This window comes from Protomyctophum parallelum (assembly GCF_964188405.1).
Source record: "Protomyctophum parallelum genome assembly, chromosome: 16".
Taxonomy (NCBI): domain Eukaryota; kingdom Metazoa; phylum Chordata; class Actinopteri; order Myctophiformes; family Myctophidae; genus Protomyctophum; species Protomyctophum parallelum.
In genome coordinates this window covers 15,511,098-15,624,709 of record NC_139711.1, presented here as the reverse complement: position 1 = coordinate 15,624,709, position 113,612 = coordinate 15,511,098, and the positions used below count along the sequence as shown (strand labels likewise).

General features: G+C 44.8%; 4 protein-coding genes across 6 annotated transcripts; 2 read left to right on the top strand and 2 right to left on the bottom strand.

The window, feature by feature from the left end:
* Positions 1-40,145: 40,145 nt before the first annotated feature.
* rbmx (RNA binding motif protein X-linked) lies at positions 40,146-46,317 on the top strand. Of its 2 annotated transcripts, none has more exons than XM_083785727.1 (9): positions 40,146-40,265; positions 40,588-40,696; positions 40,789-40,895; positions 40,994-41,162; positions 41,332-41,481; positions 42,909-43,020; positions 43,644-43,772; positions 44,214-44,302; positions 45,676-46,317. In XM_083785727.1, the coding sequence occupies exons 2-9, from the start codon at positions 40,588-40,590 to the stop codon at positions 45,990-45,992; spliced, it is 1,182 nt and encodes a 393-aa protein (XP_083641853.1). In that variant the 5' UTR covers positions 40,146-40,265; the 3' UTR covers positions 45,993-46,317. The 2 variants fall into 2 exon arrangements, with proteins under 2 accessions (XP_083641853.1, XP_083641852.1); XM_083785726.1 differs by having other exon boundaries at positions 41,305-41,481.
* Positions 46,318-50,351: 4,034 nt separating this feature from the next.
* arhgef6 (Rac/Cdc42 guanine nucleotide exchange factor (GEF) 6) lies at positions 50,352-89,439 on the top strand. Of its 2 annotated transcripts, XM_083785251.1 has the most exons (22): positions 50,352-50,608; positions 52,465-52,548; positions 55,324-55,408; positions 61,281-61,402; positions 61,598-61,829; positions 62,777-62,829; positions 64,051-64,145; positions 64,712-64,807; positions 65,571-65,693; positions 72,582-72,720; positions 72,969-73,028; positions 73,637-73,783; positions 74,710-74,796; positions 75,784-75,865; positions 76,391-76,506; positions 76,963-77,142; positions 80,466-80,486; positions 83,088-83,184; positions 83,790-83,876; positions 84,587-84,683; positions 85,432-85,486; positions 86,486-89,439. In XM_083785251.1, the coding sequence occupies exons 1-22, from the start codon at positions 50,444-50,446 to the stop codon at positions 86,606-86,608; spliced, it is 2,346 nt and encodes a 781-aa protein (XP_083641377.1). In that variant the 5' UTR covers positions 50,352-50,443; the 3' UTR covers positions 86,609-89,439. The 2 variants fall into 2 exon arrangements, with proteins under 2 accessions (XP_083641377.1, XP_083641378.1); XM_083785252.1 differs by lacking the exon at positions 80,466-80,486.
* A 987-nt stretch (positions 89,440-90,426) lies between these two features.
* cd40lg (CD40 ligand) lies at positions 90,427-91,771 on the bottom strand (the record flags this gene model as incomplete). Its single annotated transcript, XM_083786429.1, has 4 exons — positions 90,427-90,914; positions 91,050-91,139; positions 91,266-91,296; positions 91,583-91,771. The coding sequence occupies 4 exons, from the start codon at positions 91,769-91,771 to the stop codon at positions 90,544-90,546; spliced, it is 681 nt and encodes a 226-aa protein (XP_083642555.1). The 3' UTR covers positions 90,427-90,543.
* An 831-nt stretch (positions 91,772-92,602) lies between these two features.
* Positions 92,603-107,435, bottom strand: tmtops3a (teleost multiple tissue opsin 3a; the record flags this gene model as incomplete). The annotated part of the gene is made up of 5 exons (XM_083786209.1): positions 92,603-92,647; positions 95,901-95,987; positions 98,044-98,277; positions 103,035-103,363; positions 107,048-107,435. The coding sequence occupies 5 exons, from the start codon at positions 107,433-107,435 to the stop codon at positions 92,603-92,605; spliced, it is 1,083 nt and encodes a 360-aa protein (XP_083642335.1).
* Positions 107,436-113,612: the final 6,177 nt, after the last annotated feature.

The following is a 113,612-nucleotide window of genomic DNA, read 5'->3' as shown; positions in this document are numbered from 1 at the left end:
GTAAATACTTCCTTAATGTTAACGAAGTCCTCACCCACAATACCAGAGGGAGTGTAACAAACCATGTGCAACCCAGATTTGGCACAAACGAGCGACTAAATTATTTTCGCTCCTATGCCACCAAAATGTGGAACGCCCTACCTACAGACAGTTATTAAGACATGTATGCAAACCCCTTTTCCCCCCTCACTGTATTATGTTTCTTTTCCCTTTTTAGTGTGGTTGCCCGAATGGGCAACCAGACTCTTGTAACTGTGACACTTTATTATTTCACTGGAGTAGTCTTTATTTTGACGCTTTATACCTCCCACACTGTACGCTGTACGCACTTGAGCCATATGTCAAATTGACCGAAAAAATCGGGAATCGTGTGCTTGTATTTTGTTAAGAGAAATGTTGTATAGTTTAATTGATATGAATTTATTAGTGAATTAAATTTCCCCATTGACATGAATGGGAAAAGGCAAAAATTCACATTCAAGTATTCGTTCCTCGGAGACTGTAATCACTATAGTTACAAAACTTTTAGGGATAATTCAACATTATCCCTAAAATTATTTAACCCTAAAATGTTATCGGTCGGCCTCATGGTGGAGCTAAAACAGCCCACTTTACCTTTTGGCTTATAACTCTTGAACCGTAGGTCGTAAAATCAAAATTATTCTTTCCCTGGATTCCTTGGGTCATGACGCATCTCCCCATATAGGCCACGCCCATTTCCGCCATGATAGATTTTCCGCCATTTTGAATTTTGTCCAAAACACACTTTTTGCTTTTCCTCCTACAGATTTTGTCCAAATCTCACAGAAATCGGCACACGTGATCTCTGGACCCATCCAATTAAAACTGAACTGCAGAATTTTTAAAGTGCGTATCGTTCGGCCGTAATCGTCTTCCGAAGTTAGTAGGAGGGGCCTATATCACAAAAAATGCCATAAATCACGAACGGAATGTCCAATCCATCCCACATTTCAATCACATGTCCGGGGTGGTTCAATCAACCAAGTTCTAAAAGCAATTCCATTTTCATCCATAGGGGGCGCCGCAAATGCGAGAAATGTAACCGTTTGTCGCAAAAACATGAATTTCGGGGGTTAAATCCCCTCCGAATTACTTACGCATGATCTAAGGCGTGACTTGAAATTGTAATTGGCTGGCAATACTAGTGGGAGGGGCATATGTAAGCCACTGCGGCAACCACACTCTGCAATTTTTTTAAATTGCGAATTTTCTAGTTTGTGATGCCTTTGACAGATGTTTGTAGAAGTCGTTCAGTTATTGTTACATCATTTTGTAATTAACCTCTTAAGTCCTACATAATATATACACTTAGTCGCACAACAATGTTCAATTGTAAAAATGGCTGATCTACAAACTCACAACACAGCATTGTGAGGCTGTTTTTGAACATTTGTAAAGGATAATTTCACATGTTTCAAGTGATTAAAGGATGGATGGCTTTGCCGGCATTTAATGTGAATCACCACCAGCCCAGGTGAAATGTAGGCTATGCATAGTTCTTGTGAGGCTGGAATCTATTTTACAGTATGGCTCTAGATGCGGAACATAGAAATGTTATGTCAGATTTTCACATTCAGAACCGTGTTAATCAGACCAGTGTGTGTCCATGTGGAAACCTCGTATGAATCTGATCTCAGGTCAGAATGGGTTAACCAGACCAGTGTGTGTCCATGTGGAAACCTCGTATGAATCTGATCTCAGGTCAGAATGGGTTAAATACTACTGAAGTTTCACTTGTAAGTTTGGGTAAGAAACTGTTTTTTTTTTGTTTTTTTTTATCAGCTTGCAGATACTTTTTGTCTAATCACGTGGTCTGGTTCTTTATTTTCTTTACTTTATACGATAAAGCGTCCAGTACAGGAGTTATGTACAATTTGTCAATTTGCAGGTATTTAGAACAAAATTAGACTCAAAATCTATACATGCTGCAAGTGCTCCGTCTTCCAATAAATAAGGTTTATCAAGTAGAAATACATGTTTGGTTATGGTGACATACATTTTGTGCGTTGTAGGCTACATTTACATGACATTGGCAGTTATAAATAAAATTGATATAAATTAACATGTTTTGAGTACTGAGTTATTTCACCGAGCTGGTTCAGTTCAGGTGAAGAAGTTTAAATGGTTTAATGTTTGAAATTATGTTAATTAATTTATTATTAGCCAAATTTGTTTGATACATATCAAGTAGTGTCTAATGGAGGTCTAATGGGGGCTCAACAAATGTGGATTTGGGAACAACTGCAGACTGCAGTACAGTATTAAGTTATTAACAGATCCCTGATTGATCTAAAAACGAATCCACAAATCACCAACAACACAGCAATAAGGCATTGAAACGTTTCCTTTGGAAAGTCAGAAAGTGACGTGCAAAATAAAAAATAAAATCTGCCAATTTATACACACTATGTTACACGTATACCGACGGTAGGATACCGTGTCTTTTAGGGGCGTTTCTGTGGTCAAGATAGGGCTTTTTTTTGGTAGGCTACTGTAGCCTACCTGTCAGTTCTGCTGCTGGAGTCGGGTCTTCATGTAGGCTATAGCCTATGTGGTCTTCAAGTTCAATGTATAGCCTATGTGGCGTGAACACTAAATCCAGGCTAAAATCGCGAGATAGTCAGCAAGTCATTAATTACAGAAGTATTTCACACACCTTTGATTCGCTGTAATAAAGGAACTAAAAGGTGATGAAGCAGAGGGAAACACAAAAGTCAGTTGGCAGCGCCACAGCCCAGCGACACCCACGTTGTGGCCAGAAATGTCACTCCGTTTGTAAGCTAAAGGATCCCACATAATGTAGGTTTGTAATAATGTAGTTTTTTGATGAATTGAACAATGTGGACTTTTGATGAATTGAACAATGTGGACCCTCTTAAACAAGTGTAATGCTTAATTGGGTCGTCCACTCACAGTTAACAGTCTTTGTATTGAGTTTGTGCTTGAAATGTACTGTAATTCTACAAACTATTAATAAAATATTTAAATCAATCAATCAAACCAGAGCTAGACTACACCATGATATATAATATTATTAGGAGTACAATAACTTGGCATTGTGAATAAAAAGGTATTAGCCACAGTGGGGTTGCAGTGTAATGTAATGCTGAAGGTTTAATCACAGGGCTGTCTGCTTTATGTATTATGATTAAACGTGCATTCTGGTATATTGTGAATCAATGATTGAGAAAAACATCAAAGGGGTTTGAACCCGTGAAGTTCTATAAAGTTGTATTAAGAAGTCGGGCGTCTAGACCGCTAGACCACTGAGGACGCTGCTAGGAAAGGGACTCATGTCTGTATTGACTATTTAAGCCGTGACGTAACCCGCTTCCGGGTCTTACTCAAGAAAGCTTCACGTCATACATTTTCTTTGTCGTGGACACTTTACAGTTTACATTAATAATAATTATACTCGAGTTGGAAGCATTAAGACACATTTTAACCCTCAATGGCTTCCTTTCTGAAAAATAACGTTATTGTAAAAAATAAAAAGATTAACGCGTTCAGAATCATAAAAATATGTAGCTATAGAAGCGGACGGGACCCGGATGTAACGTAGGAGGACTACAATAATATATGACTACAAGAAAGACGCGGCAAAAGACTCACGGGCGTGGCCCCACGTCACACCCGGAAGGAAGTGACGCCAACCCCTCAAATACGGAAGAGACGCGTGGAGGGGGGTTTTGCTCAGTGTTGTTTTGATTTTGCCACGTCACCATGTCCGCCGTGGCGTCGTCGTGTCCGCAGCAAGCAGGTACGTTAAATGTTATTTAATACTTAACGTTGTTGTTGTTCAAACATCTGTGATCACTTTATATGATAACTTTGTTGTGATGTTTATATATTATGTTCGTGCCACTCTGTAAAACCGTGTTCGAGTAGTCGAATGGTTACCGTCGGCGCCTAGTAGACTACGGCCAGGGCCCGGGTTCGAGTCCCCATCGAGGACTGAGAGTTTAGCTTCATTTCTTACCAAACTAACACAATTGTTTTAGCTTTTCTCGTCGAGGTCCATTATTCATTCAGTATTTGAGCCTAAAAATGGTGGTCCCGTGGCTCAGATACCGAATGAATAAAGGACCTCGACTTGATGCAAACAAACAGTTGTGTTTGTTAAGAAGAAAATAAACTCGGTCATCGACTGGGAAGTGAACCCGGGCCCGGTTGTTCACATTATTACCATCGACGGTATCCATTGGGCTACTGGATCATGGTTTTATAATGTAGTTAGTAACATATATGAACACAACACAGTAGGAACAGAGCATTCTGGTTCACGACGGCAGCACGCTAGCTAGCTAACGAACTAGCGTGTTCGTTAGCTAGCTAGCGTGCTGCCGTCGTGAACGTGCACAATGATAGTCAACGGACCAGCGCGTTCATGTGTTTGGGGCCAGGCTGCAATACCTTCATTCGGCCACTATGTCCATTTGGCCTCAGGGTTTCCTCTGGGTGCCTTTTCTCTATTCATAATATACTCTATGCTCACAATGGTGGTCAGTGGCTCAAATGGGTCTGAGAGGCTAAATGGCCTCAAATGGTGGTCCGTGGCTGAATAAATAATCGACTAGAGGTGAACAGAGTAGTGTTTAGATGGTTCTGTTATGACTGCATGCTGTAGTGTTTAGATGGTTCTGTTATGACTGCATGTTGTAGTATTTAGATGGTTCTGTTATGACTTCTCCTCTGCATGTTGTAGTGTTTAGATGGTTCTGTTATGACTTCCCCTCTGCATGCTGTAGTGTTTAGATGGTTCTGTTATGACTTCTCCTCTGCATGCTGTAGTGTTTAGATGGTTCTGTTATGACTTCTCCTCTGCATGCTGTAGTGTTTAGATAGTTCTGTTATGACTTCCCCTCTTCATGCTGTAGTGATTAGATGGTTCTGTTATGACTTCTCCTCTGCATGCTGTAGTGTTTAGATGGTTCTGTTATGACTTCTCCTCTGCATGCTGTAGTGTTTAGATGGTTCTGTTATGACTTCTCCTCTGCATGCTGTAGTGTTTAGATGGTTCTGTTATGACTTCTCCTCTGCATGTTGTAGTGTTTAGATGGTTCTGTTATGACTTCTCTTCTGCATGCTGTAGTGTTTAGATGGTTCTGTTATGACTTCTCCTCTGCATGTTGTAGTGTTTAGATGGTTCTGTTATGACTTCTCCTCTGCATGCTGTAGTGTTTAGATGGTTCTGTTATGACTTCTCCTCTGCATGCTGTAGTGTTTAGATGGTTCTGTTATGACTTCTCCTCTGCATGCTGTAGTGTTTAGATGGTTCTGTTATGACTGCATGTTGTAGTATTTAGATGGTTCTGTTATGACTTCCCCTCTGCATGTTGTATTGTTTAGATGGTTCTGTTATGACTTCTCCTCTGCATGCTGTAGTGTTTAGATGGTTCTGTTATGACTGCATGTCGTAGTATTTAGATGGTTCTGTTATGACTTCCCCTCTGCATGTTGTAGTGTTTAGATGGTTCTGTTATGACTTCTCCTCTGCATGCTGTAGTACTTAGATGGTTCTGTTATGACTTCCCCTCTGCATGCTGTAGTGTTTAGATGGTTCTGTTATGACTTCTCCTCTGCATGCTGTAGTATTTTGATGGTTCTGTTATGACTTCTCCTCTGCATGTTGTAGTATTTAGATGGTTCTGTTATGACTTCTCCTCTGCATGTTGTAGTGTTTAGATGGTTCTGTTATGACTTCTCCTCTGCATGCTGTAGTGTTTAGATGATTCTGTTATGACTTCTCCTCTGCATGTTGTAGTGTTTAGATGGTTCTGTTATGACTTCTCTTCTGCATGCTGTAGTGTTTAGATGGTTCTGTTATGACTTCTCCTCTGCATGTTGTAGTGTTTAGATGGTTCTGTTATGACTTCTCCTCTGCATGTTGTAGTGTTTAGATGGTTCTGTTATGACTTCTCCTCTGCATGTTGTAGTGTTTAGAATGGGGGTGGGCAACTTTGACGATGGAGACTATATTTCCACTATATTTCCACTCTCACTCCAGAGGGCCACGTTGCATATTGCTGTTGTAGCAAAAATAGCCGATGTACAAGCTCAAAACGGGTCACAGTGCAACGCGTTTGGGGCTTATTGATCAGCTATTTTTTCCCCCCCAAGACGGTGGATTGTGGCCCATGCCTTCCTGCTGTTATTTGTCATGTTGGTGTTCTCTATATCTTTTCGTCCTGGGCATGACGTTAAACTGTTCCGTTCGAGAGGACCGGCGACCCTCGAATGTAAACAGCCACGAAAGGAAACTATGTGTGTGTGAGGTGTTCTATCATTTCATTCCAGTACTACTACTTTGGGTAGTGGCTGGACGTTTGTGTAGATATTGAAAAGGAGGGGACGAGCAGGCTACCTTGTGGTAGGCCGTTCTTTTGGGCTTTCCATTTACTCCTCTGGTCATTTAACTGGACATAGAAGCGCCTGTTGTTGAGGAGGCTTTTCCCGACCATTGTGCGGTGTTGGACAGTGTCATAGGCAGCAGAGAGATCTCTGAATGCTGCTCCAGTTATTTGTTTTCCCTCAAACCCATCCTCCATGTGTTGGGTGAGGTTGAGCTCTGTCCAGCACAGGAGCGGCCAGGACGGAAACCAGCTTGGTCTTTAGTCAGCTTGGTGTCTGTGAGTGGTATGAGGCGTTGGAGTAGCAGCCTCTCTTGTAGGTGATGCAGAGGAGGGAAATGGGTCGGTAGCTCTTTGGGGGTGATGGGTCTTTGCCAGGTTTGGGGATTGCAACCACTTTGGCCTTTCTCCAGACAGAAGGGATGGTTTTCTGTGCCATGCATTTATTCAGTATCCCCACGAGCCAGGTCTTTGCGTTAGGTCCCAGGTGCTGTATCATTTCTGCCAGTATGTCATCAATCCCTGCTGCTTTTCCGGGTTTCAACTTTCCCATTGCAGTTTCGAGTTCTTCTAGGTCGAAGGGTTTGGTTTGAGGGCTGGCTGATTGAGGTTGGTCTGATACCACTGTGTGATGGTATTCTCCTGTGGGTCGGTGGCGGTGTTGGTCACAACTGGTGGCCAACAGTCGTAACCAACACCGCCACCGACCCACATAGAATACCATCGCACAGTGGTATCAGACCAACCACAATCAGCCAGTCCTCAAACCAAACCCTTCGACCTAGAAGAACTTGAAACTGCAATGGGAAAGTTGAAACCCGGAAAAGCAGCCGGGATTGATGACATGCTGGAAGAAATGATACAGCACCTGGGACCTAGCGCAAAGACCTGGCTTGTGGGGATGCTGAACACGTGCATGGCACAGAAAACCATCCCTTCTGTCTGGAGAAAGGCCAAAGTGGTTGCAATCCCTAAACCTGGCAAAGACCCATTATCCCCGAAGAGCTACCGACCCATTTCCTTCCTCTGCATCACCTACAAGCTCTATGAGAGGCACTAACATTTCTGAACAGACTATATTTACATCAATATGTCTGGGTCCCCACATACTCACTCAGGGTTGACGTGTCACACCTGCAGTGATGGGAGGGGCACCAAAATGTGGTGTTTTGATTGGTTGATGGGGGCACTCCCTTAGTATAAAAGTGTATGTTTTGTGTACACATGACCTGATGAAGATCAAATAGATCGAAACGTTGTCAGTATTTCAATACAGAACGTTTTTTTTACACCTGTGATGTGCGGGCTCCATCCAATACCTACACCAGTTGTGATGCAACAGAGTTTGCTGTGACCGTTGTGAATTATGGGTGGTGTGGTCTTTGCCAAGACGGTGGATTGTGGCTCATGCCTTCCTGCTGTTATTTGTCATGTTGGTGTTCTCTATATCTTTTCGTCCTGGGCATGACGTTAAACTGTTCCGTTCGAGAGGACCGGCAACCCTCGAATGTAAACAGGAGTAGCAGCCTCTCTTGTAGGTGATGCAGAGGAGGGAAATGGGTCGGTAGCTCTTTGGGGATAATGGGTCTTTGCCAGGTTTGGGGATTGCAACCACTTTGGCCTTTCTCCAGACAGAAGGGATGGTTTTCTGTGCCATGCATGTATTCAGTATCCCCACGAGCCAGGTCTTTGCGTTAGGTCCCAGGTGCTGTATCATTTCTGCCAGTATGTCATCAATCCCTGCTGCTTTTCCGGGTTTCAACTTTCCCATTGCAGTTTCGAGTTCTTCTAGGTCGAAGGGTTTGGTTTGAGGGCTGGCTGATTGAGGTTGGTCTGATACCACTGTGTGATGGTATTCTCCTGTGGGTCGGTGGCGGTGTTGGTCACAACTGGTGGCCAACAGTCGTAACCAACACCGCCACCGACCCACATAGAATACCATCGCACAGTGGTATCAGACCAACCACAATCAGCCAGTCCTCAAACCAAACCCTTCGACCTAGAAGAACTTGAAACTGCAATGGGAAAGTTGAAACCCGGAAAAGCAGCAGGGATTGATGACATGCTGGAAGAAATGATACAGCACCTGGGACCTAGCGCAAAGACCTGGCTTGTGGGGATGCTGAACACGTGCATGGCACAGAAAACCATCCCTTCTGTCTGGAGAAAGGCCAAAGTGGTTGCAATCCCTAAACCTGGCAAAGACCCATTATCCCCGAAGAGCTACCGACCCATTTCCTTCCTCTGCATCACCTACAAGCTCTATGAGAGGCACTAACATTTCTGAACAGACTATATTTACATCAATATGTCTGGGTCCCCACATACTCACTCAGGGTTGACGTGTCACACCTGCAGTGATGGGAGGGGCACCAAAATGTGGTGTTTTGATTGGTTGATGGGGGCACTCCCTTAGTATAAAAGTGTATGTTTTGTGTACACATGACCTGATGAAGATCAAATAGATCGAAACGTTGTCAGTATTTCAATACAGAACGTTTTTTTTACACCTGTGATGTGCGGGCTCCATCCAATACCTACACCAGTTGTGATGCAACAGAGTTTGCTGTGACCGTTGTGAATTATGGGTGGTGTGGTCTTTGCCAAGACGGTGGATTGTGGCTCATGCCTTCCTGCTGTTATTTGTCATGTTGGTGTTCTCTATATCTTTTCGTCCTGGGCATGACGTTAAACTGTTCCGTTCGAGAGGACCGGCAACCCTCGAATGTAAACAGGAGTAGCAGCCTCTCTTGTAGGTGATGCAGAGGAGGGAAATGGGTCGGTAGCTCTTTGGGGATGATGGGTCTTTGCCAGGTTTGGGGATTGCAACCACTTTGGCCTTTCTCCAGACAGAAGGGATGGTTTTCTGTGCCATGCATGTATTCAGTATCCCCACGAGCCAGGTCTTTGCGTTAGGTCCCAGGTGCTGTATCATTTCTGCCAGTATGTCATCAATCCCTGCTGCTTTTCCGGGTTTCAACTTTCCCATTGCAGTTTCGAGTTCTTCTAGGTCGAAGGGTTTGGTTTGAGGGCTGGCTGATTGAGGTTGGTCTGATACCACTGTGCGATGGTATTCTCCTGTGGGTCGGTGGCGGTTTTTCGCGTCTCGGTTCCTCAGGTGCAAGCTGCATAGTTGGGTTTGTGTGTGTCTTTCTTTTTCTGTCTTTCTTTCTTAGGACGGAGATCAAGGTAGACGCCGTTGGAAGGCTCAACACAAGCCGATGCCCCTAGAGATCCATCCCAAAGCTTCCCTCAGGGAGTTCAGCAAGCCAGCTAGCCAGCAAGCCTGCCCAGTCAGCGAACGCAGCCAGTCGGCTCCGCCAGTCAGCCAGTGTAGAAAGTCAGGCTGCCAAGCCAGAGCATATCAGCCGTTGCAGTCAGCCACTGCAGCCATACCAGCCTTGCTCAGTCAGCTCAGCCAGGCCTCTCTCGAGGCCTGGCTCTCTGTCTGCCTGGCCCGGTCTGCCCTGCCCTGCCTTGCAGCAACAGAACCAGCCTTTCTGGCAAGCCAGCCAGCTCAGAATGCGAGCTGAGCAAGCCAGTGCAGCAGCAAGCCCAGACTAGGTTACCGCAGCCTTACTGTGCAGCCACAGCCACTCAGCCAAGACCAGCAGGAGCTGGCCAGGCTCCAACCCTTGCAGCGCAGCCTTAGGCCGGATAGTCCCCCTGCCTGCACTTTGTTGCCTTCCTGGCCTGTCTGCCTGCCTAGGCGCCTCGGTCTTCCTGTCTGTCTGCCTTGGCCTGCCTGTCTGAAACTGGTTTAGACTAACTGCGTGCTTGCCAGCTGCGTTGGCTTGCTGAGCTCGTATTCTGAGCTGGCTGGCTTGCTAGCAAGGCTGGTTCTGTTGCTGCAAGGCAGGGCAGGGCAGACCGGGCCAGGCAGACAGAGAGCCAGGCCTCGAGAGAGGCCTGGCTGAGCTGACTGAGCAAGGCTGGTATGGCTGCAATGGCGGACTGCAAGGGCTGATATGCTCTGGCTTGTCAGCCTGACTTTCTACACTGGCTGACTGGCGGAGCTGGCTGGCTGCGTTGGCTGACTGGGCGGGCTTGCTGGCTAGCTGGCTTGCTGGGCTCCCTGAGGGAAGCTTTGGGATGGATCTCTAGGGGCATCGGCTTGTGTTGAGCCTTCCAACGGCGTCTACCTTGATCTTCATCCTAAGAAAGACAGACAGAAAAAGAAAGACACACACAAAGTCAACTATGCAGTTTCCACATGAGGAAGGCAGGCAGGAAGGCAGGCAGGCACGCAGGCAGGCACAAGCTGCCTGCGTGCTTGCTTCGCCCTCCAGTTGCTGCTCCAGTTATTTGTTTTCCCTCAAACCCATCCTCAATGTGTTGGGTGAGGTTGAGCTCTGTCCAGCACAGGACGGGACGGAAACCAGCTTGGTCTTTAGTCAGCTTGGTGTCTGAGTGGTATGAGGCGTTGGAGTAGCAGCCTCTCTTGTAGGTGATGCAGAGGAGGGAAATGGGTCGGTAGCTCTTTGAGGATGATGGGTCTTTGCCAGGTTTGGGGATTGCAACCACTTTGGCCTTTCTCCAGACAGAAGGGATGGTTTTCTGTGCCATGCATGTGTTCAGCATCCCCACGAGCCAGGTCTTTGCGTTAGGTTCCAGGTGCTGTATAATTTCTGCCAGTATGTCATCAATCCCTGCTGCTTTTCCGGGTTTCGAGTTCTTCTAGGTCGAATGGTTTGGTTTGAGGGCTGGCTGATTGTGGTTGGTCTGATACCACTGTGCGATGGTATTCTCCTGTGGGTCGGCGGCGGTGTTGGTTACGACTGTTGGCCACCAGTTGTGATGCAACAGAGTTTGCTGTGACCGTTGTGAATTATGGGTGGCTCCCTGAGGTCCTTGATCGCCATTGGGTCCAACAGTGGTCATTGAAGCGTGCACACACACATGCACACATGCACCTACACACGCACAGGCGCACATGCGTATGCACACCTGGACCTTTAAATGAACAACAACACAAAAACTAAGGCACTGGTGTCGGACTTCTGGTTTACCGGAACGGGGTTCAACTCCCTGCAGTGCCCTGCTCAATGTGTTGTATTTCATTCATTGGTCCATGGTCTCAGGTCATTGAGCGGCGCGCTATAGTGCGCGATTCTTCATCATTGTTGAGGATTTTTTAAAGGTGAAAATCAAGGAAAAGCAAAAGGCTATAGTCCATGGTCACGGACCGCATACTGGTCAAGGTCATTTATACTGGTGAAGATCATTTACTAGTCTTATAAAGGTCATTTATACTGGTCAAGGTCATTTACTAGTCTCATGAAGGTCATGTATACTGGTCACAGTCATATACTGGTCACGGTCATTTCTACTGGTGAAGGTCATTTATACTGGTCAAGGTCATTTGTACTTGTCAAGGTCATTTATACTGGTCAAGGTCATTTACTAGTCTTATTGAAGGTAATTTATACTGCTCAAGGTCATTGATATTGGTCAAGGTCATTAAGTGGCACGCTATAGTGCACGATTCTTCATCATTGTTGAGGATTTGAAAAAAGGTTAAATCGCAGAAAAGCGAAAGGCTAAAGTCCATTGTCACGGAGGGCATACTATAGTATGTTGTTTTTCTATTTTTGGTGGTGTGCGGGCTCCATCCAATAACTACACCAGTTGTGATGCAATAGAGTTTGCTGTGACCGTTGTGAATTATGGGTGGTGTGGTCTTTGCCAAGACGGTGGATTGTGGCCCATGCCTTCCTGCTGTTATTTGTCATGTTGGTGTTCTCTATATCTTTTCGTCCTGGGCATGACGTTAAACTGTTCCGTTCGAGAGGACCGGCGACCCTCGAATGTAAACAGCCACGAAAGGAAACTATGTGTGTGTGAGGTGTTCTATCATTTCATTCCAGTACTACTACTTTGGGTAGTGACTGGACGTTTGTGTAGATATTGAAAAGGAGGGGGCGAGCAGGCTACCTTGTGGTAGGCCGTTCTTTTGGGCTTTCCATTTACTCCTCTGGTCATTTAACTGGACATAGAAGCGCCTGTTGTTGAGGAGGCTTTTCCTGACCATTGTGCGGTGTTGGACAGTGTCGTAGGCAGCAGAGAGATCTCTGAATGCTGCTCCAGTTATTTGTTTTCCCTCAAACCCATCCTCAATGTGTTGGGTGAGGTTGAGCTCTGTCCAGCACAGGACGGGACGGAAACCAGCTTGGTCTTTAGTCAGCTTGGTGTCTATGAGTGGTATGAGGCGTTGGAGTAGCAGCCTCTCTTGTAGGTGATGCAGAGGAGGGAAATGGGTCGGTAGCTCTTTGGGGGTGATGGGTCTTTGCCAGGTTTGGGGATTGCAACCACTTTGGCCTTTCTCCAGACAGAAGGGATGGTTTTCTGTGCCATGCAGTTATTCAGTATCCCCACGAGCCAGGTCTTTGCGTTAGGTCCCAGGTGCTGTATCATTTCAGCCAGTATGTCATCAATCCCTGCTGCTTTTCCGGGTTTCAACTTTCCCATTGCAGTTTCGAGTTCTTCTAGGTCGAAGGGTTTGGTTTGAGGGCTGGCTGATTGAGGTTGGTCTGATACCACTGTGTGATGGTATTCTCCTGTGGGTCGGTGGCGGTGTTGGTCACAACTGGTGGCCAACAGTCGTAACCAACACCGCCACCGACCCACATAGAATACCATCGCACAGTGGTATCAGACCAACCACAATCAGCCAGTCCTCAAACCAAACCCTTCGACCTAGAAGAACTTGAAACTGCAATGGGAAAGTTGAAACCCGGAAAAGCAGCAGGGATTGATGACATGCTGGAAGAAATGATACAGCACCTGGGACCTAGCGCAAAGACCTGGCTTGTGGGGATGCTGAACACGTGCATGGCACAGAAAACCATCCCTTCTGTCTGGAGAAAGGCCAAAGTGGTTGCAATCCCTAAACCTGGCAAAGACCCATTATCCCCGAAGAGCTACCGACCCATTTCCTTCCTCTGCATCACCTACAAGCTCTATGAGAGGCACTAACATTTCTGAACAGACTATATTTACATCAATATGTCTGGGTCCCCACATACTCACTCAGGGTTGACGTGTCACACCTGCAGTGATGGGAGGGGCACCAAAATGTGGTGTTTTGATTGGTTGATGGGGGCACTCCCTTAGTATAAAAGTGTATGTTTTGTGTACACATGACCTGATGAAGATCAAATAGATCGAAACGTTGTCAGTATTTCAATACAGAACGTTTTTTTTACACCTGTGATGTGCGGGCTCCATCCAATACCTACACCAGTTGTGATGCAACAGAGTTTGCTGTGACCGTTGTGAATTATGGGTGGTGTGGTCTTTGCCAAGACGGTGGATTGTGGCTCATGCCTTCCTGCTGTTATTTGTCATGTTGGTGTTCTCTATATCTTTTCGTCCTGGGCATGACGTTAAACTGTTCCGTTCGAGAGGACCGGCAACCCTCGAATGTAAACAGGAGTAGCAGCCTCTCTTGTAGGTGATGCAGAGGAGGGAAATGGGTCGGTAGCTCTTTGGGGATGATGGGTCTTTGCCAGGTTTGGGGATTGCAACCACTTTGGCCTTTCTCCAGACAGAAGGGATGGTTTTCTGTGCCATGCATGTATTCAGTATCCCCACGAGCCAGGTCTTTGCGTTAGGTCCCAGGTGCTGTATCATTTCTGCCAGTATGTCATCAATCCCTGCTGCTTTTCCGGGTTTCAACTTTCCCATTGCAGTTTCGAGTTCTTCTAGGTCGAAGGGTTTGGTTTGAGGGCTGGCTGATTGAGGTTGGTCTGATACCACTGTGCGATGGTATTCTCCTGTGGGTCGGTGGCGGTTTTTCGCGTCTCGGTTCCTCAGGTGCAAGCTGCATAGTTGGGTTTGTGTGTGTCTTTCTTTTTCTGTCTTTCTTTCTTAGGACGGAGATCAAGGTAGACGCCGTTGGAAGGCTCAACACAAGCCGATGCCCCTAGAGATCCATCCCAAAGCTTCCCTCAGGGAGTTCAGCAAGCCAGCTAGCCAGCAAGCCTGCCCAGTCAGCGAACGCAGCCAGTCGGCTCCGCCAGTCAGCCAGTGTAGAAAGTCAGGCTGCCAAGCCAGAGCATATCAGCCGTTGCAGTCAGCCACTGCAGCCATACCAGCCTTGCTCAGTCAGCTCAGCCAGGCCTCTCTCGAGGCCTGGCTCTCTGTCTGCCTGGCCCGGTCTGCCCTGCCCTGCCTTGCAGCAACAGAACCAGCCTTTCTGGCAAGCCAGCCAGCTCAGAATGCGAGCTGAGCAAGCCAGTGCAGCAGCAAGCCCAGACTAGGTTACCGCAGCCTTACTGTGCAGCCACAGCCACTCAGCCAAGACCAGCAGGAGCTGGCCAGGCTCCAACCCTTGCAGCGCAGCCTTAGGCCGGATAGTCCCCCTGCCTGCACTTTGTTGCCTTCCTGGCCTGTCTGCCTGCCTAGGCGCCTCGGTCTTCCTGTCTGTCTGCCTTGGCCTGCCTGTCTGAAACTGGTTTAGACTAACTGCGTGCTTGCCAGCTGCGTTGGCTTGCTGAGCTCGTATTCTGAGCTGGCTGGCTTGCTAGCAAGGCTGGTTCTGTTGCTGCAAGGCAGGGCAGGGCAGACCGGGCCAGGCAGACAGAGAGCCAGGCCTCGAGAGAGGCCTGGCTGAGCTGACTGAGCAAGGCTGGTATGGCTGCAATGGCGGACTGCAAGGGCTGATATGCTCTGGCTTGTCAGCCTGACTTTCTACACTGGCTGACTGGCGGAGCTGGCTGGCTGCGTTGGCTGACTGGGCGGGCTTGCTGGCTAGCTGGCTTGCTGGGCTCCCTGAGGGAAGCTTTGGGATGGATCTCTAGGGGCATCGGCTTGTGTTGAGCCTTCCAACGGCGTCTACCTTGATCTTCATCCTAAGAAAGACAGACAGAAAAAGAAAGACACACACAAAGTCAACTATGCAGTTTCCACATGAGGAAGGCAGGCAGGAAGGCAGGCAGGCACGCAGGCAGGCACAAGCTGCCTGCATGCTTGCTTCGCCCTCCAGTTGCTGCTCCAGTTATTTGTTTTCCCTCAAACCCATCCTCAATGTGTTGGGTGAGGTTGAGCTCTGTCCAGCACAGGACGGGACGGAAACCAGCTTGGTCTTTAGTCAGCTTGGTGTCTGAGTGGTATGAGGCGTTGGAGTAGCAGCCTCTCTTGTAGGTGATGCAGAGGAGGGAAATGGGTCGGTAGCTCTTTGAGGATGATGGGTCTTTGCCAGGTTTGGGGATTGCAACCACTTTGGCCTTTCTCCAGACAGAAGGGATGGTTTTCTGTGCCATGCATGTGTTCAGCATCCCCACGAGCCAGGTCTTTGCGTTAGGTTCCAGGTGCTGTATAATTTCTGCCAGTATGTCATCAATCCCTGCTGCTTTTCCGGGTTTCGAGTTCTTCTAGGTCGAATGGTTTGGTTTGAGGGCTGGCTGATTGTGGTTGGTCTGATACCACTGTGCGATGGTATTCTCCTGTGGGTCGGCGGCGGTGTTGGTTACGACTGTTGGCCACCAGTTGTGATGCAACAGAGTTTGCTGTGACCGTTGTGAATTATGGGTGGCTCCCTGAGGTCCTTGATCGCCATTGGGTCCAACAGTGGTCATTGAAGCGTGCACACACACATGCACACATGCACCTACACACGCACAGGCGCACATGCGTATGCACACCTGGACCTTTAAATGAACAACAACACAAAAACTAAGGCACTGGTGTCGGACTTCTGGTTTACCGGAACGGGGTTCAACTCCCTGCAGTGCCCTGCTCAATGTGTTGTATTTCATTCATTGGTCCATGGTCTCAGGTCATTGAGCGGCGCGCTATAGTGCGCGATTCTTCATCATTGTTGAGGATTTTTTAAAGGTGAAAATCAAGGAAAAGCAAAAGGCTATAGTCCATGGTCACGGACCGCATACTGGTCAAGGTCATTTATACTGGTGAAGATCATTTACTAGTCTTATAAAGGTCATTTATACTGGTCAAGGTCATTTACTAGTCTCATGAAGGTCATGTATACTGGTCACAGTCATATACTGGTCACGGTCATTTCTACTGGTGAAGGTCATTTATACTGGTCAAGGTCATTTGTACTTGTCAAGGTCATTTATACTGGTCAAGGTCATTTACTAGTCTTATTGAAGGTAATTTATACTGCTCAAGGTCATTGATATTGGTCAAGGTCATTAAGTGGCACGCTATAGTGCACGATTCTTCATCATTGTTGAGGATTTGAAAAAAGGTTAAATCGCAGAAAAGCGAAAGGCTAAAGTCCATTGTCACGGAGGGCATACTATAGTATGTTGTTTTTCTATTTTTGGTGGTGTGCGGGCTCCATCCAATAACTACACCAGTTGTGATGCAATAGAGTTTGCTGTGACCGTTGTGAATTATGGGTGGTGTGGTCTTTGCCAAGACGGTGGATTGTGGCCCATGCCTTCCTGCTGTTATTTGTCATGTTGGTGTTCTCTATATCTTTTCGTCCTGGGCATGACGTTAAACTGTTCCGTTCGAGAGGACCGGCGACCCTCGAATGTAAACAGCCACGAAAGGAAACTATGTGTGTGTGAGGTGTTCTATCATTTCATTCCAGTACTACTACTTTGGGTAGTGGCTGGACGTTTGTGTAGATATTGAAAAGGAGGGGGCGAGCAGGCTACCTTGTGGTAGGCCGTTCTTTTGGGCTTTCCATTTACTCCTCTGGTCATTTAACTGGACATAGAAGCGCCTGTTGTTGAGGAGGCTTTTCCTGACCATTGTGCGGTGTTGGACAGTGTCGTAGGCAGCAGAGAGATCTCTGAATGCTGCTCCAGTTATTTGTTTTCCCTCAAACCCATCCTCAATGTGTTGGGTGAGGTTGAGCTCTGTCCAGCACAGGACGGGACGGAAACCAGCTTGGTCTTTAGTCAGCTTGGTGTCTATGAGTGGTATGAGGCGTTGGAGTAGCAGCCTCTCTTGTAGGTGATGCAGAGGAGGGAAATGGGTCGGTAGCTCTTTGGGGGTGATGGGTCTTTGCCAGGTTTGGGGATTGCAACCACTTTGGCCTTTCTCCAGACAGAAGGGATGGTTTTCTGTGCCATGCAGTTATTCAGTATCCCCACGAGCCAGGTCTTTGCGTTAGGTCCCAGGTGCTGTATCATTTCAGCCAGTATGTCATCAATCCCTGCTGCTTTTCCGGGTTTCAACTTTCCCATTGCAGTTTCGAGTTCTTCTAGGTCGAAGGGTTTGGTTTGAGGGCTGGCTGATTGAGGTTGGTCTGATACCACTGTGTGATGGTATTCTCCTGTGGGTCGGTGGCGGTGTTGGTCACAACTGGTGGCCAACAGTCGTAACCAACACCGCCACCGACCCACATAGAATACCATCGCACAGTGGTATCAGACCAACCACAATCAGCCAGTCCTCAAACCAAACCCTTCGACCTAGAAGAACTTGAAACTGCAATGGGAAAGTTGAAACCCGGAAAAGCAGCAGGGATTGATGACATGCTGGAAGAAATGATACAGCACCTGGGACCTAGCGCAAAGACCTGGCTTGTGGGGATGCTGAACACGTGCATGGCACAGAAAACCATCCCTTCTGTCTGGAGAAAGGCCAAAGTGGTTGCAATCCCTAAACCTGGCAAAGACCCATTATCCCCGAAGAGCTACCGACCCATTTCCTTCCTCTGCATCACCTACAAGCTCTATGAGAGGCACTAACATTTCTGAACAGACTATATTTACATCAATATGTCTGGGTCCCCACATACTCACTCAGGGTTGACGTGTCACACCTGCAGTGATGGGAGGGGCACCAAAATGTGGTGTTTTGATTGGTTGATGGGGGCACTCCCTTAGTATAAAAGTGTATGTTTTGTGTACACATGACCTGATGAAGATCAAATAGATCGAAACGTTGTCAGTATTTCAATACAGAACGTTTTTTTTACACCTGTGATGTGCGGGCTCCATCCAATACCTACACCAGTTGTGATGCAACAGAGTTTGCTGTGACCGTTGTGAATTATGGGTGGTGTGGTCTTTGCCAAGACGGTGGATTGTGGCTCATGCCTTCCTGCTGTTATTTGTCATGTTGGTGTTCTCTATATCTTTTCGTCCTGGGCATGACGTTAAACTGTTCCGTTCGAGAGGACCGGCAACCCTCGAATGTAAACAGGAGTAGCAGCCTCTCTTGTAGGTGATGCAGAGGAGGGAAATGGGTCGGTAGCTCTTTGGGGATGATGGGTCTTTGCCAGGTTTGGGGATTGCAACCACTTTGGCCTTTCTCCAGACAGAAGGGATGGTTTTCTGTGCCATGCATGTATTCAGTATCCCCACGAGCCAGGTCTTTGCGTTAGGTCCCAGGTGCTGTATCATTTCTGCCAGTATGTCATCAATCCCTGCTGCTTTTCCGGGTTTCAACTTTCCCATTGCAGTTTCGAGTTCTTCTAGGTCGAAGGGTTTGGTTTGAGGGCTGGCTGATTGAGGTTGGTCTGATACCACTGTGCGATGGTATTCTCCTGTGGGTCGGTGGCGGTTTTTCGCGTCTCGGTTCCTCAGGTGCAAGCTGCATAGTTGGGTTTGTGTGTGTCTTTCTTTTTCTGTCTTTCTTTCTTAGGACGGAGATCAAGGTAGACGCCGTTGGAAGGCTCAACACAAGCCGATGCCCCTAGAGATCCATCCCAAAGCTTCCCTCAGGGAGTTCAGCAAGCCAGCTAGCCAGCAAGCCTGCCCAGTCAGCGAACGCAGCCAGTCGGCTCCGCCAGTCAGCCAGTGTAGAAAGTCAGGCTGCCAAGCCAGAGCATATCAGCCGTTGCAGTCAGCCACTGCAGCCATACCAGCCTTGCTCAGTCAGCTCAGCCAGGCCTCTCTCGAGGCCTGGCTCTCTGTCTGCCTGGCCCGGTCTGCCCTGCCCTGCCTTGCAGCAACAGAACCAGCCTTTCTGGCAAGCCAGCCAGCTCAGAATGCGAGCTGAGCAAGCCAGTGCAGCAGCAAGCCCAGACTAGGTTACCGCAGCCTTACTGTGCAGCCACAGCCACTCAGCCAAGACCAGCAGGAGCTGGCCAGGCTCCAACCCTTGCAGCGCAGCCTTAGGCCGGATAGTCCCCCTGCCTGCACTTTGTTGCCTTCCTGGCCTGTCTGCCTGCCTAGGCGCCTCGGTCTTCCTGTCTGTCTGCCTTGGCCTGCCTGTCTGAAACTGGTTTAGACTAACTGCGTGCTTGCCAGCTGCGTTGGCTTGCTGAGCTCGTATTCTGAGCTGGCTGGCTTGCTAGCAAGGCTGGTTCTGTTGCTGCAAGGCAGGGCAGGGCAGACCGGGCCAGGCAGACAGAGAGCCAGGCCTCGAGAGAGGCCTGGCTGAGCTGACTGAGCAAGGCTGGTATGGCTGCAATGGCGGACTGCAAGGGCTGATATGCTCTGGCTTGTCAGCCTGACTTTCTACACTGGCTGACTGGCGGAGCTGGCTGGCTGCGTTGGCTGACTGGGCGGGCTTGCTGGCTAGCTGGCTTGCTGGGCTCCCTGAGGGAAGCTTTGGGATGGATCTCTAGGGGCATCGGCTTGTGTTGAGCCTTCCAACGGCGTCTACCTTGATCTTCATCCTAAGAAAGACAGACAGAAAAAGAAAGACACACACAAAGTCAACTATGCAGTTTCCACATGAGGAAGGCAGGCAGGAAGGCAGGCAGGCACGCAGGCAGGCACAAGCTGCCTGCGTGCTTGCTTCGCCCTCCAGTTGCTGCTCCAGTTATTTGTTTTCCCTCAAACCCATCCTCAATGTGTTGGGTGAGGTTGAGCTCTGTCCAGCACAGGACGGGACGGAAACCAGCTTGGTCTTTAGTCAGCTTGGTGTCTGAGTGGTATGAGGCGTTGGAGTAGCAGCCTCTCTTGTAGGTGATGCAGAGGAGGGAAATGGGTCGGTAGCTCTTTGAGGATGATGGGTCTTTGCCAGGTTTGGGGATTGCAACCACTTTGGCCTTTCTCCAGACAGAAGGGATGGTTTTCTGTGCCATGCATGTGTTCAGCATCCCCACGAGCCAGGTCTTTGCGTTAGGTTCCAGGTGCTGTATAATTTCTGCCAGTATGTCATCAATCCCTGCTGCTTTTCCGGGTTTCGAGTTCTTCTAGGTCGAATGGTTTGGTTTGAGGGCTGGCTGATTGTGGTTGGTCTGATACCACTGTGCGATGGTATTCTCCTGTGGGTCGGCGGCGGTGTTGGTTACGACTGTTGGCCACCAGTTGTGATGCAACAGAGTTTGCTGTGACCGTTGTGAATTATGGGTGGCTCCCTGAGGTCCTTGATCGCCATTGGGTCCAACAGTGGTCATTGAAGCGTACATGCACACATGCACCTACACACGCACAGGCGCACATGCGTATGCACACCTGGACCTTTAAATGAACAACAACACAAAAACTAAGGCACTGGTGTCGGACTTCTGGTTTACCGGAACGGGGTTCAACTCCCTGCAGTGCCCTGCTCAATGTGTTGTATTTCATTCATTGGTCCATGGTCTCAGGTCATTGAGCGGCGCGCTATAGTGCGCGATTCTTCATCATTGTTGAGGATTTTTTAAAGGTGAAAATCAAGGAAAAGCAAAAGGCTATAGTCCATGGTCACGGACCGCATACTGGTCAAGGTCATTTATACTGGTGAAGATCATTTACTAGTCTTATAAAGGTCATTTATACTGGTCAAGGTCATTTACTAGTCTCATGAAGGTCATGTATACTGGTCACAGTCATATACTGGTCACGGTCATTTCTACTGGTGAAGGTCATTTATACTGGTCAAGGTCATTTGTACTTGTCAAGGTCATTTATACTGGTCAAGGTCATTTACTAGTCTTATTGAAGGTAATTTATACTGCTCAAGGTCATTGATATTGGTCAAGGTCATTAAGTGGCACGCTATAGTGCACGATTCTTCATCATTGTTGAGGATTTGAAAAAAGGTTAAATCGCAGAAAAGCGAAAGGCTAAAGTCCATTGTCACGGAGGGCATACTATAGTATGTTGTTTTTCTATTTTTGGTGGTGTGCGGGCTCCATCCAATAACTACACCAGTTGTGATGCAATAGAGTTTGCTGTGACCGTTGTGAATTATGGGTGGTGTGGTCTTTGCCAAGACGGTGGATTGTGGCCCATGCCTTCCTGCTGTTATTTGTCATGTTGGTGTTCTCTATATCTTTTCGTCCTGGGCATGACGTTAAACTGTTCCGTTCGAGAGGACCGGCGACCCTCGAATGTAAACAGCCACGAAAGGAAACTATGTGTGTGTGAGGTGTTCTATCATTTCATTCCAGTACTACTACTTTGGGTAGTGGCTGGACGTTTGTGTAGATATTGAAAAGGAGGGGGCGAGCAGGCTACCTTGTGGTAGGCCGTTCTTTTGGGCTTTCCATTTACTCCTCTGGTCATTTAACTGGACATAGAAGCGCCTGTTGTTGAGGAGGCTTTTCCTGACCATTGTGCGGTGTTGGACAGTGTCGTAGGCAGCAGAGAGATCTCTGAATGCTGCTCCAGTTATTTGTTTTCCCTCAAACCCATCCTCAATGTGTTGGGTGAGGTTGAGCTCTGTCCAGCACAGGACGGGACGGAAACCAGCTTGGTCTTTAGTCAGCTTGGTGTCTATGAGTGGTATGAGGCGTTGGAGTAGCAGCCTCTCTTGTAGGTGATGCAGAGGAGGGAAATGGGTCGGTAGCTCTTTGGGGGTGATGGGTCTTTGCCAGGTTTGGGGATTGCAACCACTTTGGCCTTTCTCCAGACAGAAGGGATGGTTTTCTGTGCCATGCAGTTATTCAGTATCCCCACGAGCCAGGTCTTTGCGTTAGGTCCCAGGTGCTGTATCATTTCAGCCAGTATGTCATCAATCCCTGCTGCTTTTCCGGGTTTCAACTTTCCCATTGCAGTTTCGAGTTCTTCTAGGTCGAAGGGTTTGGTTTGAGGGCTGGCTGATTGAGGTTGGTCTGATACCACTGTGTGATGGTATTCTCCTGTGGGTCGGTGGCGGTGTTGGTCACAACTGGTGGCCAACAGTCGTAACCAACACCGCCACCGACCCACATAGAATACCATCGCACAGTGGTATCAGACCAACCACAATCAGCCAGTCCTCAAACCAAACCCTTCGACCTAGAAGAACTTGAAACTGCAATGGGAAAGTTGAAACCCGGAAAAGCAGCAGGGATTGATGACATGCTGGAAGAAATGATACAGCACCTGGGACCTAGCGCAAAGACCTGGCTTGTGGGGATGCTGAACACGTGCATGGCACAGAAAACCATCCCTTCTGTCTGGAGAAAGGCCAAAGTGGTTGCAATCCCTAAACCTGGCAAAGACCCATTATCCCCGAAGAGCTACCGACCCATTTCCTTCCTCTGCATCACCTACAAGCTCTATGAGAGGCACTAACATTTCTGAACAGACTATATTTACATCAATATGTCTGGGTCCCCACATACTCACTCAGGGTTGACGTGTCACACCTGCAGTGATGGGAGGGGCACCAAAATGTGGTGTTTTGATTGGTTGATGGGGGCACTCCCTTAGTATAAAAGTGTATGTTTTGTGTACACATGACCTGATGAAGATCAAATAGATCGAAACGTTGTCAGTATTTCAATACAGAACGTTTTTTTTTACACCTGTGATGTGCGGGCTCCATCCAATACCTACACCAGTTGTGATGCAACAGAGTTTGCTGTGACCGTTGTGAATTATGGGTGGTGTGGTCTTTGCCAAGACGGTGGATTGTGGCTCATGCCTTCCTGCTGTTATTTGTCATGTTGGTGTTCTCTATATCTTTTCGTCCTGGGCATGACGTTAAACTGTTCCGTTCGAGAGGACCGGCAACCCTCGAATGTAAACAGGAGTAGCAGCCTCTCTTGTAGGTGATGCAGAGGAGGGAAATGGGTCGGTAGCTCTTTGGGGATGATGGGTCTTTGCCAGGTTTGGGGATTGCAACCACTTTGGCCTTTCTCCAGACAGAAGGGATGGTTTTCTGTGCCATGCATGTATTCAGTATCCCCACGAGCCAGGTCTTTGCGTTAGGTCCCAGGTGCTGTATCATTTCTGCCAGTATGTCATCAATCCCTGCTGCTTTTCCGGGTTTCAACTTTCCCATTGCAGTTTCGAGTTCTTCTAGGTCGAAGGGTTTGGTTTGAGGGCTGGCTGATTGAGGTTGGTCTGATACCACTGTGCGATGGTATTCTCCTGTGGGTCGGTGGCGGTTTTTCGCGTCTCGGTTCCTCAGGTGCAAGCTGCATAGTTGGGTTTGTGTGTGTCTTTCTTTTTCTGTCTTTCTTTCTTAGGACGGAGATCAAGGTAGACGCCGTTGGAAGGCTCAACACAAGCCGATGCCCCTAGAGATCCATCCCAAAGCTTCCCTCAGGGAGTTCAGCAAGCCAGCTAGCCAGCAAGCCTGCCCAGTCAGCGAACGCAGCCAGTCGGCTCCGCCAGTCAGCCAGTGTAGAAAGTCAGGCTGCCAAGCCAGAGCATATCAGCCGTTGCAGTCAGCCACTGCAGCCATACCAGCCTTGCTCAGTCAGCTCAGCCAGGCCTCTCTCGAGGCCTGGCTCTCTGTCTGCCTGGCCCGGTCTGCCCTGCCCTGCCTTGCAGCAACAGAACCAGCCTTTCTGGCAAGCCAGCCAGCTCAGAATGCGAGCTGAGCAAGCCAGTGCAGCAGCAAGCCCAGACTAGGTTACCGCAGCCTTACTGTGCAGCCACAGCCACTCAGCCAAGACCAGCAGGAGCTGGCCAGGCTCCAACCCTTGCAGCGCAGCCTTAGGCCGGATAGTCCCCCTGCCTGCACTTTGTTGCCTTCCTGGCCTGTCTGCCTGCCTAGGCGCCTCGGTCTTCCTGTCTGTCTGCCTTGGCCTGCCTGTCTGAAACTGGTTTAGACTAACTGCGTGCTTGCCAGCTGCGTTGGCTTGCTGAGCTCGTATTCTGAGCTGGCTGGCTTGCTAGCAAGGCTGGTTCTGTTGCTGCAAGGCAGGGCAGGGCAGACCGGGCCAGGCAGACAGAGAGCCAGGCCTCGAGAGAGGCCTGGCTGAGCTGACTGAGCAAGGCTGGTATGGCTGCAATGGCGGACTGCAAGGGCTGATATGCTCTGGCTTGTCAGCCTGACTTTCTACACTGGCTGACTGGCGGAGCTGGCTGGCTGCGTTGGCTGACTGGGCGGGCTTGCTGGCTAGCTGGCTTGCTGGGCTCCCTGAGGGAAGCTTTGGGATGGATCTCTAGGGGCATCGGCTTGTGTTGAGCCTTCCAACGGCGTCTACCTTGATCTTCATCCTAAGAAAGACAGACAGAAAAAGAAAGACACACACAAAGTCAACTATGCAGTTTCCACATGAGGAAGGCAGGCAGGAAGGCAGGCAGGCACGCAGGCAGGCACAAGCTGCCTGCGTGCTTGCTTCGCCCTCCAGTTGCTGCTCCAGTTATTTGTTTTCCCTCAAACCCATCCTCAATGTGTTGGGTGAGGTTGAGCTCTGTCCAGCACAGGACGGGACGGAAACCAGCTTGGTCTTTAGTCAGCTTGGTGTCTGAGTGGTATGAGGCGTTGGAGTAGCAGCCTCTCTTGTAGGTGATGCAGAGGAGGGAAATGGGTCGGTAGCTCTTTGAGGATGATGGGTCTTTGCCAGGTTTGGGGATTGCAACCACTTTGGCCTTTCTCCAGACAGAAGGGATGGTTTTCTGTGCCATGCATGTGTTCAGCATCCCCACGAGCCAGGTCTTTGCGTTAGGTTCCAGGTGCTGTATAATTTCTGCCAGTATGTCATCAATCCCTGCTGCTTTTCCGGGTTTCGAGTTCTTCTAGGTCGAATGGTTTGGTTTGAGGGCTGGCTGATTGTGGTTGGTCTGATACCACTGTGCGATGGTATTCTCCTGTGGGTCGGCGGCGGTGTTGGTTACGACTGTTGGCCACCAGTTGTGATGCAACAGAGTTTGCTGTGACCGTTGTGAATTATGGGTGGCTCCCTGAGGTCCTTGATCGCCATTGGGTCCAACAGTGGTCATTGAAGCGTGCACACACACATGCACACATGCACCTACACACGCACAGGCGCACATGCGTATGCACACCTGGACCTTTAAATGAACAACAACACAAAAACTAAGGCACTGGTGTCGGACTTCTGGTTTACCGGAACGGGGTTCAACTCCCTGCAGTGCCCTGCTCAATGTGTTGTATTTCATTCATTGGTCCATGGTCTCAGGTCATTGAGCGGCGCGCTATAGTGCGCGATTCTTCATCATTGTTGAGGATTTTTTAAAGGTGAAAATCAAGGAAAAGCAAAAGGCTATAGTCCATGGTCACGGACCGCATACTGGTCAAGGTCATTTATACTGGTGAAGATCATTTACTAGTCTTATAAAGGTCATTTATACTGGTCAAGGTCATTTACTAGTCTCATGAAGGTCATGTATACTGGTCACAGTCATATACTGGTCACGGTCATTTCTACTGGTGAAGGTCATTTATACTGGTCAAGGTCATTTGTACTTGTCAAGGTCATTTATACTGGTCAAGGTCATTTACTAGTCTTATTGAAGGTAATTTATACTGCTCAAGGTCATTGATATTGGTCAAGGTCATTAAGTGGCACGCTATAGTGCACGATTCTTCATCATTGTTGAGGATTTGAAAAAAGGTTAAATCGCAGAAAAGCGAAAGGCTAAAGTCCATTGTCACGGAGGGCATACTATAGTATGTTGTTTTTCTATTTTTGGTGGTGTGCGGGCTCCATCCAATAACTACACCAGTTGTGATGCAATAGAGTTTGCTGTGACCGTTGTGAATTATGGGTGGTGTGGTCTTTGCCAAGACGGTGGATTGTGGCCCATGCCTTCCTGCTGTTATTTGTCATGTTGGTGTTCTCTATATCTTTTCGTCCTGGGCATGACGTTAAACTGTTCCGTTCGAGAGGACCGGCGACCCTCGAATGTAAACAGCCACGAAAGGAAACTATGTGTGTGTGAGGTGTTCTATCATTTCATTCCAGTACTACTACTTTGGGTAGTGGCTGGACGTTTGTGTAGATATTGAAAAGGAGGGGGCGAGCAGGCTACCTTGTGGTAGGCCGTTCTTTTGGGCTTTCCATTTACTCCTCTGGTCATTTAACTGGACATAGAAGCGCCTGTTGTTGAGGAGGCTTTTCCTGACCATTGTGCGGTGTTGGACAGTGTCGTAGGCAGCAGAGAGATCTCTGAATGCTGCTCCAGTTATTTGTTTTCCCTCAAACCCATCCTCAATGTGTTGGGTGAGGTTGAGCTCTGTCCAGCACAGGACGGGACGGAAACCAGCTTGGTCTTTAGTCAGCTTGGTGTCTATGAGTGGTATGAGGCGTTGGAGTAGCAGCCTCTCTTGTAGGTGATGCAGAGGAGGGAAATGGGTCGGTAGCTCTTTGGGGGTGATGGGTCTTTGCCAGGTTTGGGGATTGCAACCACTTTGGCCTTTCTCCAGACAGAAGGGATGGTTTTCTGTGCCATGCAGTTATTCAGTATCCCCACGAGCCAGGTCTTTGCGTTAGGTCCCAGGTGCTGTATCATTTCAGCCAGTATGTCATCAATCCCTGCTGCTTTTCCGGGTTTCAACTTTCCCATTGCAGTTTCGAGTTCTTCTAGGTCGAAGGGTTTGGTTTGAGGGCTGGCTGATTGAGGTTGGTCTGATACCACTGTGTGATGGTATTCTCCTGTGGGTCGGTGGCGGTGTTGGTCACAACTGGTGGCCAACAGTCGTAACCAACACCGCCACCGACCCACATAGAATACCATCGCACAGTGGTATCAGACCAACCACAATCAGCCAGTCCTCAAACCAAACCCTTCGACCTAGAAGAACTTGAAACTGCAATGGGAAAGTTGAAACCCGGAAAAGCAGCAGGGATTGATGACATGCTGGAAGAAATGATACAGCACCTGGGACCTAGCGCAAAGACCTGGCTTGTGGGGATGCTGAACACGTGCATGGCACAGAAAACCATCCCTTCTGTCTGGAGAAAGGCCAAAGTGGTTGCAATCCCTAAACCTGGCAAAGACCCATTATCCCCGAAGAGCTACCGACCCATTTCCTTCCTCTGCATCACCTACAAGCTCTATGAGAGGCACTAACATTTCTGAACAGACTATATTTACATCAATATGTCTGGGTCCCCACATACTCACTCAGGGTTGACGTGTCACACCTGCAGTGATGGGAGGGGCACCAAAATGTGGTGTTTTGATTGGTTGATGGGGGCACTCCCTTAGTATAAAAGTGTATGTTTTGTGTACACATGACCTGATGAAGATCAAATAGATCGAAACGTTGTCAGTATTTCAATACAGAACGTTTTTTTTACACCTGTGATGTGCGGGCTCCATCCAATACCTACACCAGTTGTGATGCAACAGAGTTTGCTGTGACCGTTGTGAATTATGGGTGGTGTGGTCTTTGCCAAGACGGTGGATTGTGGCTCATGCCTTCCTGCTGTTATTTGTCATGTTGGTGTTCTCTATATCTTTTCGTCCTGGGCATGACGTTAAACTGTTCCGTTCGAGAGGACCGGCAACCCTCGAATGTAAACAGGAGTAGCAGCCTCTCTTGTAGGTGATGCAGAGGAGGGAAATGGGTCGGTAGCTCTTTGGGGATGATGGGTCTTTGCCAGGTTTGGGGATTGCAACCACTTTGGCCTTTCTCCAGACAGAAGGGATGGTTTTCTGTGCCATGCATGTATTCAGTATCCCCACGAGCCAGGTCTTTGCGTTAGGTCCCAGGTGCTGTATCATTTCTGCCAGTATGTCATCAATCCCTGCTGCTTTTCCGGGTTTCAACTTTCCCATTGCAGTTTCGAGTTCTTCTAGGTCGAAGGGTTTGGTTTGAGGGCTGGCTGATTGAGGTTGGTCTGATACCACTGTGCGATGGTATTCTCCTGTGGGTCGGTGGCGGTTTTTCGCGTCTCGGTTCCTCAGGTGCAAGCTGCATAGTTGGGTTTGTGTGTGTCTTTCTTTTTCTGTCTTTCTTTCTTAGGACGGAGATCAAGGTAGACGCCGTTGGAAGGCTCAACACAAGCCGATGCCCCTAGAGATCCATCCCAAAGCTTCCCTCAGGGAGTTCAGCAAGCCAGCTAGCCAGCAAGCCTGCCCAGTCAGCGAACGCAGCCAGTCGGCTCCGCCAGTCAGCCAGTGTAGAAAGTCAGGCTGCCAAGCCAGAGCATATCAGCCGTTGCAGTCAGCCACTGCAGCCATACCAGCCTTGCTCAGTCAGCTCAGCCAGGCCTCTCTCGAGGCCTGGCTCTCTGTCTGCCTGGCCCGGTCTGCCCTGCCCTGCCTTGCAGCAACAGAACCAGCCTTTCTGGCAAGCCAGCCAGCTCAGAATGCGAGCTGAGCAAGCCAGTGCAGCAGCAAGCCCAGACTAGGTTACCGCAGCCTTACTGTGCAGCCACAGCCACTCAGCCAAGACCAGCAGGAGCTGGCCAGGCTCCAACCCTTGCAGCGCAGCCTTAGGCCGGATAGTCCCCCTGCCTGCACTTTGTTGCCTTCCTGGCCTGTCTGCCTGCCTAGGCGCCTCGGTCTTCCTGTCTGTCTGCCTTGGCCTGCCTGTCTGAAACTGGTTTAGACTAACTGCGTGCTTGCCAGCTGCGTTGGCTTGCTGAGCTCGTATTCTGAGCTGGCTGGCTTGCTAGCAAGGCTGGTTCTGTTGCTGCAAGGCAGGGCAGGGCAGACCGGGCCAGGCAGACAGAGAGCCAGGCCTCGAGAGAGGCCTGGCTGAGCTGACTGAGCAAGGCTGGTATGGCTGCAATGGCGGACTGCAAGGGCTGATATGCTCTGGCTTGTCAGCCTGACTTTCTACACTGGCTGACTGGCGGAGCTGGCTGGCTGCGTTGGCTGACTGGGCGGGCTTGCTGGCTAGCTGGCTTGCTGGGCTCCCTGAGGGAAGCTTTGGGATGGATCTCTAGGGGCATCGGCTTGTGTTGAGCCTTCCAACGGCGTCTACCTTGATCTTCATCCTAAGAAAGACAGACAGAAAAAGAAAGACACACACAAAGTCAACTATGCAGTTTCCACATGAGGAAGGCAGGCAGGAAGGCAGGCAGGCACGCAGGCAGGCACAAGCTGCCTGCGTGCTTGCTTCGCCCTCCAGTTGCTGCTCCAGTTATTTGTTTTCCCTCAAACCCATCCTCAATGTGTTGGGTGAGGTTGAGCTCTGTCCAGCACAGGACGGGACGGAAACCAGCTTGGTCTTTAGTCAGCTTGGTGTCTGAGTGGTATGAGGCGTTGGAGTAGCAGCCTCTCTTGTAGGTGATGCAGAGGAGGGAAATGGGTCGGTAGCTCTTTGAGGATGATGGGTCTTTGCCAGGTTTGGGGATTGCAACCACTTTGGCCTTTCTCCAGACAGAAGGGATGGTTTTCTGTGCCATGCATGTGTTCAGCATCCCCACGAGCCAGGTCTTTGCGTTAGGTTCCAGGTGCTGTATAATTTCTGCCAGTATGTCATCAATCCCTGCTGCTTTTCCGGGTTTCGAGTTCTTCTAGGTCGAATGGTTTGGTTTGAGGGCTGGCTGATTGTGGTTGGTCTGATACCACTGTGCGATGGTATTCTCCTGTGGGTCGGCGGCGGTGTTGGTTACGACTGTTGGCCACCAGTTGTGATGCAACAGAGTTTGCTGTGACCGTTGTGAATTATGGGTGGCTCCCTGAGGTCCTTGATCGCCATTGGGTCCAACAGTGGTCATTGAAGCGTACATGCACACATGCACCTACACACGCACAGGCGCACATGCGTATGCACACCTGGACCTTTAAATGAACAACAACACAAAAACTAAGGCACTGGTGTCGGACTTCTGGTTTACCGGAACGGGGTTCAACTCCCTGCAGTGCCCTGCTCAATGTGTTGTATTTCATTCATTGGTCCATGGTCTCAGGTCATTGAGCGGCGCGCTATAGTGCGCGATTCTTCATCATTGTTGAGGATTTTTTAAAGGTGAAAATCAAGGAAAAGCAAAAGGCTATAGTCCATGGTCACGGACCGCATACTGGTCAAGGTCATTTATACTGGTGAAGATCATTTACTAGTCTTATAAAGGTCATTTATACTGGTCAAGGTCATTTACTAGTCTCATGAAGGTCATGTATACTGGTCACAGTCATATACTGGTCACGGTCATTTCTACTGGTGAAGGTCATTTATACTGGTCAAGGTCATTTGTACTTGTCAAGGTCATTTATACTGGTCAAGGTCATTTACTAGTCTTATTGAAGGTAATTTATACTGCTCAAGGTCATTGATATTGGTCAAGGTCATTAAGTGGCACGCTATAGTGCACGATTCTTCATCATTGTTGAGGATTTGAAAAAAGGTTAAATCGCAGAAAAGCGAAAGGCTAAAGTCCATTGTCACGGAGGGCATACTATAGTATGTTGTTTTTCTATTTTTGGTGGTGTGCGGGCTCCATCCAATAACTACACCAGTTGTGATGCAATAGAGTTTGCTGTGACCGTTGTGAATTATGGGTGGTGTGGTCTTTGCCAAGACGGTGGATTGTGGCCCATGCCTTCCTGCTGTTATTTGTCATGTTGGTGTTCTCTATATCTTTTCGTCCTGGGCATGACGTTAAACTGTTCCGTTCGAGAGGACCGGCGACCCTCGAATGTAAACAGCCACGAAAGGAAACTATGTGTGTGTGAGGTGTTCTATCATTTCATTCCAGTACTACTACTTTGGGTAGTGGCTGGACGTTTGTGTAGATATTGAAAAGGAGGGGGCGAGCAGGCTACCTTGTGGTAGGCCGTTCTTTTGGGCTTTCCATTTACTCCTCTGGTCATTTAACTGGACATAGAAGCGCCTGTTGTTGAGGAGGCTTTTCCTGACCATTGTGCGGTGTTGGACAGTGTCGTAGGCAGCAGAGAGATCTCTGAATGCTGCTCCAGTTATTTGTTTTCCCTCAAACCCATCCTCAATGTGTTGGGTGAGGTTGAGCTCTGTCCAGCACAGGACGGGACGGAAACCAGCTTGGTCTTTAGTCAGCTTGGTGTCTATGAGTGGTATGAGGCGTTGGAGTAGCAGCCTCTCTTGTAGGTGATGCAGAGGAGGGAAATGGGTCGGTAGCTCTTTGGGGGTGATGGGTCTTTGCCAGGTTTGGGGATTGCAACCACTTTGGCCTTTCTCCAGACAGAAGGGATGGTTTTCTGTGCCATGCAGTTATTCAGTATCCCCACGAGCCAGGTCTTTGCGTTAGGTCCCAGGTGCTGTATCATTTCAGCCAGTATGTCATCAATCCCTGCTGCTTTTCCGGGTTTCAACTTTCCCATTGCAGTTTCGAGTTCTTCTAGGTCGAAGGGTTTGGTTTGAGGGCTGGCTGATTGAGGTTGGTCTGATACCACTGTGTGATGGTATTCTCCTGTGGGTCGGTGGCGGTGTTGGTCACAACTGGTGGCCAACAGTCGTAACCAACACCGCCACCGACCCACATAGAATACCATCGCACAGTGGTATCAGACCAACCACAATCAGCCAGTCCTCAAACCAAACCCTTCGACCTAGAAGAACTTGAAACTGCAATGGGAAAGTTGAAACCCGGAAAAGCAGCAGGGATTGATGACATGCTGGAAGAAATGATACAGCACCTGGGACCTAGCGCAAAGACCTGGCTTGTGGGGATGCTGAACACGTGCATGGCACAGAAAACCATCCCTTCTGTCTGGAGAAAGGCCAAAGTGGTTGCAATCCCTAAACCTGGCAAAGACCCATTATCCCCGAAGAGCTACCGACCCATTTCCTTCCTCTGCATCACCTACAAGCTCTATGAGAGGCACTAACATTTCTGAACAGACTATATTTACATCAATATGTCTGGGTCCCCACATACTCACTCAGGGTTGACGTGTCACACCTGCAGTGATGGGAGGGGCACCAAAATGTGGTGTTTTGATTGGTTGATGGGGGCACTCCCTTAGTATAAAAGTGTATGTTTTGTGTACACATGACCTGATGAAGATCAAATAGATCGAAACGTTGTCAGTATTTCAATACAGAACGTTTTTTTTACACCTGTGATGTGCGGGCTCCATCCAATACCTACACCAGTTGTGATGCAACAGAGTTTGCTGTGACCGTTGTGAATTATGGGTGGTGTGGTCTTTGCCAAGACGGTGGATTGTGGCTCATGCCTTCCTGCTGTTATTTGTCATGTTGGTGTTCTCTATATCTTTTCGTCCTGGGCATGACGTTAAACTGTTCCGTTCGAGAGGACCGGCAACCCTCGAATGTAAACAGGAGTAGCAGCCTCTCTTGTAGGTGATGCAGAGGAGGGAAATGGGTCGGTAGCTCTTTGGGGATGATGGGTCTTTGCCAGGTTTGGGGATTGCAACCACTTTGGCCTTTCTCCAGACAGAAGGGATGGTTTTCTGTGCCATGCATGTATTCAGTATCCCCACGAGCCAGGTCTTTGCGTTAGGTCCCAGGTGCTGTATCATTTCTGCCAGTATGTCATCAATCCCTGCTGCTTTTCCGGGTTTCAACTTTCCCATTGCAGTTTCGAGTTCTTCTAGGTCGAAGGGTTTGGTTTGAGGGCTGGCTGATTGAGGTTGGTCTGATACCACTGTGCGATGGTATTCTCCTGTGGGTCGGTGGCGGTTTTTCGCGTCTCGGTTCCTCAGGTGCAAGCTGCATAGTTGGGTTTGTGTGTGTCTTTCTTTTTCTGTCTTTCTTTCTTAGGACGGAGATCAAGGTAGACGCCGTTGGAAGGCTCAACACAAGCCGATGCCCCTAGAGATCCATCCCAAAGCTTCCCTCAGGGAGTTCAGCAAGCCAGCTAGCCAGCAAGCCTGCCCAGTCAGCGAACGCAGCCAGTCGGCTCCGCCAGTCAGCCAGTGTAGAAAGTCAGGCTGCCAAGCCAGAGCATATCAGCCGTTGCAGTCAGCCACTGCAGCCATACCAGCCTTGCTCAGTCAGCTCAGCCAGGCCTCTCTCGAGGCCTGGCTCTCTGTCTGCCTGGCCCGGTCTGCCCTGCCCTGCCTTGCAGCAACAGAACCAGCCTTTCTGGCAAGCCAGCCAGCTCAGAATGCGAGCTGAGCAAGCCAGTGCAGCAGCAAGCCCAGACTAGGTTACCGCAGCCTTACTGTGCAGCCACAGCCACTCAGCCAAGACCAGCAGGAGCTGGCCAGGCTCCAACCCTTGCAGCGCAGCCTTAGGCCGGATAGTCCCCCTGCCTGCACTTTGTTGCCTTCCTGGCCTGTCTGCCTGCCTAGGCGCCTCGGTCTTCCTGTCTGTCTGCCTTGGCCTGCCTGTCTGAAACTGGTTTAGACTAACTGCGTGCTTGCCAGCTGCGTTGGCTTGCTGAGCTCGTATTCTGAGCTGGCTGGCTTGCTAGCAAGGCTGGTTCTGTTGCTGCAAGGCAGGGCAGGGCAGACCGGGCCAGGCAGACAGAGAGCCAGGCCTCGAGAGAGGCCTGGCTGAGCTGACTGAGCAAGGCTGGTATGGCTGCAATGGCGGACTGCAAGGGCTGATATGCTCTGGCTTGTCAGCCTGACTTTCTACACTGGCTGACTGGCGGAGCTGGCTGGCTGCGTTGGCTGACTGGGCGGGCTTGCTGGCTAGCTGGCTTGCTGGGCTCCCTGAGGGAAGCTTTGGGATGGATCTCTAGGGGCATCGGCTTGTGTTGAGCCTTCCAACGGCGTCTACCTTGATCTTCATCCTAAGAAAGACAGACAGAAAAAGAAAGACACACACAAAGTCAACTATGCAGTTTCCACATGAGGAAGGTAGGCAGGAAGGCAGGCAGGCACGCAGGCAGGCACAAGCTGCCTGCGTGCTTGCTTCGCCCTCCAGTTGCTGCTCCAGTTATTTGTTTTCCCTCAAACCCATCCTCAATGTGTTGGGTGAGGTTGAGCTCTGTCCAGCACAGGACGGGACGGAAACCAGCTTGGTCTTTAGTCAGCTTGGTGTCTGAGTGGTATGAGGCGTTGGAGTAGCAGCCTCTCTTGTAGGTGATGCAGAGGAGGGAAATGGGTCGGTAGCTCTTTGAGGATGATGGGTCTTTGCCAGGTTTGGGGATTGCAACCACTTTGGCCTTTCTCCAGACAGAAGGGATGGTTTTCTGTGCCATGCATGTGTTCAGCATCCCCACGAGCCAGGTCTTTGCGTTAGGTTCCAGGTGCTGTATAATTTCTGCCAGTATGTCATCAATCCCTGCTGCTTTTCCGGGTTTCGAGTTCTTCTAGGTCGAATGGTTTGGTTTGAGGGCTGGCTGATTGTGGTTGGTCTGATACCACTGTGCGATGGTATTCTCCTGTGGGTCGGCGGCGGTGTTGGTTACGACTGTTGGCCACCAGTTGTGATGCAACAGAGTTTGCTGTGACCGTTGTGAATTATGGGTGGCTCCCTGAGGTCCTTGATCGCCATTGGGTCCAACAGTGGTCATTGAAGCGTGCACACACACACGCACAGGCGCACATGCGTATGCACACCTGGACCTTTAAATGAACAACAACACAAAAACTAAGGCACTGGTGTCGGACTTCTGGTTTACCGGAACGGGGTTCAACTCCCTGCAGTGCCCTGCTCAATGTGTTGTATTTCATTCATTGGTCCATGGTCTCAGGTCATTGAGCGGCGCGCTATAGTGCGCGATTCTTCATCATTGTTGAGGATTTTTTAAAGGTGAAAATCAAGGAAAAGCAAAAGGCTATAGTCCATGGTCACGGACCGCATACTGGTCAAGGTATTTTATACTGGTGAAGATCATTTACTAGTCTTATAAAGGTCATTTATACTGGTCAAGGTCATTTACTAGTCTCATGAAGGTCATGTATACTGGTCACAGTCATATACTGGTCACGGTCATTTCTACTGGTGAAGGTAATTTATACTGGTCAAGGTCATTTGTACTTGTCAAGGTCATTTATACTGGTCAAGGTCATTTACTAGTCTTATTGAAGGTAATTTATACTGCTCAAGGTCATTGATATTGGTCAAGGTCATTAAGTGGCACGCTATAGTGCACGATTCTTCATCATTGTTGAGGATTTGAAAAAAGGTTAAATCGCAGAAAAGCGAAAGGCTAAAGTCCATTGTCACGGAGGGCATACTATAGTATGTCGTTTTTCTATTTTTGGTGGTGTGCGGGCTCCATCCAATAACTACACCAGTTGTGATGCAATAGAGTTTGCTGTGACCGTTGTGAATTATGGGTGGTGTGGTCTTTGCCAAGACGGTGGATTGTGGCCCATGCCTTCCTGCTGTTATTTGTCATGTTGGTGTTCTCTATATCTTTTCGTCCTGGGCATGACGTTAAACTGTTCCGTTCGAGAGGACCGGCAACCCTCGAATGTAAAAAGCCACGAAAGGAAACTATGTGTGTGTGAGGTGTTCTCTATCATTTAATTCCAGACTTTCCTTCGTTCATTCCCAACTTCACTGTCTATCTCCTGTGTTCTCCATTCATCTTGAGCGATACACAGTTGTCTGATGTGCGGGGGGAGGTGCCGGCTAGTGCATAAAGGCACAGGTGTCATTTAGGGCTGTGTCGACCAATTTGGTGTGACGTGATCGGCTCCAGCTTGAGCAGGCATACTCTGCTGTAGAGAAAGACAGGGCCATGGCAGTTGCACGGATTGTTTGTGGGTCTGCGCCCCTCTTGGAGTTCACTAGTTTTCACAGGATGTTATTGTGGGTGTTGACCGTGGCTTTTGTGTTCTCCAGGTGTTTTTTGAAGAAGAGGGTCCTGTCCAGTGTAACTCCAAGATACATGGGGTGGGTATGGTTGGAGAGTTTGTGACCATCCCAAGTGACGCTCAGTTCTTTTTTTGCGTCTCGGTTCCTCAGGTGGAAGCTGCATAGTTGGGTTTGTGTCTTTGTGAAAACCGTGTCTTTCTTTTTCTGTCTTTCTTTCTTAGGACGGAGATCAAGGTAGACACCGTTGGAAGGCTCAACACAAGCCGATGCCCCTAGAGATCCATCCCAAAGCTTCCCTCAGGGAGCTCATCAAGCCAGCTAGCCAGCAAGCCTGCCCAGTCAGCGAACGCAGCCAGTCAGCTCCGCCAGTCAGCCAGTGTAGAAAGTCAGGCTGCCAAGCCAGAGCATATCAGCCCTTGCAGTCAGCCACTGCAGCCATACTAGCCTTGCTCAGTCAGCTCAGCCAGGCCTCTCTCGAGGCCTGGCTCTCTGTCTGCCTGGCCCAGTCTGCTCCGCCCTGCCTTGCAGCAACAGAACCAGCCTTTCTGGCAAGCCAGCCAGCTCAGAATGCGAGCTGAGCAAGCCAGAGGTTGGGTGAGGTTGAGCTCTGTCCAGCACAGGAGCGGCCGGGACGGAAACCAGCTTGGTCTTTAGTCAGCTTGGTGTCTATGAGTGGCATGAGGCGTTGGAGTAGCAGCCTCTCTTGTAGGTGATGCAGAGGAGGGAAATGGGTCGGTAGCTCTTTGGGGATGATGGGTCTTTGCCAGGTTTGGGGATTGCAACCACTTTGGCCTTTCTCCAGACAGAAGGGATGGTTTTCTGTGCCATGCATTTATTCAGTATCCCCACGAGCCAGGTCTTTGCGTTAGGTCCCAGGTGCTCAACTTTCCCATTGCAGTTTCGAGTTCTTCTAGGTCGAAGGGTTTGGTTTGAGGGCTGGCTGATTGTGGTTGGTCTGATACCAACTGTGCGATGGTATTCTCCTGTGGGTCGGCGGCGGTGTTGGTTATGACTGTTGGCCACCAGTTGTGACGCAACAGAGTTCGCTGTGATCGTTGTGAATTATGGGTGGCTCCCTGAGGTCCTTGATCCCCATGGGGTCCAACAGTGGTCATTGAAGCGTGCACACACGCACGCACACACACATGCACCTACACACGCACGGGCGCACATGTGCATGCACACGCTAACCAAATGTAACTCTGAGAGTGTAACACATGTAACCAAATGGACCCTTACAGCTCTAACTCTGAGAGTATATATGGTGGCCGACAGGCACGTACAGGTCTAGTGTAACCAAATGGACCATTTGGTCCATGTCTGTAAGTCTGAGAGTGTAACACATGTAACCAAATGGACCCTTACAGGTCTGTCATTCTGAGAGTGTAACACATGTAACCAAATAGACCCTTACAGGTCTTTAACTCTGAGAGTGTAACACATGTAACCAAATTGACCCTTACAGGTCCAACACTGGTTATCGAAGCATGTACACACGCACGCACGTGTAACCAAATGGATCCTTACAGATCCAACACTGTTTTTTGTTAATCATCGAATGAAATGTGGGAGGTCGGCAAAAGAGAAAGTTTAAAAAATCAAAGCAAAGGTAATTCGAAAATGTTATTTTTGTGCTTTTGTGTTTCTCTTCTTTATACATTACTTTACTGTTTGAAATGTAAAATTTACATTTCAACGAAAGGACCTGTAAAGGACAACACAAAACCTAAGGCACTGGTGTCGTACTTCTGGTTTACCGGAACGGGGTTCAACTCCCTGCAGTGCCCTGCTCAATGTGTTGTATTTACATGGTTCATTGAACGGGGTTCAACTCCCTGCAGTGCCCTGCTCAATGTGTTGTATTTACATGGTTCATTGAACGGGGTTCAACTCCCTGCAGTGCCCTGCTCAATGTGTTGTATTTACATGGTTCATTGAACGGGGTTCAACTCCCTGCAGTGCCCTGCTCAATGTGTTGTATTTACATGGTTCATTGGTCCATGGTCTCAGAGGTCATTAGAGCGGCGCGCTATAGTGCGCGATTCTTCATCATTGTTGAGGATTTTAAAAAAGGTGAAAATCGCGGAAAAGTGAAGGGCTATAGTCTATGGTGTCGGACTGCATACTGGTCAAGGTAATTTATACTGGTCAAGGTAATTTACACTGATCAAGGTCATTTATACTGGTCAAGGTCATTTATACTGATCAAGGTCATTTATACTGGTGAAGGTCATTTATACTGATCAAGGTCATTTATACTGGTGAAGGTCATTTATACATGTCAAGGTCATTAATCCATGGTCTCGGAGGTCATACAATAGTATGTCGTTTTTTTTCGATTTCGGAGGATTTGAAAAAAAAAAGGTGAAAATCGCGGAAAAGAGAAAGGCTATAGTCCATGGTCACGGACCGCATACTGGTCAAGGTCATTTATACTGGTCAAGGTCATTTATACTGGTCAAGGTCATATATACTGGTGAAGGTCATATATACTGGTGAAGGTCATTTACTAATCTTATGAAGGTCATTTATACTGCTCAAGGTCAGTGATTGATTGATTGATTGTCGAATTACAGTACATTTCAAGCACAAACTCAATACTAAAAAGTTCCAGCATGTGTCTCCACAGTAAGCTGACAAAAACTGTGGGAGGTATAATGCGTCAAAATAAAGTTTATCTATAATAAAAACATAAATAATAATAATAAAAGGTCACAAAAACAATAGTATGGTTGCCTTCAGGCAACCACACTAATAACAAAGTGTGAATGTAGTTTCTAGGTGAAAGTGATTTTTAAATTTCCCCATTGACATGAATGGGAAAAGGCAAAAATTCACATTCAAGTATTTGTTCCTCGGAGACTGTAATCACTATAGTTACAAAACTTTTAGGGATAATTCAACATTATACCTAAAATTATTTAACCCTAAAATTTTATCGGTCTGCCTCATGGTGGCGCTATAACAGCCCACTTTACCTTTTGGCTTATAACTCTTGAACCGTAGGTCGTAAAACAAAAAATATATTTTCCCTGGATTCCTTGGGTCATGACGCATCTCCCCATATAGGCCACGCCCATTTCCGCCATGATAGATTTTCCGCCATTTTGAATTTTGTCCAAAACACACTTTATGCTTTTCCTCCTACAGATTTTGTCCAAATCTCACAGAATTCGGCACACGTGATCTCTGGACCCATCCAATTAAAACTGAACTGCAGAATTTTGAAAGTGCGTATCGTTCGGCCGTAATCGTCTTCCGAAGTTAGTAGGAGGGGCCTATATCACAAAAAATGCCATAAATCACGAACGGAATGTCCAATCCATCCCAAATTTGAATCACATGTCCGGGGTGGTTCAATCAACCAAGTTCTAAAAGCAATTCCATTTTCATCCATAGGGGGCGCCGCAAATGCGAGAAATGTAACCGTTTGTCGCAAAAACATGAATTTCGGGGGTTAAATCCCCTCCGAATTACTTACGCATGATCTAAGGCGTGACTTGAAATTGTAATTGGCTGGCAATACTAGTGGGAGGGGCATATGTAAGCCACTGCGGCAACCACACTCTGCAATTTTTTTAAATTGCGAATTTTCTAGTTACCTCCTTTATGATGAATTCCTGTTCTGTTCTTTGACTATAATTTGTACGTCTCTAAATGTCCAAGGTGGACCCTCTTGTAAACAAGTGCAATGCTTTATTTGGTCGTCCACTCACAGTTAACAGTCTTTGTATTGAGTTGTGCTTGAAATGTACTGTAATTCTGCTAACTGTTAATAAATAATTCAATGCTGTTTTGTTTTGCTTTTGTTTTTATTATCTTTTCCGCTCTGTAAAGCACTTTGAGCTACATTTATGTATGAAAGGTGCTATATAAATAAAGTTTATTATTATTATTATTATTATTAATAATTAATCAATCAATAGACTGACTGAGCTCTCGTTCCACACTCCAGTCCAGTTTGTGGCGGTAATGCACCTAATACCTGGTTTGCCAACCAATAAACAATACAAAAGAATAGGGCCTGGGTAGTGTTGCCATGTCCGCTTATTATAAGCGACATTTGGCTTGTTTTTCCTGTAAAGTTGCTACTAAATATTTGTAGTTCTCTCACACAATCTGGCAACACTAGGCCTGGGGCGGTTCCAGTTCAGCAGAAGCAGGAGGAAACAGGAAAGGTTATATTAGGAGGAGGAGGCATTTCTCTGAGCAGCATTTTGTCTTCTACACCGCCAAGCAGCGCCAATTATTTTCTTTTAACTTTGGCTGGAAACGTCGCGGTTCACACAGGTATAATTAATAATATATGATTTGCATGATAAACTACACACCTATATTTAATTCTTGCATGTGGTAACTGTGAACAAATTGCTAGTACAAACAGTTTGATACAGGCTCGCGTTTTGTAGCTGTTGTCGTATCGCAAAAAACGAGCTAACAAGCTAGGTAGCTATAAACACATATCGCCATCTTGCCCATTCAGTAGGGCAGGACTTTTTTGTCAACCCTTTAGCCGCAACGGCAGTGGTAATTTGTCGACAGTTCCACGAGCACGTATAACACTATACATTGTTTTTAAGTTGTTAATGTGCAGATCTCTTCTCCTTTGCAGATGGCTGAGGCAGACCGACCAGGAAAGCTCTTCATTGGGGGCTTGAACACTGAGACGAACGAGAAGGCCCTGGAGCAGTATTTCAGCAAATATGGAAGAATCGTAGAAGGTACTAATGAATGGACAAATGCAACAAAATAAGCGAAACGTTTGGTGTCTGTACAGTACTGTTTTATAGCAACTTGTTATCATTATTTTCAGTCCTCCTGATGAAAGACCGAGAGACGAATAAGTCGAGAGGCTTTGCCTTTGTTACATTTGAGAGCCCCGCTGACGCAAAGGACGCCGCACGTGAAATGAACGGAAAGGTAAAGGGCATTTTGCCATATTATTGATACAATCAGACATGCCATTGCCATCATGGATTTGTCTTTATAATAGCTGCATTATGTTGCTATTATTACAGTCCCTTGATGGTAAGCCAATCAAGGTGGAGCAAGCTACCAAGCCTCAGTTTGAAACGGCAGCGAGGCGAGGACCACCACCACCATTCCAGTCCCGCAGTCGTGGTCCTCCCAGAGGACCCAGGGGTTCCAGGGGAGGCCCCAGTGGCATGAGAGGCCCACCATCCAGAGGTATTTGATCCACTGAATTTGCCATTGGAATGGAAAGATGACAAAAAATCCACTTTGAACTGTTTTTTTTTATTATTACTTGTGCCCTGGTGTTTTCTAAGCTTATTCTGTTTTGATGCCCACGTGTCTTGTCTGTCGAAAGACTACTATGATAACGTAGGGAATGTAGAACCCTTCTTTAAAGGAGGGATGTCATCCAGAGGTCCACCACGACCCCGTGAGCGTCCACCACCACCACCCCCCATGAAAAGAGGACCCCCAATCCGCAATGGAGGTCCTCCAGCCAAGCGCTCAGCCCCTTCTGGTCCCATGAGCAGAGGTAAGTTAGATCAGATATGTGAAAATATCACTTTCGATTGGTGATTTAATTTGGTTGCACACTGGGCTCGTTTTTGGGGAAACCGATGGAGAAATGCCACTAAAAATCCGAAAAACGCGTTCGGTGTGTTAAGACCTTAATTCTATTGTAATTTACCGGGGTCATGATATCTATGTTCCCAATTTAGGGTTAGCTTTATTGTAAGTGTGGAACAAATAACTTATTTTGCGGGGTGAGGATAGGTTTATTATTGTAAGCACGGAACAAATAACCTTTTTTTGCAGGGTGGACCTGGGGAACATGGGTACGCTCCCAATTTACCTTCTTGCATACTTAATGTGTTTATCCTCCAAATGGATATAATTCGTATCTCAGGCTGTTACTGATCAAACACACACACACGCACTAGCAAGATTACTATGAGAAGAGAATAGAGCTCCAGGGTGGGGGTAGTTATCAGTGAGAACCAATCATATCACTAAGCATTGTTTTCAACTTTGCTTCGCGGTCGCAACTTGGCAGATTGCAAGGGAAGTGAGAAGGATCACACTTAATCTTAGCTGCGGCTAGCGCTGTAGCTGTGATTGGTTACTACACACCTATTTGTTGCATATAAAATCGCCAATCAAACTTGTTGGCAATGCATTCATCGATTTTCTTGTTGGAGCCTTATAACACTTTGAGAATTACTTTGTAGTGGCAGAAAAGGGTTTCTATGCAGAAATGGGGCCTGAAACCTGACAAAACACAATGGAATGAGCATAGGTCACCTAAGCAGGACAGCATATGAGCTTCTAGATCTGCTATTTTTCAATAGCTAAAGTATAACCTAATGCTTAAAACACAAAGGGGTTCCCGCCCAGAATGGGTTAATAAGTTCAAAGTAACACCTGAGAAGACAGTTTGGTAGAGAATAGAAGGAAGATTAGGATCAGCTAATCAAGGGGGGGGGGACAGTCAAACTGGAAGGGCTGTGATCGTGGGCATGATCACTGGAAGGGACATGAGAGAACACCTGACATGATGGTCAAACAATTGGAACATATGCTGCCAAAATGTTAAGCTAACTTTGTCACGTAGAATAAGAGTATAAAATGAGGAAGGTTTGGAGGACGAAGTGTGCGTCTATCAGATCGTGTGGATACTCTGTCCGATTGTGCTACGCGTCTTGCTGAATAAGCCCCTGCCTGATTATTTCACCTGTGTATTATCATCCCTGAACTTCCAGAAGCTGATCTTACAATATCAACTTTTGAAGTCAATGAGACCATCTGCGTTCAAATCGGGTTTTAAAGCTGCTTGCCCCCTAAGTGCAGGCCTACAGCTACATGGGACTCTTGGCACTCGCTGATTGGATTGTAACATTCCGTTAGTTTGAAGAAGCCACTTTTTGTATGCCATTTGTTGATTACTTTTTTTTGTTACAGCACCCATGTCCAGGGACAGAGATCCCTACGGTCCACCTCCGCCTCGCAGAGACTCATTGAGGAGGGACGAGTATCCATCACCAAGAGATGACCATTACAGCTCAAAGGACGGGTATGTAGCCAGTAGGACAAGTAATATTAACACCCTGAGCGGCAAGGACTGAGTTCTCCGCTCAATCAATTGGTAGCGCCCAGCGCTCAGGACGGAGATTGATAAAAAAGGACGGAGATTATTCGCATCGCTCCACAGGCTGGGAGCCTGTGGAGCTCGAATAACATTCAATGTTATTTTCTGGTGGGACGCCATCAAACATGTCTCTCCCCCCCCCACCCCATTTTAGCCGACAAGACCGAAAATCTTAAAACGTGAATAACTCTTGATCTAAATAATTCCGTCCAATTCTAAGAAAAGATTGTTTTAGACGGTCTATCGGTCTATTAATCATACCTCCCGTTTTTGTTTGGCTACATCAAGCTACTACATCAAGCTACATCAAGCTAGCTGCTATAAATCGCTGGGCACTCTGATTTAATGGATTAACAGTTCTACTGCATAACCCCGCTATTTAATCCAATATTCTACACTGCTTAGAGTGTCTTATTCTTTAATGATACCAATTCCTAAAATCTGTAAAATTAAAATAATTTTCCATCTATTAAAAAATATTATGGAAAAAAATGTGAGTGGCCTCATTTTAAACTTTATAGTGCAAATGTTAAACTTTTTTTTTATAGCTACTCCAGTCGTGACTACAATTCCAGGGAGACACAGGATTATGCACTGCCTCCCAGGGATTACTCCTATCGAGAATACTCCAATTCCACTTCGAGAGAGGATTATAGTTCAGCGTCCAGAGGATATAGGTAGGTTTGTGGTATTATTGAAAGATGGAATGCCGTGAAAAAAAAGTGTACAGAAAGTGTTAAAAGGATTTTATGTGGCCACACCCACCAGTTCATTAAGTTTGCCTGGTGTGTGATGATGGTGATCCACCTGAACTGAAGCTGCAGCCACAGGCTGTTGTTGGATGATAATGTATCGTAGATAATGTCACTATATCAGTCATTTTGATTGGGCCTTTGACCTGGGCCTCAATTTGGCCTTTCGAGAAACCAAAAATACACAGGGAAGACATATTTCAATATTCTAACCACACCTGGGCGTCTATTAGAGTAATGTTAACTCCATAGACACATACAAAACAAAGTACAGAAATCATGGCACTTCATCTTTAAGATGACGAGAAGTGATTGGAGATGATATGCATCCCATAAAAAGTAACTAACAATGACACTTGTATGTAGTGACCGTGATGGCTATGCAGCAGGAGGACGGGAACCCAGAACCTATATGGACCGTCCAAGTGGTGGTCGAGACTCCTATGATGGTTATGGTAAGATTGGACCACAGTGAAATGAGGACAGATCTGACGAGAACTAGGGCTACACAATTAATTCTGAAGGCTATTGAAGACTCACTACTACAAAATCACAAGAGGCTGCTTTTTTTCTCCCACCTGATGAAAAGGTGTTTCAGGCAGCCTCTTAACAATTTGGATGCCGCCAGCATCTTTCAAAATATAAGCGCTAGAGTGCCAGCCGATATGGGAGATTTTACTCAGAAAAGCCCCGCCTTGTGTTCCCCCCCCCCCCCCCCCCCCATGTCTCCCCCCCATGTCTCCCACCGGGAGACATGATCTTCCATTCTTACCTCACGCTGGTCACGCTAAAGTCTCTCTAGAAGCGTTAATATTCCAAATGAGAGGCATGCTGAAGTCAAAAATGAAGACTTTGACCATCTGGTCAAAAGCATGGAGAGTAACCTAGATTAGGAGATACAACTCATACGAGCCATTCTTTCTGAGCCGTAAACAAGGAAGTGAACGGCAGCGCGCATGCGTGAAACAGCAAGGAGTACGGTGCAGAAGGAGGCCAAAAAAACCCAAGTTTGTTTTATATCAATAAAAAAGCCCCAAAGATGTGTATACACGTCCACGGCCACCTGCGGTTTGATTAAAAAATACGTGTGTACACGGCCAAATGTGTTAAATGATGCTCTGTTTTGCCGAATCCCTGACCTGCAATTATTGTTCTTTTTCATTACATATAACCGTGGATTGGTCTCCCCTTTTTTTTACCCAAATTGTTTTTTTTCCGTTTTTCTTTTTTGACAACTTCTGGGGAAAAAATAGAAAAAAACCATGTGAGCGTATCCCAATTCATCAGTCACAATCAATATTCATTGAAATTCAACAACACATCAACAGAGTTGCAGTTTCTTGTCACTGTCGAGTGCAAATGCAATCCCAATGCACGCTACCTAATGTGCCCTTGGAAGTGGGCAACCATAATCTCAAAGGAATCTCAAAAAGTCCTTGGAAACATCTCTTGAGCACTCAAAACCACAGGGTTTGTACTTTGAGAGCACTCCCTCAAGGAGTAACCTTCACAAAACCATCAAGACCTCTGAAATCCACGTATGGTTCTAACATGGAGCTCTAAAAGGAAAAATGGCTACTCAATTCAAATGGCATGCTGAAACGGGTTGAATTACCATAGTAAGCTTGGATAAATTACTGCCCATATCTCACATAAACTTCCCATATTGAATTTCAGTCAGATCATTGGCATGATGGAAGACTTCATTTCAGTTGTTGTTTTTTAGCAGCATAAATTCTCACATTGGCAAACAAGAAATGGGCACATAACAGTGCAATAAATTGTATAAATTGAAACTTTCCAATTACCTGACCCATTGACCCTGCAGGTAACTCTCGCAGCGCCCCACCCTCAAGGGGCCCCCCACCCTCCTATGGTGGGAGCAGTGGAAGCAGTCGTTATGACGATTATGGAAGCAGTTCCCGGGATGGCTATGGCAGCCGTGACAGTTACCCCAGCAGTCGGAGTGATCCATATCCACCTAGCCGTGGTGATCGAATGGGCAGGCAGGAGAGGGGGCCGGCTCCCCCTGTCGAGAGAGGCTACCCTCCTCGTGATTCGTACAGCAGCTCAAGTCGTGGAGCACCTCGCGGGGGCCGTGGGGGAAATCGAGTTGATCGAGGAATGGCTCGCAGCAGATACTGAAAATGGACATGGGAATCACGTCAAAGCAAGCGTTAATGCCTATCGAGCTCAGTAAACACATGTATTATGGGAAGAAAAGATGACAAAGTAGCCATGTCTGATTTATGTGGATATATGAAGCTTTTTTTTTTTTAGCTGTTTATCCTATTTTTCCAGTTTCTTAAAGTGTAACAGTACAGGGTTGTTTTTGTTTTTTAATTTGCTTTATCCTGCCCGTGTAATGGTGTAGTTTTCGACGTGTTACAGTTTTTGTACCATTAGTGCTGTTGAAACATGCTATGCCCTTCGTCCTGGTTTCCTACATTAATAAAAGTTTTTAGGCAGATCTTGAGCACCGTTGATCAATATACAAAACATCGCACCAAAGACGATGACATGAATGTAATGTCTTCATTCCTAAGTACACAAATTTTGGATAGCGAGTTTTATATAGATCCCAATTGAGACTCATCAACTGACCTAAAGTAATTGATCACACACCAGTACCACTGTGCTTCCCTATGGTCCCTACTGTTGGGGTTTAGGCAAATGTCACTGTTAAAACTTTCCAATCATGTAGTTTCCTTGGAAATGGACCCATCCGCAGCATAAAGTCAAAGTATGATGGATTGCAACGACAAAACCAAAGACCACAACAGCCAAATGCAAGAGTCTTTTCAGCTCAACTGATAGTCAACAGCTGGTAAGCAAAGCAAACCTCTTTGTTTCTCGTCTGTAAATGAGTTTCTCATTGTCCTGTATTACAATCTCCACTCAAACGCTGCTGTTCAAGACCACTTGTGCTTCAGGGGACCAAAAAAAGATCGGGTCATCAGATTTTGGCTTTTTCATTAAACATGGCATCAATTTCTGCAACTACCTCAGAAGTGACCTCCCAAGTCAACAATGAAAATTGTACAACCCTTTTTGTTGTCGCTGAAGAATCTTTTTGCCTACCCTTCCCCAACTTTTATATAAAGTAATTGGCAACTTTTTTTCTTTTTGTAATTTATAAGCAATTTGCTAGTTTTGAATGTTTATATACCGGTACATTGTACATATTTAAAAGCAAATTCTCAGTGTGTGAACCGTTTCCTCAAGCATGCCAATTCTGATAATGGAGACCTCTGGAAGAACATCATCCAACCAGCCAAACTGGAAACTGAATCATTGAAGCGCAAAAAACAAAAAGTGCAGTCGGACCAAGGATCACAGGGTTTCCTTTTCATGTTTTTGAATAGTACCTAACTGAGAGGGAGGCATCATATTAACATTGGTGTCCTTGTTGCAGGATGAGGATGGCTGCTGTGACCCCTAGCAATGTCCCGGACAAGTCTTCACTGCTCCAATGACTAATGGAGGCTCATTCGAGGCTACCCATAAGGTATGTTCTGTACAACATGCTTGCATAAGCGATAATATCTGGATGTATGCCAGGTGGCAATTGTCCATATCGATGCTGATATGTGAAATGCCAGTATAAATAATGGCTTAACCCATTTTGACCTGATTCTAGAAAAGTCTTCAAAATCCTTTTTTCTGAAAAACCTGTTACTATAGATCTGCTATTTTTCAATAACCAATGTGTAACGATGCTTAAAACACCAAAAGGGGTTCCTGCCTAGAATGGGATAATTGCCTCTTGACATCAAATTCTACATTAAAGGACAACTTTAGTTTTTTTTCCAACCAAGGTTCATGTTTTAGGTTGTTGTTGGAGAAAGTAAAAGATGAGTATTAATAAATTTTCATTTGCTGCTTTCTTTTCTTTCATTTTAGCTGTTTTTGACAGGGGCATGGGGCTAAATCTATATCTATTTTTTAAACAATGCTATGGTGATTTCTTTATTATTTACTATAGAAGAAAAAAACGACAAACAAGAAGCGTGTGTGTGTGGGGGGGGGGTTTATTTAGTGAAGGCCAGTTTGAAACGGTGGGTTTTGACTTGAGTGTGCTTTTGTTCTGATGTGAGTTGGGAGTGAGTTCCAAAGAGAAGGGGGCGTCTCCCCAAGTTCGTTTGTTGGACTTGTGGGGTTCCAGTTGGTTGGCAGTGCTTGACCTGAGGGAGCGTGAGGGGACATGGCGGTTGAGTTTAGAGAGGTAGAGGGGTGCCTGGTTGTTGAGGGTTTTGTAGGTGATGGTGAGTATTTTGAAATCAATTCTGAACTTGACTGGGAGCCAGTGGAGTTCACGGAGGACGGGTGTGATGTCGATGTGGTCCCTGGATCTGGTTCTGGTGAGCAGGCGGCAGAGTTTTGAACGTATTGTAGTTTTTTGAGAACCTTGGTGATGAGGTGACGCCATACAGGAGGCTATTGCAGTAGTCGAGTCTGGATGTGATGAAGGCATGACTGAGTGTAAAAATATCATGGAATCTACTGAATGTGAAGGGGGAGGTGACAAACAGTATGGCTAGAAGTCAGTTGTTCGTTCGCACACACGGAAACCACTACTGTGGCCAGATGTAATTTCCTACAATGGTATATAATGATAAAGAAATCACCATACAATTTTGTAAAAAACATTGTTCCAATGCCCCTGTCAAAAATTGCTAAAACGAAAGAAAGCGGCAAATGAAAACAAATTAACACTCATCTTTTACTTTCTCTAAACATGAACCTTGTTGGGGGGGGGGGGGGGGGGAGTTGTCCTTTAAAGATGAAAAATGGCAGTTTGACATCACTTATAAAGTTGTTTTCGCACAAAATGCCACAATCTCATTTGGGAGTATTGAACAAAACAAACTCGTAATCATTTTGTGACGTGTCAAACTAGGGGGTTTTCATGATGCTGAATCCATTCCAAGCATTCGTTTTGCACAAAAAACACTCCTTGGTCCAAAAACGGCCATATAAGCCAACATCACAAATGTGATGTCAGCACATTGGCGCATTGGTAGTTGGCAGTTTTTTGCCCATTGTCACATGCGACATAAAGCATGATAAAAATGTGGATTATATATTTTTATTTTGCCTTCTATATGTTAATGGTATAGTCACATATTTTGCCAATTATGAAAATTGCTCAACATATGAAAGTTAGCATCCAGCAGTTATTACATGCTGGTGACCATATTCAACATTTCTAACATAAAACATTGGTGTACTCAACATGTCTGGGTTCACAATGGGGCTCTGTGGGCTGGCAAGTAGACTAAAAGTAGATGTTGGAACTAAAAGCTTTGTTTTTGTCCTTCAGGTCCTGGTTCACACTACTGCTGGTGGAACTTGAGAGGGGTATGGACAGAACGCTGAGGAGTGGCTTCTGTTCACAGGAATTCATGGGCTTTTCAATAAAGATATACAAGTTCAAATCCAAGACATAATGTGTTGTTGTGAATGACGTGAGCTCTGTGGATATTTTGTGTGTGAAGAAAATATTATGTTTGTGTTGCCCAGATTTGATTTGATTTATTTGATTCCCATTAGCACAGCAGCTGCTCTTCCTGGAGTCTCAAACATAGATTATGGTTCTAATGGGCAGCCTATCTAAATGTATTTGAAGGGCAGAACTTTTTCTCAAGCAATACAGGGCTCGTCGATTCTTATTTGCAAAAGTTATTTTCAGTGAACCACATGGAGTGGTTTTCATTGCCACCTTATTTTATTAGTGACATATTAATGTCCATGTCGAATAACCAATACTTATTTTTTAATTTGGTTTATAGATTAACCATCCAGAAAGAAATGTATGGCATTTTCGACTGCACTGACTTAGTGTTTTGGCACGCTTGGTGCATACCGTGCATTATTAGTAAAGATGGTTCTTTCATTCCTTCAGTCATCAAATCAATGTTATGTAGGCCTACTTTTTGTGTTTTAAGGAGCTTTGGATACTGATGTCATATCTGATAAGCTACTTTTCTTTGTGACCACTGCGTTCTGACTCATGGTGTGTTACCCGTTCAAACCATGCAATAGAAATAACGGTGATGGGTCTGCTTTAGTTTTTATAATTGCATAGTTGATAGACACAGGTTTTGGCTATCCAGCCTTCATCAGTGGGGCTGAAGCCTTCACACTGAAGGCTGTATTGCCGAAAAGTTTGTCTATTATTCACTATGCCAGAATAAAAACTAAAGCAGTTCCTGGTGTGTGCGACCCATCACCTGTCCCAGTGAGTGGATATTTTAAAGTAACTTTAAACGGGTGGATGCCACTGGCATAGTCTCACAGGTTCAGATACACAAGTGCTGGGGCGAGAATATCTGAACTGGTATGATGAAACTTGAATGGATTACTCTTCTTTATGAGTATGACATGTATTTGTCTAGAAGAATCTTATTGTTAAGGTGCCTGGTAGCCAGTAGGGGTGATCATCCCTGTCTCGTCTAGAAGAACCTTTTTTTTTTCTTTTTTTTTTGCAGAAGTGCGGATGTGAGTTGCATGTTGACACGGAACAAGGCCATCGGTCTGCTGTGTAACTGTTTTTGAAATGGATATTTAGGAAATGAGAATTATCACTTGGTGCAATGAATCCAGAGGAGCAGACGGTAACGTGGTTAATATCACTAGGAGTACTCTGCTCGCCTAAAAAGAATATAGCCGATCCGGAGGACTTCTTGAAAACCTCCCTTAAGGATGGGGTCGTGTTGTGCAAGCTTATGGAGCGGCTTGTACCTGGGTTTGTCCCAAAGGTAAGTGGATCAATGTTGGTGAAAGTTATCATTAGGCAACGAATTATCCTTAGGATCAACGCCCGTTCGTAGGAGGAGAGGTGTGAAAAGATGCCAACTTTTTTTTTAATGATCAACTACACACAACAGGCCTTCGTTTCATAACGCCCCCAATTTAAATATGTCTTATGTGTGAGATCAAGGCGTAGAGGTAACGTGCAGTCGCACATGGTGAAATGTATATATGAATAGTTTTATCGTTAAGATAATGTTTCCTGTACTTTGGAGCTAATAAAATGTTCCGCATTCTTGACATGTGAGATATGTGAACACCCAACGTCCCGACCTCAAATAGAGGAAATTCTGTGCACATTTGCTTGGTTAAATATAAGCAGAATAAAATAAAGCTTGCCACTAAGATTCACATACACAAATTTTGTTTTGAGGCAACTAGCGATAAGAGTTAGATTTTTGTTTTACGTCGAGTTTGCAGGCAAATTTGCTCGGAACAGAAGTTGTGTGATAAATAACTCATGGACTGGATAGATTCTATAGACCAGGAGGACACCCCCACTGGTGATTTGCTAGCTGGTTGCCAGGCAATACGGCTCTGTCTCATTATGAAGAAGCAAACTATCCATATACCGGTACATAGTTACTGATACAATAATATCTACTTATCTAGCTCTGCTGCTCTGGTCCATAGCCATTACTGCTCTTGCTGCCGTTGCGCATTAGAGCTATGGACCAGAGCTACAGTATAGCCTATCTATGATCCTATCGGCCTGTCACTGTCAGTAGCTATGTACCGTCCGTTCCTTATTCGGTATCTGTTTTGTCCTAAAAGGTTACATGAATGGAGACCTAGAGAGAGAGGCATGATATATAGCGTCATGTGAGATGCAGCTTGTGCCTGACTGGTTTCCATGGGAATCAAGCCTCTCGCGCACCCGTCAGTGTCAACCACCCCTCTTGTGTTAACATGTCCCAAACCCCTGGTCCCAACCACTTACAATTAACTGAATTAAGTGACCATCAAGATACCGTTTCAATTCAGTCGCCCAGAGGCGGCACATCAGTTAATGCTACAGAGTACTTTGTCAGCAATAGGCCTACTAGGCAAAAAAAAAAGAAGCAAAACAAGAAGCATCTGACGTTCTTTGTCATACCAAATAATTTTGGGTGACGTTTTGACGCTTTGTTTTTCCCATGAATTTTGAGGAAGTTGAAGCAGTGGAAGTTATATTCATTTAATATATACTTCAACATATTGGCTCGTCTAAACGAAATCCTCTACACATACATTGTCAATGTCATTATGTAGAATAAATTCAGTACATAGGCATTAGGCCTACAAACCAACATAACTGACACAGCGGCGTAGACCTAACTGCTCACATTACTGTCTTGCAGCCTTTAATAAACATTTCTATTTGTGCAGATAATGTCAAACTCGCTCATCTCTCCGCGTCAACGGTTGCCTGCCAACCAACGAACCAATCACAAGTGTGACCGTCCTTTCGGGCTATGGGGTCTGGCCTATCATAACAGTTGGGACGGTATCTCGTCACTTCCTCCTGAGAGCCAGTCTTCTCCGTGCGGTGCGACCGCCCCCTCCTGTTAGCGGTCTAATGTATGCAATGAAGAAGACGCAGGAGGAATCCACACTTACTTGGTAAACTGTAGGTTACGACGAACGCGCGAGAACGATAACCATTCTAACTTAATTTACTGTGTAAATACGGAATTAGCTTCGGCATAGAACCGGGGAGTGTTTGATGAGCATTTTGCCGTAAGATGTTAGATGACCATCTGGCATAGTATGCAAAGCTGCCGAGCTGTATGTTTATTTATTTCGTTTCCTTGTGTTTGTTCAGTACTGTCAGGACCCGAGAGCCGAAGCCGACTGCATTGCCAATATAAGAGAGTTTCTACGAGGATGCACGTCCTTGAAAGTAGAGGTAAGTTGTAACAACAACAACGAGCCTTCTGTTGTGACTTCTCTCCATTCCATCATGATATCATACAATCGTGTCACTGTTGATCTTGACTTTTGACGTGAGCTGACCTTCATATTCCGATATGATCCATACAGATTATAAACTCTTTAACATGACAACCTGACTAATACTGTACTTAAACACTCTTGCCTATGTTGTGATCAGGGCATGCGCCCCCTCCCCATTCAGTAGTGACATATGGTTGTGTCACACCTCCATGTGGAGTGGGCTAGTCTTCATAAACAGGCATGCTGTCAGTCAACCCCCCCCCCCCCCCCCCCCCCCAACAGACAGAAAGGGAACTGTTGGTCTGTATGACTAGTGCCTCTGTTTTCACAACAGCCCATAGCTTAGAGAATGTTATTTGCTCCCTTCTTCTGCACTCATTTTGACTGCAGTTAATAATTTCTTAGACTTATGTTACTGCTTGCACAAATCCTCACAGAGGCATGATAAAGACATTCAAAGACATGTTTTAGATGGAGCTTTACACCGCAAATGATGAGTGACTAAATTCAGTGAGTTCTGTTCTTTGTACCAATATGCCTGCCAGTGGCTGCTGTACTGGACATTTCACTGACTCCGCAAGCTTTATAAATAGACCTTTTTTGGGTCTCTCTCAGTCTATTAGTTGGCTTTCTCTAAATGGCTAATTGAGTCAACCAGGCTGGCCAGCTGCAGGTCAAGTGGTTCAGTAGTTTCTGCCTGGCTTGCTGTTAATGTTTGGGAGGTTTATCCACCATCCACCCCCTAGTCCATAATTAGGCCTTTTTGCGGCAGTCCAGTAGCTTGTGGGGCAGAAGAAGGCTTTTGGAGTGGGCACTGTCAATGATTTCATCCAGGGGTTTATTCTGCCACGGCACTGTACTCGGCCCTGCCCATCCTTTTGGTCAGTGATGTGATCATCATGGTTTAGAAAACTCTTTTTTTCCCCCCTCTCCTTTTAGCCACAGCCAAATTATGCACATAGTGCCTGTCCGTCGTCATGTGACATGTGCACAAAGAAAGCAGTCATACTGCTTTCACTTCTGTGCTAGAAAGGGGAAGCAGCAGCAACGGTCTCAGCTTTTTGGCCATGTCATAAATTATACAGGAATATATGTACTATATAAGAGTGCTGTTTTATTTTTATAGATAACTATAGAGTCTGTGACTCGGTGAGGTACAGTATCAACACAGTGTGAGTCATTGCAGCGGTAAGCCTTGGCCCACAGTCTAGATTCTAGAACATCTGTAGTGGCTCTCTTCCTAATCCAAGTTAATTATAGTAACGTTTTAGCCCGTTAAAACCCATGGATTGAGGTTGTTGATGCGATGGTTTTCCTTTTCCTCTTGCACGACCAGTCCTTTCCTCCTGCTGACCAGTGACCATGATGTGTACACACATGTCCATGCGTTGTTTCACAAATGATTTCCATACATTTTCTTAATATGATTATTTGGGTAGGCTAAAAGCTAGATTTATACTTCCTCTGAAAATAACTGATTCCCAACCATTGTTGTTCTCTTGAAAATCGGGTTATTTTTTATGAGCAATGACTTTTATGAAGACGTATAAATTGGGCTCGTAATGTGTCCCCCAGTCAGTGTGCTAATGGTCACAGAATCATACAGCTGTGTTCCCCAGTCAGTGTGCTAATGGTCACAGAATCATACAGCTGTGTTCCCCAGTCAGTGTGCTAATGGTCACAGAATCATACAGCTGTGTTCCCCAGTCAGTGTGCTAATGGTCACAGAATCATACAGCTCTGGTTCTCAATCATGTTCATGCCAAAAGGACCCCCAAATTCATGTGGATTTTGTGGCGAACCCACATTTAAAGATTTTGTGTCCCATCAAGAATATTTGTGAAAAGATTTAAAAAAATAGCAAATACAAGGTCAGGTCACAACTCCCTTGCAATGTGACGCTTTAACAAAAAAAGGGCTTAACTGTTCCGCATTTTGATGGGGACCCCTTGGACCCCCCAAGGCCCCTGGGGGTCCCCCAGGCATCCACTGGCATTCAGAACACATGAGTAATGCTTTTCTACTCAAACACAACATTTAAGATGTTTTATTTAAAATGTGAAACCCTATCTACAGGCAGAAAGAGGATATGTGTGTGTGTGTGTGTGTGTGTGTGTGTGTGTGTGTGTGTGTGTGTGTGTGTGTGTGTGTGTGTGTGTGTGTGTGTGTGTGTGTGTGTGTGTGTGTGTGTGTGTGTGTGTGTGTGTGTGTGTGTGTGTGTGTGTGTGTGTGTGTGTGTGTGTGTGTGTGTGTGTGTGTGTGTGTGTGTGTGTGTGTGTGTGTGTGTGTGTGTGTGTGTGTGCTGTTCAATCTCCTCCATTATAGGCAGTCGGTCTATTTGGAGGAGAAGGTGCTTTTTGTACCCATGATTTACATTCAGTGTAGGTAACATGAAAGACTGAAGCTGGCTGTGAATAAGTTCATGTGTTGCCTATATTCTGTACATTTAGGGCTTGTTTGGACTCAAGCACTGTGACACATGATGTTTCGAGTGCATGGAATATCAGAAGCAACTGAAAATATTTGTGCCCTTGATAATGTATTTTTTAAATGTGGACTCAAATAAAGAAATTGAAATGAGTTTGTACTTTGTGAGTGTGAGAGATGCTTGATGCTTATTGGTCTCTATCAGTAGAAATAGTAAATGTTGAGCTAATTGTCTTTTGTTTTCTGGGAGATGGGGGGGACTGCAGTTGGATTCTGAGTTTGTTTTGCTTTTATTTTCCAGGGGTTTGAACCAGAGTGCTTGTACACTGGGGATAATTTTGGCAAGGTCCTGACCACCTTGCTGGCTGTCAACTTTGCCACTCAAGGTAGGAGAAACGCTCTCCCTTTCTTGTCTCTCTCTCTCTCTCTCTCTCTCATTCTCTCTCTGCAGCCCCAGGGCTCTCATTCTGAACGAGTCGGTCAGTCACGTTACCGACAAAGGCATTTGGGAACGATTAATTTATTTTCTCTCGAGCTACGACTACAGCATTTTAATAGACTATACCGTTTGTATGTTGACTGTTTCAAACGCTTCAACCCCCTGCTGTCAGTGGTTGTAAGTAACTGCATTAATAAACAAGCTGTGATAATTTCACAGACTTTAATCTACAATGCCAGCAGTAGAGGTTTCAGTTTTAAAGAGCTGCTCACTGACGTGTGCGTGCGTGTGTTCCCAGGCATGCATGTGTGAGCATGGTCTTGTCATTTTTCGCTGGCTGGCTCTTGGAACCCCTATGAATTTCAACAGTGTGTATCTGCTCAAGGGCAGCTGGCGTGGCAGTGTGTGTTGTGTCACGCTGTTTTCCATGTTTACACAGCCATTAATGGAGCATCCAGTGTCCGCACAATTCATATCCAGACCAGTACCCTATGCTTGGGCATTTACTGTACTTAGTTAACCGCCTTAACCCATTTAGACCTGAGGACGATTCTACAAATATCTTCTAAAACTGTTTTCTGAAAAACAACCCATGTTGTTCTCAAACGTTTTGATGTCAAGAACCCCCGGAATTATATGTAATTGGCCCTGGACCCCCAGAAGCAAAAAATAAAAAAACGTTCGAAAGGATATACAATATATTCGAAGATTCCTCCACAGCGATTTTCTTTTACTCGTATCTTTGCTTCTGGGGGGTCCCTGGAACACATAATTTCAGATGGGGGTCTGCAGCCAAATAAATAATTCTTGGGGTCCTTGACATGAAAAAGGTTGAGCACCACTGACATAGAAACATGTCAGAGTTTCAGTTTTAGAAGACATTTTGTAGAATCGAGCTCAGGTCTAAATGGGTTGAATACAAATGTCTCTGATACCTTTCCCCCTCCCGGCCTTACCTCACAGTAGTAGTAAAGTAGTAATCTACTACAGCAGTACCATCCAGTAGACCCTAGGAAATGAATCCACACCCTTCCAGTCATTAGGCAGCCCGTTCCTCCTTCAAGCTTGTCACTGCATGTTTGATATGCTGCTGGAGAGATTCTTGGCAGGAACCCCTTTTGGTGTTTTAAGCATTGTGTTATACTTTAAATATTGAAAAATAGCAGATCTACAAGCTCATAACACGGCACCGAGTGCCGCACTATGAGCTTTTAGATCTGCTATTTTTGAAATATTTGGCGCAAATCTTTGGATATGTATTCTTTCAGAGCGAACGTTTTTAACTCAAATCTTTGCTTCTGGGGGGTCCCTGGAACAACTGAAACATGGGCTTTTCAGAAATTTGGCAGGATTTAGAAGACATTTGTACAATCGTTGTCAGGTCTAAATGGGTTAACTACTGTGCATGATACCAAAGCTACAATAAATGCTTGCTATATTTACATATTGTCTTTTCTATGCCCTTTGTAAAATAACTCAAACTTTAATGTAGACAGCCCTAGCCTATATCCTTTATGTCTGTTTGAAGTAGAGGTTGCATTCCACTGCTTGTGAAGTAGACCCACATGGCCTCAGCTTTGTATGCAAGTCTAATGTAGCTGCAGATGTCCCGAAGCTGTTCTACAATCTCCTGAAGTGTTTCAAAATGAAGTGGCCCCAGGTTAAAGTTAGCTAATTTGATCACTGACGACGATGTGTTTTACACGTGATACTCTGGCAGGATCATCTATCTATGCAATATCACTCTTGTGTCTCTGTGTGTGTGTGTGTGTGTGTGTGTGTGTGTGTGTGTGTGTGTGTGTGTGTGTGTGTGTGTGTGTGTGTGTGTGTGTGTGGCTGCTGTCATGTTTTTACAGTTGAAACGCATGTGCATATCTGTATGTTTTCAATTGCAGCTGCATTGACCACAGAGCTAGCAGAAAGTGGCTTGTTTTAGATCCTCTCGGGAGTGGCATGTGGAATCATTGAACTTTCCCTGCAGAGCATGCATTTGCAGGCAAACGCAGTCCCCCTTGCCTGGCTACTGTGTCCTTGACTGCATTGTAAATGGTGCATTTATGTAGTGCTTGTATCCAAAACGCTTTACATTCACATTACATTCACCATTCCCACACACACATTCATACACCAACCAGCACATCAGGAGCAATTAGGGGTTCAGCGTCTTTCTCAAGGACATTTCTACACTTAAAGGGATTGTGACATTAAAAAAAAGGTTTTGGAATTGTTCTTGTTTTTAGGTTTTCTAATCTCAATTGCACCCAAAAACATGAACTTTTAACATTCAGTAGATTTTCTGTGATCTGGGGTTTTCTGGCTCAAACAGGTGCTCTGATTTGCCGGCAGATTGTGATGTAAGATCCTGCAAATCCCATATATGTCAATGGGATTTGCCAGCAGATGTCACTGTTTTCACAGTTTTGCCTGTTTTCATTGTAGCTCAAAAGGCTTCCAAACCCCAAAGAAAACTTCAGACCACAGAAAATCCACTGAATGTTCAAAGTTCAGGTTTTTTGGGTGTAATTGAGGTCATAAAACCTAAAAGAAAAAAGAAAAAGAAATGAAAATGAATGTCATAAAACCTTTAAGGGCCTTTCAAACGGGAAGCGAGGAACGCAGGCGTTGTTGCCTGGATCAACAACAGGTCTGCTACAGGTCTTCTCAAGAGGGGCACAACAACGCAAGCGTAAAAAAAAAAGCTAGACAGAATCCAGGTCTCGTGAGTCGCGGGCGTGTGCACGAAACAAGCATGCGCGCAACAAATTCAAGGGACCGCGCTCACGTAAACACGCTTGTGTTATATCGCTTCACGTTTGACAGGCCCTTAAAGGTTTTATGACATTCATTTTCATTTATTTTTGTTTTTCTTTTAGGTTTTATGACCTCAATTACACCCAAAAAACCTAAACTTTGAACATTCAGTGGATTTTCTGTGGTCTGAAGTTTTCTTTGGGGTTTGGAAGCCTTTTGAGCTACAATGAAAACAGGCAACACAGTGAAAACAGTGACATCTGCTGGCAAATCCCATTGACATATATGGGATTTGCAGGATCTTACATCACAAACAGCAGGAAAATCAGAGCACCTGTTTGAGGCTTGAGCCAGAAAACCCCAGATCACAGAAAATCTACTTAATGTTAAAAGTTCATGTTTTTTGGGTGCAATTGAGCTTAGAAAACCTAAAATAATAAGAACAATTCCAAAACCTTTTTTTTTTATGTCGCAATCCCTTTAACTCTGGGGGAGCCCACAGGGATCGAACTGGGAACCTCACAGTTTCCCCATCGGCTGTTCTACCCCTGAGCCACTGCAGCCCACTGTTGTAAAAGTAGTCATTCCTTAGTTTATGGTCTCTGACTGTGTCCAGTTAGTCCTACTTTCCTGATGATAGGTAATTTTCAGAAAGGATGGTTAAGGGTCAAATCATGACGTTTACATTCTGGTTTGATTGGATATTATGACAGATTTTCACATTTAGACAACAGATTTGTAGACTAGGCTCTAAGTTTAACACCATCATGGGATCATATCTATTGGTTTGGGTTGGTGTTATTGCCCAGCTTTGTGTTTGTGTGTACCCCCATAGCGATGATTTGATTGGCTGATCACCCCATCATTATGATTTGATTGGCTGAGCAAAGTACATATTGAGGATAAAAAGTGAGGACAGAATAGTGAAGACGGAAAAGTGAGGACGCAAGTTGTGATTGGCCAGAATGAGATGATGTATGATGATAAGCCCCTCACTTCACACGGGTGTGTTTAAAAAAAAATATATATACAGTACTGTAATTAGCAATACAGTTTACACATACTTATATGCAGTGACTGAGTGTACTGTGTTCAACTGTGTTCAGGGTTTGCGAGTGAGTGCTGGTAACAAACATAGATCAATCAGTCCTGTCCTTGCAGCATCTGGCCCAGTGGCCCTACATAGTTACTTACCGGTAGTTTTCTTACATGCCGCATTGGCTCAGGAGGTGGAACGGCTGCTTGGCAACCAGAAGGTTCCCAGGTCGATCCCGGGGCTCCACCCAAGTTAGTGTAGAAGTGTCCTTGAGCAAGACACTAAACCCCTAATGTCTCCCGATGAGCAGGTTGGTTTCCTTCGCCATCGGTGTATGAATGTGAGTGTGTCACCCAATCTATGTAAAGTGCCTTGTATAATCATAAAGCCATAAAGGCACTATATAAATGCACCATTTAAAATGCGGCATTTACTTACAGTACAGGTTACTGGTACATACAGCCCCCCTCTGCTGCAGTGGCAACATTTTAGCACTACCCTCAGGCCCGGATATTGGTACAGCAGATTTCATGTCCATTTTCTTACGGAGCCACTGAACAGCATGTCACGGAGCCACTGAACAGCAATTCAGGTGAGAGGCGTAGGGTTGAGTGAGTTTCTTAAATTAACCAGTGGAGCTGCTGACTATTACCAGTGTTGCGGACTCTATTCTTTTCTCCTGTATTGCCTTTTGACATGCACCTGGGCTAGAGTGGATCTGCATGCTTTGTCTTTCTTAAATTAAGCCATTTAGTCCAAGTAGTTGGAAATTAGAATGGGGCCTTTTTTTATTGCCCTCTGCTTTAAGGTTATGGCGTATCTTTTTATTTCACCAATTGTCTAGGTTTATGGCCATTGGATCAGTGGCTATATCAATGGTTCTAAAAGTAGTTAACATAGCATCACAATCATTTCCATTTATACGTTGGCTATTAAAAAACAGATGTAAATTACCTGTCATTATCTTTCATTTTATATAACTGAATAACTCATTATTATTGTCAAAGATATTCTGAAGTTGTCATATACAAAAAATGCCTAATAAAAACAGTATTAAAAAAAAAAAAAAAAACAGATGTACATACAAGCTCGCAGCATGGCACAAAATCTGCTATTTTTGAACATTTGTGAAAAATCTTGAATTTTGAAGGATTTTTATTTCACACAAATCTTCCCTTCTGGGGGTCCCTGCTGCTACTAAACCTTTTCAGATGGGGGTCCGCTGCCAAATACATCAATCTAGGGGTCCTTGGCACAAAAGTCTTTCTGCTAAATGATGCGATTGTGTGTGTGTGTGTGTGTGTGTGTGTGTGTGTGTGTGTGTATGACTGTTGTGTGTGTTGCTCCCACTGTCCCTGGGGCTGAACAGCAGCTCATCCGTAGATGACTGGCCATCAATATGTTGGCCTCATAAAACATTATGCAACTGCTTCAAATCCTGTGTGTACAGGCGCTCAAAGTGGGGTCCAGGGTCCTTGGGTGGCTGGTTCTAGGGAGTCCCCAGCATAATAATGTGAATATAGCACCACAATCATTTTAACCATATTTTATACTTTGGATATTCATAAATGTCAGATATACAAGCTCATATCTTAGAGATCGTAGATGTTGCTAATGCTATTTTAGCTAATCGTTATACAGTATATGCTGTCATATATATTTGTATTTTGTAAGTGAACATTTTTAAAACAAAGTTTTGCTTTTGGGGTTCCCTGGCACGAAATACCTTTTCAGATGGGGATTCGCTGCAAAAAGCGTATCATTTTGGGGGTCCTTGACATGAAAAGGTTTGAGAATGAGAACCCCTGGAGCCCAGACGGTTAGCTCAACCGTCTGGGCACCTAGGCTGCTGAGCCAGCCTGGCAGCGTGCCGTGGGTTCGACTCCCGATCCCCACGGCCTTTGCCACGTGTCTCCCCGCCCCATCTCTCTCCCCATTTCCTGTCGGACTACTTTCATCCTATAAATAAAGGCAGAAAAAGCCAAAAAATATATTTAATTTTTTTTAGAAATGTGTGTGTGTGTGTCCACAGATTGTGGTGCTGAGAGATCATGTCCGCAGTCCGGTGCCTCATCTCCTAGTCACTCCACCTCCTCACACACACTGTCCTCTGCCAAGTCCAAAGGCTCTCTGCGCAGACAATCTAAGCCAGCGGTACGTTCTCTCACACCAACAGCACATTTTGATCTCTCTCTATCTCTCTGTCTGTCTGTCTGTGTCTCTCTCTTTCTGTGATAAAATGACCACTTAGTACCTGTGTGCTAGTATTAATGTATAACCCTGTATCACTTCCCAGTTACTCTGGGTTAAGGTCTCATTAAAGTGGCTCTCTGTGCTCTGCCCTGACAGGAGATGTCTGAGAACGGCAGCAGCGGCGGTGGCGGTGGCGGTGGAGGTGGAGGTGGGGTGCTGGTGAAGGCGCGCTTCAACTTCAAGCAGACCAACGAGGACGAGCTGTCGTTCAACAAGGCCGACCTGATCCTTGTGACGCGGCAGGAGGAGGGAGGCTGGTGGGAGGGCACGCTCAACGGCAAGACCGGCTGGTTCCCCAGCAACTATGTCCGCGACATCAAGCCCTGCGGTGAGCGGCACATTGACCGTTGTCATTCTAGATTCATCTTTATATTTAGTGGTTCCTAAAGTGGGTTTCGGAGACCCCCACAGGGGTAATTGAGTTCCATGGGCGACCCAGCTAACTGATAATTTGGAAGCAAATGGACCCTTATGGGTCTGTAACTCAGAGAGTGTACAAACGGATCCATTTGGTTCCATTTGTACACTCAGAGTTAAATTAACATTGATTTTACAATATAAATTGGGGGTCCCAGAGATAGAAATGCTATTAAATGGTGGTCCGTAGACTAATATGCACGTCAAACTGCATATTAGTTAAACGGGTTGAAAATCACTGCTAGAGCCATACAAATCTTCTCTTATGGGTGGTCCCTGGCATATCTTTTCAAATGGGGGTCCGCGGGCTAATTACTGTCAATTTGGGGGTCCTTGAAAAGTTTGGGAACCTCTGACATAGGGTTTTTCAGAGAACTTTCTTTGTTTCAGGCAGAAACCTTTTATTGTTGTAAATTAAGTAACACCTTACTTGATCATGCTACAATGTCACACAAATGTACCTAAAGTAGAAAAGTATGGAAAGTAACAGTTTTGGACTGGTGACACTCTACATACACTATTTTCCAAATGAGTAAGAATATCGGTTTTACAAGCTCACAACGTGGCGCGAAAGCAACACGTTTCTCTTTTGGTCTTGAGCTAAAACGTTTGTGAACGAGTGCTCTACATAACTTGGGTGCCTCCGTATTCTTTTATAGTACTGGCCTCTGTGTTCATACGGGTGTAAATTCTTCACTCGGGCGTTTTGCTTTCCACAGGAATATGGTTAATCTAGAACAGTGGTTATCATCCATTCGATATTCCATATCGATCGATGCGTTTCTTTTGTCGATAATGTTTTTATGATGCTTAATTGCTGATGCTGTCAAAAACCTTGTTCCTCTCTTGGCCCTGCAGATAAACCTGTGTCTCCCAAAGGAACCCAGCTCACCAAGAACTACTACAGTGTGGTGAGTAGGCATTACGCAGGACACTTATAATGTATAATCTTATTTCTAGAGGCGAACATGTCCTGCAGGACTCTCAAAAGGTTCAAATGTTAGCTTTTTTATGTGGACTCAATTAAAGCCTCACTTTTTGTGACTTTGCTTACTAAGTTAAGATATGCGGCTGTATGAGGCCGCTAGAGGCGGGATCAACGCAAGACTTATGACAAATGTAAAATGTATACACAACCTAACAAGACTACAACTCGAAATTATTATGGAGATATCAAATGTTTGTCCCGCTGTTTCCGGGTTCATCGTTTCTGCTTGAGAGATCCCAGATGCAGGCAGGAGGGGGGAACTGGTGAACTCAATACTGCCGCAATCTGGCGAAGTCAGGTTAGAGCAAGCTGGCCGGCTCTAAAAATGGTTGTGCAGGAAACCGGGTTCACATCCGGGGTAGAAGAGGAAAGTTATAGTGCTACATACTAACATGTCACTGAATGGTCACCCTATTTATGTTATTTTTTTAAACTCCATGTTTTTAAATAACGTAGAGTGGTGCCCGTTGGACACTGGCCTGCAAGTTGTAAATGATGCCCCACCCAGTTACTATGTCTGTGTCCCTTTTATGCCCATATATGGAGTTCTTTGTCAGACATGCCCAAATGTGGAGTCTATGCAGATGTCAGATCAGGCCAGCCCCATATTTATGGATATCTAGGGGTGATCAGGTGTGATCAATTTGCTAATTTGGGCCCTGTCCAGAGCCTCTAGAGCGGCGCCCATTGGGCACTGGTCTACTTGGAACGATGCAAGTTGGAAATGCATGCCCCACCGTTATGTCTGTGCCCCTTTTATGCCCATATACCGTATGGAGTTCTGTGTCAGGCATGCCCAAATATGGAGTCTGTACAGTATGCAGACGTCGGAACAGGCCAGCTCCATATATGGAGATATAGGGGTGATCAGGTCCAGACTAGGTCGGCAGAGGCTTTTGTGCCGGTTCTGGACAACCAGCTATTCGACGGACTCGACACCGGGCACTGCACTCCCCTATGGGGGTGTGGAACGCGTGTGTCGAATTTGAAGTCGGTGGGGCGAAAGTTTCTCGAGTTACGTGGATTTGATTACAGACGTACGCACATTGCACGAGCATTTACAGATGGATATGTTTGGCAAAGCATGAAATAATTATTGGTCTTTTACCAATTCTGCTGCTTTCTGTGCCCTGCCCTTTCCTAGGTGGTACAGGACATCTTGGAACACGAGCGGGAGTTCGTCAAGGAACTACAGACGGTGCTGAATTGTTACCTACGACCCCTGCAATCCAGCGACAAGTAAGGGTCACATGACCAAGAGTACAGTACTCATTACGCAAATCATATAGGCGACAGCAAAAATGTTAACACATGCATCAATTTATGTTGTACATACACAGTTGTGCTGCACAGGCTTACATTAAGCATTTAATGTTGGCTTGTGTCACTTAGCCACATGCCAAATCACTATTAACCCACTTACACCCGGAGGACGATTCTACAAATGGCTTCTAAAATCCTGACAGTTTTCTGAAAAACCTATGTTTCTATGTCAGTGGTGCTCAACCTTTTTCATGTCACGGACCCCCAGAATTGTCTGTATTTGGCGGCGGACCACCATCTGAAAATATGTTGTTCCAGGGACCTCCCCAGAAGCAAAGATTTGAGTTAAAAATGTTCACTGTGAAAGAACTTTAAAAAATAGCTAAAAGTATAACATAATGCTTGAAACACCAAAAGGGGTTCCCGCCCAGAATTGGTTAAACCTCATGCTTGACAATAAAGTGATTATATGATTGCATAAAATGATGATGGCAGCTCTCTGGCCTAGCAATCAGCTTGTTTGGTCTTGTATTTGTGTGCAGGCTGAGCAGTGCAGACAGCAGCAGTCTGTGTGGGAATCTAGAGGAGATCCTTACCTTCCAACAGGGCCTGTGCGTGGCGCTGGAAGAATGCACCAAGTATGTCCCATTTGAACCTTCTATTCATTTGCATGCTCTTAACGGGAATATTCACAGTCCTCTTGTGGTTACTGGGAGCAGATACGATTACAACAAGCATCTAAATGTCTAACTAAATGAATGCAGATTGAATCACAGCAGTCGAGAATTAACTGTTCAAGTACGTTTTTTGTGTGTGTGTGTGGGGGGGGGGGGGTGTTGTTGTAGGAAACGGAGGGAAAAAAGGAGATGTTTACAGTCTCGACCCATAAAAATTGGTCCGCAAACGTATTTTTTTCTTTCTCTTAAATGTTTTATCCCACAATTTCTTCACCAATTTTTTCACCCAGTGTCAATTATCTAATGTAATCCTGGGCGCTACACTTCCTCTGGCAGCCTGGGGGGGCAGCGGACTGACCTCAGGCTTCCTTCTATGCATGAGGAGTCCAAGCTGCTTCTTTTCACCTGACAGGGGAGAGTTTCCCCGGCCGGAGGTAGCGCATGGAAGGAACACGTTATTCCGACCAGTTCCTTTCCCCCTCCATCTGGCGCCCCGGCTGGCCAGGGGGAGGCAGTTTAGAGACCAGGATTACTGCATGTTTTTGTGAGGGTAGGGGACACGGGGAGAACCTAAGATGTGATCCGACCCACTCTTTGGGAAACGGTGCCCATCCATATGTTTCCATCTCTTTACTCACTCTCTGACATGCCCCTACATATCTCTGTGTCTCTCTCTCTCTCTCTCTCTCTCTCTCTCTGTGTGTGTGTGTGTATGGTACTGCAGAGTTCCAGAGGGCCAGCAACGCGTGGCAGGCTGCTACCTAAACCTCATGTGTCAGATCAGAACTCTGTACCTATCGTACTGCTCCAGCCACCCCTCAGCGGTCTGCGTCCTCACTGATCACAGGTCAGCCCTCGCACACTCAACAAATGTCATGTCAATAACATCTACTCTACACTACTGTAATGGGAGTTGCCAACAGAGGCAGCTGCGGAGCTCTGAATCTGTCTTGAGAAATGGATTAAAGGGCCTTTCAAACGGGAAGCGAGGAACGCAGGCGTTGTTGCCTGGATCAACACAGGTCTCCTCCAGGTCTGCTCAAGAGGGGTGCAATAACGCAAGCGTAAAATAAAAAGCTAAACAGAATCCAGGTCTGGTGAGTCGCGGGCGTGTGCACGAAACGAGCACGCACACAACAAATTCACGGGACTGCGCTCAGGTAAATACGCTTGCGTTGTCGCACCGCGACTGCTCCCCAGTGCTCCGCGCAAAAACGCAGGTCTCATTGAAAATGAACTATAGGCGCGTTATATCGCTTCACGTTTGAAAGGCCCTTACTGTAAGTCTGGTTTAGATGGATAAATGCACGGGACAAATGTCATGTTCTGTGTGCTAATGTACAGTGACAAACATACCAAAGGAATACATTATGAATTGTTATGTTGAGACCTTAATTAGTTGTCTGCTGAAGATCCGATGATGCACGAAACGACGAGCATGGTGGTGTAACCCAATACATTTTAATTATTTTTGGATTCTGACCTCTACCCGACACCTGGAACTTAAGTGAATGGATGTGCGTGCTTTTTTTCTTTGTTTCTGTGACATTTATTAGTTGACCCACCGAGTCACCCTGACTCTAATACTACAATTAGTGCAAGCTTTATTTCCTGACCTGATCACCAACATTACAGGTAACCTGTAATACGAGTCTAGACACCTACTGCTTAGTGCTTATAGAAAATTAGAAATGTTCCTTTGTTGCTAGAGGATCAGATAAGGAGGATAACGACTGGAACCAGAGCTACGAGAAGAGATCGAGCCATAGATGATAGTGAGTTGAGTTGAAATCTGATAAGGGCGACCATGTCGCACAGTACAGTCAGTCAAATGAAAAACAGCCAGTTGAATTCCTAAAGATTTTCTCCAAAATATGGATGTATTGGAAACAGAGTGTCGGTGTATACAGTAGGTGGATTTTGACAGAATTTAATGTCATTTCCTAGACGACCTTCTCAGCCCAAAGTTCAATGACCACAAAATCCTAAAATTCTAGAACCAAGAAACGGAAGGAAAAAAAAGAAAATTACTAATAATAAAAAACTGTGTTTGCAATGGCTGATGATTCAGGTTAATGATTTGAACAATGTGACATGTTGATAGCATGTATGCAATGATGGAATTAGGAATTGGACTCAATACAGTTTTGTCCATTAAAAAAATCTACATTGGTGATTGGTGTAGTTCTTCATTGAGCCACTAGGTGACAGGCTTTCTCTCTGTATAATGCCAAGTAGCAACAGAAGCTCAACTTTTATGTCAGAAGATTGGCAGGTCTTCAGTAAGAGAAGGTTAAATTCCATTGGTGGGTAGTACACATTTTGCCATGGACGGATGGTGCAAAAACAAAAGTAGTTTCCGCATTGGATTTTATACATACATAGAATGAGATAGAAAGAAAAGCGCGAATGCAAATCTGTACTCTTTCTCTCATAACCTCTGGGGAATCAGGTCGGGACATAGGCCCTTTCACACATGTAGCACGCAAGAGGAGGTTGTCCATTTCAGACACATAGACATCAGTCTAGGCTAGGGGCTGTGCAATGGAAATTGTTGCATTTATGGGCAGCAATGTCTAAGGAGGCAGAGCAGGTGTTTTGGAATTTGAAAGTTCCCGGTTCAATCCCCAGCTCCTCCCGGCTGCGTGTTGAGGTGTCCTTGAGAAAGACACTTAACACCTAACTGCCCCTGATTAACACCCCGATCGCCCAGGACGAAGTTCACCGTCCTTTCAATTAGTAACACCCAGCGCCCAGGACGAAGATTGATCAAAAAGACGGAGGTTATTGATATCAAAACCGATCGCATCGCTCCACAGCCTGGGAGCGCCTGTTGTTGCAACAGTGGGACGTCGAAAGTGTTTAGCCGATGAGACCGATCTAAATCATAACGTCTAATTATTTTTTTGTCATATGTTTTTATTGAACAGATTATAAATGATTACAAACATGATATGAAATACTTTTTTTATTAAACAAAATTAAAGAAAAAATAAACGAGACAAAAAAGAGAAATAAATCCCTCAACCCTCCCACCCATACTGCTCAGTGACACTGCATACTATATAATAAGATGATAGAAAGCTCATGGAAAACATCTGAAAAGAAAATGGCGTACAGTCAACCATATCAATGGTATCCTGTCTATTAATTGTTTCTACTCAGGTAATGGACAAGGGGCAGCCAAACCTTATCAAACTGGCTCTCCCTGTTTCTCTTATTATTTCAAGATGAAGTGTACTAGTCATTTCATTTAACCAGTGCTTAAATGCAGGAGCCTCCTCCTTCTTCCAGTGTGTCAGAATTAGTTTCTTCGCTGTAATCAGACCATATGAGAAGAGTTGTTTCTGCGCTCTCGTCAACATAGGCATGGAGTCTGACAAACCCAAAATTATCAGTACAGGATCGGGGTCAATATGAATACTCAAAATATCAGGGAGCGTCTCAAATATCTTAATCCAATATCTTTGTATCCGAGGGCAAAGGGCGAAGCTATGAAGAAGATTTGCATCCATTGTATTACATTTGTCACAATGCGAAGAAATATCTGGGTATATGTTATGTAATTTTAATTTGGAATAATGGAGTCTATGTAGGACTCGAAACTGGATAAGGCAATGTCTGGAATTGATAGAGCACGCATTAATTTCTTCAAGGCTGTCTTCCCAGAGCTCGTCTGAAATTGAAGTCCCCAGCTCATTTTCCCATTCCAGCTTAATAGCTGATGTAGTAGGTAGGTTTGCCACTTGAAATGATTCATAAAGATGTGACACCCTCACGTCTGGTAGTGTATTATTAAGAAGGAACCCATCTAGGGATGAAGGTGTAGCTCTCTCAAAAGTGGGAGAAAAGTTACGGATGTAGTTCCTAACCTGTAGAAACCTAAAAAAGTCACTCCTAGGGAGTCTATACTTTTCCTGCAGTTGAGCAAATGAGGCAAAAGTTCCACCCATATATAACTCTCCAATTGTGCGTATACCCAAACCCTTCCACTGTGTAAACGTATCATCCAGTTGGGATGGTAGAAATGAGGGGTTATCAGCTATAGGGAGCAGAAAAGATAGTGAGTTGTTCCTAAAATATGTTTTGATTTGTTTCCAGATTCTTATCATACTGTGAATAACAAGGCATCCATTGTAAATGGATTTATCTAATTTCACGGGGGATAATATTATTGAACTTAAACAGTATGGGCGACATTTCTCCTGCTCCCATTGTAGCCAACGGGGAGGTTCAGCTGTGTTGTTTAACCAGGCCGAAATTGCTCTAACATAACGTCTAATTCTAAACAAAGATCATCTGTTAGACGGCCCACCGCGGTCCCGTCGCTAGTCGCGGTAGATTTAATCATAACTCCTCTAGATAGTTTTGCCTACATCTAGCTGCTACAGCCACATGCATAGGTGGACATACATCTAGACATACATTTTGTTTTCATGTTATTTTTCACTTCACAAAACCTTCTCACATTAGTAATTACCGGTAGATCTAAACAAATGCTTCACTTCAGGGCTTCTCTGCTGAAATTTCGCTCAACAAAAGTACCTCGCTGCTATTGGAAATCACAGTTCTGCAAGCTTCTACCATAAATGGCAGATCTACAAGCTCTAACACTTTGAGAGCTTGTTAATCGGCTATTTTCGGGTTGCGACACCCACGCACTACTAGATGCAAGCTTTAAGTGCTGTAATATAGGTCTCAGTAATAGGGGAACAAAGTAAAAGGCCACTCTGCCATTGAAACAGTGTGCTCTCTTGTAGTATTGCAGAGGCAGTTTGGCAGTTGTCAGGGTAAATAATGGTGCCACAGTTTGAAATGGAACGCCACACACACAGGATGCTGTCTGTTGACAGGATATGTGTTGTGGTTACATTGACAGGCAAATCTGATTCTCACCTTAACCCATTCTGGGTGGGAACCCCTTTAGGTGTTTTTTAAGCATCATGTCATGCTTTAGCTGTTGAAAAATAGCAGATCTACTACAAGCTCGTAGTTAGTAGATCTGCAATTTTTGACAAATCGCTAAAATGTGGCGCAAACCTTTCAATATATATTTCAGAACAAACGTTTTTAACTCAAATCTTTGCTTCTGGGGGGGTGCCTGAACGCTAAGTTAAATGAACGCTATGGAGATATTTAAAATCAACGCCATTACGTCGTAATTGAGCACGATTGAAACTGAACTGCCCTACTCTCATGCACTAGTGGTTGAACTATACTGTGGCCGTGTCCTAATTTACAACTGTTTCCCACACTAATATTATGAACTTATAGCTGGGTAGCATTCAGAGTCGGATTTAAAATTTAAGGTAAATCTGCAATCTAGAACGTTTTAGTGGAGAATGTTCATACATACAATATAACGAACACAACTGTGGTTTGTGTACCTGCTCTTCTATTGAGAAATGTATATCATCTGGTCGGATAGGACCACTACTGGTTGTAACTCAAACTCAATTGCATGTAACTCAAAGTGTAATCGCTCCCCGGCTCCAACGGGCTTTCCATCTTACAGTTTAACCCATTTGTTTTACGTGTTTTTAATTCGTCGTTTTGTAATAATTTAAAAGATAGCGGATTTATTGCGGACCTGGTAACGAGGCAGACGCGTTATGATGACGTAACCGGAAATCAACCAACCGCCAGCTTGCAAGGGCTTCTGGGAAACTGAGTCCAATGCAAAGTGAACTAGAAAAAGTGCCCTTCTGGGCACAGGTCTCCACCAGGTTATCCACAGATCCGTGCAGTTAGAGGTAAAAACACTTTTTGGCCAGTTATAGCGCCACCTTGAGGCTGAGTTGAAATTGTTCATGTGGCATTTTGTCCTGGGCCTAGTGGGAATGTGGGTGCACAATTTCAGGGAAATCACGCGATGTGTTCATGATTTGCAGCATTTTGTTTGAAACTGAGCACTCCTGTGAACTTTGGAAGCCAATCTTAACCAATCAGGATGGAGTCTGAGAAATGTGAAAGACCCGTTTCGTTGAATGGCTCTAGAGACACTGTGTACCAATTTGCGTGATGTTTGGACAAAATGTGTAGGTGTACTGTGCAAAAACTTGTTTTGCACAAAGCGGCCTCCTGGTGGCGCTATAACAGGCCGTTCTGGAAAGTTTGGGGCAGAGGTTCATGGTTGGCATCCAGGGAGTGTGTGTGCAAAATATGGCATCGAAAAACTTGTTTTGCACAAAGCGGCCTCCTGGTGGCGCTATAACAGGCCGTTCTGGAAAGTTTGGGGCAGAGGTTCATGGTTGGCATCCAGGGAGTGTGTGTGCAAAATATGGCATCGACCGGGTTAACGGTGGCCGAGATTAGCTGTTCACGGACACACGGACACACGGACGGACACACGGACGGACGGAGTGCAAAACATACTCTCCCCACATGCCTTCGGCCTGGTGGAGACAACGAGGGTGTAGCAAGGGGCCAGCTAGGCACTCCAATGTTGAAGCGCTGGGCCCTAGTGGTAAGAGGAAGGACTGCAGGCGGACCCGTGGATTCATGACGAGGAAACCCCGTGCAGCTGGGCTTTAACATTGAGCGCTCGGTTGCACAAAAAGGCGGAAATAGACGGTCCCTCCGGCGGCTTCAAAACGCCACTGAGCAACTTCCACTGACATGAATAGCGGAGGGGGCGGAGCTTCGCGCCAGTTCAGTCTCTAGCCTTTTAATACTCTATGGGGTGTAGGGACAATCTTAGTCTCTTTGTCTATGACCTGGATCACGGAAGTGGCTTTTTTTGTCGGCTCAATAACAAATCATTGGAGTGTTTTCAAGCGGATTTTTTTACTCTGCAATTGTAATGTACGATCTCGAGCGGGAGACCCGGTTACGAATTCCTGGGCAGCAGGCCTGGAATTTCATCCTTTTAGGGGCAAGACCACACAGGTTGATGATGATTACATTTTTTTGAAGGCGAACATTGGTTCAGAACAGTGCTTCTTAAATAAATAATCACAGCTTTAAATAACAAAATACAAGTAGCTACTGTAAATATTGTAAACATGTCTGTAACATGTATTGGGGTCACAGTCCAGAGATGAAAATCATAATTAAATGGCCTAGGGCCCTGTCAGGCTAATTCATATACATTTAATTTGGGGGTCCTTGAAATTAAAATGGCTGAGGATCACTGGGTGAAACTGTGAGTTAATTCACAGAAAATACAATGACAGCCTACATAACTTTTGAATGAGGGCTTGGTTTAGAAAAGCCTATATTTTGTAATATTAAGTAATATATTGAATAACATAAATGTACGTTTTAAGGCTAGACTGACATATGGCATTGTAGAGAGGTTAGTGACAGATGAGATCTCTCCATTGTGGGGCTGCAGGACTGAGGACTCTGGAGATAAGTCAACACAAAGTGACACAAAATAATCAAACCACTTGGCAAATGGCAACACAACTACAATACAGACAATACAAGTCTGCGAGAGACGTTTGGGGAACAGTTACCGTAATGACTGGGAAATTGCGCGGAGGAAAAACGGTAAAATGAACTGCTGTGGGCGCCGGTCGGGGCACAACGGCCACTGTGGCCGTCTAGGCATATAATTTTTCGAGCGGGCGCACGGCCAAAGAGAGGGGCAACGACGGCCATGGCCGCCGTGACATTTCTGCCCTGCCGGGCAGGACATAAAATCTTATTGGAATGTAGCGTTATTGCTTAGGAAATGCATGCAAGTCAATGGCATGTGCTAACGAGCAGTACTCCATGTGTGTGTGAACAGCGAGGAGCTGGACAAGTTCATGGAGAGCCAGGGAGCCAGTGTTCCAGGGATCCTAACTCTGACAACAAGTCTCAGCAAACCCTTCATGAGGCTGGACAAATACCCCACTCTGCTGCAGGAGCTGGAGAGACACGTGGAGGTAACATCAACCCTTTCCCCTCTGTGTTCTTATTCTTCTATTCGATAAAGGCCAGTCCACACCAATGCAACTCCTTGCAACATGCAACTACTTATTCAACCATTATCCCCAATAGCAGTTGCAAGGAGTTGCATTGGTGAGGACTGGCCTTAAAACGTTTTTGTTGCAATGAGTAAAATCTGGCCATATTGTTGATTCTGCCATGCATAACATGAACTGACACATTGTCTTGTTTGTGTGCACTGCAGGAGGCCCACCCAGACTACGCTGACATAGTAAAGGCGGCGGCAGTGTTTAAGGGCCTTGTGGTAGGTCTGATACAGCACACTGACTCAGTGTTTAAGGGCCTTGTGGTAGGTCTGATACAGCACACTGACTCAGTGTTTAAGAGCCTTGTGGTAGGTCTGATACAGCACACTGACTCAGTGTTTAAGGGCCTTGTGGTAGGTCTGATACAGCACACTGACTCAGTGTTTAAGGGCCTTGTGGTAGGTCTGATACAGCACACTGACTCAGTGTTTAAGGGCCTTGTGGTAGGTCTGATACAGCACACTGACTCAGTGTTTAAGGGCCTTGTGGTAGGTCTGATACAGCACACTGACTCAATAGAGCAGGGGTATTCTAGATTAGGCCGGGGCCACAACTGTAGAATGATTGTGTGTGATTGTGTGATATATGTCTATACAAGTATGCTGTATGCTACCTTAAAATAGATGTAGACCTAGTATTTAACGGTGCATAAACATAATTGCCTTGACATTAATGAGTGTCAAAGAGCACCAGCTGGAAACACACACATACACACACACACACACACACACACACACACACACACACACACACACACACACACACCAGCAGTACTCTAGTCTAAAGTGAATGGTGAATGTGTGTGTGTGTGTGTGTGTGTGCACAGACTCAGTGCCAGGACCTGAGGAAGCGCAAGAACCTTGAGCTGCAGATCCTGTCTGAGCCAGTGAGGGGATGGGAGGGAGATGTCATGAAGAGCCTGGGCCTCGTGGCCTACATGTCCCAGGTCCACATGCAGAACGGAGCCAATGAGGTGAGAGAGAGAGAGAGAGCAGTGTTGTTTTTGTCAGCAACATTTAGATTTTAGTTTTAGTCTCACAACACTCACAGCGCGTCACGCTGCGACGCGCTGTGAGCTTGTAGATCTGCTATTTTCAGCATGCAACCAAGTGTAAAATGACTTATACCGGATCTCTTGTCCACTAGTCCCTTAATAAAAATAATAATAAAAGTTGCTGTTGCGCATGCCAAGCTGTCATCCCCTTGTAGCTATTATACTGTATATCATACTTGTATTCTTTATTTATTTCCCACACGGAGTAACCTCGCGCAGCAGACTATCCAGCATGTATCTTCCACCTCGGAGACACCGGCTGTGTGTCGGTAGGCCAATCAGAGGCAGCCGGGGCGTTACCATGTCTATGCTCGGACGTAGAAAGAATATACGCTTTAGTTATTGAAAAATAGCAGATCTACAAGCTCATAGCGCTGCATTGAGTGGTGCGCTACAAGCTTGTAGGTCTGCTATTTTGTGGCGCAAATCTTTTAATATAATATATATATATAGTTTTTAACTCAAATCTTTGTTTCTGGGGGGTCCCTGGAACAACATTATTTTCAGATGGGCGTCGGCGACCAATTGCATATAATTCTGGGGGTCCTTGACATGAAAATGTTTGGGAACCACTCATATAGACATGACAGACAGACATAATAGACAGAAACATATTTTTTTCTGAAAACTGTCATGTTTTAGAAGACATTTGCGGAATCGTCCTCGGGTCTCGAAAACTAACTGCAAGCACGGTGCAACGCATGTCAGACCAACGCATGTTCAGGAGCGACGGGTGATTCCCGCACGTCGGATGTTTGGTGTGTCGGATCTGCGTGTACATAACATGCATCTCCACACCTTGTGTTTTCCTTGTGTTGATTGTACGTGTGACCGTGTTCCCACAGGAGAAAGAGGAGCGTTACTTGATGCTTTTCCCCAACATGCTGGTGATGCTGTCTGCCAGTCCCAGGATGAGTGGCTTCATCTACCAGGTGAGTTCAATTAACTCTGGCCCAGTTCTCTGACAATTGTTTTAAATACTGCCATTCATTTTTATTTTTATTTTAATTTTTATTTTAAAGGAGCATAAACAAAGTTTAAATAACATAAGTTTAAATAAATAACATTTTTCAAAACAATGAGCCATTACAAGTCACACTGCTAGAGAGTATATCGTATGGAAAGTGGAGGATAGACGAGATACAAATACACATACAGAGTAATACATACTAGTAGTAGTTTCAGTGTGACATTTGAGCAAGGTGATCCATGAATTAGCATAGGACTTGCTTGAAATGTCCATATCATAAAGAACTTTCTCCATGTGCAATATACAAGTCAGTTCAGATAACCTAAAAGTCTTAAAGTGAGGTACAACATCTGATTTCTTAGAAAGTCTTAGAATCATTTTCATGTGCAATTACCATTCCATACATCATTTTATTTTGTACAGTCAGAAACATTGTGATTTGAGAAAGATACTGCCATACATTTTTAACAGAATATAATTGCCCCGTCTTTGTCACTGCCATGACACTCGTCAAACCTCACATAGCTCACACACAGAGAATGTAATGACAATAACTCAAATGTGACGTCACATTTTGCCAGCCAGAGTTGTAGACACAATGCCTACTGATACATTTTCACTTTTTCAGACATGACATGAAATATTGGAAAATGTATTTGTTCGCTTGGTGCAGTAAGAGACTAAGAATTAGGCCATGCCAATTTCTAATTTCAGTACTATTTCCTACAGTAATAACACCTTTATTTTATTATTATTATTATTATTATTATTATATCCCCGATTCCATTTTCAATTTAACCTTCTAGTCGAGTATTAGGATTTCATTATATGCAGGAAAGGCAAGCTGGTGCCTTCTCAGTTTCACCTTGTATCCTGAAGCAATTACAAGATCTGAGTGTCTTATTTCTAAGTCTCACATTTCTCCTCTTTTCATTGTGTGTTTCCTCAGGGAAGACAGCCTTTGACAGGTGCCACTGTAACCAGACAAGCTGAGGACGTGGAGAACAGCCACTATGCCTTTGACATCACAGGTATGACTTCCTCATCATACACTGAAGTAGACTTCAATTCAATTCTTCTTTTTGATGAGTTGCTGTTGATTGATTGATATTGATGATATCTCTGAGATGATGACGAGATAATACGGCAAGCTCATTTTTTTGGGTCACTTTGATCTCTCTCTCCTCCCATAAATCCACGTTTACTGAGATAACTCATACTGAAGTTATTTCAGCAATAACTGTCATCTTAAGACTGCTGTCATTCTGGCCTTGTTAACCCAAGCGAATATAAGTCAGGTTTCACCTGACAAAAAATTTAAAATAACTCAAATCAGCATACAAGGATGTAATACCATGGATATATTGGTTGCCCTGAGGAATAAGTGAATAACCTCCATGTAAATGTGCACTGGCTGGCAGTCAAATTGGTCAGTCAGGATCAGCATATGAATGGCGATCTGCGAAGACCCAGCGAAAAGTGTGAAGGAGGAATGGAAAGTGCGTAGGATGGTGAACTAGCGTTGAAGAGTGTGTGATTGTGTGTGTGTTTCGCAGGAACCATGATCGACCGTATCACGGTGTTCTGCAGTAACCCCCAGGAGTTACAGGAGTGGATGGAACATCTTCAGCCGTTTACCAAAGGAGGCAGCCCTGTGGGCACCATCTCAAAGGTTCAGACAAACATCCTTATACTGGGTCACAGAGATTCACAGCCGCACAACATATAGCTGTATACAACTGTACACAATGTTTAATCTACTATATCTGTACTTTGTGTGTACTCATTTCCCATTAGAGAGGCAAATTCTATACCCTAAAAATAATATACTGTATGATACATATTATTATTATTAGTCTATTTATTTAATAAGGATACAGGTGTGCCTTGAGATTTTGACTTGCCCTTTTGTGTGCCTTGGACACCAAAACGGTTGAAAATCTGTGCTGTAACAAATAAATGATGAACCGTGCACTTGTACATGGTTAAGTGTGAGAAGGCTTTTCACAGGTTTCACACCCTGCAATAGTAGGCTGATGTTTCAAAAGACCCATATCTTATGAGCGCACTCATACTTCTCGTGTCTTTGTGTGTGTGTGTGTGTGTGTGTGTGCGACGCCCTGTGCAGCCTGCGGAGGGGAAACCCCTGAGCATGGTCGGTGCCCCGTCTCACCTGTCCCATCTGGGCAGCTTCAGCGCTGTGAGCCGCGGCCCCCTGGAGCCACCTAAGATCAGCAAGCCGTGGTCCCTCAGCTGCCTGCGTCCTGCACCGCCCCTCAAACCGTCTGCTGCGCTGGGATACAAAGAGGTATACGGGACACATCATACACTGTGCTAGGCCTGGACAATTAACCGTGACGGGTTGTGTGAGCTTGTAGATTTGCTATGTTATTGTTCACCGTTTTTTAATCATCATTCATGAATCGAAATTGAAGAAAAGGTTTGAAAGTAGTAAGTCTTATCGCCCAGTCCAACAGTACGCCATCTCGGCTCACTCATAAGCACAGACGCTCAAACCCACGGGTGAGTCAGAACACCAACAATAATCCCCACCACCCTTCTCTCTCCTTCTCCTACAATGCAGTAATTCAAGGCTACAGTGTCATCTTTGTCTAACAATGTCCACAAATTGAATGATTACTCAAAAGACGTTTCCAAGTTACGGTTGTGGAATTATTCAAACAGAGAATTATTCTCTTATCAAATTGAAGATGTTGCTGGTTCAAACAGAGAGAATCGGAGAACAAAGGGTTCTTATGCAGAAGTGGGGTTGTTAAATAAGCGCAACGCTTGAGGAGTTCCAGTTGCAGTCCCTCACACTGCCTTGTCATTCGATTTCTCAAATTTAGCTCGAACTCCACCATACTGGGGGTTCGAGCAAACCCCCGGTATATCTGATGACCCCACCATACCGGACCCGAAAAAGGGAACTTTCAACTGCCCCTGCCCCCTAGCGGCCTAACAGGAGGCCAGTGGAAATAGACCGTTGCAGTCCCACCCTCTGCGAGGGCACCGGAAAATAATTCCCCTTTCATTTTTCCATAGACGTTTCAAGAAGAGACCCGCACACTTGCTGGTTCAAGAGTTTTATTTAAGAGTCATAGCAACATTTCGGCCTTTCGTTTTGTCCCTCTTCCGCCATAGATGTTTCAAAATGTATTTATTTAAAGACCTGTAAGCCTCAGACAAAGCCAACAGCCGAGTTGACAAATCATGACAATAAACACATTTGTTTGGGCAGAAGAAATGATTAGAAAGAAGAAGAAAAGCCCCAATTTCTTTGTTTATTTTCATGATTTGTCAGCTTGGCTGTTGACTTTGTCCATGGCTTTAAATGTTCTATTGAAGTAGATGTGTTGGATTCAGCTCAAAGTGAACTTTACTCTGGTATCTAGTTTGGTGGCGTCCGACCTTCTATCCTGTGTTATTAAAGAAAAACGGGCGGCAATGGCCAAGTTCAAAGCTTGTTGGATGCGTGACTTTGAGTATCCCTTTTCGGGTTTTCAGGCCTAAAAGAATGGTAATTGTTCGGGCCGGGTCGAGCCTCGGGCTGGCCCAATAGGGCCCAGTTAGGTCCTTCATTTTCAGGCCCGTTGAGAACTCTACTTGTCATTTCGATGGAAAACACACCTAAAGGCAGCATCCTGTAACACATCCTGTAGGTGCGTTTTCCATCGAATGTACAATGATACACAAAAGGGTAAAGAATGACACATCACATCAATTTATACAATGAAAGAGTTCAGTGCACATACACATTCACACCCAGCATGTACGCCCTACATACAGTAAGCCCAAAACACACACAGCAGCCTTGCAGTGTTTGTCTGCTGGCGTTTGTCTGAAGGCTTTCCCAGCAGTAACCTCGCTGTGGCATTGTGTAAAACCACACACACACACAAAACAAAAGCACGGTGACACATTGGCGTGCTGTGGCATTCGGAAACATATAGGTCAGGGGTCATAGTTGCCCTTTAACAACACTTTTTTTATGCCCCGGAAATAGTGCCACGCAGATGATGCAGATTTTACTCTGAAAAGCCCCTGCCTTACATTTACCACCAAACCAGAGAGGTATAATATTCCATCACTACCTCGTGCTGTCAAGTCTGATCTCTCTTTAGAAGTGTTAATATTCCAAAGGAGATGCTTGGTTAATCCATTTACACGATTCTACAAATGCCTTCTAAATCCTGACAGTTTTCAGAAAAACCCTATGGCCCCCATTTATCAAAGCGGCGTACGCCAAAATATGGGTGCACGCCGGAATTCCCGCAATTTGGCATTTATCATTTCCGCAAAACCTTGAACTTGAACGTGAGCCAGGACAAAAAACACGTTGGGAGCTGTCGTAGGCTCTGTCCTCAGCTGTTTTTCTGTTGTACACAAGCGGAGCAGCATTGTCTGAACTGCTGACATGCTGTCACAGGCATCTAAACATATGTTTTCACTCCTAAAATGTATAAAACTAAGGCATGTCATATGAAATTTGTAGGATATTTCCAAGTGTGCAAGCAATTAAAATTGCGCAATTAAAAACAATGTTGCAAGTTAGATGCCATTTAAACAGTGTTTTGCATGAGTACTTTAATCATTTAATATACGCTACAACTAACCACACACAGCAGGCGTGTAGCGTGAATCAAATGATTGACTGGGCAAATTAGCATGGGGGGGGGGGGGCTAGCGCATCCCCGGCCGATAGGTGTGAAGTGTGAACGGTTTGGGGGACCATTTAAAACAAAGGCGGCTTGCATGCTGTGGTTTACTAACCAGAAATTTGCATGCACAAGGCTCGAAGTGCTTGCAATTAAGTTGCGATATGTGTGTGTGTGTGTGTGGGTGAGGCGGGCAGCAGGGCAAGCGAGGCGAGAGGAGAAACAGACAGGGTAGGCCTACAGCTTTATTTAATTCATGCAGATGTTCGTTCTTTATTTAAGTTGCGTGTGCGTGCGTGTGTCTGTGTGTGTGTGTGTGTGTGAGGCGGGCAGCAAGGCAAGCGGGGGAAACCTTTTTATTGACTTTGACTGCAGTTGTTCATGTTGCAAAAACGAGGACGAGGCTTGATTTCATAGGGCGTGCCAGATAGATTTCAGCCGTCACATTTATTAACGTTGGAACGAAATTAAGGAAGGATCAGCTGTTTGCGATCACTTTATAAATGCCGTGGCGACATGGGTGTACTACGAAACCTACACTCAAATTTGGGGCAGATTTTACACTCACTTGATAAATGAGGGCCTATGTTTCTATGTCAGTGGTGCTCAAACATTCTCATGTCATTGGCTGCCGACCCCCATCTGAAAATATGTTGTTCCAGGGACCAGAAGCAAAGATAACAAAAAGAACAGTTATCCAAAAAGGACTGCATCTCTGTTGTCCTTTTCCCACCTAATGTTTTTCACATTTTTCTGTGTTTGAAAACTCATTCCAGTACCTGTATGAGAATATACGTGCCACCAATGGGTCGGGTCGTGCTTTTTTTTTCCTTCTCCATCTCGATATACTTAATTTCTTGTTCTATTATGAATAACTCACCATTCACATGTCACATTTCTTTCACATCATATATTTCTCATGCACATGTTCCCTCTCTTTTCTCTCTCTCTTCCTCCATTCTTTCTTCTGTAGAGGATGTCTTATATCATGAAGGTAAGGTTAGAACAACTCTCTTCCTCTCTTTGTATGTGTGTGTGTGGGAAGGGGAAAGCGTGACTGTGCGTGTTTACCCGTCTGTGTAAGTGGCATGCTGCTGCTCGTTCTGCTGTTTTCTCTGTTTCCTGTTCTGTACTCGTATGTTTTCATCCACTCCACTCAGAGCCTCTCTGTGTTGCATTCAGCAGATAGTAGCTTATTATTAAGGACAATCGTTATATGCCAGTGTTGAGCGGTGGCAATAGCTAATCTGCAAGTTCACAACACGGCACTTGTAGATCGGCTACCTTCGTTGTATGACGGCTTATGTGATTAAAGGACCACTTTAAACTTATCTTCATACAATTGGTCCTCACGACCTCACTTATGCTCATTATAAGATTTCTGTTTATTCTCAGAGGGGGGCTGTTGACAGTTCAGAAACTAAACCAAACTCTTTTTTTAAATTTGTATTATTAATGCTAGAACAACGGCTAACATGAGGAAGAGAAAGGCTGTAGTTTCTACTAGTTTGGAATCCCCGTCGATAATGTCATTGGTAGGCAGGTCCATGGCCATCAGTGAGACGCAGAGTGAGTAGACGGAAATGGTGGCATCTTATAATGAGCATTAGACCACTTATATGAAGATATTGTTGAAAATGGGTAAAGTGCTCTTTTTATGTCAGTAAATGTAGTGACTGCGTGTGACTTTATGACAGATATTATTGAACAAAAGTTACGCAAATGGGTTTGCTAATTGCTGCTTATTTGTTTGTGCAAGCTTGCCGTGTCCTTTTGCCAGCCATGGAAACATCCCAACCTCCAGTACTGTTGTCCAACTTGGTGTTTCCAAGCCAATGCCACATCAAAAGCACATCATGGTCATCAGTGCATGTTTGAGTTTTACCACCGGAAAGTGTTCATTGGATGCGGTGTTGTTTTCGTCGACTAAAACTATGACGAAAAGTGTTTGACTACCTTTTTTCACTGACAAAACTACATGGAAACTACTTGAAAACTAAGCTATGATGACTAAAAGTAAAACATTTAGGAGATGTAGTCGTGATTATTTGAATACCCTTCCGGTCTGAACTGAAGAGCAGATGATGGCTTACTGTTCAACTAGCGTTTGAAGATTATAGAAGAGATAGTGTGGCTTGAGACACTAATGGGAGAGCACCCAGATGTGTAACAGATATTTTATATATAAAAAATAAAAATAAACATCTTGCAATCGCATTACTTGCATTTCAGGAGAGTTCTATCTCTAAATTCTGATTTATGTATCATATATATTTTATTAATTATCTTGTCTAAACAGTTATAAGCATATACGGTTAGAAATATAGTCTAACACACTCTTTGCACTCACAAGCCATTGTGAAGTTACTAGGTCATCTTCGCATGCAAAGGACAAACATGACTCATTCAAACACAATAAGGTAAAGAATGACCTCACATCTATAGATACAAGGCACTACATACGTTTTACCCATGATAAAGAAGTGGTTTAGAGTTGAAGTTGAGTCATGTCATACCACAAACTTGCAGTTTTTGTCAGGTGAAACCTGACCTATAGACCGATTCAGAAACGGGTCTCGTGGTCGCAGGCAACGTATTTCCTGTAGGCGGGGGCGACATATCTTCTACTACAGTGAATGGAAAAGTGACTGATGTTAGTCTGCCTCAAACTTTACTCTTTTACCTGCTTTTTACTAACACTAACATTACAAAGATGAACCTGTGTAGTTTATGGCTGCTCCAACAGTAGTGGCAACATAAAGAAAAAAGAACGAATGTCAAAATATCTACTACTTTATACCTCATACTAAGCAAGTATGAGGTATAAAGTACAGCAGCCTTGTGTTCCTAAAAAAGAAAGATTGGGTATTGGGTAAGACTGACGTTATGTCTTTCAGGACCTTTCACTGCTTTGTCTCAACCATTACTCTATGGCTCTGGTCTCAGCCACCGCGGTAGATATTTTGACATTCATTCTTTTTTTTTGGAGTGTTGCCACTACTGTTGGAGCATACATAAACTACACAGGTTGGTTCATCCCGATGTTCTGGGCATCTTTGTAATGTTAGTGTTAGTAAAAAGCAGGTAAAGGCAGACTAACATCAGTCACTTTTCCATTCACTGTAGTAAAAGAGGTGCGTATTTAAACGCCGCCTAAGCCAATGGGAGTGCCTCCTAAGCCCTGAAAGGCTCTCAACAGCGGCTAATGTTATGAGCTAACTGGAGCTACACAACAAAACAGTGATTGAACTAACAAAAGCACGTCGGAAACTAACGCAAACAACGGCCGGGAGGTTGTCACAGAGAAACATACACGCTAACAACAAGCGTGTATGGGGGGGCAGATGCACAAAACGGAGACAGCGCTTGTTTCACCTGGCGTGTTAATGGTGTGTCATTCTTGTTTTTTTCCCACATGCAGTACCAAATGCCCATTCACCTTTGTTACCGCCACCCTACATGCTTGGTGCCTTGTTTGTGTACTTTTTTTTATAAAATTTGTATATTTTGTTTGTCGGGGGGGGGGGGGGCTTGCAGTACTGTTTGTTCTGGTATAGGGGTTTAGCTATGTTCTCACACTGTCACACTCTTCCAGGACTCCAGCAAGAGCCCGCGGCCCATTAAGAAGTTCCTGCCCGGCAACCGAAAGAAAGAGCGGAAGGCTTCGGACGACGACGTTCTTCTAAGAAAAAGTAGGTTGTATGGCGGATGGTCTTGGCTGAAAATCTTTAGTTTTAGTTTTAGTCCTAGTCTCTTCAATAGTTTTAATTTAGTTTCAGTCACATTTTAGTCACCTGGAATGTCTTGGTGTTAGTCTATTTTTTGTCGACTAAATATCATGGTTTTAGTCGACAAAATCTACAGTTGATTTTGTCAAACAAAATGTGTTTAGGCGGGCGTTGAAGCAGTCGTAATGACTGCATCAATTAAAATAGCCGATCTACAAGCCCATAACGCGCCGCGCCGCGATATCAAGTCTTTAGCAACCGATGTGTTAAAATGGAGTTGAGCATAACTAAACTGAAGAAGACGTATGGCCATACCTCAGATAGTATATGAATAAATCTTTATTTTCGTGTCTTTTCCAAAGACAGGACGACCCATCGTTTATTGGATTACAAAACACCAAAAATACAATTGCATACATTTACATCAAATACAACATTACCCTTGCGCGTGAAGGGCCTGGTCATTAGAATGGAACTACCACATAAAAAAATGCGACAAAACATTGACTCTTGGCCAACGTGTGCATACGAAGGATAACCTGTGGGTTCTGTGTGGCTGTGGTCTACAGGCACAGCAGCCCTGGAGGAAGACGCACAGATCCTCAAAGTGATCGAGGCATACTGCACTGGGGCCAGTCTACACCAGACCACCTCAGGTGAGTGTGTGTGACCATGTGTGTGTGACCTGTGTGTGTCATGGTTCTCAAACTATTTTGTGTCAAGAACCCCCAAAATGATAATTACCGGTATGTATTTGGCCGAGGGGGTGGGACCCCCAGAAGAGTGTTTAAATATCTGTTGTTATTATAATCAAAAATGTCCCCAGTCGTCCCCCCCCCCCCCCCCCCCCAAAAAAATAATTTTCCAAATCTGTTCAAAAGAAGCAGATGTACAAGCTTGCAGCGTGGCACAAAGTGAGCTTGTGAATCTGCTATTTTTTAATAATAATAACGTAGAAATGGATTTATGGGTGAGAATGAAGTCTATGAGGAAAATTAACCTTTTCCGGGTCTCTCGTCGTCATGAAAGGGGGCGGGACTGCAACGCTCTATTGTATAAAACTTTTAGCTGCATTCTTGTATGAAAAATGTAAATAAAGTTGAATGATGATCATCATCGTTTCTAACAGCCCATGATAGTAAAAGCCATAACCATGAATGAAACTAACTTATCCATGTAATTTTGTGTGCAACTGCATCCATGTACTGTGTGTGTGTGTGTGTGTGTGTGTGTGTGTGTGTGTGTGTGTGTGTGTGTGTGTGTGTGTGTGTGTGTGTGTGTGTGTGTGTGTGTGTGTGTGTGTGTGTGTGTGTGTGTGTGTGTGTGTGTGTGTGTGTGTGTGTGTGTGTGTGTGTGTGTGTGTCAGTGCGGAAAGAGTGCATCCCTCAGGTGCTGCTGCCAGAGGAAGAGAAGATCATGGTGGAGGAGATGAGGAGTAATGGACAGACCGTGATTGAGGAGAAGTAAGCAAGGCTCGGCCTTCACCTCGGTGGAGAGAACGTGTGATTATGCTGATGGATGCAAAACATGCATGCGTCATTTGTGCTGATGCTGGATCAGTGTCTGTAATTAGATGCGCTCCGGTGCCCCACCGTCAGAGTAATGAACACACTCGTAGTATTGATCTGTTTATGGTGACGAGGAGGAGCGTGAATGAATCACCCTGCAGAAAAACGACCTTGAGTCGCCTGTAGCCGGTGTTACAACAACGTGCCCCATCATTTGATATCAACATCTCTGTATCATCGGCGTGTTCCCGAACTACGCACACTGAGCAAGCAGTACTTGCTTTAAGATTGGTGTGCACTTTTCTACCACATGAACACCAGTATCACTATTCTGGCCATGGTCATTATAGGAGAACATTATCAGTGAAAATAACTACAAGCATGCAAAGCGTCGTCGTGAGCTTGTATATTATTTTCCTGCGAAGAGATTTTTGGTGTAAAAAGGGACCGTATGGTCATTTGGCAATGACCATACAGTACAGACAGTAATTCTCTGTCTGACGTGATAAAAGTTCTCCACCATTCCCCCGAAAACATGCCGGTCTCTAGTATTACAGATTCGGATTAATCATAACCAGCTGATGTTTGTGTGGCACCTCGGCAGTTTGTTGTGAAGATTCGCGCAGTTGGACTCATCTGCCACCAAGAAAAGCACCCTCCTGGTTTACTCTTCTAACTCTTTTTTTTCTTCTCCCCCTCATAGAAGTCTGGTTGATGCAGTGTACGCTTTAAAGGACGAGGTCCATGAATTAAAAAAGGTACGTCATAGTTCCTATGACTCCAATAACAAGTTTTCTATATTCAGTTCAGTGCCTTTATTGGGATTAGGGGGGAGGGGGGGGGGGGGGGGGGGTTAAACAAGCAATGCACAATGCCTACTCTACACACATTGTTAAAATAAATGTCCTCAGAGACATAGTTTTTCCACCTTGTCCCTACTGTTCTGTATGAATAACGGATCCTAAATACAACCAACTCTGCAATGTAGTCGAAATCTACAGACACAGGTTCATGTGTAAGAGAATAATATACTGTATATGTAATGTATATCGATATCTTGGCCTGGGGTGGACCTTGTGCCTTAACCTGCCAGGCCAGTTGGTGGCAGCTGTGGCATGCACTGCAGGCAGATGATGTGTGTGAGAGGGCAGGGTTGTCGATATGGCAATAAATATCGTCGGGTCGATACAATGTCTCCACGATATGGCTTTTATTTTGAGTTAATTAATTGTAGAACACTTTCCCTGCGATTTGCGAGTTGCCCGAATTATGTTTTTTTAATCCACGTTTTTAATCAGTTTTAAGTCATACGGGCAATCCACCAGACAGAATGGGATATGACGTCATCGCAAAATGGTCCGTCGCGCCGGCGTGCAAAGGGTTATGGGAAATTGAGTCCCATTGTTTAAAATGGCAAATCTGCCGGAAGAAGTAGCCGTGCACTGCCCGGGCTGTTCGCCCTATGGAATACTTTTCTACACTACAACAAGCGATTACACTGTTTTAAAGTGGATTTTCACGACGAGCAACTCAGCTATCGTTGCACTGGCTGTTCAAAGGTATAACTTTAAACATAGGAAGCCCGTATATTGCTGGCATTCAACCAAGTAACTTGAAAAATAACTTGCGGAAAAATATCGTGATATCGTTTATCGTGATACGGCTTGAAAAAATACCGTGATGATATTTCTACATATCGCCCACCCCTGGTGTGAGTCGTGCTGAGCCGTGTCTCTCGTCGTGTTCATCCAATGCAGGAAAACAAGTGGATGAAGCAGTTTCTGGAGGAGGAGCAGAAGTCTCGCAAGGAGCTGGAGAGGGTGGTCAGGAAACTGGCCAAGCAGAAGAACGACTGTGTCTGGGAGGACGGCGCACACTGAAAACGCCTCCTACACTCGGCGTTCGTTCTCCTAATGTGGGCTGTGTCATGTGTGCGTACTGGGGATGTTTGTGTAAGCCAGCTTGTGAAGCGTGTGTGTGTGTGTACGTGCATTTCTTTCTGTGTGTGTGTGCGAGCCCTGCTTTGCAATCCCCTGGCTTCATATACTGGACCCTTTGTTTTTCGACATAGTCACAAGATGTTAAATTTGTCTTCGTGATCTAACCTCACTGGAAGGACCTTGCGGTTTTTGACTCGTGGTTCTTCCGTAAACGTCCTAGCGCAAAACAAGAGACCAATCAAAACGGGACGTTTTTCTAACACGTTTTCCTCCTGGCTATACCGCCGGGCACTGTGACTGCCCCTCAACCAACATACCTGACCTTTAAGATAAGGGAAAGCACTCCAGGGGCACTTCAATAAGTTTTGTTTGTTTACTGTAGGATAAGCAAGAACCAGAGCGGCATGTAATGAAACTCCAAAAGGATACAAATAGATAAAATAGCACATGTTATTAACATAGTATTCATACGAGATATTTATGGTACACTGGTGATAATAATGATGAACAAACTACAGTGCCTATGGTACACAATGCCCTGTAGTGATCTGGTGCAGGCAAGTTTCATACAAATGAAATGCATAAGGAGATAAAAGCCATCTTAGGTCCTAATAGGTGTTTCTGTTTGCATGCACTTGGTTTTCCTTCATGACTGTTACAGCATTTCCTTGTCGTTTTCATGTGTTTCATCCGTTATTCAGAGGACCCACTGCTATCCATTTGGGAAACAGACATTTATCGAGCTTTTACCGAGCATGTGTTTCTAGCATTGTAGACAACATGAGGCTTAAGAATCTCTGAGCTGTTTTCGTAGGCCTAGATACATTTAAAATCCAACCACTTTCAACCTGACTGAAACAACAGAAAATAACAGATGCCTGATCTACAAGGTTGTAGATCGGCAGTTTTGGTTATTCAGCTTACAACAAGTAAGATAAGTAAGGTTAAGTGGTTAAATTGACTATCAAAAAATAGGCCAGCACAAATTTAATTGAGCTGATTTCAAAGCTGTTCAACATGCAGCTCTCTGCTGTGTCCACCATCTGCATGAATGTACAGTATTTCTACAGTATATCATACTGCATTAGAAATGTGATAATCTAGCTAATTACTATCTATATACTGTATATATAGTCCAAAGCTATCAGGGATGCATAACAGACTAGAAAAGACTTACAACTATGTGTATCATAATAGTATATAGAATACACAGAAATGAGGATGTTGCTTATACTTTTCATACTAAAATGTACACGAATAACATTTTAATATTTACTAATGGATAGCTTTGCTTTATTTTGGATTTTAAACAAGTATTGTTTATTTATTGTTCCAAGCATTTCTTTGTGTTCAGTGTAATTGATGTTTTGTTTTGTTTCCACTTTCTGGGATTATGTTGGGGGGAAAAAAAGAACAAACTCGCAAATACAATGTCCCAGTGGATCTAATTTATACCTCGTTGCGCAACAAAAAAGACGTTTCTTTTTTTTTTAATGTATTTTAAAAGGATTTGTGTTCGGCAACGGACCGCTTGACAAGAATAATTTGGCCATAACAAAGTGAGGGTGACTTTACTTCCCACGCTCTGCGTTTTGCACCCTCAACCCATGGTATTGTTGGCAGGATCCTATGTAGCTGATCCGGAGACGGATTCCTTTGTTCATGCAAAAAGGAGAGGAAAATATTATTAAAGTGCCTCCTGATTGTTGACGAGCCTCACGAGAGATTCAAGAGCTCGAATCGATGTAAGATGTGTTGTATAATGAAAGTTAAACTGGTGGTTCACTTTAATTCTTTAGTGAAAATGACTAGATGATGATGATGGTAAAGGTGTTGGTAATAACGTCTAGGTGCCATTGGGCATCTCTTGGGTTTCCGACTAACATTTCATAAGGCTTTATTGTTTTGTCACAATGCAATGGTTTTTCAAGGGCACATAGCGCTCTGTGTGCTACTAACAGGGTGTACTGTAGTGCATGCACTGTTAACTCTGATGTCAGCTCTCGCAGCACGGCACTATAGCACAGGGCTGTTATCCACACGCAATAAAGTGACTGCTTTAGTAACTGACCTCTGTGTCGGTCAGACACAGCAGGCCGGATATTATGGGAGGGGGGGGGGGGGGGGGTGACACTTGCAATAATATCTTGATTGTAGTACACCCCCATGTAACCAAAATTAGGCCAGGGTGTGCGGTTTGGCCTCGGCATACATGGGTAAGCTGTCGGTTCTGCCCCCCTCTGCCTTCCTTGTTCTGAAACATCTCACTGTATGAGACTGATTAAAGACCAGTTATGCTCACACCTCAAAGGTCAAGCTGATCCCTAATCAGTATTGGAATGTTTCAGTTGCCAGGTCTATAGGAATATTATACCTACCGCTGTATTCACAATATGGTCATCAGCATTATAGACGCTCTGCATGTACACGCATGTCATTGTCTCATTGGATATTTGTATTTACTTGATGAGATTACGATTGTTGCTGTTGCTCTTGAATTGTTTCCATAAAGTGTCTTATTTTACTGTAGTTTTGAACGCCTGATGGCCTCATTGAGCACTTGAGACTGAAGGCCGTTTTCATCTTGTCTGTCAGACCTTGTGTCTTCGGGCCATTCATTGTTTTCATTTTTTTTTTGGAAATATTGTTCTATGCAATTGTATCATTGTTCTCTTATATTGTAATGCTTTTTTTTGTGTTCCTTTTCTAAACGTTGCAAACTTCCATGTTATGTTGACGACAATTCTTTTTAATAAAAAAACGTGTAATATTGTAAATGCTCCCGTAGCTGACTGTGGTTTGGAACCACAGACGTTTTCAGTTAGAATCTGCAGGCCTTCTCGCAGCAAACACTCATCACCACGCTCTCTCCAGCCCTTTCCGTCTCTTTGTTCACTGTCCTATCTGGGGAGAAAAGGATACAAATGCATGTTGTGTCATCCCTCCTTTGCCTCCACCGCCTCCCATGTTCCTCTTTCATCGTGTCAGTGGCAGAGTGGCCGATAGAGTGGCCAGATGGGAACCGTGAGGTGTGTGTGGATCGGCTGAACATAATGCACACAAACTATGCCTTGGATAAAAGCACTATATAAATGCACCATTTACCCGTGTCCCATCTTAATAGAATACCTTTACAAAAATAGAAGATGAAAATCCCACTCAATTCCATAACACGGTTGGCTAAGGTGTGGCTTCCACACAGCATTGGTACATTCAGTTATTCTTTACTGGAAAATCCACCTAGACCGTGATTTCCACATTATTTATTATTTGTCTCGGTGGGTTATGCAGATTTGGTATAGCGAGAAGCTTATGACAGGGTGGAAGGAGTGAGTGAAACAGACATCCTGTGAGAGCGGGCGTGCTGCATCCTCCACACAGTCAGCGCTGTAGGCTACATTAAACATTCACACTTTCATTTAGGTAGATGTTTTGCCTTTGTTCATGCATGCCTGCAGATCGGCTATTTTTGGTACTTTTGCCTGGCACTGTCGAAGTATAAAACGGATCATTAATTTATTTGGGGGCGAGGGTTTCCTTTAAAAAAGCATTTATTTGCTATGAAGTGTAAGTTATATTACTTATCCATGGTATTTTGCCCTCCAACGTGTTGATAAAAAATGTCTGCACATAGAGTCCTATTTTAATCAAATACAATCCAGCAAACTCCTCAGTACAGCCATATGGCCCATTCTGCTGTAATAAATTATTGTTTGACAATGAAGTCTCTTGACATTAAGATGCAAAACACATCATTCCATCCTTCCCTTTAAAGTCTCTTGGTTCTGTCCTATTTCAAAGCATCCAAAATGGCATGGAGTCCTCTCCAAGATGGCTGTGACCTCCATGATCTACAGTACACCCACCATTGTGTCCTATAGCTTGTACATTCCAAACGTTGTGGCTTCCTTCTCATAGTCCACCGCCGAGAGGTCTTGCACCCAGACGCCGAGCTGGTTCCCTGCCTCCAGAGTGACCAGCTGTCCCCCAGAGGCCGTACACATAATAGTGACGTCGTCGCTTCTCAGGCTGCAGTAGGCCTTCATTATATCCTTATCCTCCTGTCCCTGTTCACTGTCCCTCAGCTTGATTCTGCTCGCCAGCGAGGGCTTGGACCCCTTGGAGAAGGTGACCCTGGCATAGACGTAGTAGTCACCAGGCTGCTTCACCGTCACCCAGGTGGAGTGCGAGAAACCGAGGCCCCTCAAGTCCGAGTGGTCCATGTTCCACGGCAAGTATCCTGGCGCTGTACAGTGAAAGGAAACAAATGTATTCTGAAGTTCAATGTGCCACTCTCACACTCAGTGTATTTTGTTTTGTTGCCGTTTATCATTTGGGTGCTTCATATTCACATAGTCGAGCATGATCTATAGATTATTACATGGATTGTCGCTTGACGTTTGTGGCCGCTTGACTATCATGCTCGCCATGATGATATGCTGAGAAGACGGTTCCATGGAGAGGAAAGCAGCTGAAAGAGAACAGACGAGTCAGACACTATCATTCTGTGCAGATTGTTATTTTTGTTCTTGCAACATTCTTCAAAGTAACCTCACGTCAACTGCAAAGGATAAGATGTAAGTAAATGTCTCCATACCTTTCTCTTCAGCTGAGGTTAATATGTCCTTCTGTAAAAAGGAAAGAGGGAAAAAAAGGAATTGCTTTCTCATAACTACAGGCACTTACAGTATGTACATCACACCTTTTTGTTTCTTTGAATGATAGCAAGGTGGTCATTTAACACATGTCATTTTGGTAACAACGTTGATATTTTAAGTAAAAATCTTTTGTTCAGAATTGTTACAGTAACTATTGGTTATTTAAATAATATGGCTTCAAATGTTTTACCCTGACCTAGTGGAATCAGCATATTAAGTATTTTTTAACCCGAAAAAAGTGATCATTCATTATTACCTTCCTTCCAATGTGATACAACCAGATGAATCCTCCAGCCGACAACAGCAAGTGGAGCAACGCCACCCCAACCAGAAACCTGAGGAGAGACTTGCTGTGTCCATACGATGGTATAAGGACCTGGTCCATCCTGCTCAGTCGTGGAGGGATGGGTGGAGGAGCCACGCTACTGTGGTAGGTGTTGATCATTTTGCAGAGAGATGGTGAAACCCGTGAGAGGCCTATATCTGCTGGCAGCCGTAGCATCCCATGTACCTCAGTCTGTACAACTGTGCTGCCCAGCGAGTCAGTTCCTCACTTCTTAGTTCCAGGAAGTTCAACTTCTGACCTGCTTTTATGTGCTGCTGTATGACAGAGATGTGCTCGTGTAGTTACACACGCTCTGGTGTGAAGTAACTAAGTACTTAAAAGTAACACATCTTGGCTTCATGTGCTTCAGCTTTGCACCTTTTGTTTTTGTTCCTATAAGGCAACAAAGGAACAGTAACTATTATGGGGTGTAAAGATTTGCTAATTGTAATTGTAAACGGCAACATATCATATTGTTTGACTTTGTATCGTATATAGTTTTGTAATCCAGATAATCGGTATCGGTGTTGCGTAGTACTTAGACATTTTAATAAGAAAAAAAGAAAAGGGTATCTTTGAAAGACAAAGAATTCATTTATTGATAGACCAAGTGTAGATAGACCATGTGTTGAATGGACAAGTGATTAAATCCCTCGTTTTCTTTTTCCTTCTTTATAGCAAAAGGCCGATGCACACCTCAACAGGCTGGTGACAGGTGCGTAGGGCAATAGAGCATTATAATGAAAAGGGTATCTTTGAAAGTCAAAGAAGAGGTCCCGCACACTGTCAGACACAAAAAAATATGTTGCTCTTTATTAGGTTGATGTTTCAGTCGCTTAGACCTTCATCAGGACAGACAATGGTCTGTCCTGCCTTTTTTGTGTCTGACAGTGTGCGGGACCTCTTCTTTGTCTTTCAAAGATACCCTTTTCATTATAATGCTCTATTGCCCTACGCACCTGTCACCAGCCTGTTGAGGTGTGCATCAGCCTTTTGCTATAAAGAAGGAAAAAGAAAACGAGGGATTTAATCACTTGTCCATTCAACACTTGGTCTATCTACACTTGGTCTATGAATAAATTAATTATCTGTGTTCATGTAAAGGTCAGAATCAGAAGAATAACTTTATTTTTCATTTTCCAGATGTACTTACATACATAACTAATATGAAGTACTGTTTCCCCTCAGTCACTTGCAGTGCAACATAAAACATAAAAAACATGAAAACTAAAACTAAAGACACAGCATAAACAAACATTTAAATGGAGCCCCACTATATGTACTGTATGATGATGACGTTTTTTACACGTCCAGCACAGGCTTCTGGTGGTCCCTGGAACAAAATATCTTGAGATGGAAGTTGGCGGCAAAATACTTATCCTTTTGGGGGGCCTTGCCATGAAAAGGTTTTATCATCACATATTTAGAACCTTATTTTTCTTAGAAAACTGTTGGGATTTAATTTTAATCGGTTAATGCAAGGTCATTGCTTGTAAGGATTGGTTTGTTCTTACCATGCTGACACATCCAATCAAATGTTTGACGACCGTGGCTTGCAGACATATGCAATGGCTAAAATGTCTAATTAAGATAGAATATTATTAATTGGGTGCTGGGGGTGTGTTCCCTCCACCGCGTCATCAGTGCCCATACCCGAGGTGGGGTTGGCGAAAGGACCTTTCTGTGTGGAGTTTGCATGTTCTTTCCGTGTCCCATATAGGGTAGGTAGTAGGTACCCTCACAAAAACATGCAGTAATCCTGGTCTCTAAATTACCTCCCCCGGGCCCTGGCCAGCCTGATGGAGGGGAAAGGAACTGTTCGGAATAACGTGTTACTTCCACGCGCTACGTCCGGCCGGGGAAACTCTCCCGTCAGGTGAAAAGAAGCAGCTTGGACTCCTCATGCATAGAAGCAAGCATGAGGTCAGACCGCTGCCCCCCCCAAGTTGGCAGAGGAAGTGTATGTAGCGCCCAGGATTACGTTCGATAATTGACACTGGGTGAAAAAAATGGGTTGCAAAATTGTGGGATAAAATGTAATAAAAAAAATATGGCATGTTATTGCGACTGTAGGTCGCATTTACTATGAAAACCTGCATCTCCCGTCTGTCCGTTAGTCAGTTAGTCACCCACGCCTCCATATGGTCACGCCTCGTGACATCACATCTCCATATGGTCACGCCTCTTGGCCAGCAACTCTACATCTGACTCCAAACCTCAAACCTAAATTATCATTTAGTCCGCCTTAGTTGTTGTAGGGGTGCTTGTCACTGTACATTTATAACCATTAATAACTATTAATACTGGGTGCTAAATGCAGTACCCTGGGAGCATTTTGGGGTTATAAGTGTCTTGTCCAGGGACATTTCAAAACATAGGTAACTTTCTGACTCACATAAAGAAAAATAATATCATACATTACAACATTTGACAACTTTTATTGTCAAAATGTATTGACAAAATATGCAGGTGGTTGCAATGAGAATGTACATTTTTAAATAAAATTAAAAAAATTCGTGTTCTGCTAGGAAGCCAATGCTGGAGCTTCCTTTTGAAAAAACTAAAACAAAAAACACATTTTAAAGCACATTTCCACAAGAAGAAATTGCATAAAAATGCATACGTTGAGCTACAAAATGCTTCTGTTTTATGTAGAAAACCTGGCTACAAGTTAACATCTGGGAAAAGGTGAAACGATTACAAATAATTATAAAAAAGTAACAATATGATACTTTACACCCATACTGAACAAGTGAACATATACAGACATATACAGAATGCACAAGACAATATTAATCAATTGCTTAAATAACCGCTAAAGCAACATGGGATTGTACATAATATATTCATATTGCACTGGATGTGTTGTATATCATTTTCAATGGCTCATAGCTTCCCCTAGTGGTTTGTAATAGTAGTTGTGAGGAAATGTACTTTAAATTTTTTGTTTTAGCTACAGTTCAGTATGTTGCCGCAAAATCTATGTATCTATCAAATTCAAATAGTGCCATCATTGAATAATATATTACAGTGCAAACAACATTAAAACACATCTCTGCACTTGTTATCAAACAACTATCCTTCATTTATAGACAATACATTTGCATTAGAATAAATTACATTTCATTACAATACATTTTTGCTCTAAAAAATAAAGTGCAATAATAAAAAGGTGATATTCCCACAGATAGAGACACATTCTGGATCTGGGTCTTCCCTATATTGTAGTGTATAGCAGCGACATTTAAGCAGATACATTAAATATATATTTGTGCTTTTGGTTGACACCATGGATAATGTTGTGTATTAATGATGAAATTGTATAGCATTTTGTTGGTATATTTACTATGAAAACTGGACTCCTCAACACACCTTTGTTACGGTGGAGTACAGTACACACAGGTATACATAATGTCATTCCCTGTCAGGTGTCCAACTCCCTTTTGTACAACTAGAATTAAATGCTCGTAGCAGTGGACTGTAGCCTAGAGGCCAGGAAGCGTGAAATTGGTGTATATTTATATCCAAGCATCCATAAAAGAAAATAGGTTATAGAAGAAGGCATTGATTGCACCCTAATTAGCTCCAGGTGCAATGTAGGTTGGTTAAATGAATGTCTTGGTGGCTTTGTTTGATTGTATCTGGTTAGAGATATGTTCATCAGATTCACTTCAATTCATTTCAATCCAATAATCTACTCTTGTCATTGTGTGTGGCACTGCAGGCTTTTAACTGGTGGTGGCACTAGTAACTGTATGGATGGATAGTGTAGTGAATAGTGATACACGATTACTGTTAACTCACCTTTGACTTTGATTGATCAACATTTAAATAATCAAACAAGACAAATCAGACAGCTGCATGGGTTCGTGATGGAAGTAAATCCAAAATAATTCTGTATTATTAGGTTCTACTGGGATAAAGCCTTAGTTCAGCCCCAGAAACAACATGACTGAAAGAGCATTCAGATTTTTGCAAAAACATTAAAGGCTCTTTACTTGACATTAATTTGCAAGATAAAACCAATGGCTTGAGTAATGCAGATAGAAGGCAAACATGGGTGCATGTAATGGTTTTTAAAGCATGGTTTTGAGAACCATCATGGAGTGTAGTGGACAATGAGGGACAATGATGGACTGTTTGCAGGCTTCCTATGGCTCCAGTAGGCTTTTAAGGACTTGAGGGAAGCATGTTTGTGAGCAGGGTCGAGGCGAAAGGACCCTGCAGGTGTCCCATGCGTCGGGTGTACCTCTCTGCTGCTCTGTTGGGTGTTAAGGCCGAGGGCAGACTGGGGTTCCTCACTGCACTTCCAGAAGGCCACGAAGCACCTATTAAACTTGATAGAAAGAAAATACCGGTAGTCAAAATACCAGTGTTGTTTTTGGCAGAAAACATTTTGATTGTAGTTTTAGTCATAGTCTCTTGAATAGTTTTCATTTCGTTTTAGTCACATTTTAGTCACCTGGAATGTCTTAGTGTTTAGTCGACTAAATATCATAAGATTTTAGTTGACTAAATCTACAGTTGATTTAGTCGACTAAAATGTGTTTTGGCAGTTCTTGGTGCTGTTGTAATGACTGTTTTTACACTTGCTGAAAATAGCTGATCTACAAAAAAAACACACAGTTCTAAACCAATGTTCTATATTCTCAGATCTTTCATATGTTGCTATATATAGATCCTGGTTTTAACGAGTTATTTGATATTGCTTTGTTGAATACTCGACTCTGCCTCAAAAAAGGCATTCTGCCGACTGTTATTTCCTGAACGAATGGCACCGTTCTGAATAACGGCTGTTCTGCTTACGTTACTATGGAATATGAAGCGTGCAAGCTAATGAAAAAGCCTAGTTGTAAATCCATACTTTGTGTGAAAAAGATTGATTTTGAAATTAATCCACTTCAGATGCAGGACCTCATCGCATTTGGTCATGCCATCACCATGTCTGGATTTATTTTCCAATAATTCTTGGCTCATTTTACATTATCCCTCGCATCGACCTGGCTCAATAGAGCTCTTGTTGTATGCCACCTTTGTCTTAAAATGAAAATACATCGCATGGATGCACCTGGGGACATATCCTCAGTGGTGTTTCCCAAGGTCATTGGGGTTTCGGACAAGATAATTACAAGTCTAGACAGGGTCCTTAATGTCACAGAAGCCGTCGTGACCCATTCTTTTTCGATATCGGTACCATTAGAGAGGGCAAAGCAGGGGCACGGGCACCTGCTAGCCTAGTGGTCCAGGCGCATGCCTGACAGCGCGTTGCGTGTTCGAGTCCCGTTCATGACAACCTTTGCTGCATACAGTATGTCTCTCCCCTTCTCTCTCTTTACTGTCAGTCTTCACTTGAAACTATCAATAAAGGCAGAGAAGCCAAAAACAAAACAAATCGTTAAAAAGAAAAAAAGAAGAAAAAAACTAGAAATGCACTCTGTCGAGCTGCCAACTTGGCCTACTTGTGCACAAGCAGAGCACGCCATGAGTTGTGCTTACCACTGCTGGTACGACTGCTGCTCTGAGTCCTAAAGCTCTCTGCTGTCTAGGTTTGAAATACAGCAGTGGTCAGTGGTCCCTCATTGCCCGGTGGAGGACACCGACATACACACATATATACCCAGCCGATACATAACCCCTATTGACCTTATACCAATTTTGAAACGTACTTTAGTTACGTCATCGAGAACAGTGGTTTCTCATTGGCTGGTGGAATGTACCGACATACTGTACATATATACCCAGCCAAGTGCTGTTCTTGGTCCCTGATTGGCCGGTGGACAACACCGACATACGCAGCCGATTTCAGTACTTGCGCGCTCTGCTTGCGCGGGTAAAAAAGGAGAGGGCAAAGTTTGCATTTGATTTGTGTATTGCATTTCTACATGTATACAGTTTATGAATGCGTATGATGGCAATGTGATCTCTTAAATATGATACACAATGAAAAGATATGTGGTGTAATAGTTGAATAACATATCAGCACTAGGGCATTCACTTCTAGTAATTTTTACTAGTTGACTAGTTGCCTAGTTTACTAGTCGACTAGTTGTTTAACTACCTATTATTAATAAAAACATTTAAAAACTCTGTACATTGGTACACAACTATAATCTACCTGATCTTGAGGCCTACAAAATCGAGGGGAAAAATTAATAAAAAATAAAAAAATAGGTCGACTAGTGGATTTACTAGTCGACTAGTTGCTTAAAGCGCTAGCACTTAATGGGTCAACTTATTATGTTTTCTGGGGTGCAGAGTCGATTTCTGAGGTGAAGTAATTCAAGGTCAGGGTCACATGTCGAAGGTCAAGGTCAAGGTCATTTTGGATCACAAAGTCAATAAAAGGCCCTCAGTAATACAATATCGACTCAGAATTCAGGTTCCCTTCTAACCTGCTTATTAAAGAACACGTAGATTACTGGGTTGAAGACTGTGCTCAGCTTGGCCAGGATGGAGGGTACCACGCTGGCCATCGGGGTGACCAGTCCAGAGCGGCCGAAGGTGGCCAGCAGGGCGATGACGCCGTAGGGCATCCAGCAGAGGAGGTAGCAGGACACCATGGACAGCACCATCAGCACGATGTGCTGCTCCCGCCTCTGGGCCGACAGCATGTTGACCTTACCCACCTGGACACAGGGAAGAGGAGGAGAGAGTAGGTTGACCTTACCCACCTGCACACAGGGAAGAGGAGGAGAGAGTAGGTTGACCTTACCCACCTGCACACAGGGAGGAGGAGGAGAGAGTAGGTTGACCTTACCCACCTGCACACAGGGAAGAGGAGGAGAGAGCAGGTTGACCTTACCCACCTGGACACAGGGAAGAGGAGGAGAGAGTAGGTTGACCTTACCCACCTGGACACAGGGAAGAGGAGGAGAGAGTAGGTTGACCTTACCCACCTGCACACAGGGAGGAGGAGGAGAGCAGGTTGACCTTACCCACCTGGACACAGGGAGGAGGAGGAGAGAGTAGGTTGACCTTACCCACCTGGACACAGAGAGGAGGAGGAGAGCAGGTTGACCTTACCCACCTGGACACAGGGAGGAGGAGGAGAGAGTAGGTTGACCTTACCCACCTGGACACAGGGAGGAGGAGGAGAGAGTAGGTTGACCTTACCCACCTGGACACAGGGAGGAGGAGGAGAGAGTAGGTTGACCTTACCCACCTGGACACAGGGAGGAGGAGAGAGCAGGTTGACCTTACCCACCTGGACACAGGGAGGAGGAGGAGAGAGTAGGTTGACCTTACCCACCTGGACACAGGGAGGAGGAGGAGAGAGCAGGTTGACCTTACCCACCTGGACACAGGGAGGAGGAGGAGAGAGTAGGTTGACCTTACCCACCTGGACACAGGGAGGAGGAGAAGAGAGTAGGTTGACCTTACCCACCTGGACACAGGGAGGAGGAGAGAGTAGGTTGACCTTACCCACCTGGACACAGGGAGGAGGAGGAGAGAGTAGGTTGACCTTACCCACCTGGACACAGAGAGGAGGAGAGAGCAGGTTGACCTTACCCACCTGGACACAGAGAGGAGGAGAGAGCAGGTTGACCTTACCCACCTGGACACAGGGAGGAGGAGGAGAGAGCAGGTTGACCTTACCCACCTGGACACAGGGATGAGGAGGAGAGAGTAGAAAACCCCTAAAGCATGGTTCTCGGTCAGAAGATGGCGGGCGGATGGCCAAGACCCTAACGGTACACTAGTCGACTGGTATAGTCATCATGCTCTCGTCTCCAGGACAAAAAGCTTGTCACTTACATGATATCGTGCAGCCAATAGAGACGAGACGGACTTCTCTCACAATCTAAAAATACCTCACTGGTGATTCATGTAGGCTACTGGCGCACAGAGTGACCCGACCAGTGTGACCACCAGTCCAAAGCTCCTAACGACCTATTCCCTGAGTGAATGCACGGTTTATGTAATCCCTTCTGAGGTGAGGATGAGTCACTGATATCCAATAATTGGAGACATTGCCCCCTCCAGTAGCCACATACAGTGTTGGCCCCCTACCAGTATAACTGTCTGACTCTGTAGCCCTTTTAACCTGTAAAACGTTTTATTTCAGGTGTTAATGGGAGCCTGTGCAGACATCACTCACCCTGCAACCTGCTCTGTTGTCCCAAGCAGAGAAACCTGACGACATAATTGGGGCCATCGAGGCGGTGACAACTTGCCACTGAGTGGAAGGATTTTTATATAGGAGAAGGCAGTGGACGTTACATAGCATCTCTGACATCTCCTGTCATATTCATTTTTCTGGTTGTCCATTGTCGATGGAATGACTGTCGCGCGGTTGCCAATGGCATTGGAGGTGCTGTCAGTGATGGCAATAGAGATACAATAACAATACGATAGGCTACTGTACTCAACAATCATAGATCCATTAAGATAGGCCATTACAATTATCTATTATGACTTGAGGCATAGAAGGAAAGAGACATGTCTGTGAGCCATCATTGGATGCAAAGGTGTATACTGTACTGACTTCGACTCACAGCTACCTGATATTACTGAACATTTTGTGCAGTGAAAAGAAAAAAAAGAAAAGTAGGCCATGCATAAGAAGTAAACAATTAAAGTACTCTGGTGGATCTTGTGCAGCTAGTAACAACCGAACGAGCATGCAGATGAGCATGAGATGAAGACACACTTCGTTAGCATGAGTGTATATTGCCTCATGTTCAGAGAGTGCACACTTATAGTATATTCCTCTTTGCTTCCTCCCATTCTCCCAATCAATCTCAGCTACACCTTGTTCCACATGGCATACTTTTACATTTGAAGGATCTATTTCAATTTAAATTGCCTTTTCCCGAGTACACACTTACATTCCTCCAATTGTCTCCTTTTCCAATCTCCCCCTGGCACAGTGGCACACGGCATCTTTTGGGATTTGAAGTATGAGATATGTAAGGGCACATGATGTAATATGATGTCATTATGTACTGGGCTATAGTTTGGTGGATGGAACAGGGCCCTAGATGGGAGTGTTGGAGGAGATTGTTGTGCAAATGGGACTGCTCCATCTGTACTGAAGAAGGAACAAATCCAATTTGCATACCACTTGATATACCTGTATACCTTGTAGCATGTAGGGTGAGTGATGGCTGATTTTAGTAGTCACTCACACCCTTCCCCTTCCTAAAACTAATTAGACTTTGAGCTGAAAACACACCTGTTTATGTGTATCAATCTAATCGAGTGGTTCGCCACTTTTTCGCCTGCACAGAGTTTATTGACAGAAAGTAGCTCATGTCTATGGTGGATTTTTATGAAAGCTTCATCAAGCTTTCCATACACTGTTGGTGAGTTTAACGTTGTTTAATACAATCATATTTGATTGTATTGGATGTATGGACTGTCAAGGCCAGAAAGTTGTTGTCAGTAGTCGTTCCTGCATAACTTCCGCGTATGATGTCACGTGCATATAGCCTCTAACTAAATCCTTTCCTGTTGTGCTGTGAGACAGGGACGTGCAGAGAGTGTTAGAGAGGCAAGGGCTGAAATCCCCGTAAGAGGGCACTTTTGGACGAAAATAGCAGATCTACAAGCTCACAACGCGTCACGCTGCGACACGTTGTGAGCTTGTAGATCAGCTATTTTCGGGTCGCAACCAACCCAGCACTCTTTAGCTAGTGGAGATGCGGTGTAACAACATGGATTTTTAAACAAATTTGTTCAATGCAAAATGCTACGTTCAAGTTCAGGAGACTTCGGGGGAAAAAAGCAATTCTCCTGAATGCTGTCTTCCGGCATGGCATGGAAAGGAGTGGCATTTGCATTTCTTTCACTATAGTAAATGCTGCATTCGTGGTCTGGAAAGGGCAGTTGTTTTACAGATGGGAAAAAGGGCATGAAGGCTGAAGCCCCCTTTGTTGTCTAATTGTGTGCACGTCCCGGGTATGATGATGTCAAGTCTCTAACCTGGCCAGGCTGATAACGTGGATATACCAATTCATACCATGGAGCAACGTGTGCGTGAATTCACGTTATCAGTCTGGCTATAATGCCAGGCTACCGTGTCTCAGCCCCATACAGCAGTAGGCTGTAGGCATTAGGCAAAGTAGGCAAAAGAGTTATTTAGCCTGTTTTTCTTATATTTCACATTAAATTCCCATTGACAATGAATGGAGAATTTTACGTCATAGTGAGCAAATAGGCATAGTGTCTATTTTATGTCATGGTCACACAGGTGTGATCTTTTTATTCCTTGACTGCCTTGAGCACCGTCCCGTCCGCAGTGGCAATGGTTCTGTCCTCTGTGTTAACTGTCAGTACTTTTGTTTTCTTGAGCTTGAAAGACGGGTTTAGCACTAACGGGGGAAAAAACCTACCTGGACAATCTTGCAGGACAATCTGCAACAGCCAACACACCAAACACCTATCGCACGCACACATGCACACGCACGCACGCACACGCATAGCCCAGCACATGCCCCTCTGACTTGACACAGGGCTTGAGGAGTGCAGGGTTAAAGGTTGCCTTATTGACGGAGCCTTGTTTGGATCGTGTTGTAGAATATATTGAACTGTGAATAGCCATACTGTGTTTTGGTTTGTCTTTTTCTTTGTCTAAACCTTTCTGATGCAGTATAACTACTCCAGTGTCAGCTAACTTGCCTCCAGTAAGCATATGCTATACTGTATGCACAAAAGCTACTTCATATATTACTCAAAATTTGGACTGGAAGTTGCAGATCAGCCTCAAGAGCCAAATGGAAAGACATAACCTTTTCTATCTCTGTTAGCAAGCATGCAGGAGAATTGTACTGGAAGCCACCAGCCCTATACTGTGCCTCTGTTGCTTAGCAATTTGGTGATGTGTTTGAAATTAAATAAGATAAAAACAAACCAATCCACGGTATCCACCTGGAGCTGTATTCTTATAATTTGAAAACCTTTCCTGGGGCCTCTTCATTTACTTAATCCTTTTGGATCCCCCCTTTTTTAACTCAAATGTAAGTTAATCTTCTGCTATAGGTGTAGATTCTACAGTTCTGTATGTTTTAGGTGCTCCATCTCATTGTCACCACTTTCAATTTGTTAGTGTGAGCCAGTTTTAAGTTCATAAGGGGAAACTAGGCATGGAATTGGGATTGGGATTCTATGATTTATAATTTCAAACATTACCTGTTAAAAAGCGCTATATATAATAATCATATGGATCTGGGTCTAATTTGTAAAAATACATCTGCTCCTCTATGCATTGAGTTCACGTTCTGATTATATGTTATGCTGTTGTCAAACAAGGAATTCTTGGTAATCCCTGAGGTCTTGATCCAGCAGTTGCACTATAGAAGAAACGAAAATGTTACCTGCCCAGTGCCAATACAACATTGCATCGTCACAAATAATATAGCGCACTTGATGGGTGCAAACTCACCCTCCTGATGGTCATCAGGATTTGGCTGTAGCAATACACCATAAGCAGAAGGGGAAGCACCAGGCAGAAGATGAACAGACACAGCACGTAGGAGACACTGGTAGCGGAGCGCACGTGCCACTGGACCGAACACGTGGTCCCGGGCCCCTCAGGCCCGTAGCTGCTCCAACCCAGGAAGGGCGGCAGGGTCCAGAGGAGAGAGTAGAGCCAAGAGATCCCCACACACAGCCACGCCTTCCTGAAGTTGGAGATGTCCACCTGGCTGGAGCACAGCACGGCAGCGTAGCGCTCATAGGATAGCATGGATAAGGACACCAGCGACACAATCCCTGGAAGCAAGAAAGCATCAACACGGGTTACTCGTATTGCTCTGGTCAAGTCGATAGTCTAGTTCTAGCAGTATATATAGCTGTACAGCCAGTTGTGGGCAAAGTACTCGACCCCAGTACTTGAGCTTGATCAGTGAGGAAGAGAGAGGGATGGAGAGTGTGAGGGTGAGGGAGAGAGACTAGATATTTGGCTTTAACTCTAGCCTGAAGTGGAAACTCCTGTTACACTCCATAACCCGGCCAATGTGTACTTGAATCTTTACGACACGTCGGCCAGTATAAACCCCAGCAACAAACAGCTATTTTGCTAAATTGTTGTTGTTGAAGGTATTGTCACTGTACATTTGCCCATACATGATAGTTGTCCTGCATCCGATTCATAACTATTTCTAGGAACAGTGGGTGCTGTTACAGCACCCAGGGAGCACTTATAGTGGTTAGGTGTCTTGATCAGGGACACTTTGACGCAGACAGGGTTTGCAGCGTCTGAACCGGCAATTCCCAGAAGAATTCGTTCTCTACACACTCATCTGTATGGCCACGTATTTTCAGCTTGTATATTTCTTTAAATGCGATTTAACCAGCCAGCCAGCTGGCACAAGTCATATGAAGGAGGTTTTAATCTGGGGCTAATTTGGGCCTGGCATAGTAGAGGAGGGTGTTTAATTACTTGACTAGTATAGAGAACTTGGGTCCCCATTTTCTTGGTTTAATTGTGCATGCTTCCTTCCCACTTCCACTCAAGCATTATACTTGGAGGGGAGTCACATAATGTATGTCTCGTGTTACCCCAGTGGAGTAATTACCGCAATGAGCTCAATGAACACATTGCTGTCAACGATCTCACTAATAACAAAGTGTGTCATTGCTTTTGGTATTTGAGGAAGAGTGGGTGGCGGTTAACTCCTCCAACTGTTTCTATTTCTGGTTCTTGAGATCCCATGAGTCAACACCGAGCTGGGAAGTAGGCTATATAAGCCTATACTGCTTGTTACTTAATATTATGTTGACCTGAGGACATTCTACAAATGTTTTCTGAAAAACCTGTTTCATTCTCAAACATTTTCATGTCAAGGACCCCCAAAAATATTGGCCGCTGACCCCCATCTGAAAAAACACTATGTAGTTCCAGAGACCCCTCAGAACCAAAGACTTGAGTTAAAACACATTCGCTCTGAAAGAATATATATTCAAAGAGTTGCGCCACATTTTCACAAAAGAAAAAGAAAAAGAAGCAGATCTACTTAGAGAGCTTGTAGAGAGCTTGTAAAAGCTTGTAGAAAATTTTCAATAGCTAAAGTATAACATAATGCTTAAATCACCAAAAGGGGTTCCCGCCCCGAATGGGTTAATTAAAGAGACTTTCAAAATGTAATAACAGGATTTTAAGTTGAGCCAATAGTCGTGTATATGTTTTCAATAATGTCATAAATATTATAATGGACCTGGACCACTGTAGTAGCCATCCAGGCACCTATAAGCTCAATGTAGCCTGTCGGCATGTCGCGGGTTCAACACCCGATCCCGACGGATGTCACACATCATCCCCATCTCTCTCCCCATTTCCTGTCAGCCTATTGACAAGTAAAATAAAGGCATGAAAACCCCTTTTGTAGCCACTATTGATCAGTGGCTATACAAAAAGTTAAACAGATATATAAGATGAAATGTATGACAGCCCAGCTACTGTACAAATTAAGCTTCCTATAACTTCAATAGGAGATGGGCGTTAGTGGCAGAATATCTGGAAGCAGATTCTACAAATGGGCAGAGCTGCCGCCCAGATACCCTAACTTAAAACCTCCCATATCACAGTGAGAAGTTCAAGTTCATCCCCAAGGCACTCGCAAGGCATTACTTTTCTTTGTATGTATGTATGTATATGTATGTATTGTTTTTACACTTACAAAAAATGAACTGAGAGAAAATGAACATGTCTTTAATATAATATGAAACAAATTGCCTGTAAATGATCTTATAATGGCAATAAACGAGTAAAAAAAAAGGAAAGCCCCAAAATAATTACTATGGAATCGTGCATTTTCCGTGTGTCGACCAATATGGTGCCCAGGTCTCGTGACATCATGTGACATTATCAGGAGGGAGATGTCTGAGATCCCTGATGTCATCAATATTGGCCAGTAACTCTACATCTGACCTCAAACCTCAAACCCTTAAATCTCCATGGATATAATATGTCAGAACCTGTTCTGACATTCCATACTGTATGTTGATCCTTCCCCATCCCCATCTCCCCCCTCTTTGATGTCTCCCTTTTGACACCTGTCCATTAAAATTTCAAACTCTAGACAGGCCTGCCCCAAAGTTATTAGTGCAGCCGCACCCGGCAGCCGGCGAAAACTAGTTCTCAACAGGCCCGAAAATTAAGGCCCGGCCCTACCTGGGCCCTCATCAAACCCTGTACAGTGTACACTCAAGGGAATGTCCCTGCTACCACCCTTAGATCTCCATTTTATAGTGTATGGAGCTGACCTGTTCTGACATTCCGTAAGTTGATCAAACCCTGTACACTCAAGACATGCATCTTATATGGCCAGTACAGAATGCATTACATGTTGATCTGACCCCCATGCCAAAACAGTCTGCCCAGCAGTCTGCCGTCAACATTGCACGCGACCTCAAGGTCGCTTCTCGCCCTCAGGCGTTTTATGGTGGTTATCAGTTGTATAAATCAGTTATGTTTGAAATGTATTGATGTGTAATGATCTTATATTCATGATTATATTTCAACTTTTGTTTTATGTGATTATGCCCCGCCTTCCTCATACTTGACAGGCACTTGCAATTGTAGGAGTTGAGGCCTTGACTTGTGACGGTGTGTGTGTGGGGGGACGGACAAACGGATGGACGGACACGAATAACCATCAAAGTCCATAATTTATTCTGACCCTGTCCTGAACCCTTAACCATAATTTATAGGCTACATTTTGGATAATTAGTATGGATGTAAGAGCCATTTGAGATGGTTATTCTCAACTGCTCAATACTGAGCTCAAGGGATATTACAGCTCTTTTTTGACATAATGGGTTTTTTAAATGTCCCTTTCTAGATGGGTGTTAGAGATACCTTGGGCTATTTTGCTGTGTCCTTGTCTATATTAGTCCGATAATTGGTGCTTGGCGGTGATTTGTCACATGCCCCTGCAGCTTCAACTGAAAAATACTGTCTGTTATACTTATACTATAAGTCAAAACACTGCCTATTGTTTAATTTTCAGCAACGCAGATAGCTGAAGCTGATCCTGCAGTAGGGCATATACGATAATGATGATTTCATTTGGCCACTTTGTTTTTGGTTATAGCCTATATAAGTGTTTATTTGTAGGCTACGTCTCTAAATGTTATGAGTTGATACATGGTGGACCCTATTGTAAACAAGTGTAGGCTAATGCTTTATATGGTGTCGTCCACATGCAGTTAACAGTTTTGTATTTTACTTTGAGTACGTGCTTGAAATGTATGTAGCCTAATTCTCCAATCTGTTAATAAATACTTCAATCAATCAATCAATCAATCAATCAATCAATCTATTGTTCATTTCAATACCTTTTCACGAGTTTGTCAGCAAAATAGCCTACATCTAAACAGTGCACGCATGTTGCTACAAATTATAAAAAGTGAACACTCCGTGATCTTAGAATAATATACGCCTGTTTCACTTACCAAAGAGGGAATTGGCAAAACCATACCACTTGCAGCCGTGATCTCCAATTAGCCATCGTCCTTGCAGACTCGCAGCGAAGCTGAAGGGGGTCCCGAAAACACACACGAGAATGTCGCTCACGCTGATATTCAACAGGATCAGATTGATGGGCGTCCGCAGGGAGCGAAACTTCGCGAAGATCAGGAGAACAAGGCAATTGTTGAAGATGCCCAGCACTAGGATGAGACCGAGGAATACTGCCACCACCGTGTGGCCAGTCCGGCTCAGTCCGGCGGAGCCCCCTTGGAGCACCGAGGAGTCGCGAACACTGGCAGTGGCATCGGTGCTGAAGTTGGAGGTGCTGTCCGTGGTGCTTAAATTCCACCCTCTTATTAAGTGGACAACCATAGCACCCTCCGTACGCAGGCAATGAGGACGTCTGTCAGGTCGCAAGGGGAACAAAGTAACGTTCTCTCTCTCTCTCCCCCATTCAAACTCAGTCCACTCCTTTCACAACCACGACGCAACGTGCGTTCGGAGTGACGACCCATTTATGGACTTGAATACGGAGTTGAGCGCGCCCCCATAACTACTTGGTGTCAAACCTTTTTCTACTCCCCCACACGCGTAGTCCTGATGTAAAACATCACACTCGTGTGAAATGAGGGGCGCCCAGATTTTTGAGGGCCCCCAGCTCCTATATACTACAGCTTTTGTCCACACACGTCTCATATTTGCCATTGGCAATGAAAGGAGAAATTAGGTCAAATATATAGATTTGTGGCAACACAAACATTAAATGCCACCAGTGTGATTTTTTTTTATTACAAGATATATCAGCGAGATGCAGATTATTTACCCTAAACAAACATTATGTCCATTGGCTGGCACAAATTACATCATAATTACATAGCCCATGCCCAGTTTTGTGTGATCATGATGATGATTTGATTGAACCCATAGCGATGTGATTGGCTGAGCAAAGTAGGCCTACATATTGAGGATAAGATAGAGAGAAGAGATTTTTACCTCATGTACTTTAGAACATTTTACCTGTACTTTAGAACATTTTACCTGTACTTTGAGATTTGTGTACTTTTGGGGGCTATAGAGAGAGGGAGGTAGAGTGCAGTGGAATTAGGAGTCCTAATTGGCGGAGACCAATATTGGAAAATGGTCACAGGAAAAATGAAGAGACTAAATGAAGGACTAGTTACACTGGAAAGTGTATTTGGATGGCTGGTGCAAGGAGAAGTCACCACGCTAAATATCATAACTGAAGTTGTGGACATTGAAGTAATGCACATCAGCGTCGGAGAGGAACAGGCACTGTCAGATCAGTTACGCAACTTTGGGGAAATCGAATCCCTTGGAATCCACATGAAAGAAATGCATTCTGAGAAGGAAGACATGGCAGTGTATCCCAAGCCGTGCATATCCACGGCTTCCCAAGCCGTGCATGCCAAATCCCAGGCTGAGGAAGAAATGCCACTTGACAGTTTTCAAATCAGCCTCATGGTGGCGCTACAACAGGCCAAGTTGCGTCACACACACACACACACACACACACACACACACACACACACACACACACACACACACACACACACACACACACACACACACACACACACACACACACACACACACACACACAAAACCAAACAAACATGTTTAAATTACTCCTAAACATTTTGCCAAACATCACACACTCTCCTATCCTCATGGTGGAGACCTGTGCCCAGAAGGGCACTTTTTCTAGTTAATTTCTGCATCTCTTAGGGCCGATTTAACCATATAATGCATTTGGATGGCAAAAATGGCAGATCTGCAAGTTCAGTGTCTTGAATGAGATGTGCTGTGAGCCTTAATAATGATATTATTAAAATGAAATAAAGCTGTTGATACAGCCCCTCCTATATCCACCTTTAATGTCTGTCCACTACACAAACATTAATTCAGATTGAGATGAATGGAGAATGATACGTTATAGTGTATTGTACGTCATGATGACACGACGCAAATTGTGACAGCAATTGTGATGTGCATTGTAGCTTGCTTCTGAACTAATGATGCCTCTTTTTTATCAAATCAGATTCGGGGATGACATCAGAGTGGTGCCCAAGAGAAGCCTTGGTGACCTGGAGCCCCCACCCCTCCAATGTATATTTTTATGACCAAATCATTATTTTTATGATTTATTTTTATATGGGGCAGTCAATAAATGTTTATTCTCCCAATAAACATCTCTGAGGTCTTCTTTTCTGACACATATTTGGATATTTTTTTATACAGAAAGATAAAATATAGATTGTGTAATTTACATATAATAGGCTGGTTGCTATTATATTATTATTATTATTATTATTGTATTATTTATTATTGTATTATTATTATGTTCATACTGTTTACAGCACTTTAAAGAAGACAATAGGACAATGACCATTCACACCTAATCAGTGGGATTGAGCCATGCTGTGAGTGCTTATAGGCAGGAAGTGACACTCTGCCTTCAGATTCGATTCGATTCAGATTTGTTTGACCTTGAACTTGATGCCAACATTGTTCCACCTCCTCTTTCCCCTGTTTTTAGTAGGCTATTGTTAAACCGTATAGGAAATAAAATTAAATCTTAATTGCAAGCAAGAAGTTGTCCCGTCTGATGGTATTTGCACCGCTACAAGTTTTGGTGCCGAGACCCGGGAGAGAGATCTAAACAAGATCTATCTATCTATCTATCTATCTATGAATGAAGAAGCGAATACACAGACACCAGCCATGGCGGACATACAAAGAAACAAAAGATTACTGGGAGCAGTTCGAAGTGCTACGACCAGGTTGCTAATGCTAACGAAGATTGATCAAGACGAGATCGCAATGCAACGGCCTAATGTGGAGGTACTGGAGGAGTAGCCTACGAGAGACAAGTTTGGTGGAGTATGATCGGGAAATTGAAGGAGAATTGGAACTTGATCAACTGGATGAAGAAGTGAATAACTCACTGAAATACATGGATGCAATATGTGAGAGAAAGACGAGGATAAAACGCATTCTGAGGAGAAATGAGGAAGGAGAAATCGCATCCACGGCCTCGGGAAATACAGTGACAATTAAGACAGTCCGTCAAACTGCAAAAACTGACCATGGAGAGGTTCACTGGAGATGTGAGTCAATGGCAAAGCTTTTGGAGTCAATTTGAGACAGCAATAGACAAAAACACGAGTCTCAGTAAGTCTGATAAATTCACATATTTAAAGTCATTCTTAATTAAGTGGCACAACGGCTATGTAGTCGCGGGATTGGCTTTATCAGACCAGAACTAGAAAAAGTGCCCTTCTGGGCACAGGTCTCCACCAGGATAGGAATGTAGGACATTGCAGCTTGCCTTCATCTGGTGGTTGGATAAAAGGGCAACAAAAGTAAATAATATAACATCTAACAGTATATTAATAATGCTTAGTATAATGTTATAAAGATGAATGGCATGCATTATACAAATGGCATGTTATGGCCTCTAGGGAGTTGGCATACAAAGTTATCCACAGATCCGTGCAGTTAGAGGTAAAAACACTTTTCGGCCAGTTATAGTTGAAATTGTTCATGTGGCATTTCTTCCTCTGCCTAGTGGGAATGTGCGTGCACAATTTCACGGAAATCACGCGATGTGTTCATGATTTGCAGCATTTTGTTTGAAACTGAGCACTCCTGTGAACTTTGGAAGCCAATCTTAACCAATCAGGATGGAGTCTGAGAAATCTGAAGGACCTGTTTCGTTGAATGGCTCTAGAGAGACTGTGTACCAATTTGCGCGATGTTTGGACAAAATCTGTAGGTGTACTGTGCAAAAACTTGTTTTGCACAAAGCGGCCTCCTGGTGGCGCTATAACAGGCCGTTCTGGAAATTTTGGGGCAGAGGTTCATCGTTGGCATCCAGGGAGTATGTGTGCAAAATTTGGCATCGACCGGGTTAACGGTGCCAAAGCGGCCTCCTGGTGGCGCTATAACTATTAAGTGGCTAATTAAGTGGCACAACGGCTATGTAGTCGCGGGATTGGCTTTATCAGACCAGAACTAGAAAAAGTGCCCTTCTGGGCACAGGTCTCCACCAGGATAGGAATGTAGGACATTGCAGCTTGCCTTCATCTGGTGGTTGGATAAAAGGGCAACAAAAGTAAATAATATAACATCTAACAGTATATTAATAATGCTTAGTAATGTTATAAAGATGAATGGCATGCATTATACAAATGGCATGTTATGGCCTCTAGGGAGTTGGCATACAAAGTTATCCACAGATCCGTGCAGTTAGAGGTAAAAACACTTTTCGGCCAGTTATAGTTGAAATTGTTCATGTGGCATTTCTTCCTCTGCCTAGTGGGAATGTGCGTGCACAATTTCACGGAAATCACGCGATGTGTTCATGATTTGCAGCATTTTGTTTGAAACTGAGCACTCCTGTGAACTTTGGAAGCCAATCTTAACCAATCAGGATGGAGTCTGAGAAATCTGAAGGACCTGTTTCGTTGAATGGCTCTAGAGAGACTGTGTACCAATTTGCGCGATGTTTGGACAAAATCTGTAGGTGTACTGTGCAAAAACTTGTTTTGCACAAAGCGGCCTCCTGGTGGCGCTATAACAGGCCGTTCTGGAAATTTTGGGGCAGAGGTTCATCGTTGGCATCCAGGGAGTATGTGTGCAAAATTTGGCATCGACCGGGTTAACGGTGCCAAAGCGGCCTCCTGGTGGCGCTATAACTATTAAGTGGCTAATTAAGTGGCACAACGGCTATGTAGTCGCGGGATTGGCTTTATCAGACCAGAACTAGAAAAAGTGCCCTTCTGGGCACAGGTCTCCACCAGGATAGGAATGTAGGACATTGCAGCTTGCCTTCATCTGGTGGTTGGATAAAAGGGCAACAAAAGTAAATAATATAACATCTAACAGTATATTAATAATGCTTAGTAATGTTATAAAGATGAATGGCATGCATTATACAAATGGCATGTTATGGCCTCTAGGGAGTTGGCATACAAAGTTATCCACAGATCCGTGCAGTTAGAGGTAAAAACACTTTTCGGCCAGTTATAGTTGAAATTGTTCATGTGGCATTTCTTCCTCTGCCTAGTGGGAATGTGCGTGCACAATTTCACGGAAATCACGCGATGTGTTCATGATTTGCAGCATTTTGTCTTAACCAATCAGGATGGAGTCTGAGAAATCTGAAGGACCTGTTTCGTTGAATGGCTCTAGAGAGACTGTGTACCAATTTGCGCGATGTTTGGACAAAATCTGTAGGTGTACTGTGCAAAAACTTGTTTTGCACAAAGCGGCCTCCTGGTGGCGCTATAACAGGCCGTTCTGGAAATTTTGGGGCAGAGGTTCATCGTTGGCATCCAGGGAGTATGTGTGCAAAATTTGGCATCGACCGGGTTAACGGTGCCAAAGCGGCCTCCTGGTGGCGCTATAACAGGCCGTTCTGGAAATTTTGGGGCAGAGGTTCATCGTTGGCATCCAGGGAGTGTGTGTGCAAAATTTGGCATCGACCGGGTTAACGGTGCCGGAGATTAGCTGCTCACGGACACACACACGGACGGACACACGGACGGACGGAGTGCAAAACATACTCTCCACCCATGCCTTCGGCCTGGTGGAGACAATTATGACAATGCCATTAAAATGCTTAGCTGGTACATGTTTCCAACTCAAAGTTGTACTCCACTGGTCCTTGAGGGGGTACTTCCAGGTGGTCCCCATGGCTAATTGATGGAGTGTTGGTAACCAAATGGACCCTTATAGATCTTTAACTCTTGCCAGTGTAAAATAAATGGTTTCAAAGTTGATATACTGTAGCAGAATAGCAAAAACAAATCGGTTGTATGCTGAAAATAGCCCATCTACAGAGGTAGAAAGTAAGTACATTTACTGTACTTTTGACAGACAGACAGAAAATATAAACATGGAGTGAGATATCCACGCTTCTGGGCGAGATATCCACGCTTCGGGGGGAGATATCCACGCTTTCGGGGCGTGTTATCCACGGCTTTGCGTCGAGTTATCTTCCATTTTTGAAATTTCCGTGGTGACCGTTTTTCTTTTCGCGGGGGCGAGTTGGTAAAGGTGCGAGTCGTTTGGTATTCATGATGATAAGTAGGCTACGCCCCTCCGCTTCACATGGGTGTTGACCAGTATGAAGTACAAGCATAGAGTACAAGCAGTGAACTTTTATTAGATTATTACATTGAACTATAGCTATAATTAGCCTATATATAAGAACTATGGCAACACTAATAAATCCCTGTCTATTCAGCTGCTATAAGCTGCACTTGAAGCAAATCACCCCCATGTGCTATAATTAAAGGTCAAAATAGCAGGCTGCTGCCCTTGAGTGCAACAACAAAATTGTGCCTGGGGGGACTATGAGGGGCGGGGGGGACTATGGGGGGGGGGTAATGAATTTTGGTTTACAAGTGATGGTGCCAAGATCCTGGTCTCTAAACTGCCTCCCCCTGCCAGCCGGGGCGCCTGCTGGAGGGGAAAGGAACTGGTTGGAATAACGTGTTTCTTCCACGCGCTACGTCCAACCAG

What these genes read in the sequence shown, in the direction of transcription:
- arhgef6 (XM_083785251.1), top strand. Translation starts at nt 50,444, where the DNA reads ATGAATCCAGAGGAGCAGACGGTAACGTGGTTAATATCACTAGGAGTA. An exon ending in GCGCTGGAAGAATGCACCAA is followed by an intron (nt 64,808 to 65,570) that starts GTATGTCCCATT and finishes ATGGTACTGCAG; the next exon opens with AGTTCCAGAGGGCCAGCAAC. An exon ending in CGACGTTCTTCTAAGAAAAA is followed by an intron (nt 83,185 to 83,789) that starts GTAGGTTGTATG and finishes TGTGGTCTACAG; the next exon opens with GCACAGCAGCCCTGGAGGAA.
- rbmx (XM_083785726.1), top strand. Translation starts at nt 40,588, where the DNA reads ATGGCTGAGGCAGACCGACCAGGAAAGCTCTTCATTGGGGGCTTGAAC. An exon ending in CACGTGAAATGAACGGAAAG is followed by an intron (nt 40,896 to 40,993) that starts GTAAAGGGCATT and finishes CTATTATTACAG; the next exon opens with TCCCTTGATGGTAAGCCAAT. An exon ending in AGACTCCTATGATGGTTATG is followed by an intron (nt 44,303 to 45,675) that starts GTAAGATTGGAC and finishes TTGACCCTGCAG; the next exon opens with GTAACTCTCGCAGCGCCCCA.